The sequence below is a fragment of the Balaenoptera ricei genome, chromosome 14 (assembly GCF_028023285.1).
Source record: "Balaenoptera ricei isolate mBalRic1 chromosome 14, mBalRic1.hap2, whole genome shotgun sequence".
Lineage (NCBI taxonomy): Eukaryota > Metazoa > Chordata > Mammalia > Artiodactyla > Balaenopteridae > Balaenoptera > Balaenoptera ricei.
Window position 1 is genome coordinate 80375070 of NC_082652.1, and position 144179 is coordinate 80519248.

At 42.2% G+C, this 144179-nt stretch overlaps 1 protein-coding gene across 6 annotated transcripts; it reads right to left on the bottom strand.

Annotated features, from left to right (window-relative positions):
* Positions 1 to 3690: 3690 nt before the first annotated feature.
* Positions 3691 to 83913, bottom strand: RNF152 (ring finger protein 152). Of its 6 annotated transcripts, none has more exons than XM_059894028.1 (3): positions 83819 to 83913; positions 82558 to 82681; positions 3691 to 11879 (listed from the first exon to the last, which is right to left on the bottom strand). In XM_059894028.1, exon 3 carries the CDS (start codon positions 11727 to 11729, stop codon positions 11118 to 11120), a length of 612 nt encoding a protein of 203 aa, XP_059750011.1. In that variant the 5' UTR covers positions 11730 to 11879; positions 82558 to 82681; positions 83819 to 83913; the 3' UTR covers positions 3691 to 11117. The 6 variants fall into 6 exon arrangements, with proteins under 6 accessions (XP_059750011.1, XP_059750012.1, XP_059750013.1 ...); XM_059894029.1 differs by having other exon boundaries at positions 83815 to 83913; XM_059894030.1 differs by lacking the exon at positions 83819 to 83913 and adding an exon at positions 83688 to 83757.
* Between the last annotated feature and the right edge of the window lie 60266 nt (positions 83914 to 144179).

A 144179-nucleotide genomic window follows, 5' to 3' on the forward strand; every position in this document is an offset into this window, starting at 1 on the left:
AAGCTGCGCCATCAACTCTTCCCTGGGTCTGCAGCCTGCTCTGAAGATTAGGAACTTGCCATAGCCTCTACAATTCCTTAAAATAAATCTCTCTCTAGATGGTACATACATACTTGCAGATATGTGTATATACTATGTATGATATATCTGTATATATAATCTATATGCATAGATATATGTATATATACACTCTATGTGTGTGTATATATATACAGAGAGAGAGAGATCTCATGTAGATACATACACACTTATATGTTTGAACTGCAAGTGTTTCGACTTATACACGGATTTTTTTCAATAAATGTATACTATGGTACTATGTGATCCGGTGATCCAGGGTTGGTTAAACCCACAGATGGGAAAACTGCAGATATGGAGGGCCAACTGTAAAGTTATAGGCAGATTTTTAACCGAGTGGGGAGTCAGTGCCCCTAACCCCTGTGTTGTTCAAGGGTCTATATCGAGAGAGAGAATACACATACACACACACACACACACACACACACACACACACACACACACACTCTACTGGTTCTGTTTCTCTAGAGAACTAATACACATGTTAAAGTCTCTGAAAAGTTCTACAGTTAAAAAAAAACCCTGCTTAACCCAGTATTTTCCCCGTTTATTCAAATAATAAAACATTTTTCATATAACACCTACTAATCTCTCAAAATATAACTTGGGAAATGCTTTTCTCAACACTTACTTTAGACAGGTTGTCAGCAATATCAGGCTCTGAACCTGTTTGATTCTGAAACGAATAAGTATTGGGACATAAGATTCCATGTCCTCTTCTTCTGCACGTGGCGAAGGCAGAAGAAAATAACTGCGTGTTGTGTGGGCACAAGGAGGTGAAATGTCCACTGTGGAACCTGTTCCACATGGTGATGACAGATGAAAATATCTACCAGTGAAATGGACCCCATAGCTGTGCTTTTGTCAAATGTTCCTTTGTGGACGTTCTCGGGGACTGGGGAGCCATACTGAAATATCATCAATCACAGTGTAACACGACACAAGGCAATGCATGAATGGCAGGGGGCCTAACAAGAAAAGCCAACTCTTGTCTCCATAAAAACCCGCATACCTCCTTTGTCCCTTATTGTCCCTTCTTGAAAGTCTTTCCACAAATGGTCCTCACTGACCCCAATTTATCCTTCAGATCTTATCTTAGAAGACACTTCCTCCAGAAAGGCTTTTCTGACTACATGCCCTACCATGAACCTACCAGGTCAGCCCACCTGCTTCCCTGTTACAGCATGTACATTTGCACTGGACACGAACGTTATTTATTAATGCCTGTCTTCGCTACAAGGTTGTGAGGTTCATGAGGACAGGGCCCGTTTCCATCTTGTTTGTCTCAGCAGCCCCAGTGCGTGGCGATCAGTCAGTGGGAACTCGGAGCAAAGGAACGAGGGATTGCAGGGGAGCTTCCTTCTCCCTAATTTCTCTCATGATTCTACCCAGACTAGCCTTTCTTTGTAGCCAAATCTGAGTACTTTTCTCTACTCTGATCTTTCTTGAAAGATCTTCACTCTTTCAACCTTAAAAAAAAAACTATTCCAAGAGTCTATGAAATATTCATATATATGTGTGTACACACACACAGGCTTGCATGCACACACGTACATCTATACATCCACTTACTCCTGTGAATAATAATGATAATAAAAACAAACATTGGGACTTCCCTGGTGGCGCAGTGGTTAAGAATCCGCCTGCCAATGCAGGGGACACGGGTTCAAGCCCAGGTCCGGGAAGATCCCACATGCCACGGAGTAACTAAGCCCGTGTGCCACAACTACTACCGAACCTGTGCTGTACAGCCCCCGAACCACAACTACTGAAGCCCGCGTGCCTAGAGCCCGTGCTCCACAACAAGAGAAGCCACCACAATGAGAAGCCCGCGCACCGCAACGAAGTGTAGCCCCCGCTAGCCACAGCTAGAGAAAGCCTGCGCGCAGCAACAAAGACCCAACATGGCCAAAAGTAAATAAATAACTAAATAAATAAATTTAAAAAAATCAAAACAATCATTTACCAAGTCTAATAGTGTGAAGAGAGATGGGAATGCAGGGAGCAGTAGGTTTGGGGAATGAGAGAGACCGAACCCAATTACAGCTGTATCACTTCTGGGTCAAGTAAAATTGTGCAAAAGTTTTCAAACTTATATAAAGAAAAGCAGAGGCTCAGTCTAATTCTTGGATCAGTTCCTTCCCCCCACCCCCTCCCGGGCCACTATTTACCCCAGCCTGGTGCTACATGGTGGACACTGGACATGGGTTTCTCTTCCCAGAATTAGCACTGGAAACAAAAGCATTAAGAAAGACAACGCATTGGCAGATAGACAGGCTTTCATGTCAGGAAATTTGGCTGGTATTTGGAGGGGTGTGTATGTAAGGATTGAGGGTGAGGGTGGAGTGCAGTGGACACCGGGCCTGGCTCCACTCACTATGTGTGCACCCTGCACCATCCCCATGGGACCTTCAACTACTCACACTCAGCCCCCCCTTTGCAGGGAGGGGCCAGAACGGCAAAGATCTTGGAGCTGACACAGGCTCACCCTCTCCTTCCAGCCCTGCACTACAAGCAGACCACCTGTGCCATCCAAACTGTGTCGTCTGAAGAGGTTGCCAACGTGGGTTATCCCCAGGCAAGACTGGCATGTAGGCCTCTCCCGTGATTTCCTTCTCCTTCGCCCTGGCCCCCATTAAGTCTACAGAGAAGCCTCGAGATCAGACTATACATGGGATCCAGTCCTGGCTAAGCTCCTGGAGGAGCTAAGACCATTTAAAGGCCTTAAATGCCTTCTTCGAGTCAACTCTTCCTCTAGCTGACAGAAAAGCTCTGCTCTAACAGTAAGGAATCCCTCCCTGGCCCCCCAGCGCACACACACACACACACACACACACACACACACACACCCTCTATTTGAGATCAGGGAAATCCACACCAGAAATCCTAAAAAATACTAAATAAATTTCACACTTTCAAAAATCTGGACTCCCTAAAAAAAGGCCTGCTTTTTTGGTACAAGAAATGAGTATTGAAGCACAGTAACCTCTCATGTTTAAAACTATAGGGATCATTTTTTTAACTTCCCAGAGAGAGCCAGAGCACACTAACACTAGCGTTCATGCATATCCAATCATTGCTAACCCCTTAATTAGGATTAGGGCACCTGTTCAACTGAAATGCAATTCGCTGATGTGATCCCAAGTTATTGAAAGACAGAATGCTTTTACCCAAAAAGGCTGCCCCAACACCTTCTGTCCCGCTGATAAAAACATTTGTTAAAAGATTCTTTTCCAGACGCAGAGCCAAGAGACCAGGTCATGGTACTTCTCACTACACAGGGACCTGAGAAATTGTTTTGCACAAGGTACTTAGAGATGGTCCACACAGCATCATTTCTAAATGGTAGAGGATAAAGTTGGGGCCACCAGAAGCCACAAAAACCCAAATTGCAAAAGCACACTTGGACTTACTCATTACAAATGCGTTCTTTGGCTTCTCAGAGGAGCCACTTGAAGGTCAACTCCACTTAAAATCCTTGGCTCAGAAGCAGCTTGTTGCTTTATGACCCAAGTCTATTAAAATTCTTAGAGTCTCTGATGATGAAAATTCCAGCCAATTTTTTTCTCTTCATGGGGTGGGGGGGAAAAAACCAACACGAGTCTATTTGAAATCGTTTTATGAATTTTAATCATAGCAAATGTGTTTTAACAGTAGTCATAAAATCAACATTACCACATATACAAAGGACAAGACACCAGATTGGCATACAAAAATACCATATGTTAAAATCGGGTTCATTGGAAAAACTCAGGACTTGCTAAGACACCACCTACAACAGAAAGAGCAAGCAAGAATGCTTTTAAGACATTCAGATTTATAAACAGCAGCTTGATACCCCCCTAACGAAGTCAATATTTGGCAACATTTGGACAATATTTTCTACACAGTCCAGCAGCTCATTTATATGTAGGGCTATTTGGCCCTTTAAAAGAAAAGATTCTAAAATAAATAATCCACATAATTGTAAATGAAACATGTCAAGGACTTAAGTTAACAGCCTCTGAGCAGCATTAATCTAGCCATTTGACTGGAGTACTAGTTATCAAGAGGGCCAGGGAACCCACCAGTGGAGCCATCCGAATGGCAGGGACCCTGGGCAGCAGCTGCATGGCATGTGATGGGAGTTTGTAACCACCCCAAGCTGAAACCAGCCTCCCCACCTGCATCTGCCAAGGGAGCAAAACAGGAACAAGTGGTGGAATAAAAAATATAATAAATGACCACAACCTGGATAGAAACTGAAATATTCTGAATGAGTCTTCCCAATAGTCTTAACCTACTCAAGCCAGGATACATCCACAGGCACGGGCGTTGCATTCCATGGTTAAGAGGATGTCATTAGAGTTTGTCTGCAATGACTCAGCAACCAGCTGCAGAGCAGGTTCTGAAATTGTCTTGTGTGCTGACACCCAATAGGGCCTCCTTGGACCCTCTCATCAGCTGACCATATTCCCTGTTTGTCTTCAGTTTAAACATCCTGAATCGAATTTGGTGGGCCATACTGGAATGACAAATTGTGCTTGGCTAAGTTATTCCCAGTTGTCCTGGGTTTCTTTCTTCAGCTGGTTTCTGCCACGATTGACCTTCATCTTCTATCTACTTTGTTCAGGAGTTATCATCTCATTACGGATTTCCCTCCCTTTATGCAAGTGTTTTCTCACTCTCTGGGGATACCTTCCTATCTGTTGCCATAGACCCAATGCCACATCTCCACCTCTACCATACAGGATCTACCTAAGAGCTGGGTTTTCTCTCAGCCAGGAAAATCCAACCAGGAATTTTCTGAAGCACAGGGTAAGACACCAACTATTGTGTCCTCCCACTTTTTAAATAGGGATGACCTAAATATCTCAACTTGTTCCCCTTTAAGGGGCATCTGCCTCATCTATTTCCTCCTTCTTACAGTCCATGCTCCTTCACAACCATCACATCCAACCATCTACCTCTGGATTCTCAAAAAGCAAATGTCAAATTAAAAACTGAGCTTCCCTTTGGAAAACTCTTGTTAGAATAATCCAATTAACATATCCCAGGGAGACCACAGAAGACTTTCACACGGGCTACTAGCCCTACATCCCATGGAGATGAATTTAGAGCAGTGTTCTAGAAGAACGGGGACAGCCATAAGAGAACATGCCCCAGAAAAACAAAGAAAATACATGCTGTTGCAGACTTCAAGAGACCCCTCAGTTCTTTGCCCCAAATATTACTGATTGTCTCTAAAAAGATCATAATATGAATAGTATCAAAAACCGTAGACTAGAATAATAAAGTCCAGCTAACGAGATGAGTGTTTTCAAGCACCACTACATCATGAGTGAGATTGTATATAGTAGGGTACCCCAGGCAGTGAACCCTGAAAAAAAAAATTGTTGGCCCGACTGTGCAAGGAAACTTGTGCAGAAAAATCGGAGCCATATTGCAAGAGTTCAAGAATAATGGTGCTCTACCCTTGACCACTTGAGCAGAGCCAAAAAATAAGTCATTTGGAAGACAGACATTAAATGCCCCACCCATTAATATTCTTTAATGGTCAATGGCTTTCCAACAAAATGTATATGGTAGAACCCACCCCTTCATATATTTGAAAAGTCTCAAGAGCTTAGTTATATAGATACTCCCAAAGATAGTTGGTTTGACAAAATGGATGCAGCCTATAACATTTGTTGAGAAATTAACATCTAAATTCACCATTACATAACCCACATTGGAAAACATTTTACTTGATCTTTTTAGCTTCAGTTATAGCTAAATCGTATGTCTACATATATATTTATATCTATATGTATAGATATAGATGATATATATACAGTGAATCAATTGTGTCAGGAAAATCAATGGCTTGAATTTCCACTTATTTTTTTAGAAGACTTTCATGTTTAACAAAATTCAGCAACTTGTCATCACTTGTGAAATAGACTACCACTTTCAAAACAGTTGCTGAATTATCTTGACTCATTCTTCTTTGGTGTTTCTCTTTCAGTACGTATTACTTTGTGGGCAATGTTTTACTGAGAATGGTGGAAATGGTAAGGAACAGCTTCTCCTTCTAGGTCAAGGATGACAGATTGACTGACTGATGACACTTGTGTGAAAACAAAATGCTGACTAGTTGGCAGCATAATTTCTAAGAGAAGATAGTAATTCAAACCATTGGCATATCACTCCTCTCATACCAATAACCTTTAGCCCTCTAATTTCCTCATAAGTCTAAAGAAAAACTATCATTGGGCAAAAAAAATTTTAATCATTTTTAAGGATGAACTAAAGAGTCCTGCCCATTGATGAGTTCTCTATATATATAAAAAAAAAAAATCAACCCAATTCTGCTAAATTGAAGCAAATGCATTTGGTTCACAGTATTTTTAGACAATGAAAAGCAGACTAACCAATTTAGACACAGCATAGCTTTTCAAATAAAACTATGAGAACTCTATAAAACCAAATCTAGACTGGAATAAATACTGGACTATCAGGAAGTCTGATCTTTCTATGAAATATATCTCAAATTCAATTTTCTGCTTCCCTTTATTCACTTAAAAAGCAATTTTAGTAACTTTAATAGCCTTCAAGGCTTTAAATTCCATGGACAATTTTTTTTAATGTAAAACAAAGTGTCTTTGTGCAAGGCTTCAAATCTTCGATTCTTTCAGTGATAACTAAAAAAAACAAACAGGACGAAAACAATGTCAAATCTCACTCTAAAAATAGTACCTATATTTTTGTCTGGCATCTGAAAAATGATGCCCACCTATGCCCACCTCAAATACAATGACGAGCTGGCAGACTTCAAGGGCAAACCAAAACACTCCCCGTGAACACTGCAAAACCTGCTTGCTCTTTTATTTCATACCTTACTAATGCAATGATGGCGTTTGGGTAAGACCCTGAAAGTGAAGAGGGATTTCATTAGGCTTTTTTTTTTTTTTTCTGTAACATTTACTTTTTGGTCACAAGACCCTAAACACAATTTTACAGTACAGGTCATGCAAGTCAAACGTTTTAGAGCTACTGTCTAACTACTATTTTTGGACAATAGATTCACATGCAGCTAATGATCCCAGAAAAGTGGGCTTTATCGAGCACTCTTTAAGCTTCACTGATTATTCCTTGGCCCAGAGTATCTAAGTAATAACCCTGAAGAGCAATTGATGCATTTTTACTGTCATACTTGAGACCATATATTTTTGAAGCCAACTGCATGTTACTAAACCACAAACTGTCTTCTTCGCCTTACTCTGTTTACTCCATTAATATTTTGATGCTAGATTCCATTGCACAACCCTCCAGAAGTGCACTGTCCAATATAATAGCCACTAGCCACATGTGAGTGGCATCTATTTAAATAACTTTAAATTAAATAAAATACAAAATCCAGTTCCTCACTCAGACTAATCCCATTTCAGTTGCCCAGCACCCAATGTGGCTACTGTATTGGACAGCATAAGTTACAGAACATTTCCATCATCACAGAAAGTTCTATTGAACAGCGTCAATCTAGAAGATCCCAAGGTTGCACCAGCACACGGTTTTAACCTTCAAGGGACCCACTCAAGTCATGTGCAAGATTAAACTTAATTATATTCCTAAAGGAAATGCCTTATAGCTTTCTGATTGTAAAGTATGACTGGAACTGAGAACCCATTTGCACAACCCATTTTCACAACTTACGCCCCAGGTGATTATACAAAAATGTTCCAAAGACAATGCTTTTTGACAGCATACTTGGCTCTACTTAGCATATTTGGCATTCTCTTGCTTATGTCAAGATCATTAATAAAGATGAAAATTCATGCTTCTTATAGTTTACTATTTACACAACACTCACTGTCCTTTATAGCTCAAGTGGGAGGGGGGGACCAATGTTTTGCAATTAAAAAAATTCAGATCACATGGTTCTCTTTAACTGTCTATACTCATCCCTAAATCAGCCCTCCTTTCATTTCCCAGAGAGGTAGATGCTAACTAAAGTGAATATATAAATCTACAAAAACAAAAAACTTAATAGTTGAGTTAGTAAAGGGTATTGATCCTCCCTGAAAAAGATCATAGACCAACAGAGAGGTCGACAGGTCTAGGAAGGAGGAAACTGCAGTACAAAGTTCTGGTCCCCCTTTTGCTGCAGAATGACAAACGGGCTCGCACCTCTGGGGGCCCCAGCAGACTCAACTACAAAATGAAGCCACCAGAGGTTGCTTTCAGCTCTTTCTGTGCTTTCAGTTGTGAGTTTTTTCATTGATGTGCAACTGTGAATTCTGGCTGATTGTGTCACTGGACTTGAGTCACATGGGGTAGATGAGTTGTTAGTATCATGGGTAAAGGCCAAAGAGGCCAGAGCAATGGGATGCCAAAAACATAAACATCATTAAGCCTATAAAAATCCTACCTGGCAGGCTGAGACATCACATAGATATGTGCACGCACAGGATTGCACACCCTGATAAGCAGGTACACAAATAAATAATTGCAGGCAGAATCCACATAAACAATTGTTCTTACGTCAGTAAGACTCACACGAAAAATTCTGATTTTGGTTGTTATTGTACCTTAAAATGTAACGTCAAGAATCTATCGTAGAGCCGATTAATTTTGCACTGCTTAATTGCAGCTCTAGCACAGGGTTGTTTTTAAGTAAAAGGTACATGGACATGTACAATGCTTGGTGTCAGTCGATTTATCTCTTGTAAAAATAAAATACAGTGTGTGTGTGTGAAAAAAAAAAAAAAGGTACATGGACATTTGTACTCTACAGCTTTGCACTAAGAAACACAGGGCACTGTATCATCACGTGTGTTAGTGTCTATATATAACCTACAGACCATGTAGAATTCTATCACACACTACACTCCAGGGCTGGTCATTTCATACCGGACATAAACATATGTAGACATCATTCACAAAATTAATTTGAAAATGGCATGACTTAATATTGCAAGGGTAAAGTCCATTTGAAATGTCGAATTCTTAATGTAACATTTCTGTGGGGGTTTTTTTCCAAGAGGAATAGAAATTAGGTCAGACATGCATCACGGCAGCCTGGGAGAGTTTGAGAAATTGAAACTAACCCAACAGTATATTAGGTTACATAATAGAGGATAGCATTCAGCTAATGGGATACCTAAATTATTAATACCAAATAAATCCTAGATTATTTGTTGTATAATGCCCAATAGCTTACACAATAAAATGGCATTTTAACCTAATTTCTAGTTTGAGCTTTCAAATACATTTCCTAAAGGTCTAATGACAAATTTGAAAGATTTGAAAAACCCATGTTCATATTTTTATATCAAATCCTCATGTCAATGAACAGGGTTAGCTTGGGATTCTATTCATTATATTGTCATTTTATCTCATTAATTCCATCACTTTAATGTGCATATTTTGTGCTGCTTGAAGGTAACAGTTAGCATATAAGTAAATTAAATTATCTCAGTCTTAAGGGCTTTTTCTAGCCTTACTTTTTGGAGCCAGTCACTGCTTATTTTTCTGTCCCTTATTTTCAGGGATTCAGTGGAACATAAACAGACATATTTATGAGCGGAGACCTTGGCACATACCACTTGCTTCATGAATTCCGTAAGAGAAACTAGAAGGGAACTGTAAAGCTCACAGCTATGTCTGAACGTACACACATTCAGGGATAGAAATTTATCATTTAAGACCAGCAGATCTTTCTTCATGAGCATCTATAGGCCATTACACATTTAAGAACGTCTGAGAATTTATGATGAACTGGTCCACTTAAACTGGGAATGTGAGTTGCTACTTCACCTTGCCATTTTTCTCAATGAAAACATATTTTGAAATACAAGAGATAGTCTCACTTGTACCAACAAGAGGAAACTGGAATTCAAAATGAGTTAACTCTCATGGAACAATCTCTTTCAAAAAATAATCATGGACTGTCTTAAAATGCCAGTCCAAGTTTGTTACTGTTTACCAACACTCATGGCTGTTACAATACATCAAAACTGGGAGAAAAGACAGAATCTTCTGTTCCTCTCCCTTAGTGCCTTACAGAATACAGGACTTGAATACACAGAAGAGGAGCAAGTTTGGAAGTGACGTGTCTGTGACACCTCGCTGGGTGGGTACCGGTGCCCTTGAGGTGGCCATCATTTTAGACCCCGGACTCATTCATGCCCACAAAGTCTTACTCCCGGGATTCTTCTGAAAAGATTCAAAACCTGAGGTAAATCAAATTACACACACACACACACACACACACACACACACACACACACAAATACACAATATTTACATTTAAAATTCTTGTTTTGTGAGATGGCTTGAGAAAAATTGGCATGTAGGTTTCCTGTGGGATTAGGCATTTCTCATTATTACTCAGTTTATTGCTCCCCTGTTGGGCTTTCAGTTTAATAAACACTTAGCGAGCTCTAATTACAAGGGAAGAAAAATGGAGGTACGTGACAAAACACAACACACTGGAAACCCTTGTTCAAATATCCTCCTGAAAAAACAACTGTCCACTTCACTTATTTTAATTTGGGTGCCATTCAAAAAGTATAAAAGGCCTTAGCCACTAAATGAAGACTGGGTTTCATTTTTTTAAAAAGGAAAGAAACCAGCACTGCATGTCATCACTGAATTTTTACATGGATTCTCAGATTTAATTCTACTTGTATACATAGCATCTTTGTTTTGATCTACCACATTTAGAGAAGATCACATTGTATGCACTTCCACAGTTTAACATCTAAGTAGAATAGGTCTATCTGGCAACATGATTTTGAGAAATCATCAATTACAGTCCATTTAATACATGATTATGAGGATGCATGCGATCGTCTTGGAAGCTGTTGCCACCAATAATCAGAGCGCTCTGCCTGGTATCTTGCTGAGACCTCACATTCTGCCCTTCGTGTCTGTCGTGGGTTAATCAAGTGGCAGCCCAGAGGCCAGCACTCGGCACCCAATGATCAGCGTGGCCCCCCATCTCCTCACCGCGATCCATCACCAACACCTGCTCAACCCCTAGTTGGCACCCACAAGAGACTTCCGCGCGGCCCTCTTCAGCCACAGGATATCACAGTGAAGCGCTTAGAAATGCAGGACATGTTGTGGAGCACGATGCCGAGAAGGAAGACCAGGACGCAGGCCACCAAGATCACAGTGCACACCCCGGACCAGGTGGAGCTTTTCGCCGCGCCCCGCCTGTCTGGCTCCTCCTCCACCGCCTCGGGCGGAGCCCCGCCCCGCAGAGGCTGCTGCTCTGCCGGGATGGTCACCACGGTGACGGCCTTCTGCTGGCTCCCGGGCAGCAGACGGCAGCCCACGTCTCCGGGCAGCAGCGCTCGCTCCTTGGAGACGGGCAGGGGCAGCATGTAGCACCCATTGCTCGGAAGTTTGATGAAGACTGGGGTGTGCTCGGAGGCGTGCGGGATGGCGATGACGGCAAGGACCTCGGGGTCGTCCGGGAGCTGGGACACGGAGAAGCCCGGGGGCAGCTTGGTGATGCCCCGGCACCAGGGGCACCTCACGTCCTTCTGGCTCGTCCTCATCTGCTGAAGGCACACCGAGCAGCACGTGTGTTTGCAATCCAGCAACTTGGGCCTTCGCCGGGGGCTGTAGTAATTGAAGCAGATCTGACATTCCAGCAAAGACTCTTGGGAGAGCGTCTCCATGGTGGACTGCGGGCAGGAAGGCCAAGGCCGAGGGGAAGGAGCTTGTTCTCAGAGCCCACCACTCCGCCAGCTTCTTTCTTCCAGTCTTTCCAAAGTCGCCGGGGGGTCGGGGAGTTCACAGGCATCTAGCATCCTCAGGCGTGTTCATTTCTGAAGGAGACAAAAAATGCAAACCAACTTAATTACCTCAAACAAGTTGAGATGGATTTATACAACTGCTCAAAAGTCTTGACACCAGGTCAAAAGGGTAGAGTTTCCCACTTGTGAGACTGTAGGAGTCCCGTAACGCCCAGTGGGCAGTGACGAATTGTCTCCGCGAATACTTTGCTTACTTCTGAAGAAACAAGTATCTCTATGGGGTATACAGAGGGACTCTGCTGTTCTTCTGGACTGTTCTTCTAAATACACTGCAGAAGTTCTCTCGTTTCCAATAAGTTTGTAGCATTTCCTAAAAGTAAATTTCTTTCCTTAGATCCTCTGACCTTCTTTTTCTGACTCTACTTATCTTCCTGTAAGTATTCACTGCCAGATACAGGCAACTTTACAAATCCAGGTATTTCATGTAACTAGCTCGCTCACTTGATGTGGGTTAGGACTGTTCCTCTCTCACAGGTAATTAAAATGATGCCACCAAAGAAGCATCCAAATTATGTGTCTCTGGATGGAGCCATGATGACACTGGAAAGAACTATTCAACCACTATTGCAGAAATAATTGTCAGTCCTAGAACCCCACCTACACCCAGAAGCAGGAGCTAATAACACAGAAAACCTCCTTCACATTTTTCTTAAAAAGTGAACCTACTTTTTCTTTCCAATTTCCTTTGTGAAATTAAAAATGCACCCCTCCCCAATGATTACGATTTGTTAAAATCAAAATTAAACATGCAGAAAAAGTTTAAAGTCAAAAATAATCACTGATAAAAATTAATGTTGACAATCAAAAGAGAAACATTTTAAAATATTTTAGCTGTAGTAAGAGCACTTAAATTACTGAAAGTAAAAATATAGTAACATAGCATTCAGAAAGCTCATATTATTAATATAATCAACTACTCATCTATCCACTAATTCAAGAAATAGTTATGGAATAGTTGAAATTTGCTAACCGTAGAACTTAAATGTTCTCACCAAAAAAAAAAAAAAGATAAATATGTGAGATGGTGGACATGTTAATCAACTAGATGGGGGAATCCTTTCACAATGTAGACACATTTCAAATTACCACGATGTCAACTTTAAATGTCTTACAATTTAATATGCCAATTATACCTCAGTAAAGCTGAAAAAGGAAATAAAAATAAAAAAGAAATATCTACTGAGTATCTGTTATGCACAAAGCTAGCCATGGTAGGATATTAAGATGAATCAGACCCAAATACTACTCTTAAGCAATTTAAAGTTAGGCAAGAATGAACTAGTGAATATATTTTCTCTTCCATTCATTTATTCATTCAAATTCTCATTGAATATTTACCATGTGTCAAGCATTATGATATTTATTTTTGTCCCTTGTAACAAAGACCTTGTCACCACTCATAAGAAACTCCCAGCCTGGAGGTACTTAAATAGTTATGCGAGTAAATAGCTATAATAGAAATACAGTGATGCATGTCTTACTGGAGCTGGAGGAATAAAGGACGGCTCAGTGAAGAATCTGGATTAGGGAGAGGATTCAGACATGTAAAATCAGGGACAGGTTATTTTCAAGTTCAGAAATCAGCATGAGCAAAGGAAAAGGGGTGAGCAATTACAGAATTATTTTTATACTCTAGCTGTGACACCGGCTAGAAGATTTTTTTTAATCCAAGAGTAACTTATAGATTCCACCTCTAAGAGTTTTACAGTTTTAGCTTGTAAGTTTAGGTCTTTGATACAGATGCCTTCTAAAGAAACAGAATTCTCACAGAACTGGCAAGCACCCTCCCACAGGCCCAGTCAGGGAGAGCAGGGCCCACAGGAAGGGGAGAGGTGATCAGACCCAGGCACGGGCCACAGACCACAGACCACAGACCGTGGACAGCCTCGAGTGCCAAGGATGTGGGACTTTCTAGTGAGCAATGGGAAAACATCAGAAAGGTTAAGAATATGAGAATGATTCATCAGGTAGCTATATTCAGGATAGACTGGAAAGACCTGCTGGGAAGCTATTATAATATGAGACAAGAGATAATGAGTAGCTGAAGTCAATAGTGTTGATGAGAATGAAGAGCTGAAAAGTGCTGACAGGTCCTACAGGGGTCAAGTGGGATCTGGCCACATGTGACAATGAGGCTGTAAGGGGGAAGAAGTCCAAGGTCAAGTCTTGAGGGGAGGCTGGTATTATTAAGAGAAATAGGGATGGCAAAAGAAAAAAGATGATGAGTTCTGTTTGGGCCGTATTCCATTTGAGGGGCTAGGAAGATAAAAGAAATCAGTTATTCAGGAAGATGTTAAAGAGTCAAAAGAAAGCTGAATATATGGATCTGATACCGCAGAGCAGCCGCAGGGACTATGGCGCACCGTGATCGCGCAGTGGTTAGTACTCTGCGTTGTGATATTGCAGAGCAAAGTCAGAACCAGATCTCAGAGATCTAGGTGGCATCTCCAGAGCACAGATATCAACCAGAGACAGACAAGGCAGAGCAGAGAGACACCCTTAGGGAGCACTTATCGTTAAGCCTGGCTAAAAGGAAGAATAGGGGCAGACATCAGCGGAAACCCAGGAACCCCTCCCAGCACATACCCCAGATGAAAGAGTTCCAGGCAGCAAAGGGCCATGAGCAGTGGACGCTGAGAAAAGACCTTGAGGTGTGGCGACCAGGAGGTCACTAGCATTTTGGGGGTGTTGTTTCAGCAGGGGACCAGGGGTATGATGGAGACTGGCGGGATACTGGCGTGTGAGGAGCAGAGTTCCCTGTGATGCAGAGTGATGTCAGGCGATAGGATGATAGCTTAGAGGGAAGAGCATCAAGGAACAGTTCTTTTTCTTTTCAGAGTAGAGAAATTTGAGAAAAGAGGGGCAGAGCAAGCAAGTTAGAGGGCTCACAGCCAGATGGTCTGGTCTGTGCTGTTCAATACGGTGTCCGCTAGCCACAGGTCCAAGCAAAAGGTAGTGTTTGAAGCTCAGAAAGGAAAACGTGTATGGACACTGAGGTGGGGAATGTGGAACGGAAGCAGAAATCCCCAAAGTGTCAGCAATGAGGGTGGAATTCTTCTAATTTTATACCCAAGGTACTGAATTTATTTTTTCTTAGAAAATAAAAACCGAACGCAGGGTTTGCTGGTGAATCTTAACCAATGCTCTTATCTATCCTCACTGTTAAAGCCCGCTGACAGAGAGCAGGCCATAATATTATAAATCATAGGAAGATGTGAATGTTAAAGGGAGGGTGGGGGGCAGAGATTGATCATAATGAACTAGGGTGGCAGAAATGACAAAACTGGGGAGGGGTATACAATAGCCAAGACATGAAAGCAACCTAAATGCCCATTGACAGATGAATGGATAAAGAAGACGTGGTATATATATACAGTGGGATATTACTCGGCCATAAAAAAGAATGAAATAATGCTATTTGCAGCAACACGGATGGACCTAGAGATTATCATACTAAGCGAAGTAACTCAGACAGATTAAGACAAATAAAATATGATATCACTTATATGTGGAATCTAAAAACATGATACAAATGAACTTATTTACAAAACAGAAACAGACTCACAGACATAGAAAACAAACTTATGGTTACCAAAGGGGAAAGAGATGGGGAGGGATAAATTAGGAGTTTGGGATTAGCAGACACAAACTACTATATATAAAAAATAAACAAGGAACTACTATATAGCACAGGGAACTAGACTCAATACCTTGTAATAAAGTATAATGGAAAAGAATCTGCAAAAGAAAAAAATATATATATACATATATATGTATATATATCTGAGTCACTTTGATGTACACCTGAAACTAACACAACATTGTAAATCAACTATACTTCAATTAAAAAAACATTGGGGAGGGGTACAAAAAAAAAGCACAGATTCCTGCCATTTTACGAATTTGGAGAAAGCTGTCCTTAACAATGGCACTCAGGGCAACCACCTTCTATGTAAAGAGAGCTGGGAACAAAAAAATACTTTGTGATACCAATATAGAAACAGTGACCACCAGTTCCTTTCTTACCCTTCTCTACTTCCACATTAGTTACCTTCCTTCCATAGAAAAATGTGGGAAACAGCTTAGCAGAGTGGGAAGAATAGGGGCTTTGGCTTCAAAGAATCTTGGGTCAAATCCCTGTTTTGTCACCACCAGCGGTGCCACTGGAACAAGTCCTAAAGCTTCTAGAGCCTGCTTCCTCACTGGCTAATGAGGGGTGATAGAGTTTGTGGCTGAAGGTCAAGTGTGTTCAGGCACTGCCAGGTAGTGAAGGGCTCAGGGAGCCCTGGAGCTAATCCCTCCTTCCTTCTGACTTGGACTCCACAGGGTGCCGGGTGTGGTCTACCCAGAGGCACTTCCTGGCTCTCAAAGTATGGCCGTGTGCAACAGCTTGGGCGGAGGAGGGCGAGCACTCCTCTTGGCCCTGCCCCAAGACCTGCCACACCATCATTTTTCAACAAAACCAACATGCAATTGTATTCATGATTTTATGTTCCAAGTAATGTTCACTTAATTGGTGTTGAGTTCCCTTAAAATTAGATTATACAACTCAATTTTCAACTCTATCCAAGTAAGTGTAGGCCTTACAACACAGGCTGAACACAGAGGCAGAAGGGGAAAACAGTTCCTATCTTCTGTGCTCAGCCACTTAAGTCATTTTGACAGCACGGCAGCTCTCTGATTTATACATTGATTCTGCCCATACTGAATTCCAGTTTATTTCCTGTAGCATAATTAGTAATGATGATGACTATTTAGGTAAAGAGAAGACAATTTATGAGGCTCTGGACCAAAGGTAATGATGAATCTTCTTTCTCCCTTTCATCATAAACTCAAAAGATATGAGTCAACTACAGGAGAAACAAGGTCCACGTAAGCTAAAAAAGAAACTCGGAGTTCCTAGTCAAACACAGGATACACAAGCACACACTGGCAGCTGCTTTAGAGATCTGTCTTTGGAGTTAGTTTCCTTACAGGAGCAAGACATGATGCTCTAAGTAAATACTCAAATTCAAAAGAAAGGAGTATTTTGGTAGAACGCATAAGAACAGGTGTAAACTGAAATATATTGGAACGATTTTTAACAGTTTATTTTGAAAGAACCTAAAGTAAAAATTAAGAAAAAAAACACACACAAAAACAGACTACAAAAAGAGGAATAGCAGCTAAGGGAGGACATTCTCAAACTAACTGTGGCTTACGATCTAGAATTTATGTTCAAACGTATCTTCATAAAACAGTAGTTTCAGGAATTCCCTGGTGGTTCAGAGGTTAGGGCTCCAAGCTGCCACTGAAGGGGGCACGGGTTCAATCCCTGGTAGGGGAACTAAGATCCCCGCGTGCTGCACAGCACGGCCAAAAAAAAGACAATATATATTACCTTAATTAAAAATTACTTTAAAATTAAAAAAAACCAGTAGTTTCATAAATAATGTCAATTGTACAATATACAAATTAAAGGCCTTGAATCATCACTGAACTCAATACTAATGCACACCCTGGTTTTAAAATAGTTAAAAAAACTGAGATTTGTATAAATGGAGGAAGGTGTGACTTGGAGGGAAAATGCCAAAACCAGAGGGGTGTGTATATTGTAATTGTTGTTTAGGGGCAATGGACATTTGTTGCTTTACCACATCGATATATTTTCATAAAATAAAATTTCTTCTTTTTAAAAAACTGTATAATTTTAAGCACTTTTATTAAAGGTGTGGGTGTGATAAAGTGCTCCCATGAATTTAGTGGGTGGTAAAAAAGCAAAGGTCTCCAACACTGAATTTTTATAGTTCCAGTTGCTTTTAGAAGTCTCAGCACATGAGGATAGAAAAGCTGATGAAATATATCCAGTCGTCCCTTGGTATCTGCGGGGAATTGGTTCCAGAATCCCCTCTCGAATACCAAAATCCAAGGTTGCTCAAGCCCCTTATTTAAAATGGCCTAGGACAGCTGGCCCTCTGTATCCTGGGATATGAAATTCTCGAATATGAAACCCGCCGACTATAATGCAGGTAGTTTTACTCTGTTCATACTATAAAGACTCTTCATACGTTCTGATTTAGATCCGCGTCTGTGACATCAACTATGAAGCCTCTCCCCACTTGTGACACGAACTGATATTAATTACATGTGGCTGACCTTGAATCATTCCATTTAATGGTCTACACAACGATCTTAAATTCAATGGTTGTGTTGAGAAAAATCTCTAAGTCAGAGACTAAACTAGTCACTATACTGCTCTTCTTATTCTCTTAAAATAGCATGTCTTTCTGACGCAGGTCACTTACTTAATTTTTCAAGAAAATGTAAATATTTGAATTGAGATTGAAGAAATTAATTACAATTCCATTTAGTCTGGCATTTCAGCTGGCAAGACCGTTTAGTTATATTGGATCTTGACAAACACTCCGATTAATGGCAAGAATAGGAATGGCTGGCAGTGACAAGATGTGTAGCTGACTTTTGGTCCTCTGGTAGCAGAGAGCAACCCTTTCAGGACACAGTTGCCTAATACGTGTAAAGTCCAATTGGTATAACTACACTCTGTTTTCATGGAGAAGGCAGTGGATTCCAGGACTGACAAATCTCAAGTGAGAATTCTATGGGCCCAAGCTTTAACAGTTGCCCTGTTTTCTCCTATGAGCATCATGGTTTGTGTATTTGAAGATGCAAAAATTCTGGAAAGTGAGAATGGTTACTTAAAAGTCTTGAGTGACCAAGGGGGACGGTGACAGTGTTGGAGGCCGACTGGCCCCGGTAGCAGATGCAGGCAGGGTAGAGAGAGAGGTCATTGGTTAAATGGGCAAAGAGCAGCAGACCAGAACGCCATGGTCAGCCTGGGGACTTGCCACACAAAGGGCTAGCCTTGCCAGCACTGCCCAATGGGACAACCACAAGCCCGATGGACCTGGACACAGAGTAGGGGCCATACCTCTGCACGTGCCAATGCTTTCGCTGCAAAAATGCAACTAACCAAGCAGCTGAAACCGAACCACAGTTTCCAGAGATGTATTTACATAGGAGCATTTCATTTAAGTCAAGGTAGGGAAAAGATGAATGCATTTGACCTATCCACAGCTTGGTGATGAATATTTAAAATCAAAGTATATTGGAACCAAGACATTTTTAGGAATTAAAGCCAAATTTCATTATTGCCACAACTGATAATAACCACTGGTTTTTGTTGGTTTGCTCGTTTTAATATCTATCAGATAATCATTACTATTAGGAATCAGGAGGTAAGGATTTTAGCTCTAATTCTGCCTATAAGTACTTGGGTTACCTTAGGCAAATCACCTCTCCATAAGCTGCAGTGTCCTCACCTCCAAGGACACTGGACTAGATGATCCCCTAGAGTCCCTTCTAGTAACAATAGTTCTATGACCTAAATAACTGCTAACCACACTCCTGGGTTTTCAACAACATGACAGAGCTGTCAGGCTGTTTGTTCTATAGTCATTACATCTGACAGATCATTTATACATATTAACTGTCAATGATCTCATGCAGGTTTACGTGAGACAGTGGGCATCTAAAATAAATGGGAAGCATCTTACATATTAGAAGTTTCTTCCTTTAGGCCTTAGGTTTAATGAATGAGTCTAAAGAGAGCTAACACCCTAAAAGAAACAGCCACAACCTCTATTTGCAGCAACTATCAAAGGAATAACTATTTATGTTTAATCAATAACCCTCTCAGCTCAAGCCAAGATATTCCCATTATCCAAACTTGCTACTCCGTGAAGGTGGTTCCAACTGTCCCTTGAGCAGAAGCCTGCATAACTGTCTGGCTCATAGAGAGGCCAAGGTTAATGCTGGAATCAATCAGACACACAGCTTCACCTTCACTTGCTCTGATCACCCAATGACGGCAAAGAGAAAAGTTGCAGATGGTCATAAAGGTAGAGAAGAGATATAAAGGACTGTCAGGGAATCCCCAGACTCCCTGGAGAGAGAAGATGATAAAAGATGCCATCAGACAGACAGGCACAGCAAAGGGGAAAAGATCAATTACCCCAACTCTTAGAATTCTGAGTAGAGCTGAAGGAACTGACAAGCCAGGCACATAAGTAAAGTAAAGGAATGGAAAACAAACAAAAATCCTAAGTCTTCCCAATGGCTGGACATCTACTAAGATAAAATATGTAGTAGGAGGTAAACAAATATCTACTGGGAATCCACCAAGTGCCAAGCATTACTCAAGGCACTGGGGTCACCATGGCAACAAGAGTCTCTGCCCTCAAGGACCCTGACTGTGCAACCTGATCTGTGGAAAGAGAAGCAAAGGCGAGGGGAAGGGTAGACAAAGCACTGAAAGGGAGACTCTTCTTCAAGTGATCATATGAATTCAATTGATCATGCATAGGGCTTAGACAGAACCACTAAGCAGAAAACTATCATTGCCTGTTAGAGCCAGAAAGGATATTGGAACCCAAGGAGCCTAAGCTGGCCCACTGTTCTTTCCACTTCAGAGACATTGGAGAGCAAGAAGAGTCAGAGGGAAGGACACTGAAATTTCCTTTATTTGATTAAGCATTCCATCTGACCCATGTCAGCATCATCCCAGACAGCAAGGTGGCTCTGAGCTCACAAGTCTCAAGAGATGCAGGAGTTTAAGATGGTATCGCAAGGCAGCGATACCTTGCGATATCTAAAGACAGCCCAATGCCAGGGAAGCACATTAAATCATCACTGGAGGGGGATGTTTGAGGGCCAAGATTGTGAGTTAAGGACTGAGGGGCTGTCCGAGTAGGCAAGTGCTCTGGGGAGCAGAGGCCTCTCTCTGTGGAGGGTCCCCTTTGCCCCTGCTCTTCATGTGCAGGGGACAGAGAACCTCTGAAGGCCCCTGACAAACTTCCTATGTAAATATTTGCATTTTCATAATATGAACCACACACGTGCATCCCCACTCCTATTTCTTACCCAACCACAAATTCCACAAATTCCAACCACTGAAATCTTAAGGCAATTTGTTTTTTAATGTTTTCCCATTATATTTCATCTACTTCAGGGACCCACAGCCTTCCTCTGTAAAGGGGCAGATGATAAATCTTTTAGGCTTTTAGGCTTTTCGGGTCATGCAGGCTCTTCCGCAAAAACTCAACTCTGCCACCAAAGTGTGACAGCAGTCAGGTCATATGTCAAGGAGCAGCAGAGGCTATGTTCCAATAAAACTGCCTTTATAGAAACAGGCCACAGATGGGATCTGGCCAATAGGACATCATTTGCTGACCTGAGATCTACATCATTTCTCATCATCTCTGTCCTAAATCCCAGAAATTCAGTGTATTACTCCAGAGATACCCATCCTCAAATCATCTTATTGCTCTAACATGAGTTATCTTAACTGAGTTTTCTGTCAAGCTAGAGAATGCAAAATATTTTCATAGTTATTTGGGAAGACATTAAGGGAATATCAGCTTTACAGATGCATTGTCTTTTTGAATGACTATTCCCAGACAACAGGAGGAAAGAGAGTTGAACAAAGAACATTAACAATGACAAACATTTGCTTGTCTCACCAACAGCAAGTACCATTAGTGAGAACATACAGATAGGGTTCCAAACTTTCTTCACACTTAAAAATATGGATCTACTGCTTCAACAAAATAAGCAATGATTCTAGAAGTCATTATGACAGCACCAGATTGAAGACAAGCCTTCATCTGATGGAATGTCACAAGGACACCATGATAATGCCTCCTGATGGTCTGAACTTTGGATACAATTCTTGTGTTCATCTGCATAGTCATTCAGTAGCTCAACAAATTTAGATTTGGCCAAGTGAATCTCAGCCCTATACAGAAGCATCTTCTGATGGTTCACCTTTACCAAGAAGGGACAATGGGTACATTTCCCAAACATGTGGAGCATTCCTTCAAAGTGCCACAGAACGTGGATGATTTACAATGAGAACTTCATTAATTTGAGGCATCTTAAGGCTGGAAGGGCAGGAAAGTCTTGGCTCAATTTTTTAAAAACCACCTAATTGTTAAGACTCACCTACTTTCACACATTAAAAAAAAATTTATATATATATATTTCTTTTTTAAATTAATTTTTAGGAGTATAGTTCCTTTACAATGTTGTGTTAGTTTCTGCTGTACAACAAAGTGAATCAGCTTATATGTATACATATATCCCCTCTTTTTTGGATTTCCTTATTTCTTAAGAGTTCTTCAGGTTACCTGGAGAATATTCTACATTAAACATTTGAAAAAAGGATGGCACATTAAAAACTGGTGGGTTTTATAGCTATCACTTCAAATAAGCCTATTCAAAAGGCATTCATGAGATTATTTTCTTTGAGCAGAGAGTGTTCATTGCTTCAACCTCCCTACCTACCCTCAATATCGATGATTCATCGCACGAGTTAAGCCTCAAACTGAAGCTGCAAAGAATTCCTAAAGGCATCGGTACTAAAATTAAGTGCCATGTGGAGTCAGCTGTCAGTCTGCTCATTACCTCTGCTTTTTCTTACTTCCGGCTGCAGTAACTCAATGAGGGTTGATTTTCCATTTAGGCAAGGTAAGAAGAAAAGAAAAAACGTACAACCTCCCAAATTAGATATTGAACAGTGCTGCAACCAAAGGCCATCAATCATTAACTCATCTTTCCTAACCAAACAATAAATCCAAAAGATTTTTCCTCTTGCTTTCTTATATTTTTAAGTCAACTTTGAGGTAAAGTTTATCAATAATAAAACACACATATTTTAAGGGTACAGTTCAATGAGTTTTGACAAATGTGTGCAGCTGTGTAACCGCTGTGCCCATCAAGCTATTTCCACCACCAAAGGTCCCTTTTGCACCTCATCCAGTCCATCCTTCCTACCTCCACCCCAGACCCCCGTCCCTCCCAGCCGCTGCTCTGCTCTCTATCTTTGAATTCGTTTGTGTATTTAAAACCCTACCTGTGGGCTTTGACTTAGGGGAAAATAGCAATACTCCGAGGTTCCTTTCAGATGTCCCAGGACCATGACATTTGTATATAAGGTGTTTATTCAACTTCACAGAGAAAACCCTAGAGTAGCAAATACTACTACAAATGCATTCATTCAAATATGTATTAAGAGGCACTGTTCTAGGTTTGAAGGATCGAAAGAGAAAAAGATGGGGCCCATCACTGCAAAGACAACCATGCTCACATAACTACAGCACAAGTGTGATTTGGGCTTAATGCAGGGGGTGGGCAGGGGATCCAACAGAAATGGAAAAAGGAGCACCTCTATCTGTCTGGGGAAGCCAGGAAAGATTTTTTTCAGAAAAAGACGGCATTTCAACTCCAAGGTAAGGACACAGCATATGCAAAAGCACAGAGTTCTATATGTGACAGAATGAGGGGTGGTTAAGAACAGGGCCCAGAGGCCAGAGCCGCCAGCAAGTGACTCCAGTATCTCTGTAAAAGGTGATAATAACAGCACCTACCTCACAGGTTGTTCGGACTGAAATACATTAACACACGGAGAGCACTTAGAACAGTGCCTGGCATCTGGTTGGCTCTTCCAGGTACGATCGCCATCTCAGGAAGCAGGAAGAAGAAGACTGGGTCCCACGCAGGGTGGTGGGGTTGGAGCAGTGCTAACTAGTCAACCGATGAAGCACAGTCCTCCCCCCCTCCAGGCTCTGAGCTCAATGGAGAAGCAGATGACGAAGCAGGCGGGGGCTAAAACATGAGCTCGGCCGCATCGCTCTAAAGCAAGACTGGAGGAAACAGCCGGGCCCCAAAGCCCAAAGGCACTTCTTCCTCCTTCCCCTTCTGGTCCTAACGATCAGAGCAGCTGTCCCCGCAGGCTGGAAAAGGCCAGGTCACTAGGTGGCAGCAGGTGCAGCGAGCAACACAAGCCCCCAAGGAGGGTGAACAGGTCTGAGAGATGGGAGAGGGAGGAGAGGCGGAGGAAGGGGGAAGGGTGGGGTGGGGGCAGCACAGGCCAAGCAGGGCCCCGTCTCCTCCTCCTTCCCGCTCTCAGCAAGGGGCTTGGAGGAAGGCCGAGGCCCCGAGGAGAAGGCAGAAGTGGGAGTTCTTATTTTGTAGGAAGAGGTGGGATTCCAAGGAATGGAACAAGGGCCCCTCCCTTCCTGTTACACAGAGCCTGGATTTTATCTGGGAGGTGATAGGGCTCGTGAAGACTTCACAGGAGAGAGGCATCCCAATCACAACTGCATTATCATTATTATTTTGAACCATTTTAAAGACTATAATTCAGTGGCATTAAGTACATACATAATGTAGTGGAACCATCACCACTGTCTATCTCCAGAACTTGTTCATCATCCCAAACAGAAACTCTATAGCCATTAAACAATAACTCCCCATCATCCCCTCCCCTGAGCCCCTGGTGGCCTCTAGTCTGCATTTTGTCCCAAGGAACTACCTATCTAGGTACATCGTGTAAGTGGAATCATATAATACTTGTCCTTTTGGGTCTGGCCTATTTCATTATGCATGTGTGCCAAGGTCTGTCCATGTTAAAGCAGGTATCAGAATTTATCCCTTTTTTATGGCTGAGTAATATTCCACTGTGTGTTATTTTTAACAGCTCCCCTGGCAGCAGAGTGGGGATGAATTGGCAGGGGTTCAGCTGAAAGGGAAGGATGGGCAAGGCTGGAATGAAGACCATGAGGATGGAGGAAAAGGGAAGAGAAAATGAAGAGGACTTGGAGATAGGATGGAAGTAGAGAGAGAGGGGAGACCAAGGGAGGAATGAGGGAAAGATTCCCAGTCTCCGGTTCAGACCACTGGATGGAGGTAGCATTTTTGAGGAGAGTGGCTCTAATGAAAAGCAGCAAGGGGTCTGGAGGTTACAGAGATGGCCCTATACTCTCTGCGTCTTGAAATTTTCTAACTACTGAAGTCCTGACTTCCATGTGAAACTTAGACAACTATTGGGAAACTAGCTTTACTGCATACTTCTATTTATATGAAGTTATATTTCACCTAGCCAATTATTAGACAACAAAGAAATAGGTATTTTCATTAATAGGCCCTCTAGAAAAAATGAAGGTGGGGGAAGAGAACTATGAACCACAAATGTTTAAGTTTCTAGAGATTAAACCTTAGCAGTGTTCCCATTCTTCGCACCTCTGAAAAGCTACAGTAAAATACTTGTAAGGGGTTGTGCGGGGCCAGAGTGATTATTATTAGATCATCACATTGTCAAATAAGGACTGTCTCTGGGCCCACAGCCATTTCTTGCCTCGTAAATTCCTTTCTCAATCAACACCGGGCTGTGATTATAGAATCAACGCAGGGAAATGCTAGATTCACCACCTCTCCCTTGGCTACTTATTCATCGGAGCGCCTTCCTCCTCTGTAAACAGACACATCTTTAGATGGTTCATGGCAGGCACTCCTTTATTAAATGACACCACATTAAAGTGTACACTTACTCTCTTTTTATCTCAACTAAAATAATTCAACTTTCCAAGGAGCCCCAAATTGAAATGTGAGGTTATGGATTATCCAAATCTTTATATCCAAGACCGTGCACAAAGCATTTAAACTGGCTGCAAGGAAAAAAATTAAGCAATTTAGGACACAATGTCCCCCCTACTCTCACCAAGTACCCTCAAAGCAAAAAACACTGTAAAAATACAGGATCTATGTCAGATTAAAAAAAAAAAGATTCATTTTATTTAAAAACTTTACATGTAAATGACTTCTGTTAAAAGAAAAAAAAAAAAGCTTTCTTGTTTAATATTAAAGCTTAAAGGTCCCATCATCAAATAAGGAACAATTTACTTCCAAAATATTTTTTTAAATTATGTAACCTTTTTAGAATATTAATACATATTCTAAATATAGCATGTGTGTGGGGGGGTATATATGTGTCATGATCTGTTAGTATATTTTTATATATAGGCCACATAAGATCCAATTCATTTTTTTGAAAATAACAGAGACGGACAATTCTTACATCTTAAACTGGTTTTGTTATAGAATTATTGCAATTTTATCTCAATCACATCAAATACATTCAATTTTAGGGGAAGTAAAATATTTAGTTTTTTAATAAACTTATTTATTTTTATTTATTTTTGGCTGCATTGGGTCTTCGTTGCTGTGCCCAGGCTTTCTCTAGTTGCGGCAAGCGGGGGCTACTCTTCATTGCGGTGTGCAGGCTTCTCATTGCGGTGGCTTCTCTTGTTTCAGAGTATGGGCTCTAGGTGCGCGGGCTTCAGTAGTTGTGGCTCACGCACTCAGTAGTTGTGGCACATGGGCTTAGTTGCTCTGCAGCATGTGGGATCTTCCCGGACCAGGGCTCGAACCCATGTCCCCTGCACTGGCAGGCGGATTCTTAACCACTGTGCCACCAGGGAATCCCGAAGTAAAATATTTAAGTCATATTTTTAAACAATTGATAGTCAGAATATCTGAATTAATCAGTAATGACCAACACTTAAGAATAATTTCTACCAACGCCTTTCGCAATATCCTTTTGATATTTTTTTTGGTTGGAATAAAGTCATCCTAAAGTATTTTGGATTTGAATAAGTAGGGAAGTTGGTATTGTTATTCACAATATGTGGATATTTAATTTTTTTAAGTACACATGTATAAACACATTACCTAACTAAAACTACTTAAAACATAAAAATATGTATCTTTATAGTACAGAATACTTAATTTTCCAAAGCTAGCAGTTCAGTTAAATAAACTAATTGATAAGTCTTACTTGGTGAAAACTGCTATCCCAATTCAGTAAGGCAAATACATTTCCCAAATAGCCATGTACTACCCTGTTAACTTAAGTTTATTTAATCTACCAATAACTTACTGAGTTTCAGCTTTCATTTGTGAAAAAATTTCTCAATAACTCATCTTTCTTAGAATAGTCATAAATTGTATCTAAAAACAGGAAGTTAATATTTTTTACATTACCCAAACTCTATCTTTGAGTTTAAAACAGTCTGATTTAACAAGCATTCATTTTTAAAGTATTGATAGAAAACAAATTAAAATAGAGTCAGGCCAGCAAATAAAACTGATAGGATTTTAGAAGCCACCCTTATATGGAGCCCACCTATATTAGGTCATGCCTGGTATCAAGCACGTGTTTTCCATCACCAAATGCTAATTTTCTATGTCTCACATTGCTGAGCTTTTGTCAGTCTGTTCTTATTTTATGAGTACCTTTAATAACACGGTTAATCTATGTCTGCTTAATTCAAGATATTTTAGCAGAAGAAATGGTAAATCATATTTCAAATCTCTATGCCAGTTATACTATGGCAGCAAGCTTCCTTGTTCCTGGTTCTACGTTTCTACTAAACTCAATGACTCTTACCAACAGAGAAAATAGCTGTTTCCTTGCTTTATGCATATTATGACACTTTTCATAGAGACATAATAATAGTAGAAATAAAACAACAAATACAGATTTAAATGAAAATGGATGTCTCATCAGCCATTAGCCGATGTAGGTCACAGGAATCAGATTACGTTGGTTTATTGAGATAGCCGGTCTATTTCGGAAAATAATTCTCTAACGCTCTCAAGATATTGAGCAACTTAAAATGAAACAAGGTTGAATTTAACCTACATTAAAGGAGGGAAGAGGTAGCAAAGCCTTAAAGAAATTCAAATCTAAGGTGATTCACAGTGACCCACTGCTACAGCTGCCAATTCAATTCCAGCTTCCACCAGAACTCCTGTCCTTCAAATGATTGCTTGAATTGTCGCAATTCCTCCGTTTTCCAGTCTAATTTGGAATATCAATGAAACCACAGAACCAGACTCACACACAACACAATTTCCTGAGGAAGTCATTCTACAGCTAACATCACTGAACACAAGTGCTGTCTATTAGTCTAGTTCGTTTGTTTTTCTTTAGCTGATGGGAAACATTCCGAGGGCTCTCAGGGCCAAAAGGACTACGCATTTTTAAAATGCCATCTATCCCTGAAGCTGGATTATAATAAGCAGATAAAGAGACAGGAACATTGTGAAAACAATTTGAAGAGATTTTTCTTTCTGTCCATCAATCCAGAATGGGGCAATACATCATCCAGGTGACCCTTCCCCATTATGGCTACTTTCATAATCTGATTGCCTTTTACATTAAAAAAAAAAATCAGCTTTATCCACAAGATAAAATATCAAATACACTGGGAACACCAATTCCTTTTATCTTGAATGTAGTTAGCAAAACACTAATGCAAAACTGCTCTATTCCACAAATCAGCAAGTTATCATTCGTGCGATCAATCATCCAATGATTTATTTAACACCCACTATGCACCAGGCACTGGAGCAGATGATGTGGCCTGTGGTTACTTATCCAATCTTCTTTTTGTCGTGCCCTGGCTCGAAGCCCACACTTTAGCCACTTTGAGGCACTTACACTTCTCTAAAAGCAATGTGCCTCTCTCACTGCTAAGCCTTTGCACGCACATCATTCTCTTAGCTTGGGATGCTGTCCCTCCCATTTTTAGTATGGAAAAATTCAGCCCAAATGTCCATCACCAACTCCAGGAAGGCTCCCCTCATCCCTCTAGCTGGGTTAGATGCCACTAGTATGTTCTCTAAGGACCCCTTTCTATAATGGTCATATTCTATTTACTTGTGTCTCCCCCATTAGAAAGTGAGTTCCTTAAGGGCAAAAACCTACACACACCCCATATTTGGCCAATCGAGGGGTTCAGTGGCCTCCTCTTTACCTGCTGTCTCCTCCAACCAGAATGAATACCCTAAGGACAGGATCTGGTCTGTCTTGTAGTCTTTCCTTAGTACCTAAGCAATGACTGGCATTCAGTAAGTGCTCAATAAATGCTTGTAGAATGAATGAAAACTGATAGAAACCAGGTCATTTTTGAAAAATTAAGGATATATGGTCACCAGTATTTGTAGGCAATTCAGAAATCATGAGCATGATTAGATCCATGCATTTAACAGTATGCTTTCATTTACCTCTTCCCAGAACAGTAAGTTCATTAAAGGAAAGAGTTACTATGTTGGTAACTAAACTTAGACGTTAAACTAGTACTTCGACAAAATAATTTGAATCTATGCCTCATAAAGTCCACTGGAGGCTGAGCAAATCAGTGCCTGGGGGGTTTGATTCCAAGGTAAATATCTGCAAAAAGCTCCCTGGGTGATTGTCATGTCAACTGAGGGTTGAGAGCCACTGATAATTCCTTATTCTAACTAAAAAGGGCTCTAATAATCTACCCCCAAACAGGCACTCTCGAACACTGCTCTTGAGAGAACATATCAGTAGGAGGGGAATGCGTCATTATCTAATAAAGCTACTTATGATTTTACCTTTTACCCAGTAATTCCACTTCTAAGTATCCACTCTGAAAATACACCTCCATAAATACAAAATAACATGTTCACAGGTAATTCATTCATTTCACCATTATTTGCAATAGCAATATGCTGGGGAACAAATAATCTAAATCCCCATTCATCAAAACTAATTGATTTCTATTCCCCCAACGAGTAGCATGTGGTCGTACAAAAGAATGAGAAAGACGGCTATCAACTGCTTTGGAATGACAGCCAGATTATACTGTTAGGTGAAAAGAAAGCAAGGTGAAAGATTAAGAAGGGGAGTAAGAATATATATTTGCTTATTTCTACAAAAATAAACGCAAAAGGATAAACCAATTAATGTAAACGGTCATCAGTAAGTGGAGGGGTGGCAACGGAGAGGAAGGATGTGCAGGTGCGGCCTCTCTCAGTGTATCTTTTATACAGTTGTGACTTTTGAGTCCTGTGAACATTTTACATATCCCCCAAAATAATTAAATCAGAGAAGCAGAAAAAAAAAAAATCAACCCTAAAATTAAATATAAACAGAAACAAGTGAACTGAACTCAGATGGACAACATAGCTGCATTCATCTAACTACTCAGCATGAACACTCCACACACGCTTAGTGGGATACATTTCTTAATAATAATGATATCTGCCAAGCAATCTTTTTTTAAAAATATTTATTTATTATTTATTTATTTTGGCTGCCCCGGGGTCTTAGTTGTGGCACTTGGGATCTTCACTGTGTCATGCGGGATCTAGTTCCCCAACCAGGGATCGAACCAGGGCCCCCTGCACTGGGAGCGCGAAGTCTTACCCACTGGACCAGAGAAGTCCCTGCCAAGCAATCTTGAACTTTACTTAGTTGGTTTATGGTTGGTATTCGTGCCAGTGCCGTCGTAATTCTGAAACTATTTTGTAATATATACTACATGCTAGAACAAATAAGCAGTTATATTGATGTTGTTAGGAAACAGGGTTTTCCCACTGTGGGAAAAGGGAGGTAAAAAAATACTGAAATCAGGGAAGGTAAGAGGGAATTAGTTGTGCTGAATTTTAATTGGAACCATGAAAATACAATCATGATTTAAAATAATAGATATGTATTTCTAAGTTTTGTCCACTGAAAAAGTTTAGAAACAATGATAGTCCAGTAACAATGAGCATTCTTCATTCCTAGATCTTGGTTTCTAAATACTATTTCTCACTAAAAAGAACCTGAAATCCATGGGAAGTGGCTGATTCCAGGTCGGGGCAGGGAAAATGCAAAGTGAGCCTGGATCATCCTATAGTGCCATCAGGTGAGAATGATGGGGACATGTCAGAGGCCACAGAAGTCAGCTTGAAGGTGCTCAAACTGCACTGACCAAACTCGGCAACATTTGAACACGGAAAAGAATGATCGTCTGAACGTTTGTGTCTCCCCGAGATTGAAGCTCTAACCCCCAATATGATGGTGTTTGAAGGTGAGGCCTTTGGGAGGTAATTAGGTTTAGATGAGGTCATAATGGTGGAGCCCTTATGATGGGATCAGTCCCTTTTAAGAAGAGGAAGAAGCCAGAGCCCTTTCTCCACCAAGTGAGGACACAGTGAGAAAGCAGACACCAGCAAACCAGGAAGAGATCTCTCACCAGTAACTGAACCTGCCCAACCCTTGACCTTGAACTTCCCTGCCTCCAGAACTGTGAGAAATAATTGTTTCTTGTTTACGCCACCCAGTCTATGGTATTTTGTTATGGTAGCCCAAGATGACTAAGACAAAGGTAGTATTTTTATAAGACACTGAATTATAAAAAGGATCTGTGACTCCACAGCGATACTCAAAGGGAAAAACATACAGGAAGAGAAGGGGGAAATTAAGAGAGGAATTGGGGAGGGGGGGTACTTTTTAAATTGACGAATGCTGGTTTATAGATGAAAAAAACGATCGATTAAACTTAAAAAACACTGTTTTGCCATCTCCAATGTAGGAATGATTTAGGCAAAGATCATCAAGAGATACTAAAAATCATTGGATGAAAGCTTATTGAAAGGCAGGATATTTACGTGCCTCAAAGTATCGGCTCACAGATTGCTTATTAAACGGTAAAGAGGAAAGTCATCCTTACAATGTGCAGATCAGGCAGATATCACCTTAACCAAAAGTCTAATTTAGCACACCCATAATGGAACAGACTGATGTGTCATCGTCCTCCTGCAGTGACGCAGTGAAATATTGCTAAATATTGCTGTGCCAAAATGTTCATCTTGAACTTCACCATGAGGGAACAAGACATGTAGGGCTGGTACGGGCTCCTCAAAATTGTCAGTGCTGTGGAAAGGCAAACAAAGGCAAGGAGGCTGTTCCAGATTATAAGAGACTAAGGAGACATGGTAACTAAATCCGGTGCATGATCTTTGATGTGATCCAGGATTGAGGTGGGGGAAAACTCGACCGTGATAAAGGACATTTTTGAGCATGGACCGTATATTAGATGACATTACTGACTTAATGGCGAATTTCTTAAGTGTGATGATGTGACTTTGCAGGAGAATGTCCTTGTTCTCAGGAGATACATGCTGAAAGTATTCCAAGGTGAAGGGTCATGATGCTGCAAACGTGGTGAAACATTAAAACTCATCTCCATTCCACCTGTTTAGTTAGTCCTTCTATTTCTAAGATTATAGGTGAGAGAAAGCCTCAATACAGCTAAAGCAAGTCTCTCACACTTCTAGAAAAGCTGTCAATTGCCCTTTAAAAACTTGCATGAGGACCTACAAAAATAAAATTCCTTGACTGTTATGGGCTGAACCGTGTCTCTCCACCTCCCTACCCACCCCAAGATTCCAATGTCCAAGTCCTAACCCTCAGTACCTCAGAGTGTGACTGTATTTGGAGACAGGCCTTTAAAAAGGTGATTCAGGTAAAATGAGACCATTAGGGTGGCCCGAATCCAATGTGACTATGTCCTCAGAAGAAGGGAAAATTGGGGCACAGACAGATATTTTGAAGACCATGTGAAGACACAGGGGAAAGATGGCCACCTACAAGCCAAGGAGAGAATCCTCCAAAGAAGCCAATCCTGTGGACGCCTTGATCTTCGACTTAGCCTCCAGAATTGTGAGAAAATCAACTTCTGTTGGTCAAGCCACCCAATCGGTGCTTCTGATTATGGCAGCCTGAGCAAACTCATACACTGACTTGGTGCTTTGCTTGATTAATTTTCTCTTTTGCCAGGCACAGTTCCTGGCTCACATTGCCCAGATGCACTCTTCTCTCCAGGACTCCTCAGAGGTGGCACAAAAGGTCATTCGATCTGGCCCCCATTAATCACACAGGCCCCATCTCCCACCCCCACCCCCTCCCCCAGGCTCCAGGACACCCTCCAACTCCTGGTTTCTCACCTCTGTGCCTTTCTTTGAAGAAACACACACACTGTTCCTCCTGACTTGAAGGTGTCTCTCCACAACCCTTACAAAGTTGAAGGTTCCCTCCTCCCCAGTTCCTCGGTCCTTTGTCAGCCCCTATTAAGCTCCTTCCCATGATGCATTAAAACTACTTGTTCACTCACAATTCTCACCCCAAGACTCTGGTTCCTCTAGAGCAGGAAATACGTGTTCTTTATCTTTGTAAAGCACAGCATTTAAGCACGTGCTAGGCATTCGTATCTTCTGTGAATTAAGTTACCATGAAATACAAACAATCCTATACAGTCAGTTTCAGACTCTTTTGGCTTTTCACTTATTTGGCATGTTCAAGGGACCAGAGCAGCCTCACAAAAAGGACTCGAAAGATCAGCCCTGTCACCAAAGGCAGAGGAGTAATACTTAAATCCTCCCATCAGCCTGTACTTGGAGCCAGCCAGATTTTCATTAGCGTTAACAGAAATGAGTCTCAGAGAACTGAGATTAAGTGAAATGTACCTCAATGTGAGCTTAAAACCACCTCTCTTTCTAGAATAAACTGCTGTAATCCTTCTGAAGTCCCCAACAAACCACCTCTCCTGCCCAACTTGGCCCCAAAGCATCTGTGGATAGCCACGGAGCGTCCCCAAATGGCACTGACATTCATGGCGAGGAAGAGATGGAAGAGCCACCATTTACCAGTATGGCATTGGAGGGTCCAGCAAAGGACAGCACATAGATTGATGCACGTCTGCTGTTCAAAGCCCCTCTCGAGGTCCCTGCTTTCACCTCCACATCCAAATCTATCAAAGTCTTAGACGCACCCTTTTCTCAGGACTCAACTCCTTGCCTCCCATTTACTCCCCTCCTGGGGAACCCTTGGCATTACATAGCCTTTTATAGGCTGATGCTCCTTTATCCTAAACTGACAATTTCCCTTTTGCTCCCTTCGTCCTTGTCCCTACTGGAACCTGCTTTTCTGATAAAGACAACACAATGTCCCAATCCACCTTCAACCTCCTCACTTGTCTGCAATCCGAGCTGAACTTTGCACCATCTTACACAACATCAATAAACATGATTACCCATAGGACCTCACATTGTTGCAAAAAACAAATAACTTCCCCTCTCCCCAAACCACTTGAAAGTAAGTTGCAGACCTGAGGTTCCATTACTCCTGTATACTCAAAGTATTTCCTATTTAACTGCAGTAGGACCATTAAAATCAGGAACTTAACACCTGTACACTACCACAGGCTTCATTCAAATTTCACCAAATATCCTAATAATGCGAAGGGATAGAATCCAGAGTCACATGCTGCGTTTACTTGTCATGTTTCTTCGTTCTTCCTCCATCTGGAGCCGTTCCTCAGTCTTCCCTGACTTTCATAAACTTGACAGTTTGAAGATGACCATAAATTATTTTGTAAAATATCCCTAAATTTGAGTTTGTCTGATGTTTTCTCATGAAGAGATTCAGGTTTCTTTTTTTTTTTTTTTTGGCAGGGGAGAGGGGAGATATTACAGAAACAATGTTGTAATTTCCTCCTTCTATCTTAGCAAGTGATTGTGTTACAGTAACTTGATCACTTGTGTCTCCCAGGTTTCTCCAAGGTAAAGTTACTCTTTAATCCCTCTCTCTTTTGTATTTAACAAATACTGGGTTGGCCAAAAAGTTCGTTCGGGCTTTTCTGTAACAGCGAACCAAAAACCCGAACGAACTTTTTGGCCAACCGAATATTTTTGTGGAGATAGCCTGAGGCTATGTAAATCTTGTTCCTTATCAAGCTTTCACCCACTAATTTTAGCACACTTTAACATTTCTTGCCTGATTTAACCATTACATGATGATTGCCAGTGATGATTTTTAATTCTACCTTTTATTCTACATTTATTAGTGGACATTCTACTGAAGATAGAATGTTCTCTTCCTTATTTATTTTATTCACATTCGTATGGGTTCATTGATTTTATATTACTCGATGAATTATGATCCATTACCGCTATATTTATTTTGATGCTGAAAACAACCCAGGTTTGGCTGTTGGGAGCTTCGTCAACCTGGCTGCTACGTCCTTTTGACACGTCCCCGCCATTCTTTGAGCACTTCCTTACTTTGTGGCACAAAAAGGTGTTTTAGGCTCATCTTATAGTTCCCCTTCCCCAGGCCCAGAATCAGATTTCTCCAAGGAGCCCATCCCTTTTAGTTGCAGAATGGCATTTAGAAACCAAGATCTGGCTTATAGATGTGCTCATGGCCATTGGATATTGCTACTCCCAGGCCCTGTAAGTGGACACAGCTAGGAAATATATGTAACCTCTGAGCTCCCCTGGAATGTCCAAAGTTTTGCTCCTATGAAGTAGACAAGCCTCAACATGAGTAAAATCTCCTAGAATCCTGCAACTTGAACTGGTCTGTATTTTCTTCATAACCCACAACCCCAAGGAGCTAAGCCTACAGAGTGGGGTCCTGTCTCTCACAGCTCTTCCTCCTCCTCCTCTTCCAAAGCCTCACACTCTGGTCTGGAAGCTCCTAGTTCCATCTGATGAGTCCTCCTTGGTCTCTCTCCTAGCCATATACTGTTTGCCTCTAACTTCTTGGCTTCATAGGTGAACTTTCAGAGTCCCTGGGTCCCAGGCAGCCCAAGAGCCAGGCTTGCCCTGAACACAACTCCATTCCAGCTCCCAGAACCCAGGACCCCAGGGACCTGTTTGTTCCAGTGGAGAACACCCCCAGTGAAAATCAGCACCAAAAAGTATTTAAATTCTTAATTGTAGTCCATCTTAGCCTACATTTATCTCTAATGGATTAAAAAATAGTTTTAGATTGTGAAGCAAAGTGATCTGTACCTTTTTGGGTTTGTGAGGATGAGTATTTTTGTCCCAAGGGCAAAATATCTGTCCCAAGGTCAGACAGTCCTGCATTTCTAAGCTTTTCTTTCTCTACCTCTGACACCACGGTTTTCTAAAAGCACCATCGGTATTCCTCCCTCTACTGATCTGCACAACTTCCATCCCCAGAAGCATGTGTCCATCTAGGTAAACTTGACATGACATATAAATCGTCTGGTCCTAATACCTACTGTAGGAGTCTGATAGAGGGTAAGGAATACCCACAGAATACATGAAACAGCCATTCATAAGAAAGGCGATCAGAAGTCAGCCTCAGTCCATTTTAGATTCTGTCTTCTGCCTTTTAGAAATTCTTACAGGGTTCTATACATGATGGATATTTAATAACATTGTCAGGCTAACTAGCAGTGATTTCTAGTGGGTACCCATAAAAAGTCATTACAAAGTCCTATAATTTTGGACCTTTGGGCTTTCATTTTTCCAAGGTGGGAGAGGCAGGTAATAAATATCTCCAGAACCACAATGTGATATGACAATAGCTATTAAGGCTCAAAGAACCAATATCCATGAAATAGTCCCTTATCCATTAATAATAGTTACAAAATGTCATATCCTATAGCTAGGCTGTGCTGCAAATCTTATATTCTTTATTTAAGCATAAATAAATAAATGAGCACGAGCTGGGTCTGACTTTTATTGGTGTAAAGTAGTGAGATCTTCGTAACCATCACTTCAAACATGAATCCATGAATTCTGAGTCAAGGCCTTCCTTTTCTAGCCTAATGATTCTCAGCGATTCTGAGAAAAACAGAAAAGCAGATTCTGAGAAAGTGATGAAGGGTACAGACCCCTCCATCTCTGAGAGGGTAGAGATGCAGAAAAATACACATAAGCACACAAACAGAATTGTGCCTATAACTTCATGGAGTTTGATCACCAAAGCCCCAGATGAAGAATGCCCTAGGCCATTACTTCTCAAACTTTAATGTGCCAATGAATCACCAATGCTGCTTTGAGTGGCAAAGTTCTAGAATAGAAGTTAACACACTTTTTCTGTACAGGGAGAGATGGTAAACACTTTAGGTATTGTGGGTCTTACTGTATCTGTTACCACTACTCAACTCTGCCATCGTAGCAGGAAGCAGCCATATACAATACGCAAGCGGATGGACGTGCCTGTGTTCTAATAAAACTTTATTTACAGAGACAGGAGGCAGGCTGGATTTGGCCCAAGGACTACTCTGGAAGGTATAACTTCAAAGTCAGCACAAGGACTATAATAGCAAATCACAAAATTCAGCTCACTTCTGATATTTTCAAGGGCTCACATTTACTTTTACCACAAATTTTGTCATATTCACTCTGTTATTTACTTACCCAGCAATTCCCATTACTGCATTATTTCCTACTGAACAATTTGTTATGAACAAGCCATTGTTCCATTTTTCAACCAACACAATGAAGATCAGAATAATTCCACGTTATAAACATTTCCTGAAAGAGCTTTTGCAGCCTAGTTTTCTGACTCTCAGCAAAGTTTTATTAATTGACAGGTGACCACACACACGATGCAAAAGCAGAACACAATCTTTCGTGTTCCAAGCCGCCTATGTCTCTTCTGGAGGCCGCTGTCATTTCTTTAACAAGCCTAGCAGCTGTCAGACTCAGGCCAAGAGTCACAAGGGCTTTGTTTCCCTAGAGACTTATTTTCACAAAAATTAGGACCCACAGGAGATTCTCCTCTGGCTAATCCTTCCTTCATGGTAAAAGGTCAAATGCTTGCCTACCAAGTGCCTTCCTGGGTCAGCAAGCGTCACCCAGTCACTTTCTGTTTCCTGACTGGGTTCTGGCAGTACCCATCAACCACAACCACCTGACGCCCCAGAATGGATGTGGTATAGATCGGTTTTCCTCCCAAGTGTCCTGCATTTTAAAGCTCAGGCCTGTCCACGTGCCTGCCGACCTGCTCTGTGGGAAGGATGTTATAATGGCCCATGTGGGCTTGTACCAGGGGAACGTGGATAACCACTTCTGAGTGATTGGGAAAACTATTTTCTTTACAACTCATGCAGACCCTCACAGAAAAACCAGCTCCAGCTCGAAATGATTTAAGTCCACGGTGTATTTCTAGCCATTTCCACTGGTTTCTCAATCAAGCCTCACCAAACTAGATGTCAACTTTCTTCAGGATTGCAGCTATGGTATAAAACCCTATATGGTATTCTAGGTGTCTAAAAAAGCACAGTGAAACTCTACAGAGCACAAATGGTATCATTTTGTATGAGAGTCAAAGTCAAATTGATGAGCAAACTTCTTTTATAAAATCCCAACTAATTGGAAGAGTTATCAGTAACAGAACACTGGAAATCATAAAAATGATAACCTACTGCCATCCTTCACCTGGCAAAGGGCATCCATCACCTCGATCTGGTGCAGTAAGCCACACTCGCTCTGGTGGGTTCCGTGTACTCGTTTCGTTCGTGTGTGAGAAGTATATTCGGGTCTGTAGTGTATTCATAAACAGCACGTTTTACCTAGAAGGTAAGCTTCTTTTTCTAAGTACTAGCACAAATGATCCAACAAATTATTCATCTTGCATCTATCCAGTAACTCTGAGGGTTATGAGAGAAGAAGAGTAACGAAAGCATGGGTCTGTAGGCCATATGTGCTTAAAACTTGTACCTCCGGGCTTCCCTGGCGGCGCAGTGGTTGAGAATCTGCCTGCCAATGCAGGGGACACGGGTTCGAGCCCTGGTCTGGGAAGATCCCACATGCCGCGGAGCAACTAGGCCCGTGAGCCACAATTGCTGAGCCTGCGCGTCTGGAGCCTGTGCTCCGCAACAAGAGAGGCCGCGATAGTGAGAGGCCTGCGCACCGCGATGAAGAGTGGTCCCCACTTGCCACAACTAGAGAAAGCCCTCGCACAGAAACGAAGACCCAACACAGCCATAAATAAATAAAAAATAAATAAATAAAAATTTTAAAAAATAAAATAAAATAAAAATTAAAAAAAACTTGTACCTCCAACGAGGGCAATAAGATGCAGTGAAACTTGATTTCTCAAGGGAACATGCAAAATGCATTTTATCCTAGTTCTTAAAGGCTCTGATGAACTTTAGATATTCACAATGGCCTTGCAAAAAGGCATTTATTCACCTACTCACCCTAGTGACAAACAATTTATGTAGGGCAAGTAAGAAAGTGCCTATTTCATTCATTTTATTCCCTCTGTTCCTCCCAGGGACCATAAGTGGATCTGAGAGTAGAAAAATGTTGGTAACATTATAGGATTTTTATGCTAGAAGAGAAGCTGGGTTAAGACGATTTTCTTATTCATTTATAGATGTGACAGCTTTGGCTGTGCTCTAGAAGAAGGAAAAGGCTAGGGAGGTAAGATAAAACTCGGTTAAACAATGACGATGGCTCAGAGTGCCAGATCTGTTGCCAAGTTCGCACACCAGCCCCACACCAGCTAGGCATACAGTGCATGCCATTCAGGCCGCCACTCAAACTGGCTGGGCCACGCAGAAGCTTTTGTGCTAGAAAACACCCACCTTTCATCTAATTAGGTGCTAAGATTTGACGTTTATAGTCACAAAAGTTTCTTCCCTTACAGCAGATTTTGAGAGTTTTTCTATCATCTCATCTCACATGGATAGATACATTCATTTGTACTTTCAGACATTGCCCAGTTTAGGTGACTACCCTCTAAACACTCCCCACTCTTCGAGAAACTGTACTTCCCATAACAGAGGTAGCTCGGCTGACAGTCCTCCCAATTAAAACCATCTCCTAATAATCACTTGCATGTGGTAGACCTGACTGCAAGCCCGCTCAAAAATTTAGCCAACACACACTTTCATAAGTCTCAGTCCAGCCATGCTGGCTCCTGTCCTTGGCTTCTTCCTAACCTTTAAAAAAAAATCCTCAAAGATTATTTTGGAAAGTGGCTACAATATCATGAAATGAAAAGTCAAAAGGAGGGTAGAGTCAAGATGGCGGACTAGGAAGACACGGAATTCGCGTCTCCACACAACTAGGGCACCTACCATGCACCGGTGAGGGAACACAGACACCTAAGGGGACGGAAGGAACCCACAGCAACTGGTTGTTTCAATTATATTTTTATTTTTCCTAATATATTTTTTATCTTTCTAATTTTATTTTGTCTTTTATTCTTTGATATTGTACTGCTTCCTTCCTTCTTTCTTCTTCCTTCCTTTCTTTCTTTCTCTTTATGCCACGCCATGCAACTTGCAGGATATTGATTCCCAGGCTGGAGGTCGGGCCCGAGCTCCTGTGGTGGAAGCTCTGAGTCCAAACCGCTGGACTAACAGAGAACCTCAGACCCCAGGGAATATTAATCAGAGTGAGGTCTCCCAGAGGTCCTCATCTCAGCACCAAGACCCAGCTCTATCCAACTGCTTGCAAACTCCAGTGCTGGACACCTCAGGCCAAACAACCAGTAACACAGGAATACAGCCCCACCCATCAAAAAAAAAAGAAAGAAAGAAAGAAATGACAAAAAAAAATGTTACAGACAAAGGAGCAATGTAAAAACCTACAAGACCAAATAAATGAAGAAGAAATAGGCAACCTACCTGAAAAATAATAGAGTAATGATAGCAAAGATGATCCAAAATCTCAGAAAGAGAATGGAGAAAGTACAAGAAACATCTAACAACGATCTAGAAGAACTAAATAGCAAACAAACAGTGATGAACAATACAATAACTGAAATTAAAAATACTCTAGAAGGAATCAATATCAGAATAACTGAGGCAGAAGAACGGATAAGTGAGCTGGAAGATAAAATGGTGAAAATAACTGCCAGGGAGCAAAATAAAGAAAAAAGAATGAAAAGAATTGAGGACAGTCTCCGAGACCTCTGGGGTAACATTAAACACACCAACATTCGAATTATAGGGGTCCCAGAAGAAGAAAAGAAAAAGAAAGGGTCTGAGAAAATATTTGAAGAGGTTATAGTCAAAAAGTTCCCAGAACATGGGAAAGGAAATAGTCAATCAAGTCCAGGATGCACAGAGAGTACCACATAGGATTAACCCAAAGAGAAACATGCCAAGACACATATTAATCAAACTATCAAAAATTAAATACAAAGAAAAAATATTAAAAGCAGCCAGGGAGAAGCAACAAATAACATACAAGGGAATCCCTGTAAGGTTAACAGCTGATCGTTCAGAAGAAACTCTGCAAGCCAGAAGGGAGTGGCAGGACTTATTTAAAGTGATGAAAAGGAAAAACCTACAACCAAGATTACTCTACCTAGCAAGGATCTCAACAAATTAAAACCTTTACAGACAAGCAAAAGTTAAGAGAATTCAGCACCACCAAACCAGCTTTACAACAAATGCTAAAGGAACTTCTCTAGGTAGGACACACAAGAGAAGGAAAAGACCTATAAAACAAACCCAAAACAATTAAGAAAATGGTAATAGGAACATATATATTGATAACTACCTTAAATGTAAATGGATTAAATGCTCCAACGAAAAGACATAGACTGGCTGAATGGATACAAAACAAGACCTGTATATATGCTGTCTACAAGAGACCCACTTCAGACCTAGGGACACATACAGACTGAAAGTGAGGGGATGGAAAAAGATATTCCATGCAAATGGAAATCAAAAGAAAGTTGGAGTAGCAATTCTCATATCAGACAATATAGACTTTAAAATAAAGACTATTACAAGAAACAAAGAAGGATGCTACACAATGATCAAGGGATGAAGCCAAGAAGAAGATATAACAATTGTAAATATTTCTGCACCCAACATAGGAGCACCTCAATATATAAGGCAAATGCTAACAGCCATAAAAGGGGAAATCGACAGTAACACAATCATAGTAGGGGACTTTAACACCCCACTTCCACCAATGGACAGATCATTCAAAATGAAAATAAATACGGAAACACAAGCTTTAAATGATACATTAAACAAGATGGACTCAATTGATATTTATAGGACATTCCATCCAAAAACAACAGAATACTCTTTCTTCTCAAGTGGTCATGGAACATTCTCCAGGATAGATCATATCCTGGGTCACAAATCAAGACTTGGTAAATTTAAGAAAATTGAAATTGTATCAAGTATCTTTTCCGACCACAATGCTATGAGACTAGATATCAATTACAGGGAAAAAACTGTAAAAAATACAAACACATGGAGGCAAAACAATATGCTACTAAATAACCAAGAGATCACTGAAGAAATCAAAGAGGAAATCAAAAAATACCTAGAAACTAATGACAATGAAAACACAACAACCCAAAACCTATGGGATGCAGCAAAAGCAGTCCTAAGAGGGAAGTTTACAGCAATACAATCCTACCTCAAGAAACAAGGAACATCTCAAATAAACAACCTAACCTTACACCTAAAGCAATTAGAGACAGAAGAACAAAAAAACCCCAAAGTTATAAGAAGGGAAGAAATCATAAAGATCAGATCAGAAATAAATAAAAAAGAAATGAAAGAAACAATAGCAAAGATCAATAAAACTAAAAGCTGGTTCTTTGAGAAGATAAACAAAACTGATAAACCATTAGCCAGACTCATCAAGAAAAAAAGGAGAAGATTCAAATCAACAGATTTAGAAATGCAAAGGAGAAGTAACAACTGACTCTGCAGGAATACAAAGGATTATGAGAGATTACTACAAGCAACTATATGCCAATAAAATGGACAACCTGGAAGAAATGGACAAATTCTTAGAAAAGCACAACCTTCCAAAATTGAACCAGGAAGAAATAGAAACTATAAACAGACCAATCACAAGCACTGAAATTGAAACTGTGATTAAAAATCTTCCAACAAACAAAAGCCCAGGACCAGATGGCTTCACAGGCAAATTCTAACATTTAGAGAAGAGCTAACACCTATCCTTCTCAAACTCTTCCAAAATATAGTAGAGGGAGGAGCACTCCCAAAATCATTCTACAAGGCCACCATCACCCTGATACCAAAACCAGAGAAAGATGTCACAAAAAAAGAAAACTACAGGCCAATATCTCTAATGAACATAGATGTAAAAATCCTCAACAAAATACTAGCAACAGACTCCAACAGCACATTAAAAGGATCATACACCATGATCAAGTGGGGTTTACCCCAGGAATGCAAGGATTCTTCAATATACACAAATCAATGTGATTCACCATATTAACAAATTGAAGGAGAAAAACCATATGATCATCTCAATAGATGCAGAGAAAGCTTTCGACAAAATTCAACACCCATTTATGATAAAAACTCTCCAGAAAGTAGGCAGAGAGGGAACCTACCTCAACATAATAGAGGTCTTATATGACAAACCCACAGCCAACATCGTTCTCAATGGTGAAAAACTGAAACCATTTCCTCTAAGATCAGGAACAAGACAAGGTTGTCCACTCTCACCACTATTATTCAACAGTTCTGGAAGTTTTAGCCACAGCAATCAGAGAAGAAAAAGAAATAAAAGGAATCCAAATCAGAAAAGAAGAAGTAAGACTGTCACTGTTTGCAGATGACATGATAGTATACATAGAGAATCCTAAAGATGCTACCAGAAAACTACTATAGCTAATCAATGAATTTGGTAGAGTAGCAGGATACAAAGTTAATGCACAGAAATCTCTTGCATTCCTATACACTAATGATGAAAAATCTGAAAGTGAAATTAAGGAAACACTCCCATTTATCACTGCAACAAAAAGAATAAAATACCTAGGAACAAACCTACCTAAGGAGACAAAAGATCTATATGCATAAAACTCTAAGACACTGATACAAGAAATTAAAGATGATACGAACAGATGGAGAGATATACTATGTTCTTGGATTGGAAGAACCAATATTGTGAAAATCACTATACTATCCAAGGCAATCTACAGATTCAATGCAATCCTTATCAAACTACCAGTGGCATTTTTCACAGAAGTAGAACAAAAAATTGCACAATTTGTATGGAAACACAAAAGACCCCGAATAGCCAAAACAATCTTGAGAAAGAAAAATTGAGCTGGAGCAATCAGGCTCCTGGATTTCAGACTATACCACAAAGCTATGGTAATCAAGACAGTATGGTACTGGCACAAAACAGAAATATAGATCAATGGAACAAGATAGAAAGCCCAGAGATAAACCCACACACATATGGTCACCTTATCTTTGATAAAGGAGGCAAGAGTATACAATGGAGAAAAGACAATAAGTAGTGCTGGGAAAACTGGACAGCTACATGTAAAAGAATGAAATTAGAACACTCCCTAACACCGTACACAAAAATAAACTCAAAATGGATTAAAGACCTAAATGTAAGGCCAAACATTATCAAACTCTTAGAGGAAAACATAGGCAGAACACTCTATGACATAAATCACAGCAAGATCCTTACTGACCCACCTCCTAAAGAAACGGAAATAAAAACAAAAATAAACAAATTGGACCTAATGAAGCTTAAAAGCTTTTGCACAGCAAAGGAAACCATAAATAAGACAAAAAGACAACCCCCATAATGGGAGAAAATATTTGCAAACGAAGCAACTGACAAAGGATTAGTCTCCAAAACATACAAGCAGCTCATGCAGCTCAATATGAAAAAAACAAACAACCCAATCTAAAAATGGGCAGAAGACCTAAATAGACATTTCTCCAAAGAAGATATACAGATTGCCAACAAACACATGAAAGGATGCTCAACATCACTAATCATTAAAGAAATGCAAATTAAAACTACAATGAGGCATCACCTCACACCAGTCAGAATGGCCAGCATCAAAAAATCTACAAACAATAAATGCAGGAGAGGATGTGGAGAAAAGGGAACCCTCTTGCACTGTTGGTGGGAATGTAAATGGATACAGCCACTATGGAGAACAGTATGGAGGTTCCTTAAAACACTAAAAATAGAACTACCCTATGACCCAGCAATCCCACTACTGGGCATATACCCTGAGAAAACCATAATTCAAAAAGAGTCATGTACCACAATGTTCACTGCAGCACTATTTACAATAGCCAGGACATGGAAGCAACCTAAGTGTCCAACGACAGATGAATGGATAAAGAAGATGTGGCACATATATATACAGTGGAATATTACTCAGCCATAAAAAGAAACGAAATTGAGTTATCTGTAGTGAGGTGGATGGACCTAGAGTCTGTCATACAGAGTGAAGTAAGTCAGAAAGAGAAAAACAAGTATCATATGCTAACACATATATATGAAATCTAAAAAAAAAACAATGGTACTGATGAACCTAGGGGCAGGACAGTAAGAAAGACACAGATGTAGAGAATGGACTTGAGGACACGGGGAGGGGGAAGCGTAAGCTGGGACAAAGTGAGAGAGTGGCATGGACATATATACACTACCAAATGTAAAACAGATAGCTAGTGGGAAGCAGGTGAATAGCACAGGGAGATCAGCTCGGTTCTTTGTGACCACCTAGAGGGGTGGGATAGGGAGGGTGGGAGGGAGACGCAAGAGGGAGGGTACATGGAGATATATGTATGCATATAGCTGATTCACTTTGTTATACAGCAGAAACTAACACAACATTGTAAAGCAATGATACTCCAATAAAGATGTTAAAAAAAAAAAGACAAAAGTACAAGAGTCAGTTAGTACCAAAGAGTGGACCACTTCTATCTATTGCAGGCCCCCTTCTCCCTCTCTACCCACTGCATCTGTGCAATCTCATCTAATCCAATCTCGGCCCGACCTCAGGCCTTGGTTGGTGCTGTTCCTGCAGCAAAGAGCCTTTTTTCTATCTCTTTGGCTGGACAACTCTTCGGCTTAGAGGCTGAGGTGGGGTGAAAGGTGGTCCCAAAACAGATACACACACGCAGAGCACGGCTCCTTCCTTTGCCCCCCACACTTCTCCCATGTAATTCCTTACATAACGTTTGCTGGAGTGGAAGCCCCCTGAGGACTTGCCACCTCCCACCAACACCGAGCACACAGCAGGCATGCACCATACGTCCCGGTAAACTTGTAGAAACATTTATGAAAGAAGCATGAGGCACAGAAATATTACTACTGCTCACCTCTTCTTCATCAGTAGGGAGCCAGACAAAGCAGTGAACACACTGATATCCAGAAGCACTAAACTGCCGGAAGAGAGAACTCTGTTTGGACAGAGTTGAAGCCCGCGGGACCTTGGAAATTCACTAATTGGAACTGAAAACTCATCTCTTGTGACTAATTAGCTTCCGGCCTTCTGCAAGTCATTTACCCTCACTGATTTCAGCTTCCTCACCTGTTAAGGAGGAACAGACATACCTATCTCCAAATATTGTGTTGAGGATTCAATGGGTTAGGAAGGTATCCAAGGGCCAGCATATAATAGCTGCTCAAGAAACACTGGTGTTCTTTCCCTGACTCATAGTCTAACTTCAATTTGGGAGCAAGAGTGACACTGCCAACAAGAAAACAGAACTTTCGGAAATAAAGACGTGGAGAGAAAAGCACAAGGAAAAGATACCAGAATAACACTGAAAAGCAAAAACATACCTAAAAGGGCAGCAAAGCTTTAACACACCAGCAAATTGGGGCTTTGGTAAATGTGCGCTTTCAATTTGCATGAGGTCTGCTTTTGTGGCTGGCTTGAAACCCTCATTGCATGATGCCATAACACGCAGCCCTGCTCTAAAAAGGTTTGGTGTTGTTATAGCCAGGCTGGTAAAACAGTGCCCAAAGTCTCTTGGCTCAGAATAAATTCCCACAAGAGTCCTGAATCTGTTAACTATGCAAAGACGGTTTTGCATCAATGGAAAATATAGGCATTGCATATTCTGCCTTGAGGCTTACTCTCAAAATCACTACAGCCACAGTTGTAAATATTTCTTTTTCCTAAAACTCACCTCAGAGAAAGCCAGCCACCAAGGGTGATATAATTGGAAACTAAAAACTACCATTCAAACATTGACAACAGTCACACATCTGAGATCACCACTGGGGTTTCTCATAGACTTCTCACAGTTAACAGGTCCAGAATGGAATTCTTGGTCCCCTCCCCCAACCCACCCCCAAACCTGCTCTCCCCACAGTCCTCCCCATCTCAGCTACCGGCAACTGCATCCTTCCAGCAGCTCAAGCCAAAACCCTAAGCAGCCTCTGGGTCACCTCTCTCTGTCATACCTCATATTACATCTACCCCATCAGCTTCACCTTTTAAAAAAATTTCCTAAATCTACTTCTGTCTACTCCACTGCCCCCACCTTGGTCCAAGCCACCACCCCTCTCACCAGGCACACTGGCACTATCTCGGTCTGGCTCCATGTCCCCTTCTTACGCCCCTACCGTCTACTCTCGGTACTGCACCCAGAGTGATGGAGTGACAACCCAAGTCAGAGCAGGCTACGATAACCACCTTCTGTAAGCCCTACAAGAGCCACTTGTGTCACAAGAAGTAAAACCAAAGTTCTTGCAATGGCCCACAGGGCCCCGCACCATCCGACCCCATTGTACACCAGGGCCCCCTCCCCTTGCCCCCCCACTGCTGCCTCTGCTCCAGGCCTGCTCTTCCCTCTCCCTGGTATCTCTTCTCTCAGATACAGATGTGTCTTTCCTCCTCGCCTCCTTCAAGCCTGTGATCAAATGTCAGCTGCATTTTCCTAAGGAGTATTTGAAGAGAGATAAGGAAGGGACTGTCTGCGGGGCTGTGCAGGGTTGAGAGTCCTATCAAGACCCCCAGGGATTAGCAACAGTGGAAGACCCCACCACCTCCAGGGCTGAAGGGCAAAAGAAGGGTGCTGTCACCAGAATCAGTAAAAGTAGTCATGCAGTCTACCAGGAGGAGCTAAGAGAGAAGTAGGGAAATGGGGCTCAGGGAAGGAGGGAACAGGGATGTGTTTTGACTTCTCTCTTCTCTTGTCCTTCCATCTCCTGCCAGTGGCACAACCCAATCTGAAGCCAGAGGGCAAGGAAGCCAGGGTGATGCAGCCCAAGAAGGTCTGGGAAGATGGGAGAATGATCTGGAGGGATGAATGGAGAATGTCCAGCACACCCTTGTTAGCCGATGGAGATCCTAGAGTCCAGTCCAGGGAAGAGCCTGGAAGGGGGGCCTGGAGGTGGCCATGAGCTTTCCTTACCTCCTCTCACTGTGAGCTGCTGATGCACTAGGACTTGGAAGCCGAGTCTCTGGAGGGAAGTCCTGCTCAGGGGGGGTCAATAGCTCATAACCTAAGTACTAAGTCCCTTGTCCAAAGTTGACGGTCTCTAGTGCCCAACACACAAAAACTGAGATGCAACTGCTATGTGGTATGGCAGAGTTTCCATTCCTGCTACCTTGAAGTTGACCCTGAAGAATTCCCCTAGACCCATGATTACAGTTTTGAGAGCCCTGCTCTCTCTTCCAAAGTTATTTCAAATGCAGACCAAGTGACCAATCACTGAGCAATTATAGCAAATACCCACAAAGTTCCAGGTGCCATTAGCACCCACTCCTCCCAACAGCCACACAAAGGAAGGATTCGTTGCTGGGTTTAAGAAGTAACTGCCCAAAGCGACCTCTGAGTAGACTCCAAAGCCTGTGCAGTATTCTAAAATAGGAAAAGAAAAGAAGTTTTAGAATTGAATCCAAATTGAAAATTCGTAAACCTCTGACTTCAGATGATCCAAAACATAATGGATCTCTCTGCCATCCATGCAATTGAATTGCTGTAGGTTGTGCAATTGTGTAAACTGACTCTCCATCGAATGAGGTGGAGGAGGACCCAGCTTCTGGATTAAGTTCTATCAATGATTTACTTTATGACCTCAGGCAATCCACAGTTTCTCAGCAGCTCAGTGTCCCTAACTCCAAGATAAATATGATGCTTCCTCATCCAAACCTGTCAGGGACCTATTGGGGTGAATTAGCTAATATATCCTTCCTGTCTCCTTCAGAGGCTCTTCTCACCCAACCTCCTAACTGTGGATTTTGCCCAAGGAGATAATAACGTAGTGTGGAAAGCACATCTGAGTCAGACTCATTTGGAAATAAAATGCTAGACCCTTCACTGATGAGACATTTGAACTTGGACAATGTATCCAACCCTGTTGTGCCTCAGTGCCCCTCTTCTGTAAAAAGTGAAAGCCAAGAAAGCACGACCTCATACAACTGCTGGGTGATTAAATGAGAGTATGCATGCAAAGCCCTCAGGACACTGTCTGGCATAGAATAACCACCTGAAAGCAAAATGCAATCATCGCAGACATTACCATCATTATCATTCTCATTATCATTTTTCATAGGCAATTCTAAGTGGGATTGGTGAAAGCACAAAATTTCTTTGAACACTCTCTAGAATTTTTCTATGTCCTTAAAATAATTCTATTTTTTTAGTCTGGAAAAGTAGAGCTGAAAATAACACAAACGGTTACTATGATCACCACAAAACTTGATTAATAGCTCTAATCACTAACGAAACATAAGTGGCTGAAAAGCAGGGCCAAGCTACATAGACGTGATTAGAGCACAAGAAATTCATCCTAAGAGAAATCTTGGGAAAAGAGGATTTCGTTTTGGAAAATTTTCTATGAAAAAGGTATAAATTTGCGACAGTAAGGGAAACCTGTTTGTGAATGGTACCCAAAAACTAAGTTAAAAAATAAATAATTTCATGAACCATAAAATACCCAAATGCTTCTTTGAGCTCAGGGATCTGGTGAAATCTTCCTAAAGCTCCTACCTGGCATCCACACTGTAAGTACTCCACCCCTCAACTGTGAAATCTCCTGGTGCTCAGGGAGCTCCATTTGGACAGGGACCACAGACCCTCAAGAGCTGGCACAGCACCGGGCAAACAGAAACGCCCAATCACCATGTTTGCTCTGACACATGACTGACCATATGGTCAATCGGATCAGAGAACCATGTCCTCTCCCCAGGGGACCACTTGGAGCATCATTCCAATGACCTTCCTCTGCCCTGGTCCCTAGGACCATCAACTGATACCCGTAATTACAAGGAATATCTTAGGACCTTACTCTGGTTGGTGCAGATAAACCATCTGAAGTCTTACATTTCAGATCTATCAGAAACAAACAGGTTTTACTCACCCAATCCTACCCCATCACCACTTTGTACCAACATTTTAAATCAAACTTTCAAACCATTAAAGCTCTGGACAAGAGTGTCTACTTTGCATAAACATTGTATCCATGGCATAGTTCCTAAAAGTAGTAGGTGTCCAATAAATATTTATTGAAGGGACAGGAGGAAGGAGGAAGGAAAAGAGGAGAAAACACTAACCCATGCTCCTGAGCTGCCCCAAATTCAAGGGTAAGGATGTAGGCCATGGTGACACACCCAGGATGGGTGCCAGGTTTTCTACATGCCTTAGCCAGTCCTTACAGCAGCCTTCTCAGGTATCTTATTTGCCCATTTTACAGATGCCAAAACTGAGGTACCAGAGAGGTTAAATAGCTTCCTGAGTATCCCCCAGACAGTAAGTTTCAGAGCCAAGATCTAAACTGAGACAATGTAATGCAGAGCTACACTGAAGTACCACCCTACTGTCTGGACACCCAAATTCACCGAGGGCAGCCTTAAGCAGTCAAGCATTAGTGTTTCCATTTAGACGAGAAAATTAAACCCAACTGGTTAAATGACCAGTAAGAAATCACATGACTTTCACAGGTACTAGAGCCAGTGCTTCTCCTTGGTCACTTAGGACCCTAGAAAATAAGGACCCCATCCGTTCTTATCATGAATAGAATGAGCTTATGCTACAGGCTTTCTATCATCTTTATAACCTCATGGCAGACTGCACACTCAAAATACAATAGCAACAATGTATAGCACCTTGTGATTTATCAAAATAATTTTATCTGTAATACCCTCCCTGTGACATACATAAGGCAGATAATGTCACCAGCCATCAAGGCCAGGGTGCCCTCAGTGACAGGGGGCCCAGAGACGCCTGGAAGCACACGACAGCTCACGGCAGCCAGGAACACAGGGAGACAGCAAGGGCAACTTTCAACGCTTTCACAGCTTCTGACTACACGGCTCCAAAGGAAGAAATTTCAAAATGATTATTTTCTCCTTCAGGCGGGAGACATAGGATTATTTTCTCCTTCAGGCGGGAGACATAGGAGACATTATTTTCTCCTTCAGGCTTCTGACTACATGGCTCCAAAGGAAGAAATTTCAAAATGATTATTTTCTCCTTCAGGCGGGAGACATAGGACATACAGTCCAAGTAAAACAGTATTTATCAGTTTTCAAGGGCTCGACCATTTGAGGAGAAAGCCTCAACGTCTTCCTTTTCTCCCCACAACCATTGCTTTTAAAAACCCTTGGGCGAGATGAGGAGAAAAGTACTTGTTGGTATCGTGTTTGCCAACAGCGCACACCGATCTGTTTGCTGAACCTCTCAGGAGTGTTGGCTAATACTTGTGTATTTCCTACTGGAAACACACCACAGCTCATAAACTGACATGTTAATATCATCGAAAGATATAACAGTGAGTCCTCGGCACAGCATTTTCCCCCAAACTCAAAAGAACATCTAGCTACATCAGGCTTCAAAGAGAACCGATTTAAAATCTTGCTTAGCAAACACAGCACCTTTGCAGTGGATCTCAGTCTGGGCTGCCTGCTGCAATCACCTGCGGAGCCTTAAAAATCACCCACGTTCAGGTTCTACCTGCAGAGGTTCCAATTTAATCGTCCTGGGGTGTGGCCTGGACATTGGACTTTTCAAAGCTTTCCCAGTGACTCTAATAAACATTCAAGGTTGAGACGCACAGGTGCAGAAAGTGAGGCGCATACCCAGAAGCTCACCTAAAAAGTGACTCACGGGTGTTCATAACCATGAACAATTTCACAATTAAGAATTATTTGATAACACGGATTTAATTTTTCAGACACAGTTTCTTCACTGCATAACTGAGAAGTCTTGATTCTTGTTCTCTGGGTCTTCCTGACCTACCTTAACCAACTTAACCTGGAAATCCAGATGAATATAAAAATTCATTTTAAAAGTACTAACGTCCATGTAGCACTTTGAGATTGTAAATATAGAAATAAAAGTCACATTTAACCATTACAAGAACTATGAGGTATGTAACATACGTGTATTCGTTTCCTATTGCTGCTGTGTGTGACAAATTATCATAAGTTTAGTGGCTTGAACAATATGAGTTATTTTTATAGTTCTTGAGGACAGATGTCCAAAATCAGTCTCCCTTGGCTAAAGTAGGGTATGGGCATGGCTGGTTCCTTCTGGAGGCTCTCAGGGGAGAATCTGTGTCCTTGTCTTTTTCAGCTTCTAGAGACCACCTGCATTCCTAGGCTCAGGGCCCCTTCTTCATATCTTCTGTCTCCCTCTTATAAGGAAGAACCCTTGTGATTACACTGGACCCACTCGGATAATCCAGGATAATCTTTCCATTTCCAGATCCTTAATCACCTCTGCCGAGTCCCTTTTGCCACGTTAAGGTAACATTCAACAGTTCCAGGGATTAGAACAAGGGCATCTTTGGGGACCAATATTCAGCCTGTCACAGAGTAAGGCAAACGTCACCAGCGTCACCACTATGCCTATTCCCTCTGCCCACCACCGTCACTTTTCAATTGAAACTGAGGCTCAAGGTTGCATGACTTAACCAGGTTCCACGTCTGGGACGGGGCTGAATTTAAACCCGATCTCATAACTCCAAGCCCCACTCCTTTCGGCCACTCCTGTTGCCTCCCCAGATATGGCAATGCTTGCAATATTATTTTCTTTTCCAGGCTCTCACCATACTGTTAACAAGACGTATTTCGACTCTGCCCCAATCATTATCTCTGTTCCTCAGCCAACAGGTGCCAAGTGGAAACTTCCAGTTCTATTACCCCTGCTGGTAACCCTGTCTCAAGTCAGCCCCCTTCCCTACGGTCCAGCAGAAGCAGCAAGGCACTGAGGCAGCAATTCATTATACAGACTACGGTGTCACAACTACCTGACAGATTAGTCACACAAGAAAGTATATGGGCGAGGGGGTGTGGAAATGACAGCTCTCAGTTTTAAAAGAGCAAAACAATCTGAACTTGCGAAGACCTACACATACCAGTAACTGTCTCAAGAAAAATTTATAATAGGTGACATCCCCATCCTCCATGTTTGAAACAATCTATTTAGAATACATAGGAAACTGTCCTCTCAGTGATTTTCCATGGTTCCTTTCTCTCTTGCTCTCCAGTGAGGGAACTAGAGAGGGCTGACGGGGTGGTATTTAGAGCCTTAGTCTGTGGTCCCCCAGCGTGTGGTGTGTTGCAGCTGGGGTCATCAGAAAGGAGTGGGCAAGGCTTCCTACATGAAGGATATTCTAATACGATGGTCACACTTCCCTTGATGCCTGGGATGTGCCATTCCCTCCTCTCACTTGAACATCATGGAGAAGAAAAGAACCCAGTGTTGAGTCATAGGCACTTTAACAATGGGAGAAAATAAACAAGCCAAGCAGATATCATTGCCAAGCTTACACCTTGCCTGTGTCTATGTGCAATCTGAAGTGAAAATGGTAGTGAAGAAAAAAAAAAAAAAAATCAGTGCCACATCAGAATGCAACTGGTATAATATCAGCAAGTTACATGGTTTTCCTGGACTAAAGATAATTCATTGTTTCAGTCCCCAAAACTATAAAATAACAGTGAACAGGGCTTGTAAAGGTCATGCGGAAGAATTCAAGCAACCAGAATATTATATTTTAAATAAGCTAACGTGGTGGGGAGAAGGGGGGAGGGCGGTGCTGGAATACATTCTGTGGCTTGTGTTCATGCCAAATCCACGCTCTGAAACTATAACGCTATACACTTACAACCAATATTTGGAATGATTCTAAGGACAGCAAGATTCCCAGACATCTAAGAGTCAGTTTGGGTCACTATTTCAGAAAAATGAACCAATAAACTTTGTTAAGTTTTTCAAAAAGGGTAGCATCATAAGGGAATTCTGGTTTACCAGGAGTGAACAATAAACACGTTAATAAAATTAGGATGTTCTAATCCACGTGATGCATTATTTTGGCGATATCATAGCCTCCAGATAACCTGGCTAAATTAAAAGAGGGTACACCTGCTAAGGACGCCTTACTCCATACTTTATAGGACCACGCAATGCTTCCAGATAGTTAAAAAGCCCTGGGTCCTTGTCCTGACTCCGCCACTAACTTGCTGTATAACCTGGACCCGTCACTCAATTTCTCTGGGTCTCAGGGTTCTCATCTGTAAGGTGAGAGGGCTGGTCAAGATGACTTCCAAGGGCTCCTCCAATTCCAACTCTAAAAGCTTGCAAAGATCCATTAACAAAATTTACTGACTGACTCATCTGAAATTAGATTCCGATTGAGTTGGTGAGTAAAAAGAAGGTAAGGAAGCTGACGTTTGAGACTGTTAACAACTAAAAGCTGGAAAACACTGGGAAGCTGGTAAGCAACATGGTGAAATACACATCGGGTTCCTCTCCTGGGAAAGCTACAAAGCCTGGGGGTCCCAAGAGTTTATTGCAAAACGCCCAGAAGGCGCTTTACTTATCTGCAGGAGGGTCCTCTTCATTCATGCTGCCTCCTGCTCAGCAGTCTCTCAAGTACCCGCTCAGAAGAGATGGGTGAGGTGGGGTGTTACCCTTGGGACTCGGATCCCACACAAATATCATCGCTAGGGGCCTTCTGGCCACTGAACATACCTTTCAAGGTCACTCTGATCCAGGGATTCATTGCCTCCGGAAACTGAGCGTCTGGGGATTTGCTACACCTTCGTCCTCCTGTCCTTACTAGCAGCGGGGAAGGGGGGCAAACTCTGCCCTCTTGAGGGCCCGCAAAATTAGCCACAGAAAATGAAAAGTGGATTCAAAGAGCTATTGAGCTCTCTCAGGATTTAGTTCCCTCAACAGCTCTCTCTACAGAACAAATATGCTTAAGTGGGAAAGCCCAGAAAAAAAAAAATTGACAGGAAAATTGAGGACTTACTATAAAACTCATCTTTAAAAAGCCATAATTATCACAATAGTGTCACCGAAACATTATTTACAAACGTCCTTCAGCACAATTCCCCCTCTTTGAACAGCCCTCATCTAGATATAGTGCTATCACTCAGGATAGCATTTTAAATTATTTAAGTAGTAAAACAAAGAAAAACCAGCATTTTTCAATCAAAACTCTGGAGTGAATATAATTAAAATCGATGCAGGGAAACAGGCATAAAAGAGAGAGAATCTGACTTTTTGCCTTTATGCTGATAACTCCTACTTACCAGTTGTATAATTAAGTCAGTTTTCAAACACTGTTGTGTGCATTACTCGCTGGATAACCCCCAACACTGTAAGAGGAAGAGAGGGTAGAAATTCTTCTATTTTGCTGAAGAGAAAACTGAGACTTAAGGATATTAAATGGTAAGCCCAAAGTTGAGTCACAAGAAAAACCCAGATCACCAAATTTCTTATTTCAAAGTCTCCTCCAGGACACCACACACTGTGTCCCAGTGACTTCATCTGCATGGTAAAACCAAAATAATTTTTATATCAAACACTGTCATATATTTTGCCTGGGCCTTGCTTTTGAACTTTCAGGCCCTCAGAATACTCTAGTTTGAATCTTGGCAAAATGAAGCAAATTTCCACCTGGCACATAAATGGAGTTTTCTTTACAAGCAGCTGCAGGCAAGAACATGTCCCTCACAGTCTGACGTTATTACTATAGTTCACCTCCTAACCCACTGTTACTTCTTTTAAATGACCAGGCCTATGGTTCATGGCCGTATTCTGATCACACAAGGGCACAAAAGTAGCAAATAATCCCACAGTCCACTTCCAGGCCCTGGCCAGCAATCAGAAATCTGACTGTGGGTCTTTGTTCATTCTATTTTTGGATGATACCATATCACAAAACACCTCTCAGCCTCAGCCCTGTTAATCAATAGTCATTTAAAATAAATTTGTCATGGAAGTGTTTAAACATCTACATTCAATAGTGTTTGCCAAAATAATGCATTTGCCCCGTGATTATAAATGATCGAATAACTAAAACAACAAAGCAGCAGCAAAAACAGCTCTAGTCTGTGCTGAGGTGGTGGGTATGAGCTTAGCTTCATTTCTGGGATCTTCACTGTTACTAAATCCACTGAAATAAATGAAGCGAGGCTAAGACCCAGAGCAGGGCTGGGTAGGGGGATGCTCTGTCCCACACATGGTCTGTCCCAACCCTCTCTTCTCATAACTGGAACCCCTCCACCCACCCATCCACCCCAGTTTCTAGGACCAGCCCTAACCTTAGTGGAGATGTCTGAGTAATTTTGGTACAACCCTCTGGGACCCCACCCAAGTCCCTCCAACTGCTGGCTTGACCGTGACTTCCTGCCCAGGCTCCTCTACCTATACTTGAGTCCTTTCTTGATTCCTTAGCCCTCTGGGTCTGAAGTTCCCTGGACTCCTGGCCACCCTTCCATCCCTCAAGCCACCTAGACCTGCTGTCCCTACAACCATGTACCCCAGGACTGGGAGCCTGTCCTGAGATACTGCCACCTCTGGAAATAGTCTTCAGTTCTGTCTCCTTCAACCTCCTATTGCAACCCATCACCCTGAGGGGACCCCCTCCCTTCCCCAGCCCTCCTGCAGCTCCTCCATTTTATCTGGAAGTGGACTCCACCCATGGCCCCCACCAGACAAGTCTACAGCACTCCTTCCGGATCTGGCCAGACTCCAAGAACAAGACCAGCAGGTCCTCAATCAACCCTCTGCATTTCAGACCTTGCTCTTACTTAAATGCCTCTGTCCGAGCCTCACATCTATTTATTCGTGGAGACAGAGCTCGAGAGAGGCTGTCCTCATCATCACCCTTCACTAGTTACTTGAGATCTGCCAGTAGCTTTCACACAGCCACCTATTAATTGCCTTGCAGACATCATGATGCAGCAAATTTCACTATTTTCACACAGAGATGAGAAACCTGAGATCCCATTTTAATAAGAAATGTGCTTAAATTCAGTTGGCAAGACTGGGGCAAAACCAGGACTAAATGCAGGCTGACCTGGCTTCCTTCTTACTGTATGAGTCCTACTTGGGGAAGCCCTATGTTTCTCAGGCACCAGGTTATGTCCATTACCAGCTGCAGGAGGGCGGAGGAGGCACTTTTTAACCCACGTGGGGCGATCTGATGCCCCTTGGCCACAACCCTGTATTACTGACGAGGGCTAGGGCCCCCTGGCATCCCAGTCACCTGCACGCACCATTCAGAAGCCACCTCGGACTCATTCCACCTGGCAGAATGGGACAGCGTACGCACTTGCTCAAATTCCCACTTCAGTACTTCTGATAAAATCAATTGTTTCAAATAAAACTGGAAGGACTTTTGTACTTCCCACCGGTACCATCTAAGCTTCTTGGTTTCAGGCTTAGTTGACTTAAGTGAAATCAGCAACAGAGCATGAGAGGGCTGTTTTGGTGCTGATCCAAACTCTAAGTTGCTTCCAAAGTGCTGCGTAACTCTCACAGACCATGTTCCCAGGGGCTCCGTGACATAGTCATTAGAGACACAATGTCACAGCCAGCAGTTCTGGAAAGAGGCAGGAGCTGCATCCCTCTCCAGGGGGGCATATGCTGCTCTCTGAAAATGGGCTTGACGCTGTGGCATGAATGAGCATCAAACTATCTGTTGGGGGGGAGACAGGGATGTTACGGGTTGAATTGTGCCTCCAAAAATGGTGTGTTCAAGTCCTAATGCCCAGTACCTCAGAACGTGGCCTTATTGGGAAATAGGGTTGTTGCACATTCATCAGTTAAGGTGAGTTCACACTGGATTAGAGGGACCCTTAGTCCAACACGACTGGTGTGTTTAAGAAGAGAAGAGGGGCTTCCCTGGTGGCGCGGTGATTGAGAGTCTGCCTGCTAATGCGGGGGACACGGGTTCAGGCCCTGGTCTGGGAAGATCCCACATGCCGCAGAGCAGCTGGGCCCGTGAGCCACAACTACTGAGCCTGCGCGTCTGGAGCCTGTGCTCCGCAACAAGAGAGGCCATGATAGTGAGAGGCCCGCGCACCGCGATGAAGAGTGGCCCCCGCTTGCCGCAACTGGAGAAAGCCCTCGCGCAGAAACGAAGACCCAAAGCAGCCAAAAATAAATAAATAAATAAAATTTAAGAAGAGAAGAGACACATGAGGAGAGAAGGCCATGTGATGACAGAGGCAGAGATTAATGATGCATCTACGAGCCACGGGTTGCCAGCAACACCAGAAGCTGAAAGAGGCAAAGAAGGATCCTCTCCTACAGGTTTCAGATGGACCATGGCCCTGCCGACACCTCCAATGTGGACTTCCAGCCTCCAGAAATGTGAGAGAACAAGATTCTCTTGTTTTAAGCCGCCCAGTTTGTGCGACTCTGTTACAGTAGCCCTAGGAAATTAACACAAGGGGGAAATGAACAACTGAGGAATCACAAAAACCTCTTGATTGAGAAGCAGCATCAAATAGGAAAGAGAAAATACAGACGGTCCCCAGTTTAGGATGGTTCGATATAGAATTTTTCGACTGTACAGTGGTGTGAAAGTAATATGCATTCAGTAGAAACTGTACTTCGAATTTTGATCTTTTTCGGGGCTAGCAATTTTCAGTACGATCCTCTCTTGTGATGCTGGGCAGTGGCAGTGAGCACAGCTCCCCATCAGCACGCGATCCCCAGAGTAAAAACCATACGCTCACAACCACTCTGTACCCAGATGATCATTCTGTTTTTCACTTTCAGTACAGTAATCAATAAATTACATGAGATAGTCAATACAGTAGGCTTTGTGTGTTCGATGGTTTTGCCCAGCTGTGGGCTAATGGAAGTGTTCTGAGCTCGTTTAAGGTAGGCGAGGCAAACCTATGATGTGAGGTAGGTTGGGTGTATTAAATGCATTTCTGACTTAAGACATTTTCAGCTTACGATGGGTTGATTGGGACATAACCCCATCGTAAGCCAAGGAAGATCTGTACATACTTGTGATCAGGCATCTTTCACACCGTGGCCGCCTGTTTACATACAAAGTACTCCCTCCTGCATCCTGAGCCCCGGAGTCCCCCTCTGCCTCACGTGCTTACAGAAAGGTACTAATAGGTGTTTTCATAGCCATGATCTCATGTCATCTTCACAACCATTTTTGCTACAGGGAAGGAGGGAAAGTATCACCCCTATTTTACACACAAGGAAACTGAGGCTCACACGAGATCACAGATGAGAGGACCATCCTGAAAAGAACATCAGCTGACAAAGCAAAAGGCCTCTTCAAAAAAGGTGGAGTGGAAGTAGGACGTGGGGAGTAAAAAACAGCCCTAAATCTTGTCTTAAAAAAAAAAAAAGATGAGTTCAACAAAAGTTCTAGAAGCCTTCCAAGTCCAAAACAAATCAAATCTGTTGCCCGTGAAAAGCAGTCCCTTTACCTTTTTCAGTCGTTGTTCAGGTAATATTGCTTTGGACACAATCCACTGATTCTCTGACCATTTTTTAAAGTGTCTTTGAGGGAAAACCCCAAACACATTTTCCAGGCTTGAAAATGTAAGGATTCTGGCCTTTGGCGTTCTGTCTCATTCGGTGCTTCCAAATCTTCACACACTCCCGTGTAGCCACAGGGAACTTTCACAGCCATCACCCCGCACAAGCTGGACCTCAGAGAGTGATTGAGAGGCTGGAACTCCACAGGCTCACGTGCAACAACCTCTGATGACTGAATGGACCTTTTCCCAAAGCAACACTGGATAAGGGGAAGGAAGGCAGGGACACAGCGGGGTGGCAGGCGTCCCAGGAAAGGACAGGACTGAAAGGGTTAAGCCGCAAAACACTGGGGATGAGAGCTTGGGTGGAGAGCTCTGACTGCAGTCAGCTGCCTTTTCCATATATTTTCATCTTTCCCCCCCTGGAAAACATCCAGTCACCGGTCACTGAGACGTCTTGACTTTCACACCCCCAAAGCTGCAGCCAAGATGTCAGGCGCACAGACCCCTAGGACCTACCGCTCACCACTCGGGGAAACTACCTCTGCGAAATGCCGCTCCACGTTTTTGTCAGCTTGAAAATATTAAACACCACTGAAAGAAGTTTAAGGTTTCTTTTTCAGATTTAAATGTCTACTTATTTCAAAATGAATTAGTAGTTCTCTGGGTTTCATAATGTTTAATTCATTAATGATAACTACAGCTCCAGAATTTGAAAGGGAAATTGCTTCCAGGATAAAATTAAACGCGAAACTCTAAGCAGTGATTCACGGCTGTTCCTATCTAAATTACTAATCCATGTGACAAACCCGGTTGGCAGCACAGAAAAGCAATACTATTTTCCCCCACTGCCTTTATAGACTTTGCTGAATTGTTTTGCAAACTGTCTCAACCCAAGTCCTGGATAATCCCCTGCCAGCAGCCTCCATTTCATTGTGGCATTTAGTACTTAGTGTCTCTATTGCCTGAGAGAGGTTCAGAATGGACTAATACTTCTGTGCCTCAGAAAAGAGTTTTCTCAACATACAGTGCAATGGATTTCCAGGGCAACTCATTTTAAATTGAAGGCAAATATCTCCGTGATATCTGTCCACATCCCCCCAAAAGAAACCTGCATAAAACTCTAAAAACGGCAATTTCCTTTTAGTTTGCAAGGAGAGCTAGCCAGCTGAGATTCAATTACATATCTCCCTGTTGGAACGATTGGGAACTAGAGTAAATCCTGTGGTCCAAAAGACAACATAATATAATGTTTCCGAAGTTTCATCAAGCCCAGGTTATGCTGCCTCCTAAAATTTCTCTCAGGTCTGTTCCTACAACCACTGCCTGGGTCCACACCTTAGACCAGGGTGGAGAAGCAGGGATATTCCTGACCATGTGGCCACCACTTGCAAAGGCGCTCAGAGGACCAAGGTCCCACAGGGCACACCTCACTGGGAACCGCTGTCCAGACCACCGCGAAAACCCTGCCAACCAGGTCCATCCCCATCTCCAATCTCCCCCTCACTCCCACCACCCTGTGTACTGGTCCTAAATGGCAAGTCAGATCCCTGGCAGCCCTCAGGAGCACTACCCCATGCCAGGGCTTTAATATGATGATGGCTTAACCCTTGGGACAATTCGGAGAAGTTGCCCTCATGGTCCCAATACTGCCGGGCAAGAGACGGCAGCAAAGACACTCAACACACTTGCCCAGGTTACAGAGCAAGAACATGGCAGAGCCAGGATTCACACCCACACTTTCTGCCCAATTTCCCATCCTTTGAACCATCTGAGCATGCCTCCCACAACTTCGAATATTCTACTTACTCCTTATGACCAAGGGAGTGGGGCCCACATGCTCACTAAGGTCTAAAGATCCTTTGGTGATTTGGTTACATTTCCAGCCTCATCCGACCCACACCCTCTTCTCCATCTTCCCACAACTCTGGCTTTTCCAAACTATGCACGTGCTGTTCCCTCCGCCTCTCTTCCCAGGAGGGCTCCCACAAGCCCCCTTTATGCCCCTGCAGTGCCACATTCATCCCCTTCGTCAACCATTCACTATTTCTATTGACATTGGGGACACACGTGTGTCTCCCCCGAGTCCGTGACCTTCTCCAAGGAGACAGCTCTGGGTCTTCCACAACCAGCCCCTGCGTGTCCACAGCAGGGCCGCAGTGAGCTGGTCCTCAAAGCTTTGGAACTAATGAATGTGCTATGACAAATGTCTTCAAAGCAAAAGCAAAACCAAACAACAGACTTAGGGGCTTGCCCCAAATTGACTCAGGACCCTTAAGAGTAGGGAGGAGGAGATGGGAAGGGTTTATGTGCCCTTTTTAAAAGCTCTGCCTGTCAGGGCATTTTTTTCCACCAAGCATTCAAACATGGCAACCTCGTGATGGCAAACACACTTAGCTATCTGCTCGCTAGCTCAAGGGTTTATGAAGCAACCCTGTTTTGGATTTTAAATCGGCAAGAGATAATCTTCAGAGTGGGAACTCAAGAGTCACCCATGCATTACAAAAGCAAAGAGATGACAAACTGAATCCACAACTCCGCCTGGTTTTTATTGTTGTTTCCTGGCAGCAGGAGGGAGAGCAAAGAGATATTTGGAAGAAGGGGGTTTTGTTGTTGTTGTTGTTTTTAATTTTAAGAAGGGAGGGTACCTATTCCGTACATCTCTTCTGTGGACCCTACCACAGGGTGAACCAATGTAAACAAGGCTGGACTCCCTGTAGCACCAGTCTGAACCATTCAGGCCTCTATTCCTGACCATGAACTTGGCGTCAAATAAACCCAGATGCCATTGACAATGCAGCATGAAAAGCAAAAATAACAACTGTAACTCGCGGTAATCACTTAAAATATAAAATAATGTTCCTAAATCCCTTAGAATGGTTACCAATGTCCAGGGCACGCAATTTCTCCGAGGAACCCCACGGTACTGTGAAAACACACAACATGCACATAAAAATACAACTTCAACTGATATGCTAGCTAAAACAAACAATACATTAAACCAATTTCACTCCCCTTCTTAGAACTTAATGAGCCCCTGGGGGACAATCTGGATGCCCTGTGCCTCCTTCACAAAACCTCATTCGTGGTAACGCATGAAGCTGGGCTTTCCTTTCGCTCCATTTCCCTCGCGGCCAGCACAGGCCTTCAAGTGTTGCTATCAGCTTATGGCACCTATCTGCGCCACGTGCAGGGGTGTTTCTCCCAAGGAAAAGCATTTTAAAAATATTTTGCAATGTTTCTCTTTTCTTCCCAGTTTATTCAATGTCTCAAGAGCAGCCACGCCTGCTCAGTGTCAGCTTGGAGACCACAGGGCGGAGGGAAGTCCGGCCTAGTCACCCGTAGCTGACTCCGCAGGGTACTCACTGCCCTGGGCATCAGAAAGGCCGCCTCAGGGCACAAGGATAAGTATGGGCTTTAGAAGCAACTTCAAAGTCGTCCACTAAATGAATGAGAAGCATACATCAATATTTTGCTGTGTAGCTCTGTGGAGAAAAGACGCAGAGCAGAAAAGTGTGCGGGAAAGTCAGGACCAGGCATTGCAAAGGCAGCTGCATGAAAAGGTCAAGGACACACAGGATTCTTCACAAGCGACTTAAAAGCAAATTGATAAAGAATTGCCTATTCTTGAGTTTCTTAGGGTTCCCACTTTAATGATTAAATACAAAAACTAAAAAGCATTCATTGTTCATAAGAATGTAGATCTTTCATAAGCATTTGAGGTTCTTAGAAAAGATCTTTAGAACATTCTCACATCTTGGTAATCTCGTTTGTTCTGGGAATATCCTACAGAACTCCATTTCTTTGTAAGTAGGACTAGCTAAAGTAACTCCAATCTTAACTATTTCAATCACCACAAAATTCTAATTACTGAAATCCATAGAAATGGGAAATATCTATCCTCAAATTTGAACAGCTAACAATACAAGGAACAATGATATAAAGACAAAATAAGAAAGCAGAGGTACCTTTGGACAGGAAGCCACGACAGTAACTGTGTAATTAGGATTCACGATAAGCATTTGTATTTTCTGATATAGACTTACACGCTGAGCTCTTTCATTCTGAATTCAACCCATGAGGGAAAAGATGGGCAAGTCTACCAACTCAAGTTAGGCATCGCCATATATGTTGTCCTATCACATCCTTCCATTTCTCCCAAACCTCCCCCTCTCTTGGAAAGAAATAATTGAAAATATAGAAATATTATTTTACTGGACCCGTATCTAACACTAATACCCTGCTTTTAGGATTATAAGGAGGCTGGAGTTGGGGGGGTGGGTAGGTGTAGAAAACACAGCAGGAAGCCTTCAGTGGCCGAATTTCACTGCAGCCATGATGTGGCCTGTGTACTCCAAACAAGCTTTACTTATCACAGTGTCTGAGGATGGGATTTATTATTGCAAATATGCACAAGCAACGGTATTTTTTAAAAATCCTCATGTCATGCATCTCCTTGTCTCCCACAGAGCTTGTGTCTACTAAGTGCTCTCATCTGCTCTGGTTTCTTCTACCCAAGGAAGAAAGGGTCCCTCCCCAACCCCGGCTGACCCTTCACCCCTGGTTCTTCACAGCTGGCGTGGTCCCCCGAGAAAAGACTTCACATCCCTGCTGGCTCCATCGCCCCAAAGTCCCGCCCCATATTTGTGTCTTGACCAAGCAGACCCCAAACCCCACTCCCTGAAGGTTCTGCTTCAGGACGTCACTCTTCTTTCTCTCCCTTCTTTGAAGGATGTGGAAAGAAGAGTTCTTTCAAGGTTAACCAAGAAAGAAAAAGGGTCAAAGTCCTATCTTCCTATCAGCATGTTTGTAGACCTCACTTCTTCAGATCCAAGAAAGAGAAAAGTGAAGCCAAAGTAAGGGACCACCTCCATCCGAGGCAAAAAGGTCCAGTTTAAAATGAGCGCCCACTGCCTTTCCCTATCCGTATCCGTATCCGTATCCGTATCCGTATCCGTATCCGTGCCTCCTGCCTCACTGTGATGCTCACCTTACTCCTCCCACCACTCCCGTGGTCCCTCCCACCACACCATCCTCAAGTCTTAGCCTACCTGCCCAGATCACGTTACAGCTTGTGGTCCTCTTTTTCACCTTCCCTCCATCGGACCTGCACCTGCTTCTCAGAGGGGTTAAAAGAAACCTGATTCACAGGATTAGCTACTATACCCTTACGGAGGTGAATGTGTTATCCTACCCAAGGGCACTCACATTTTAGCAAAGGACTCATGGATATAAAACCCAAAAGGAACAGCAAAAAGAACTAATTTATACTGATTGTCTATGTACCAGCTCCAGCTCTCAGATACATCATTTATTTAACTTCTCTGGGCCTGCCTCTGATTCCTACCTCAGACTATCGTTCTGAGAATTAGTGAGGTGACATATATATAACACTGAAAACAGCACCCGGCACCTTGCAAGGGCTCCGTGCACATCAGTTATCAGGATTAACCTTCACAGCATTGACCCTTCGAGACAGGTACTGCTGGCCTCATCTTAAATGAGGACACAGAGTGATTTGCTCAGGATCACAAGGCTAATACATAAGTAGCAGAGGAGGGATACAGCCCTCAGTCCACTGAGTAACCACAGTTCATGCTGTCTTCTCCACACCACAAGGAATGAATCTCTAATGGTAAAGCCAAGGACACTGCAGGCCAGCAGAGTGAAAGTGCATTAGCGGGTCCTGTGGTATGCTGATGGCGCCCCATCAGAAGGAAAGGCTGGACGGCTGGGGTGCGCATCGAGTGATTCCTGGAGCACGACTGGGGTTGAACAGGATGTTATGTTCTCTCCGGGCTGATTCAAGCCCTACCTCTGAACTGCAGAGACCTCGGTCTATCAATTCACCTCATTTAGTCTCAGGTTTTCCCGACTATAAAATGGGAACAAATTTACTCGGGAGGTGGTAAGCTCCTGACACCGGGACGTGTTCATGGCAAAAGGTAAAACTTCTCATGAGGGAGGCTCCAGAAAAGGATCCTGTGGTCAGGAGGGCAGCAAACCTGATGTTGGTTACTCCCAACATTCAGAACGGGGAGTTCATAGAACAGGCTAGAGATGAACAATGTTTATTAAAAAAACTTAATACCAGAGCCAAAAAATATTGCTAATGACCTTGATACTATCTGGTTAAAAACTCTGAATGAACTCTGGGCGGTCTGGTTTTTGATCTCCAAAACATTCCTGAAAACTCACTCATTTCCAATATATATTACAAATCCATAATTATGCCCCCTTCCTCCTGGCTTGTCCTACATTCGAAAAGCATTGGCTGTTCTATTAAAGTGAACTTCCCTCAAAATAACCTCACTATTCTCTACTTCCACATAATTTCAGCAGCTACTCTTTGCACTATAATCTCCGGATGAATTTCTGGTATAGAAACAAAATAGCCACAATAAGATAAATTACAACTCTATTGTGACCAGGGCACAGAGTGACTGAAATTAAAACTCTAAAATTTTTAGCATTTCATTTTTAATATTATGTTCATTGAAGATGCTTATTGTCAGTATATTTTGTTTCTGATAGCAATTACTTTTTATCAGTACTTTTCAATACTGCAAAGTTTTGAAAGATCACTGTATTATAATGAACTGATGTACCAATGCTACTACTGAGTTTCCATCCTTGTTCTACCACTTGACAGCATAATCTCGAGCAAGCTGCTAAACCTCTCCGTGCCTCAGTTTGGTCATCTGAAAAATGGGGACAAAAACCTACTTCTAAATTATTGTAAGAATTACATTGGGTGACTATGTAGAGTTTTACAAGATGCTTTGGATTTAGTGACTGCCAAGTACATATTAGCAATTTTTTTTCACTTATAAAATTGTGAGTCCAATTTAAAGATATTTAATACTTAAAATTTTACCCCAAATTTTGCAATCTCCATACTTAAAAACTGGCAGGGCTTACCTCTTACGGCACTGCGGCTAACACCACCACTTGCTTTTTTTCTGCCAACGTACTAAACTCTCATTACTCAAAAATTAGTTATGAACGTCAGCCCACCTAAAATTCTCTGAAGGAGGAAAAGCTCTTTTTCCATGACCCAGAGAAAGTGGACTTGTTTTCTGAGAAAATGGAACAGGCCAGAGCCCAGGACAGCAGATTCTAGCTGAGATTGTATTGGTAAACAAACATCAAGAAAGGAAAATTAAAGCTGCTTTACTCCCCAAAGTATTTTCCTAATCTATCTTAATAAGCACAGTTTCATTCTGTTTACTCACAACCATTTTTCATACATTACTAAATGAATTTTGTCTGATTAAGTTAATTTTAGAAACATAAAAACTAATTTCAGGCTTCTACTACTGTTTTTACCCATTTGGGCTCTGAGTATATTTTGGTTCCTGAAAACTTAACCCAACATCTTACCTTAAAACCAAAGGCAGGGCTTCCCTGGTGGCGCAGTGGTTAAGAATCCGCCTGCCAATGCAGAGGGCACGGGTTCGAGCCCTGGTCCGGGAAGATCCCACATGCCGCGGAGCAACTAAGCCCGTGCGCCACAACTACTGAGCCTGAGCTCTAGAGCTCGCGAGCCACAACTACTGAAGCCCGCGCGCCTAGAGCCCGTGCTCTGCAACAAGAGAAGCCACCGCAATGAGAAGCCCGCGCACCGCAACAAAGAGTAGCCCCCGCTCGCCGCAACTAAAGAAAGCCCGCGCGCAGCAATGAAGACCAAATGCAGCCAAATAAATAAATTAAAAAAAAAAAAAAACCAAAGGCAAAACTACATGGCAATGTGCCCCGACACTATCTCCTTGCAGCCACTGCTTAACACCACATTAAGAAAAGAATCAATCAAGATAGTCAATACGTCTTTTGAATAGTAGACAAATATAAACGAAGTCAAAGGTGGTAACTAACATGACACTTCTGATTACAGATACAAGATTTAGCTGTCAAGATGCAGTGGCCCCAACGAGGAAAGGAAACTTTCTGATGTTACAGCCCTTAATCAACCAGTACTACCAAGATACCATATCCAAAAAAGAGTGTGGGAAATACAAAAAAGCATTAGATCTCTGCAGTCCTAAAGGAGATTAAAAACTAGTTAGAGACGTAACAGTTCACACTAACATTTACTGGTGAGAAAAATAATAAGCTAGGTCCCTGGAGTGCAAAGATGAATAGGTGGGCTCAGCCCTCAGCCCTGATCTGCCCTTGGTCAGCAGCTGGCTGTCCCCAGGACCTACATTAAGGTCTGCGAGACAGAGGAGGCAGCAAAGGCATTTTCAGCTGCGATTATCGGGGATTCAGTGATGGGATCTGAGCAGGGAATTAAAGGAAGAGTTATGGGGCTTCCCTGGTGGTGCAGTGGTTGAGAATCTGCCTGCCAATGCAGGCGACACGGGTTCGAGCCCTGGTCTGGGAAGATCCCACATGCCACGGAGCAACTAGCCCCGTGAGCCACAATTACTGAGCCTGCGCGTCTGGAGCCTATGCTCCACAACAAGAGAGGCCGCGACAGTGAGGGGCCCGCGCACCGCGATGAAGAGTGGTCCCCACTTGCCGCAACTAGAGACAGCCTCACGCAGAAACGAACACCCAACACAGTCAAATAAATAAATACATAAATAAATAAAAGAACGTGAATTTCTTTAAAAAAAAAAAAAAAAAAAAAAAGGAAGAGTTATGATTTGAACAGAAGGGCAGAGGAAGAGGGAGCAGGCTGGCCGGTCCCGAGCACATCTAGGGGCTGGTGAGTGAACCGGCTCAGATGAGGAGAGGGTCTTCCAACCAGGTTCCCAATATTCCAGGCAGGGTCCCATAGGGAGCACTTCTCATGCATGGTCCGTAAAACATTTCAAATCTAGCAGAAATCATAACCAATTTAGGAGCAATAAATAGAAATCAAGCTACACGATAATGTGAGGTCACATACCACTTTGAGTTTTCGATACGTGCAGGTCTCCTCTGCTCCAGATAATTTTTTTCTTTGTTCCTACCATTCTTTTCACCTATGTCCTTTCACAGCCAGCCCTCGAGAGGTTCTCTCTCACACTGGGTAAAACTGGGTTCAAAACTCAGACTCATAATGACCACCTGGATGTGCATTACTCTCGAAAGAACAGCTCTGACCTCGCTACTAAATGCATTTCCAAAGTGAACTCTTGATTTCTCCCAAATCTGGTCCTTCCTCTACAATTTTATATTTGTTACCACTATTCACCCAGTAGCTCAGACTTGAAAACCTGTTTACTTCTCACCTCTCATTCAATCGGTCTCCAAAATTCTAACTTTGTCTCGGAAACGCTTCTTGCTTTTTCATTCACCCTTTCCATTCCTGTGGCCTCCCCTGGAGTCCAAGTCTTCCCCACATCTTCTCTGGACCCCAACTGGCCTCCCCACCTTTGTCCTTTCCTGCCCTGATCCACACCGACTGCTGCCAGACTAAGCTTCTGAAAGCACAGCTTCACATCCACATCTTTCCTGCCTCCACACCATCAATGGCTTCCTGCAAAATAAGTGCCAAAGTCCCCCTCCCACCCACCATTCTAATCCTTTTCCTACAAGTCCTTCTCACATGCTCCAGGCTTCAGTCAGAAAGCATTTTTTGTTGTCCAGAGGACAAGATCCACCCTCCCTTACCACCTTGCTGCTGCAGAAATGCCACTCCAGATGTCCAGATGACTACCTACCTTTCCAGGGCATTGGCAACTGCTACTTCTTCCATGAAGCCATTCTAAACCCTCTAGCAGGAAGTCATCTTTCCCCCTCTGAACTCCAAGGCCACTTCATCCAACAACATCTGGCACTTGAGTTCCTTGTGTCCATGTGTTCTTATTCCTACAGAGGTAACCTCCTAAAGGAGTATCTCTATATAAAAATAATCAAACCAACGTGCTAAATTAGCACTTTCTTACAAGGAAGCATTGTGTCAAGAGTTATGGAAGACACAAGGCCATCAGCTGACAGCTTAGTAGGGAATTATGCTCAACCCATGCAAAAATAAAGCAATAATATCATGAACTCTTTAATCATCATATACAGATGTTAGTTGAAGTCATAAAAATACAGGATATCTCAGACAAAGCGAGTCTCCTTAATAGAATGAAAAATCTGAGGCAGCATACTGCAGTGGCTTATAGCATAAACTCCGGAGCCATTCATGGCTGGGTTCTAATCCCAGCTCTGGCATTGCTTATTTTGTGATCTTGGGCAAATCATTTAGCCTCTCTGTGCCTCAAGTTCTTGTAAATGGAGAAATCAAAATAGAGATATTAGTAGTACCTTCCCCTTAAGACTATTGTGATAATGACGCACATACTGTATGCAAAGCACTTAGAGCCTGGCACATAATTAGTGTCATCCATATTAGCTACTCTTATTCTTATTCTTGTGCAAATGTTTTATCTGGGGATTAAAAAAAAAAACACAGAAGAATCAGATATTTGGTAGTTAAGATGCCAGCAGGATTTTTTCTAGAAAGAGAGATTTTACCATCTTAAAATCCTCAGGCCAGATTTGTTCTATTTGCTGACAGGGAGTCTTTCATTGACAGGTAAGGTAAAATTCACCGGGGGTGGCTCTTTGTACAATGGACTGAACGCTGTGCAAATGGGGCAGGCACTGAGACCACTGACTCAAACACAAAGCTTTCAGCCAACGAAGGGCTCATCCACAATCAGCCATTGTCTCCCACAAACAACCCCGCTGTTGTCATCCAGAGGAGTGCCAAATGAAACCGTTTGACTTACGAGTTGCAGACAGTGGCTCTGCGTAGACCTAACCACAAATCCAATTAACTGCTGCAAAGGAAATCTAGCACTAGGCATTGAATTTGGTCTGATAAGCAAGCTTTGGGGTTCAGCTTTTTAAGGGACACTAATCCACATCATTCAGCTGGACTAAGCATATAGGAGTCCGTTTCAAAGCCCATCACATCATATAGAGTGACTTATTTGTTAATGGTGTGGGGAACAGCTGTGACTGTAGGGTATCAACATCTGTCATTTTCCCCCCAAAATATGAAAACGCATTAAACATAAATTGCCACAGGTATCTCAACTTGAACTTGCATTGCAGACTCATATTCATACACAGTGAAATGAGAACCGCTGGGACATTCGATGTTTTATTAACTTTTTACTAAAAGTATTTATAGCTCAGAGCTGCCTGTTAGTCACAGGTCAGAATTATTAGAGTGGTGGAACAGCAAATTCACATTTATCATCCTCTTATTTTCTGATAAATTTTAGAAATTAAAAGAATTATAGCAATAAGACTGATGCTACCTACACAAGAACAAACAAATAAACAAATAAACTCTCTCTTTTTCCGTGGCTAGAATGTCTGATTTTACTCACTGCCTGGAATACTGGCATGGTTGCTTCAGCAAAGTCCCTTCTTCCCAAGCGTCAGGGAAGGTTAGGGAAGGTAGACTGACTGCCAAAATACATACCCCCAAATCTCACTGGCCTAACGCATGTGGTTTAATTTCTTCACGTTGCATCTCAATGCAACTTGGTAAGGGAGGCTCTGCTCCACACGGTCATTCAGGACCAGGGGTCCTTCCACCCTGTGACTCCATCATACCCCAGGGCTTCACAGTTCTCCCCGGCACCCCCCTGCAGCTGGCCAGCAGACCAGAAAGAGAGCAGATGTGCAAAAGGACCCTCACTCTTAACTGCCTCTCATTTCCACACACATCCTTTCGTGAGAACCAATCTCATGGCTCCACCTAGATACAGAAAGTAGTCCAATACAGTGGTTGTCAACTGGGGGCAATTTTGACTCTCAAGAGGCAGGTGGCAATGTCTGGAGACATCTCCGATTGTTACGGCTGGGTAACTGGCATCTAGTGGGTAGAGTCCAGGGAAGCTCCTAAACGTCCCCCAGTGCACAGGACAGTCTCCCCACAACAAAAAGTTAACCAGCCCCAAATGGCAATATTGCCGAGACTTTGGTAAGCATCTAGCCACTCTCCACAATCGCACATATGTCAATGCTCAGATCCACCACCATTTGCCACTACCATACACTCTAATCAATCCCAACAAATCCACGAATCGATAGTCTGTTCGTTCATTTGCTTGTTCGTTCCTCCATTCATTCATCCAAGCTCCAAGCTCCTAAACAAGACAAGGTCTTACAAGTCAAAGACTTCACAGTGGAGCAAGGGAGGCAAGCATATGTAGAATTATCAGACATGGGGGTCAGTGGGATTTAAAGGAACAAATGGAAGGGCAATTAATTCCGGCTGAGAGAGTTGGAGGAGAAGCCATAGGGAAAGTGGAATAGGAAAGACGTCTTGAAGGAAGCATATAGTCATGGCTTTCCATCGAAATGTTGTGGGGTTTTTTTTGCAGGGCGGTGGAGAAGAAAAAGGTGGTTCCAGGAAAAGGGAACTGTAAAAAGGAATAACAATATGAAAGGATATGATTTATTCCCTTTTTGCTTAGGGGAAGAAATAGGAACTAGGGGAGGAGGGGTAGTAAAAAACTCTTTTTGGTTCAAACATTTTTTAGCAGTGTATTCATGAAAGTCTTAAGCTCCCAGCCACACACACTGGCTTTCAGTCAAGTGGCCCTCTGAGAAACAATTCACACCACCAGGCTTCATAGAAACTTGTTAGCACAGGGCAAAGCCCAGGTAATAGCTGGAAATCTCACTGCAAATTTCCCAACAGGACCCGTCACAGAGTCTTTCAAACCATGCTACCTCAAAGCCAACATGAAACTGATTCAGGCAGATGGTTGACCAAACGCGTCCATCTTTGTTCCCCAAAGACAGGACAGTGCAGAAGTCAGATCTCTTCCTAAATTATGTAACACTGAACCTGTTGGGTTAAAAAAGAAAAGTTTTTGCTTCTTCTGATCTTTAATTCCAGTTGTGAGCACAGACTGCCCGGGTTCATATCCTGGCTCTGGCATAAATTCAGTGTGTGACCTTAAAGAAGTTACCTAAGTTTCCAAGATCTACTGCCTCCCAGATAACGTGCTTAAAGCTCTTAGCACTGAACCTGAAGCATATAATAAACACTATCTCTATCTTTGTACCATAGCCATCTCCTCTGCCCCCCAAAATTGTCTTTCGATTGTCATAAAATACATTGTGGAATCTGACATAGTAGGGAAGGAAAATATCTGATGAACTTTCATATTGTTTTGTAGAATATTATTAATAGCGACTTCAGTTTGCTTGGGCCAGATGCTATTAATTACAAACCAACATCACCATGTAAACAACGGTGGTTCTTAATTTTGAAGCTAAAATTAATATTTTTAAAATACCATACTCCGACACAACTATTTACCCCCATCATTCTCATAATCACGCTTCCTCCCTCAAATTGTTGCCTCTCTCTCTCTCTAACTCTTACTTTCACTGTGATCAGCTTCCGGAAAACAAAGTGTATCTAGTTGTTAAACAAAGTGTATCTAGTTGTTAAGTACTATAGATTATATCCAACGACACTAATCACCTAGCACTAAAAAGCCTCATAAAAGGAAGAAATTTGTTTCTTTACAAGTCAATCTCGAAGGAGAAGTTAAAAAGAGGGAAGCAGCCTCCAGAACCCGGAGAAGAGTCAGCCTGTTCCGAACTGCTTCCTCCTATGGTGAGGGGGAGACATCTAGGGTCTTAGGCTAAGTCAAGTCCCATCCACCTTCATGAAAAGTGGAAACAAAATTGAATGGCAATGCCTTTTGCAATAAGTCAAGAACAAGGAATAAAACAAAAGTCAAGCCAACCAGAAGAACTAGGCTGAATCACGCTTAGGCTTCAAAATTGATTATCACTGCCCTCCTAATTTACAAGGAATTCTAAATTGTCTGGACAGTGTCTTCTTCAATTTCCATTGCAGACTGGACTTGATCCCAAGAGAATGTTATTTTAAGGAGCACATTAAAGAGAGGGTTTGGCATGTGCATGGACAGATTTCAACAAGTAAAAGGTGTAATAAGTCTGGAGTGAAATCTGTCGTGTTCTTTTTAACTTCTTAGTAAAGACATTTTTCCTTGTACGTCAATGAACTTCTTGTAGGGAAGTACGACCGCCCTGAGATGCAATTCTCAAAAACGTTATTATTTTGATATAAACTCAAGGCGTATGCACAATAAATTTGACAGCTCTGACTCCACTGTTGGAAAAAAAAAAAAAAAGTAAACTATGGACTCTGCAAAGAAACACTCTCTTTGAACTAATATTTAGTATTTTGTGTATAGAAATACATAATGATGACATGGGAATCTGATGCGAAGGGTGATGTAAATGTCTGGCAATTGCCCTCAGGTGCTCTGTGCATGAGATTTAGAGAACTGGTAACCAGCAAACTAATTACTGTTTCTGGCAATTTGTTGCAGGTCCTAACATCCCTGGATAAACAGTTAACACTTCTCAGGAAGAAACAGAAGACAAAGGATTACCATTTGAAGCCTCAGCTAAAGACTAGAAAAATCTGTGGCTTATCTAAGAGCCTTATAGGTTGCCATCAGTCCTCCGTGTTAATAACGAAGATTCAGGAAGAGGGAACGCTGACAAATGGGAGCCCGGCTCTGGACCTCTCCACCCAGCAGGATGGAGCCAGGCCTGGTCCCCTTCCCAGCCCCCACTTGGAATTCACAGACGCATCAGGAAATCCCTCCCATACCTTTGGGAGGAAAACACTGAGCACTGTGTACACAAGCGCCCCCATCACAGCCCACACTACCGTCACGTTTACAGCACGGGCACGTTCCAGAAGCATCCTAGCTGCAACCAAAAGACAAGGCAACCCGTCTGCTGGTGTCGTGTGGTTTCACCGAGAAGAAAAAAACACAAGTCGAGAAGGGCCTAAGCTCCTACATAAATACACTCCGGATATCAGCACAGCAAGGAATCTGTTCGCAACAAGAGCAGATCTGGGTTTACACACTTTCAAATTAGGTATCAAAGGCCCAGGCTCAAATCCAGCCTGAACTGGAACCCAGCTCTCAAAGCTATTTCTGAAGATTAAATTGATTCCAGCCTTCTTCAACAAATATTTACTGAATGTCTGCTATGTACCAAGTTCCATTCAACAGCCCTACCAGGCATAGCAAATACCACTGTCTAGGGGAAACTTTTTAAAGACTCCATTAACTTTACATTTTGCATTGTACAGTCTAGTTTTTGTGCCTTTATTAAAGAGCTCTCTTCTTTAAAATAATACTAATACTAATAAAGATTCCATCCAAAAGGCAGATTCAAATATAGATTGACAGCCACACTGCCTTCTCCAGTCTTATCCTGCCCCATTCTCTCCTGCCTCCTGTCTTACGATGGCTGTGTCTCTAACGATGTGAAATGTCTACAAAGCCTGCTTCAGGATGCGAACAACAATCATAGAACAAGGACAGGGCCCCTAAGTAGGGTGACCAACTGGTCCCGGGTTTCCTGGGACTGTTCTGGTTTTAAAAGGGCAAGTCCCTCAACCCAGGTACCCTCTTAGTCCTGGACAAGCTGAGTCAGTGGGTCACCCTACCCCCAAGAAGCCAGACCTCAGCAAAGGGAGGTACATTACTTCACTTGCCTGAGGGAAATGAGGCCATAGGAGAAAGGCGCCTGGTGCCCTTTAAGGAAGGCCTGGGTTGCCTGTGGGCTGTCTTAGAACCTCACAGCTTCCTCCTGAGAAGGCCTATCCTTTTAAAATGCCACACCATTTAAGCTTTACAAAGACTTTCCAATGACAAGACTCCAATGACACGACATACAGAAGAAATCTTCACATAAATGCCGAAGGCTGGAGTTATTTGGATGTGGGTATTTCCTGGGCTAGTTTAAGAGCTCCTTCAGTTTAGACCATAACTATTCACCCCAAGATTTCCAGAATCCAGCACCAAGACTGGTGGATGGAAAATACTACATAAAATGGACGTTAATAATAGCTGCCATTATGCAGGGCTTGCAATGTGTAAGACAACACACTAAGCACTTTATATAAATGATCTCACACTCACAATAACTCAGTGAGGTTGATTGACCTCCATTTTCCAGAGGAAGAAACCAAGGCTCAGTCAGACCTTATTTACTCAAGGTCATCATGACAGAGCTCATGTTTGAACCCAACCCATCTTGCTTCAAAAGTTCCATGTTTTCAACCATTCAATTGAATTAGGTTCAAGTAAGGTGAGCATATATAGTAAGGCATCAAGAACTGAGAGAGGAGAGTATCAGATACATTTCTTTTATTCTCTCCACTTTTAGTGTTGCCATTGCGAGAAAAAAAAAAAGGCAGAAACCAAATCAATTATGAGTTAAGCTCATACATTAAGCTAAGGCAAGGTAGGGATTTTAGTTAGAATTGGGCAGAATTGTGCCTGGCAAACAGTAGGCACTCAATATTTGAATAAATGTAACAAATACAATTGCATACCTAATATGAGGTTTAAGTTATTGATGCTCAGTGTTTCAAAGGCTATTTTACCCACCACCATAGGTGAATAGATGAACTCCTACCTGAAGCTTCTGAAGGGTTAGTGTGATGGAGCAGGAATACATGGACAGGTACTTACCCCAGTTAAGGACGGCTGGCACTCTACCTGCATAGTAGAGATCTATCCTCCTGCTCTCCAACCACTTTTAATTTCATTTAACCTGAAAGGAAGCAATCTGCAAACCTACAGAGCAACACAACTGCAAAAGAACATCACACCAAATACTTTGTTTTTGAGACATTTATCTCAGCTCCATTCATTATCCGTCAAACTGAGAACATTATTTTAATGTTAATGTATTCCTGGCCATTTTCTCCAAGCAGCTGAACACATTTCCTCTTTCATAATAACACTATCCATAATGATCGAGCATTCCGAGGGCTAAAGAAGACTTTCTATCATGTGAATTATTCCAAAATCAAAAGAGGTGAGGTAGGGGCTTCCCTGGTGGCGCAGTGGTTGAGAATCTGCCTGCCAATGCAGGGGACACGGGTTCGAGCCCTGGTTTGGGAGGATCCCACATGCCGCGGAGCGGCTGGGCCCGTGAGCCACAATTGCTGAGCCTGCGCGTCTGGAGCCTGTGCTCCGCAACAGGAGAGGCCGCGATAGTGAGAGGCCCGCGCACCGCGATGAAGAGTGGCCCCCGCTTGCCGCAACTGGAGAAAGCCCTCGCGCAGAAACGAAGACCCAACACAGCCATAAATAAATTAATTAATTAATTAATTAAAAAAAAAAAAAAAGAGGTGAGGTAAACCAGATGTCCCTCCCAAAGGCATTTATGGCCAGAAGTTAATTAGGAAGGAAGGGGTGGTAGCCAGTTGTGGGAAACTGTCACCCACTCATGTCAAACCCAAACAGCACAATCTGCTCCTTGAGTTTGTTGGCTGGCTTGGTGGAGTGTACAGTTCTGATGCTGCTTACTGTATGTCACCAAGAAGAGGGGTTTTTTGTTTGCTTTGTTATTGTTTTGGAAGAATCAGCCCAATTCAAGTTGAAAAACAGGCCACCAGTGACAATTCATTTTGTTAGAATGATGATCCTCTATGAGAATGTTCACCTCCCAACCACTGGTATGCACACTGCAGCCTGGCAACTCTAATCTGATTCAACATTTACTCATTATTAATGCGAGTAGGGGAAGCTCTTAAAAATAATTTTCTCTCTTCTTAACTTCAATTCTACAGGCCAGAAGCATATATAATTCCCTTACCACAGTAAGTCAAAATCATTTCTGTGTTATCAATGATTGAGTATGTATGGAGCCCTTAATTTGTACAAACGTGGTAGGGAATACAAAATAAGGTCAAACCTCCTCCAGTCTTCATCTTTAAGGAACTTGCAAGAGAACTGAGATCCTGCTGTTTTAATCTCTACATCTACCAGCCTGCAGGCCCCTTGGAGAGAACTGTACGCCTTACCCTCTCCCCCAGCTGAGCAATGACTTGTGATATGTGGCTTGATGGCAAAAGACACCCTGGGACATCTTGTCAACACACCTCCTGTTACATGAACTAGCTTTAGTGGGTTTCTATTCTTTGCAATTAAACAGAAAGAAAAAGACACTTCAATCTTAGGTGATAATACAGGACAATCTATGACAAGTGCCCTTTGTGGAATGAATGAATGAATGAATGAATGTTAAGTGAAATGAGAGAGGTAATTTTGCCAGAGAACTGTGGAGGCATCAAGGATTGCTATGAGCTAAAATGATGGAGTTAAGTTTTTTAGGAGAGTTAAGAGCTGAGTCACACCTTTAATGATGGAGTATCATGAGGCACAGGAGACTGTAGGCCACAGAATATTCCAGGATTAAGAAACAGGGCCATGCAAAGCATTTTGGGGGACTACTGGGCTAACCATCCCAGCTAATGTTGTGTTTTAAAGTCACGCAGAGCAAAAGTCAAAGTTGGACAGGAAGCTGGGGCTGGGAAAGCCAGGAATGAGAGAAGTAAGGTTCTCAGCTAAGATGTGGCAGTGGGGATGGAAATCAAGGAAGATGTGGGAACTGTCACTAAAGATGCTCAGTTCACTATTTACAATAGCCAGGACATGGAAACAACCTAAGTGTCCATCAACAGATGAATGGATAAAGAAGATGTGGCACATATATACGATGGAATATTACTCTCCATAAAAAGAAACGAAATTGAGTTATTTGTAGTGAGGTGGGTGGACCTAGAGTCTATCATACAGAGTGAAGTAAGTCAGAAAAACAAATACCGCATACTAACACATATATATGGAATCTTAAAAAAAAAAAAAAATGGTTCTGAAGAACCTAGGGGCAAGACAGGAATAAAGACGCAGACGTAGAGAATGGACTTGAGGACATGGGGAGGGGGAAGGGTAAGCTGGGACGAAGTGAGAGAGCGGCATGGACATATATACACTACCAAATGTAAAATAGATAGCTAGTGGGAAGCAGCCGCATAGCACAGGGAGATCTGCTCCGTACTTTGTGTCCACCTAGAGGGGTGGGATAGGGAGGATGGGAGGGAGACATAAGAGGGAGGGAATATGGGGATATATGTATACATATAGCTGATTCACTTTGTTATACAGCAGACACTAACGCACCATTGGAAAGCAATTACACTCCAATAAAGATGTTAAAAGAAATAAAAATTTAAAAAATAAAGATACTCAGTTAATCTGTTAATAAGCGGAACACCAATGTGAATAATAATGGTCCCTATTTCCACAGTATCTATTTCCACAGAATCTCTCAAAGCTTTTACCAAAATCTCATCAGTTCCTGTAGAACCTCAGTGAGGAGTACGTTGCTTGTGATTATCTGGACTTATTAATGGAAAGTGAGGCAGAAAAGTTACACTTCCTTGACAGGTAGGTGTAAGACGGGGATGGGGGAGCAGAAAGAGAAAACACAAGCACAGAACACTGTGTTCGGAGACTCCATTTCCTCACGACTTCCTCTCCACCAGCAGTACATCTGCATTTGATCAATCCCTTCCTTGCACGAAGTCTGCTCCCCCAGGAAGCCCATGTGATGTTACAATAATAACCTTTACCATGCAGGATGTTGCAATGAGTTTCATCCATGCAGGAATTAATAAATCAAGTGGTGAATAAGGCATCCTTTCCTACTCAGTCCCTTGACTCCCAGCAGCTCACAGGTACCACACCCGCCCGCCCCCCTCCCCACCCCCCACCCCCACACAACTCCACAAGGAATGTGCTCCAAGGCCTGCACAGCCACATCAGGTCTCCGCCAGGAAATCCCAGGCCTCAAGAGCTACCCAAAGGAAATACAAATCGCATATACACTACTTGAGGCCTCCCTCCTGAAATCTCACAATGACAGTAAGTCAACTGGAAATAGAAAATCCTTAACCATAAAACAAGTACTTGTTTTATTCTGGAACATACAGTGTAGCTCCCAAAGCCCTGAGGGAAGGATCAGGAAAACCAACACATTCCTTCCTTCCTTCCGGCTTCCAGGACATTGCGACCACATCATTGCGACCGGCAGTGCCAGGAACCACGTTCCCTCCACAGGGGTCTTCTATCTAGATGGCCAACTTCACTATGAAAGTAAAATGGTAAGAACTCAGAGGCCAAACAAAATATAGACATGTATTTTGGAGCTTCCCAAAGATATTTCAAGACCAGTCCCTCCGGGCTTAATTTTCTCCCTCTCTCAGTCTGCGCCTTGCCCTGAATTAGTACCTGGAGGTCTTGGATGGGCTGCATCTGATCTCTCTGCCGGTTTCTCAGCTGCTCATCTCCACCTCAGAACTCCTACGGGTGCAATACTTTGTCACTCAAAGAAAGCTGGACTAGGGGGCAGCCTCTGGACTCTTAGGCCAACACTGAGGTCCTCTGGTCACTGACTCAGAAGCTAGCATTCAGTTTACCATATCACCTGCCTACGGAGAGCTGTCTGTAAAAATGACTTCAACAAGGTGATTACTGACCCAGAAGCCATACTCTTTTGTTCAATTCCATACTTATGCTAAAGGTACATATCAAATCCTAAACATTCTAATCCATGCACGCATTTATCACAACAAAGATTATTTGTGTGACCAGCACTCTGCACAGCAAAATCTCTCAACAAGCCACCAGCCGCTTAATCCACAGCCCCTCACAACGTCTATTCCACAGAACCCAACTATTTTTAGGGAGGGTGCGGCAAGGAAGGCTTTAAAACTTACCACCCTCATAGCCACCCTGGCTGCTGATGAAAGTTTGAATGTCCCAGAACTCTCAGGTGTTCCATTAGCCCTATGACCAGAAAATACGTCTTGTCCAAATTCCTTTTTCTAATATCAAAGCAATAAGAGGATGACCCCAGACTACCCCACACATCCCCTGCCCCCTCTAGGTCTTATCTGCCGTGTTGGCTGAGGGAGGCCACATCCTGGGTGATGCTAGGCCCACCATTGTTCTTTTTCTACCCTGGGCTGCTCAAACTCAGGAAGTCTTAGACAAGAGGCAGACAGTGAGGGAGAGGAAGTGTGTAATCAACACCTCTCTATTATATAATGCTAAGCACAGAACCTCCTAGAACCAGCCTTGGAAACATCTCCTGGCCTATCACTTCAGAACAAAGAACTACTCAAAACAGGCAAAAAGAGAAAATAATTATCATTTTTTATTTGATGACAGGTGTGCGGTCATATTAGCAAATATAATACCAACATATTAGTAACGAACAGGTTGGAGTAGGACAAGATTCTTTAAGAGACGTATCATTTGTTCATTCAATCCATACTCGTATAACACTCAATGCGCTAAGCTAGACCCCTTAGGAACACACTAGGCCACATCACTTGTGGAAGGTCATTAGTGCTACTCACCTATATCCGGTTTTCCCTTTTTCAGTACAAGAAATATCAGATTGTGGTTAAATGGGGTCATAGGACTAGTCTAGTGAAGCAACATAAGTCACTTCCGGGTCAGATCATGTCATTTTGGAGCAAGATCCTCTGGAGCTTCCTCTCCCATGCTGTAGTGATCTTGTGACCTTGATCACACGTCAAGATCACACCCCCACCAATTTGGGTCGTTGCATGACTAAGATGAGCAGGGCCCACCTGCTGACCGTGTTGGACACACAGTGTGGGAAAGAAAGAAACCGGGCCACTGAGACCCGGAGGTTATTTGTTACGGCAGTATAACCTAACCTATCTTGCTGATACATCACTGCTTAAAAAAGAGAGAAATCTGCAGACGTCCCCCTCCCATCTGTTTTCTAATTCAGAAAAGCAGAATTTATTTCAAAATTCAAGTGCAGCAGGGCCTGAATAATGCATTGAAATGTAGAGGGCGCCAACAGGATAGACAGGTCTAAACAACTCTGAGAGAATAAGGAATGAAAACAGAATAACCTCTCAACAACGGTGAAATCTACCCATTCATGTGGAATTCAGCAGCGGAGTTTAAAGACTATGAAGAAAAGGTCACCTTCTGACAACAGGTCCAGACATTTGTGAAGCAGTGAGCACCCTAATGAAAGAGGCATTCAAGTAGAGGCGGGATGATCATAAGCTGCCTCCTCAGAAGTCCAATACCCCCTCTTTGTTCCTCTCTCTCTAGCATCCACTGCACCTAATTAGTCAGGTCTTCATTTCTCCATCACCCCAGAAGCTCTCGGAAGGTGGTTCGCCTTTGTGTCTCCACACCCCGCCCCAGCCCACCCTTTGGCAGCTATCAGAGAACCCAGTGTCTATCAGGTGCTCCATAAACATCTGCCAAATGAATTAAATGAACACTGTAGAAAGGACTCAGCTCTGGCGGAAAAAGTCGGTTTCATCACCTCTAGGGCTCCTTCAACCTAAAACTAAAACACACTACTGCCGACATCTGGGAGTGGGGAGCATCCACCTAAAAGAACAAATTAAACATCAATACAACACTTGATTAGGATTTATTACTAGACACAATTGAAAACCACATTGAAAGCTAGCCCTGCGCTACGGCTATCTTTGTTCTTGGACGTGCATTTACATGTGCAGGCAGCTGTTTTCCCATGTGGAATTTTGTGAGTGAGGTATTTATTTTTTCTATTTAAAACATACACACACACACACCCTTTGTTTCTATTGCATTATTACACTCCCTATTATCCCATCACGTGGCTTCCCCTCTTGCAGGAACACAGCACACACCATGCATTATTGCTGACATAAAAACCACTTGTCAAAATACCTCTACCTTAGCCCCACTACAAAGCTGATCTTTCCAAAGCACTGGTCTTTGTTTCAGCTGGGACAGGTTGATAACTCATCTGCTTTTCCTAGTGATACTTGAATGCTCTGAGTCGAAGAATAAATGCCAGCATCACTGATGTTTTGTTAAAAGTCACGTTTCCAAACAAAACTACCCTAAAGGGGAATGACAAATCTTTCAAGTTTTTAAATTTTATTTTTTAAGGGATTTGGGGAAAAAAATGGTGAAGGGAGAATCTGCCCCGGATACCATGCTGTTGCTATAGTGCAAGAGACAGCACGCTGGCCTCTGGTCCTCAGCCATCCCTTCTTCCTGCAAAATAAAACTTGAGTCTATGTCCATACACATTCTTCTTCCCTGCTTCTCGTGTAGGACACCATGACTCTGTCCTCTAGGAGACAACACCAACACCAGGTGTCCTGATCCACCTGAAGGTTAGGCTTTCACTGAGCTTTATCAAGATAACCCCAGACCTGGTTAGGTTGCCATCAAAACAGAACTATCCTTGGAAAGAAAAGAATAATGGGCCAGAGTTTTTGGAAAAGAACCAACACCTAAAGATAAAATGCAGACCGAGGGCCTAATGGTTCATGGCTATATAAATGGAAGCTTAACTGAAGCTCCATTTTCTGCTCCCCCAACTGTCCTCCCTCCCGCCTCCCAGTAACTTACTTCTGCACGTCCCTCCTGATACTGTGAACACTATTACAATAAAGAGAGGGGGGGAGAGACAGTGTTTCATAAGAAGGTGAACAATTAGGACATTTGACCAATACCTTTTCGACAAATAGTATCCCACCTACAGACTAAAGCCAAAATGTATTACTACAGATAAGAAAGCAGACACATATCCAAACCCCACATTCAGATACAACTGCCTATGTGTGGATTATATCAAAATTCCCCTCAAAGGGAACCAGGTGGAATTTATACAACCCCAAACGCAGCCTGCCCTCAATGACTTCTTCACAAGGAAGGTTTCAAGTCATTTGCAATTTCTTTCTTTGAATCAGGAGTTTCAGCAGCCCCTTCTCCACACAGATAGGAATGCATGGTGTGATGCAGAAACCACCCAAACAGCCCCCCTGCAAACGCCCGTTGACCTAAATGACCCAGAGACACCCAGGAGGCTCCCCAGATGATCGGTGGTTACCTGAGTCTGTCACCGAGTCCCTTTCACCCCCTTCTGCGTGATGACATCAAGTGGAAATGGTACGCGTTTGGGAGGCAAGAGGCTGACAAGCAGGCAGCACAACTGAGCCCGAGCTTTGTTCAGCCTGCAGTGAAATACATGCAGTGAGGGTTAGATACGCGCAGCGAAGAAACCCAAACGACCTCCCGGGCAGCGCGGCGGTGGCGGAGCGCGTGCGCTCGGGGAAGTGGAGGAAGGCGGCGGAGGTGTGGCGGGCTGGCGGGCCGCTGAGGGGCGTAACGCTTCCTAATCGTCTCCACGGGACAAATCACCACCTCCCCGACTCCTCCGCAGTCTCCCCCGCCCCTAAGTTATCCTCTGGTTGTGGAGCCTCCACTGGCGACGGTAATCCCTCAGACAGAAAGAAAAACGAGAAGGCACAGCATAGCACCGTGGAGCACAGGCGAAATACCCTAGGTAAACCGGGTTATGTGGGAACGCGGGGCGCCCGGAGAGACACAGCAGCGCTGCGTCCGCGAGCATCCTTCTTTCCGACGCCCCTGTCCGCCACCTCATCAAGTCCCGGTCACTCCGTTTTGCCGATTTCTCTACTCTCTCCAAAACCTTGCGGCGCTGCCCCCAGCCTAGGCGGGACTGGGGACCGCCGCCTCCGGAGCAGCGTCCCACGAGTCCAGCCTGCTTTGTGCTGCCGCTGCCCTCCCAGGAGCGAGCGCCCCGGACGCGTGGGTGCGCACAAAAGACCCCCAACATCTGGCCCTCCACTAAGCCCTCTCCTCCCCGGAGGGGCCCGGGGACCGCAGAGACAACTTCCGGGGAGGGGGAGGGGGAAGCGCTCGACAGAGGCCCTGCCAGGGGCCCATCCCGGGGGGCGCGCGCGGCGCGGGCACGAGACCGGCTCCCTCGGACAGGAGCTCCAGAGGGCATCCGAGGACTCGGCGGAGCCGCCGACAGCGCCGCTCCCGAGCCCCAGCCGCGGGCGCAGCTCCGCCGGCGTTCGCGAGAGACGCAACTCCAGGGACCCCCTCCCTCGCGCCCCGGGGCTGCCTCGCCGCGCCCCGGGCCCCGCTCCCCGCGACCCCTGCGGCCCCGCCACCCTCCTCCACAGTCCAAAAGGTGCCCCCTCCACCCACCAGGCGGCACCTCCCCTTTCCAGCTTCCCTAGCTCCGGGCGCGGCCGCCGCGGGGGCGCAGACATCCCTTCGCGCTCCTCTCCCGCCTGCGACCCAGGAGGGACAGAGCCGAGAAACCGAAACTCACCGACCTGTCTCCGCGGCGGGCTCCGGCGCTCCCTACAGAAGCGGCGGCGGCGGCGGCGGCGGCGGCGGCTGCAGCAGCATCGCCGGGGGGTCCCGGCGCGCCCGCCACCCGCTCGGCCAGACGCGCGCCGAGGGCTGCGGGGCGGGCGCGGGGAGCGCGGCGGCGGCGGCGCCCGCAGCCCCAGCTCCCTGCTCGGACCCTCGGGAGGCGCCCCACCTGCCCGGCCGCCCTCCGCGCTCCCAGTCGAACACCGCCGCCAGGCGCTCGGCTCGGAGCGGGAGCTTTTTGTGTCACCGCCCAGACTCGGGCACCGAAAGGGGTGGGGGCGAGAGGCCGGGCTCCGCTCCCCGCGGCACCGCCCCTCCCCGGCGGCTCCACCTCCCACCCCCCTTCCCTCCCACCTCCCCGCTGGTCCAGGACTTCTGTCTGTCCGTCCTGAATCGCAAACCACCCACGGGCTGAGGAGCCGCCCACCCTCCCCCGCGCGCTCCCTCGGCCTTGCCTCCAAGTGCCCGACCTCGGCCGGGACCTCGACGTTGTCCCCTCCACGGTGCGCGAGTGGGACCCGAGCTGGAATCAGGTGTGAAAGGAGGCCGAGCTCAGCCGGCAGGAGTGCGGGGCTGAGGCAGGGGCAGAGGCCGGCGGGCACCAGTCTGCAGCTCGGGACCTGGGGACCGAGCGAGGGGGGAGTCGAGATCGTCACGTTTCCAGAAACTGCCCTGGGTCCGCGTCACCGCTGGTACTTTCTGGCTGCCCCTAAGAGTTCATGTGGTCCAGGCAGGGCGGGGTCCTGCTTTGGCGGAGGGGAGGATGCGTCCAAAGAAGCCTGAATGACACCCCACCACCTGGTTCCCTAGGATGGGGTGCAGGGAGCAGGGACAGGGAGGGGCCAGTCCTGAGGGTTACATGGCAGTGCGAATCCCCGGGACCTCGGAGCCCACCCTATTCTCCACCTTGAAACCGAACTCCTACCTTAGGGACATGCTTAGAATGTCTAGTTCCTCCAAGAAAATCTAGGCGTGGCTCTTGTGTTAACTGCAAAATAGGAGAATGGAGGAGGGAGGTCGCTGGTAGAGGATGGTGTCCGTGCTCTCTGTTGCCTTTTTAAAGGATTTCTTTGCAGAATGGAAACACAAAAGTCTGTTCTATGACTCTAGTAAAGTGAAGCCTGCCAATTTTCCTGGATCTCCAGCACCAGGGTTCAACTGAGCGGTCCCTAGTCATCCAGCAGAGCGGGCAGCCTTTCCGGGCTGCTGGAATGGAGCTGTCTTTATGTCCCTACTGTCTTGTCCACGAGAAAAGAACTCCCATTCTAACCTCTCCCGATAGCTCATGTAAACGCTTCTGCCAAGATTATGAGACGGAAGCCCTATGAACCACGCTATGTGACCTACTAAAATTCAAAGTGTACTCAACGGACCTTTCTTGTCCTCAAATAAAAACCTGTTAATAGTGTTCCCAAATGTGCGGTCACTCAGCACATACAGAAATCAGTCACCAAGAAACATAAAGCTTGATGGGTATCAGGCTTCTCTAGGAGCCCAATTAAAATGTTCACCTGGCTGACCCATGTCCTTTTGTTCCCTGAAGTTATATCCTCTATTGTACACCTGGCAGGAATGAAAGCGATATGTCTGTTTTAAAAGTAGACATATATTCTTGGAGTAGAAAACTTCAGGAGTCTTATTTTCAGGCTCAACTTCAGGAGCCAAAAAAAAATTCTTTTCCTTGTTGTTGTTGTTGTTTTAATGAGAAGCTAATAAGAGTATTGGAAACGCTGATGTTGACCAGGAGCTTTGAATAGGATGATGAGTTACAACACACCAAGCTTTTACTAAAAAAGTTTAGCCTAGAAATATTATTATACAAGAGTGACTTTAAAGACTACGTTGAGGAAGCTACTTTCAGGGATCGCTAATTATTACAAAATGTTTAAAATCTTTTTCAGCTGCTTTCCAAACAATTCTTTAGGAGGAGTCAAGCATTCAGCATGGTGTTGGGTAAACTCTAACACCCTTAGTCATTCATTCCCCCTGACTGGTATTTTAATTCACACTGCATCATGGGGGTTCTGCCTTCTGTCCAGTCTTGTAAAGCTGTCACACAGAGAAGGTTAATTTACTGGGGCAGACCGGGATAGGCAGTTCTTAAGATTAGTTGGGGGCCAGCGCCAGGGCAGGCAGCCACGGTTTGAGTCTGGAGAGGCACAGGCTATATGTCGAAAAGGATTCTCCAGGGAGACACTTCCAGGATCAAGGCAGTTAAGAGCAGGCAGTGTTCAGAAGCGCACGCTGGCAGGCAGCATGGTCAAAGCTTCAGGAAGGCATCACGCTCCAGACTGAGGCGCTGTGCCCATGTGTGGGAGGGAGGGAGACGAGACCAAGGCAGCACCCCAGGTCTTGAAGAACCAGGGTTATCAGGATGGGGCCCCCGGCACTGGGGAGTAAGATAGGATCAGATAGTCTTTAGTTCATTCAACAAAGACTCCTTGAGTGTGGACTCTGTACCTGGAACATGGCCCTAGATTTAGGACAGAGAAGGAAACAGACCCACATCCCTACCCTCACAGAACTTTACATTCTAGTGGAGGAAGCCGGGAATACACAAGATAATAAATAAGTGAAAGAAACTGTGTGCTGGGGAGGGAAAGGGAAGGGAAGAGGGGAAAATCAAGCAGGGAGGGGGGTTGTGAAGACTTTGTATTGGATGGAAGCTGAAATTTTAGTTTGGTGGCCAGGGAGGGCCCCCTGAGAAGGTGCCTTTTGAGGGGAGAGCTGAAGAGGGAGAGACTTCCTGCCATCAGACAGGATGTGTGTGTGAGGGGGCGGGCTCTAATATCCCCACTCCACTGCCCTGGGCTGAGTCGAGATACTGGGATTGGGTTACAAGGTTAGTCAGACCAGTAACATTTATTGATGCTTAGTCACTTGAGGTTGAATGAAAACTGCTTAAATCCAGGCAGGGATGAGATCTTATTCATCTTTGTACCCACAGCATCAAGCATAGGTATCCCATAAATGTTTATTGAGCTGAACCCTTAAATCTCCTAGAACACGGGGTGGGGCTGAGATAAATGTGACCCCATGATTCCCAGGACTGCCCTTCTATCAGGATGACACTTCCACAAAACAATGTGATAATCTTTTGTTATCACTTTTCATGACTGTCTTCTTGATCTTTGAGGGCAGAGAAGATTATATTTCAACTTGTTCCCTGAGCACCTAAGAGGCTAAGAGGGAGGGAGAGAAGGAGGAAATACAGGAGAGAGGCAGAGACAGAGGAGAATTAGGACAGGGAAACAAGCAAACCCTGCCGGGTGCTTAAGACCCCTAAAGATCTTAATCCAGCCCAATAATGAGCGTGAGTTTTCTGTTTACCATGTTTGAGTTTTACATATTAAAATTGCACCTTGAAACTGAACTATGGTGATAGTCGTACACTTAAAACAAGTGGATTTTATGGTACATAAATTATACCTAAATAAAGCTGCTTTAAAACATTGAAGTAGGAGCCACATTTAGACAGCTTTCATGTGCTGTAGATAACCCAAAGAGGCATATTTAACCAAACACATTATCATCCTTCCTAATAGGTGTTTAAACCAAATAGATTTGTATGAAATAATAGGAAAAAGTATATATTGGTCCAAGCCCCCAGTTCCTGGCACAGAGCTCCTTAAACCCTTGTCATTTTCTAAGTGAGAAGTACACTAGGAGCATATTTTATTCTAATATTTGGTCTTTGATGCTGGTTCCTGACATCAAGGTGATAGAAATGTCTTTTGTTCTAATGAGGTCACCCTGGGTGGGCTCCTGGTTGGGGGCTGGTCACCAGAAAGACCAAGATCAGAAGCTTGGAATTTTCAGCCCCACCCCATATTCCCCCAAAGAGGGGAGAGAGGCTAGAAGTGCAATTACGGATCGATCATGTCTATGTGATGAATCCTCCATAAAAATCCCAAAAGTACAGGGTTCAGAGAGCTTCCAATTGGTGAGCACGTGGGGGTGCTGGAGAGGGGTGGCCTGCAGAGGGGTGGACGCTCCTCGCCCCTTCCCACACACCTCGCCCTGTGCACGTCTTCCATCTGGATGTTCAGTTGTACCCTTTACTGTACCCTTTTATAGTAAACTGGTAAACAGTAAGTAAACGGTGTCCCTGAGTTCTGTGAGCTGCTCTAGCAAATTAATCAAACCTAAGGAGGGAATCTCTGATTTACAGCTGACTGGTCAGAAGCACAGGGGACAATCTGGACTTGTGAGTGTCGTCTGAAGTTGGGGGGTGTGCAGTCTTCTAGGACTGAATCCCTCACCTTTGGGATCTGACGTTATCTCCAGGTAACTCCAGTTCTCCAGTGTCAGATCTGAGTTAAATCATAAGGCCGCCCAGCTGGTGTCACAGAGAATTACTTACCTTGGGGAAAAAACCCACACATTTGGTGACCAGAAGTGTCAGAAGTGAAGTATATGTGAAAGTAAAGGAGAAACAACCAGGAGGAAGAGTGAGTTTTTCTTTCTCAATTTGCAAATTTACTTTTCCCTTATGTGATTTTTGCCACCTTAAAGTACACATAGTCTTTTTAAAAGTGTAAAAAAACAGTCTTCAAGTACATATAGTCTAAGATAGTTTACTGTTAATGATTGCTAAAGATAGTGCACATTTCAAGACTGGTTTTTATTTGGGGGCCTTACATAAACCAATCTCAACAGACTAATTATTCCAGTAAGGTGTTCTCTAAGTGAGAGAGCTACTATATTTGAAACAGTGTCTAATCTCTTACCTATTTAGAACCAGGTACTATCTATGGACAATGAAGCCTCATCTGGAACAAAATAACTGAAGTATTCTGGAAACTCCAAAGGATTTCATAGGAACCATATCCAGATTGCTTTTCTAAAAGTGGCGATGGGTTGAACAAAGCCATCTTTTTTCTTAACCTCATCTTATTAAAGACGTACAATACACATTCCCGAACTGTTGGTTAGAATTATGTGGCCACAAGCAGGGATGACAGTCAACAGCTATAGGCATAGGTGTCCACCAATCAATTTGGATGGTGACCATAAGCAAGATGGCCTTTTTGGTGCGTCCTGGCTGAGTGTCAGCTTACAGTGTGACGCCATGGTCCTCCGGACACCCTCCTCAGCAGCAGGTATCTGCTGCTTTCTCATCACATTCGTACAGTTTGGGGTTGAGTGAGATCCTCGCTCCCACCAGTAAGGTGCTAGTGTCTTTGCTATAAGCTTGGCGGAAGGAAATCGTTATAAACTGAACTCTCTTCCTTGTACAATCAATATGAGACACTGTTCTCGCTGACTAATGGGTTGGAGTGGCCACAGCTGATCAGCCAGGAAAGGATTGGAAAGCGTAGCTCCTTTCTTACGCCCTTGTGTGTCACCTCCATCTTCTGTCCTATCCTCTCTCCCTCCACAGCACCTCCACCTTCTATCACCCATGCCATTCCTACTGCCTTCCCTGTCTTTTCTTTCCATCAGCTGTCAGGTTCCCAGCATCCAGTTGGCCCCTCCCCTCACTTGGCTCCGGCTGCCAGTTAGGGCAAAAGTGCAGCTTTGAGAAAAAAGGGAAAAAGAATGAGGATGTTCTATCACCATTTGTCGAGACCCAGGTCTGGATCCAAGGCCTTGTCCTGTGGGTCCCCAAAGCTGCCTCCAGACTCTCCAGGATCCATTCTTCTGTGCTCCATCCCTAGCCTTCATCTTACCCAAGTTGACCTGGCACCCCATACCTGCTCCAGGTCCAGACCTGGCTTCGCCCACCCTCTTCTTCCCACTGTCTCTGTTCTCAGCCACCTCCTGCCCTAATCATTCAAACTCAAAGGAACCAAACATCTGTTTCTGTGCTTCTGGATCCAGAGGATCAAGTCAGAGCACCCTCTAGTGGTCAGGAGAGATGGCACCCTTGACATCCCCCAGAGGTCAGACCTTTCAGAGGTCAGTGAAGGATGATGCCAAAGTTCTTCACATACTTCCTACCTCTTCCGGCTTTAATGTATTTCCTCTGCTGTTACTTCCCTCTCTTCCCAGTGGGTGGAGTGTGCTGGGGGGGTGGGGTGGTCCTGGAGTAAAGGACCCCCTACCAGATCCTAAACCTTCTCCTTCACTCTCTTCTGACACCTCCCCCGCTTCACAGGGTCCACAGCAGTTTGACAAGGTCACATATTCGTCTGTTTTAAAGAGCACAGATTATTCTGCCACAGGGCAAGGGAACTACAGGACATCAATCAAGTCCAAAATCAGTAAATACCTATATTCCCTTTTTTGTCAGTGAACGGTTATTGAGCCTGTGTGCAGCTGGTGTCGCTGACCATTTTCCACTCATCCTTAAAAGAACGTTAGCAGCAGTGTGAACGTCTCCACTTTACAGATGAGGACGCTGATGCCTAGACAATTTAAGCACTTTGCCCAACTTAACATGACCAGTAAATGGTGAATGTAAACTTGACCCAGGTCTATAGAACCCAAAGCACCTCCCGTGAATCTCTGCACCAAGACTCCTCCCATCAACCAGGATCAAGACAATTCCGTTTGATTTGGTTTAAAGGCATCTGTCTCTTCCAAGCTTCCTCAATTGTAGCTCAGGGTTAGCAAGTGGCTTCTAAGCCTCACTGTGGCTCACAATCCTGCAGGGCCCCAAGTGTCCCCCAAGATTTCAAGCAGATCCACTCTTTCTTATCCTTACCCTCGCCATTTATTTGTGCAGTTACATGACCTATGTTTATCATTGTAATCCCCAAAGATTCAGTGCTTTCAAAGTTTCCAAGGGTATTTACATCACTGCCTCTCACCCTGACCCTCCGTCCCTTCAAAGCTTACTCAAATTTCTCCAACCAGATTCATTTTTACCATCTGTGCGTGAAACCCTGTGAAGCCCTCCAGGTACAAATCCTTTCTTTGTCCCCCATTTCCTGTTAGTAGTAAATAGGCTTCATTCACCTTCCTACACCTTCCAGAGCTCCAAAGAGCAGATTCAAACAGTTGCTAATCAGAGAGGGGAAGGAATGCAGAAACAAAGGAGGAACAATCAAGAAACAATAGTTCAGAGATGGGGCAGGGTCCTGGTGCCTCCTCAAGGAATATACATAACAATATCTCTGATCTCTTCTGCAGGAACTAAGGCCCTCACCCAGGTGGAGGATGGTAATTTCCAGGCTGAGCACAGGATTCCTGAAACACCACCCTGTTCCCTGCCCACCAACCAATCAGACAGAGCAAAGTCACACACCCTGCAGCCCTCACCCCAAATTTTGCCTATAAAAACTTCTCCCGGGCTTCCCTGGTGGCGCAGTGGTTGAGAGTCTGCCTGCCAATGCAGGGAACACGGGTTCGAGCCCTGGTCTGGGAAGATCCCACATGCCGCGGAGCAACTGGGCCCGTGAGCCACAATTACTGAGCCTGCGCGTCTGGAGCCTGTGCTCGGCAACAAGAGAGGGCCCAACAGTGAGAGGCCCGCGCACCGCGATGAAGAGTGGCCCCCACTTGCCGCAACTAGAGAAAGCCCTCGCACAGAAACGAAGACCCAACACAGCCAAAAATAAATAAATAAATAAAATTTAAAAAAAAAAAAAAAAAAAAAGAACTTCTCCCCCCAGTACCATCAGGGAGTTCAGGGTTTTTGAGCATGAGCCACCCGTTCTCCTTGCTCAGCCCTGCAGTAAACCTTTCTCTGATCCAGACTCAGATGTTTCGGTTTTTTTGGCCTCACTCTGCATCCGGCACATGAACTTGCGTTCGGCAACATGCACTCTTAGGACCCATTGGTTGTTCTTTTATTTAGCACTTCCTGTCTTCTGCTTTACATCATTGATAGCTTCTCACATATCTACATCATCAGTAGGTCCCCAGAGACCAGAACTTTTGTTTACTCATTTTTTCCACCCTGGCATACAGCACGCCCCACAGCATCATGCAGAATAGAGAGCCCATACCCTGCACACAGCCAGGGCTTAATAAATGTTCAAAATGACCAAACAGGCATTTCTTTTGTCCATTCCAGATTCATGCTCCCTACAACCCCTGTCAGGGGATCTTTTCTACGTTTTTACTTCACAAATCTGTTACAACCCCGTTACTCCAGCTTAGCCAGAGTGGGATTTAGGGTTATTTCCAAATCCATTTAAAATAAAGAGTTTGGGAGGGGGATGGCTGTGGGTGGGGTGAAGAGTTCCGACCTGACCTGAGAATTCTCACCCTGTGCTCTTCAGGAAAATAGATCCCCATCGCAATTCTTACTGTATATTATGGGTTGAAATGTGTCCCCTCAAAATTTGTACATTGAAGTCTTAACTTCCAGTACCTCAGAATGTGACAGTGTTTGGAGTAGGGTCTTTGCAGAGGTAATCAAGTTAAAATGAGTGGAAATTACACTTTCTTATTAAAGTGGTCCCTAACTCAGTATGACTCTGGCTCTTATAAGAATGGGAAATTTAGACACAGACATGTACAGAAGATGATGTGAAGACACAGGGACACACTTTGATCTCAGACTTCTAGCCTCCAGAACTGTGACACAATAAATTTCTGTTGTTTAAGTCCCCCAGTTTGTGGCACTTTGTTTTGGCAGCCCTAATAAACTAATACACCCTAGGACTCACAGAATTGGACTCCACAGCCCATGGTGGACTATCCAAGTGCCATTTATTTCCTGAGTGTTTACCTGCATTAGGTAAGCTAAAGAAGATAGTCCAGGGAATTCCCAAGAAGACAGCCCAGGGAATTCCCTGGCGGTTAGGACTCCACGCTGCCACTGCTGGGGGCCCAGGTTCATTTCCTGGTCAGGGAACTAAGATCCTGCAAGCCTCCTCGCAGTGCAACCAAAAAAAAGAAAAGAAGAAGAAGATAGCCCAGCAATTGTGCATTCACACTCCTGGGAGAAGAAAAATAGTCATGACAGCTACCATTTCTGAAGCGTTTAATGCGTGTATCAGTAATGAGATAATGATCAATACAATAGTGTGTATAATCACTATACTAGGTGCTTTGCAAACACTATCTTAGTTAATCCTCCCAGCCCCCCAGGCGGGCGTTGTTATCCTCAGTTCACAGTGGTGGAAATTGAGGCTCAGAGATGTTTAGGTAAGTTGCCCAGGATCCTGCTTCTCAAGGCTTGACTGTGACCTGTTGGAGGTCTGTTGTGCTCTTCTTCCACGGGGCACATCCCCCTTCTTTTGTTACAGCGTCCACCCCACTGCATGGGACTTTGACCATCCTGCCTAGTCCTGTGGTCACTCGTGGTGGTGCCATTTCTCTCTCTGGTGGTTTGAGGATGAGCATGTGACGAAATTCTGGACAATGAGACACAGAGGAAGTCGGCTGGAAGGCTTGTAGAAAAGGGTTCTTACTATGCAAAAGTTGCACCAAGAAGAAGCCGTTCATTCTCTGCTGCTGGATGTTACTGATCTGTATATGATGTCAGGATGGGGGCAACCATCTTGTAACAATGAGGGGAGGTCCCCTGAGGAGAACACTCTAGAGGTAGAAGGAAGGTAAAGGGCCAGGTGATGACTTCAGTTCATATTTCTCATTTTCTGAGGTCATAAATCTATTTTGTGTTGTTTTCTGCTACTGATAGCCAAAATCATACCAATATGCCACTTCTACACATATGCTTTGATTTTCCACTGTTTTTATATTGTATTACTAGAACTAATAACCTTACATTGACTGCCATGCAGAGTTTCAAAGGCCCAACAGAGAGAAATGGCATTTTTTTCTTATTGAGGTAAGCTATACATAACATAAAATTTCCCATTTTAACCATTTTCAAGTGTACAGTTCTGTAGCATTAAGTACATTCACCTTGTGGTGCACCCATGACCAGCACCCACCTCCAGAGATTTTTCATCGTCCCACACTGAGACTCTGCACTCGTTAAACAATAATTTCCCATTCTTCCACCTCCCAGCACCTGGCAACCACCATCATACTTTCTGTTTCTATGAATTTGACTTCTTGGGTACCTCATGTAAATGGAATCATACAGTATTATCCCTTTGTGACTGGCTTATTTCACTTCACATAATGTCCTCAAGGTTCATCCATGTTGTAGCCTGTATCAGAATTTGCTTCCTTTTTAAGGCCGAATATATTCCATTGCATGTATAGACCACATTTTATTTATCCATTCATCAAATAGACATTTGAGTTGCTTGTACCTTTTGGCTATTGTAAATAATGCTGTTATGAACATAAGTGTACAAATATCTGAGTCCTTGTTTTCAATTCTGCTGAGTACATACCCAGAAATGGAATTGCTGATTGCTGGATCATATGGTAGTTCTTTTTTGTTTTGTTTTGTTTTGTTTTGTTTTAGGAACTGCCATACAGTTTTCCACAGCAGCTGCACCATTTTCCATTCCCACCAACAGTACGCAAGGGCTTCAATTTCTCTGTATCGTTGCCAACATTTGTTTCTGGTTGTTTGTTTGTTTTTATTGCCAGTCTAATGGGTATGAAGTGATGTCTCATTGTAATTTTGATTTGCATTTCTCTAATGATTAGTGATGTTGAGCATCTTTTCATGTGCTTATTGATCATTTGTAGATCTTCTTCGGAGAAATGTCTATTCAAGTCTTTTGCCCATTTTTTAATTAGGTTGTTTGGTTTTTATTTAAGTTTTAGGCATTTTTATATATTCTAGATTTTAATCCCTTATTAAATATGTGATTTGCAAATATTTTCTCCCAATCTGTGGGATGCCCTTCCACTCCACTGATAGTGTCCTTTGATACACAAAAGAGAAATAGCATTTCTTTTGGCAGGTTCTCTAAATAATATGGAGAGCCTATATGTTCTTCAAAATACCCCAAAATCTATCCTTGAGTTAAGTCAGACCAGCAGAGCTAGACACCTATTTGATTCATGTTGTCCCCTATTATTCATCCATTCACCCACTCAGCCTTATTCAGTACTGAGCCCCTCTCATCTGATAAACCTTGAATTGTGTGCTGATACTGTGTGAGGTGTATTAAAAGAACTGGCCCTGGGCTTCCCTGGTGGCGCAGTGGTTGAGAATCTGCCTGCCAATGCAGGGGACATGGGTTCGAGCCCTGGTCTGGGAAGATCCCACATGCTGCGGAGCAACTAGGCCCGTGAGCCACGACTACTGAGCCTGTGCGTCTGGAGCTTGTGCTCCACAACAAGAGAGGCCGCGATAGTGAGAGGCTGGCACATCGCGATGAAGAGTGGCCCCCACTTGCCGCAACTAGAGAAAGCCCTCGCACAGAAACGAAGACCCAACACAGCCAAAAATAAATAATAATAAATAAATAAATTAAAAAAAAAAAAAAAAGAACTGGCCCTGTGACAGGTGTTGCTGGGTTCATGGTATGGATGTTGCCAGTAGTGTTCCCTAAAGACTTTTGTACCATGTCCCAGTTAGGAAGACCCATGAGACAGATTTCCCTGTGGTCTCCTATCAGGGATATCTGTGCTTCTTCCTGAGCCACTGACCATGGATACAGCCTATCATTCTTCCCTCCTCACAGTGGCTGCTAGAAAGTCTTCAAACCCCATTCATGTGCAACTTCTAGCAGGCAAATTGGACTGCTAGAAGCCCATCTTGACTTTAATGTAATAAACTCAGTCCAGCTCCATCTTAACTTCCTAATTTTATTTTTCCTTTGCCTCAGTAAAAAGCTACTTATCTTCCTCCATTTTAGTCATCATTTATGCTGCCTTAAATTCTTTTTGAAACAATAAAACAAAAATAACATAAATGAATAATCAAACATTGTCACTCGCTATCAGTACATCCTATATAATTTGTAGATATATGTATACGTATAGCTGATTCACTTTGCTGTACAGCAGAAACTAACACAACATTGTAAAGCAACTCTACTCCAATAAAATAAAATGAAAATGTGGGCCCCCCGCCCCAAAGTTATTAAAAATTTCAAGATGGTGACAGCAGAGCATTAAGCCAAGCATGGGACTCTTCAGAGTGTGGGGTCCCGTGTGACTGCACAAGTCACACGTCCCTGAAGCCAGCCCAGCCAACTACCGTCATTCTCAAAAGACATGGGTAATAGACACCATTTATTCTACCATTTAGTAATGACATTATGTTCGCTTATCTCTTAAAGTTTGTTCAAGAACCACTTAAGACCCAATTTGCATTGTGTACACTGTTGCATTGGAGGATGCAGAGGCAGAGAGGTGGGAAAATTAAAGATGTCTTTGGAGATTATATTTAACTAAAACTAATTATTCTATGAAATTATTCTCGGTCAGCTTCTCAGTTCACCTATCTCTGGTTCATCTTTGCATTTCTCCGCAGATAGATGCTGCCATACGATAGGATCTCCAGCGTCTGCTAGCTGGCTGGCTGGCTGGTGGTTGGATGCGGATAGGCTGCATTTAGGAAACAGTAGAGAAGGTTAGGAAAGCACTTTGGGTTTTGATTTGAGGATGTCTAGAGTAGTAGACTTGGTTTGGTAGGAAATGAAAAGCAGGATGGATTTTGAGAAAGACTGTGACATGGTAAAGCTGATCTGGCCCCAATATGAGGATGATGAATTGAAGGGCAGAGGTGCTGGAGGCAAGAAGCTCAGCTAGAGAGCCCTTACCCAGGGCCCCCCGAAGGTGATTAGGACCCGAATTAGACTGGGAGCAGTGAGAGTGTGACCATCATAACAACAGTACCTAACTTCTTTACAGCTATCATGCCTTTTCACCGCACTGTTTCATTTGCTTCTTCAATAATCTTGCTAGGAACCTTTTATCACATTTTATAGAATTGCAAATTGATTCTCAGAAGGTGTGAATGATTTCCCCAGGTCAGCATAATTAAAGACCAGGTCAGCATTATCCCTCAAGGCAACACTTTTCCTTGTCCACCAGTGGAGTTCCACCTGACTACACAGTAGAATCTTGGGATAAACTTTTAAACAATAAGCTGTCTAGGCTCCACCCCAGATATTCTGATATAATTGGCCTTGAGTGAGGCCCAAGGGAGTTTTTGAAAGCTCTCCAGGGATTCTAATTTGCAGCCAGGTTGAGAATCTCTCAGCACCATCAGGACCACTTAGGGAAGGGGGTCTGGCTGAAAACGAGAGACAAGAGGAGATAAAATGGATGAGACTTGATGACTAATTGCAGAAAGATACCAATGGGATGACAAGGTTTTTAGCCTAAGGACTAAACTTCTCAGTAACCTCATCTACACTGCCCAGGATGGATACACTACACCTAGAACAGCTGCATTCAGGGTTAGAATGAAAGGAAAATGGCTGCTTTGGATGTGATCTAAAACAGTCATCTACAGAGGGTCACAAGGAAGCATATGACATGTGTACATGGGGTGAGGAGTAGCAATGTGGATGATGCTTCCTCTGAATTGTCCCACAGGCTTCCAATCAGTGGCACTAAATTGTGTCCCTGGAGACATCCCACTAGAAAGCTTCCCTCTTGGATTCTCGCAATTCTGCCCAGATGAGTGGTCCAGGGAAAACAACCTGGGTGGTGTCAACAGCAGCAGTGTCATCCCTTACATTTAAGGCAGTCAGTCAAGGAGGATGGCTGGAGAGGAAGATGGATTTAGGAGGCAAAAACATTTGAGAGGCCGGTAACGTATCCAGGAGGAAAAGATCGGCAAGCAAGTGGAGATGTGAGACTGAATCACTAAGGGTTGCTCTGGATTAGATTTTAAAGCAACCCAGGTAGAAGTTGGTGTGAATGAGATCACCAAGGAACTCCATTAAGAAAGAGAAGAGGTCCAAGGACCAAACCATGAAGAATGGCTGTCCTTAGGGGTTTGGGCGAGAAAGAGGAAGCACACAGGTGCTTTCTTTGTAGTGCTAGCCCACCTTTCCTGACTCATCTCCCACCAGTTTCTGACGTGCATCACAGAGGCAGATCACTGACACTGCCCTCTTTCCTGAACATGACTTTCACTTTTCCATCTCCTTGTTCTTTCTCCTGAAATGTTACTTCTCTTCTCCATATGCACATACGTGCCCAGTTCTCTGCAAGACCCATCTCAAATGCCACACACCTCCATCGGAGGCTTTCACTCTTCTCCCACAGGGATGTGACCGCTCCCTTCTTTAGCCTTCATTGTACCTCTTTGCAAAGCTCTAATGCACTGTTATAGTATGGACTGCTGTAACAAATTATACCCAAATTCAGCAGCTTAAAAAAATATCTATTATTGCTCCTAGTTTTTGGGGGTCAGGAATCCAGGAGCGGCTAAGTTAGGTGGTTCTGGCCCAGGATCTCTCATGTGGTTGCAAGGTGTCAGCTGGGGCTGAGATGGGCCAAGATGGTGCCCTCAAAATATTATCTCTAACACAGATAAGGCAGGGGATCCTGAGTGCATCAAAAAGGGTGGTGTGTCCCCATAAGTAGATGGAGAAGAAATAGGAACCCCACCCTGGGTGGAAGACCTGACATATTATCAGCCAAACTTCTGGATCTCTTCCCTGGGTCCCAACTACACCCAGCTGAAGAAACAAAAGTTTTTGGCAGCTTCATAGATGGCTTTCTCTCCCAGCTTCATGGAGACTGGTCTTGCTCTACACTCTTCTACTCTCAAGGCCAGAGACGCTCAAAGCTGTCAGCCTTCTCCTCCCCACTCTTATTCTCCTGGCAAAGGTGAAAGAAGGGAAGGATGTAATAAAGCCTCTACTCAGAGAAGTCATTCCTCTATCTTTGTTTTACACCCTTCCTAACTAGCCGTGGGATGAAACTAGCTTCTACCAAGCCAAATCAAAGAACCCTGATGCAAACTTTGGAACTCAGACCCAACTCAAGCTCTTTGAGGTCATGGATCTCATGGATCACACCTCTACACCTACCTCAGAGGGTCCGCCATGAATGTTTAAAATTTTCATTTTTTTTCTTTCTCTTTTTTTAAAAATTATAGTTAATTTACAATATTGTGTTAGTTTCAGGTGTATAGCGAAGTGATTCAGTTATACATATATATGTATATATCTATAGTCTTTTTTTTGATTCTTTTCTATTATAGTTTATTACAAGATATTGAATATACTTCCCTATGCTATACAGTAAATCCTTTTTGTTTATACAGGTTTGAATTTTAAAAGTAAAGAGAGGCTGAGCAGAGAAGTACTGAAGTTAGTAAGTGTAGCTGCCACTTCCAAATACTTATCAGTGCAGGTAAGGGGCGAGCCAGGACCACTTCGAAGGAGTAACGTCATTGAGAGAAGTTTCCAAGGCTGGGAGAGACACTGAGAAGGAAGAAGATACTGTAGAGTTAAAAAAGAAGTCTAGGAACTATTTATTTGACCTATATATTTACTTAAGGTTGACCTAAAAACTGAATTTGTTTAAAAATGTAAGTTCACAAGCATTCATGGGACACACACACGCACACATGCCCACATATATATACATGTACATGTATGTATGTATACACGCACACACAAATAGTTAAATATATAGTAAGAAAGAAGATAATTTCAATAAATTCCAGATAGCAAAAACTGTATAGGTCCTAATCTTTTACAACGACAATTGAAAAAAGTAATAAAAGTTTAAACGAAAAACCCTTCACTATTTGACAATAAATACACTTCTTATTATGTTACCATAAAAATACAAACTATTTAGAAGAAACAGAAATTAGAACCATACATATTAAAACTTAAGGTATTTAGCCAAAATTGTACCCAAAAACAAATTTAAAAGTTTTAAAAACTCTCACTGTTATTCAAGAAAGGTTGAAAAGAGAAAATATAACCATTTGAATTTGGAAGCTAGAAAAAGATCATATGATACCTAAAATGAAAAAAGGAAGAAAATAAAAGATGTAGAAATCCCAAAATAATAACATTAGGGACTGGTCAACAAATTCAAGAGCTTTATATTTGAGGAAAAATAAGCAAAGTAGGCCATGTTTTACAAATTAAATGAAGAAACAAATAGAAATAGCACAAATTTAGAAATGATAAAGTAAGCAACAACTAACATGGAAGGAAATTTAAATAGATTAGCATAGACATGCATATGAAATTCTCATACCATGTTCAACTCTATGCTAATAAATTTCAAAATCTGGCAATTTGCTGAAAAAATGTAAATTTCCAAAATTGAAACCAGAGATAATATAATGTACTAGAGCAATAACAATAATATAAACTGAAAATACTATTAAAGAACTACTTCCCCCCAAAAGTTCCAGAACCAAATCATTTTACTAATAGATTCTTTCAAATTCTCAAGGAATGAAAATTCACATCCTCCATGATTTGTTCCAAAGCAAGTAAAAAATGGAAATTACTCCATTTGTTTTGTAATCCTTCCCTTTGCTTTCTTTTACCCCATCTTTCACCATTTATTTATTTTATTGGTCTTTTACACTCAGTTAACCTCATATTCTATCAAACACTGACTCACAAAAATGGTTTAAAAAATGTTTTTGCTTCTGAGGAGCATTTAATAGGCCGTGAAACATGTTTATAGATAAGAAGTAAACAGGAAGATGTTTTTCTCATCCTTTCCAGAATCCAAACTTTCAATAATAAATATCTATAATGTGGGCGACACCTACCCTGCTTTTTAAGAAAGGCAAATAGTTTGTGAATATTATGATGTCTTTTTGTATTTTAACTTTAATATGTAATTTGTTTGGCTTTGTTTAGTTTATTTAATGTCTTTCCTTTTTAAAATCTCTGCTGATACTCAAAGGGGAAGGCCAAAATCTTGACTTTCCAATTCTTCCACTTGCAATGACTTTATAACCATGAATGTTGTTCCTTACCAATTCTTTTTCCTGAATACCAACTGCTTAATATTCCAGATCAACCCTCAATAAACAAGTCAGAGTTATGAGCAAGTGAAGAAAACTGCTTGACTCCAGGAAGAAGGTTGCCATCATGCTTGGCACACTTGCTGGAAAACTGAACAACCTGGAAACCTCAGAAATAATTTCTAATTTGCAGAACTGTGTTCACCAAGTTCAAGGGCAAAACTAGTGAGAGGAAAATTTTGCTACCATAGTTCTCTGTTGTGCCTCTTCCATGGGGGCTGTAAGAGGAGTATTTTCGCCAACCACCCATCCAGAAAGATTTGAATCCTTCCAAAAGGGAAGGGGCACAGATTTGCTGAAAGCATTCATAGTTAATTCAATGCAGCCAGAATCATTCATCTTTGAACTTTTCAGCACCTGGACCATGGATAGGTATTCCCTTCCCTCTGCCTCCTTTGAATTTTGTTCTTCCCATGGACCCAACTGCATTCATTTTAACACACACAAATGCACACACACACACTTACACATACTCTAGATGTTTGCTGGAAGGTACAGCTCAATTTTTTGTTCCTCAGGGCCTAAAACAGTAACTAGCACATAGTTTACACTTAGTGAATGTTATTTGAAACTAAAGCAAATCAAATTGAATTGAATCTAGCTAAAATAGAAGTATAAAGAAAAAGCTATGGGAGCAACAGAGGAAAGCAGTTTCTAATCCCACCTGGGGGAGTTAGGAAAAGTTGAAACAAAAATAACACAAAATGTGTCTTGAGGAGTTATACAAACCATGTGACAATGCAATTTAATTGTATGGAGCAAACATTTATTTAATTTTAATAATAAATGCTTACACATCTTTACACAGCACTTTAATCTCTGAAACCCTTCCAGACACTCAATAATTGAATTTTCTAGATCACATTCTTCAAAAATCATGCACATTGATTTAATGTTCCCAACAGAGTAGTCAACTGAAAATAGAAACAAATTAAAGACAGCACAAAGTTCAGGACTCCCCTTCATATTATTCGGACCACCCACTACACAAGAGGTGGAACCAAGAGGAGACAGCTGGCCCTGATTCTGCCTCTGAGAAATGGGAACCACTCGAGCCAATGTGGACACCAACATCACCTTCTGTGCACAAGGGAGATCGTCTAAGAACTCCTCAGATCCTCTGGGCCATACATGCAAAGTAACAGCATCAAAGCTCAATATTGGCTATTCTCCTCAGCACTTACTTCTATAGTCATTTCTTTCTTTCTTAGTAAACTAAAGAACTCCCAAGAATTATATTAGGCTTTGAAGAACTCTCTGATCACATGCAGTGAAGTTTCTGCCCTGGAATATACCTGTGCTATGGTCTATGTATCTGTGAACAGATGTTTAATGGGACTTTCCGTGTTGAAATATATTATGAGGACAGCCCAATGCTGAGAGAAATCAGAGCAAAATCCCTGTCGTCCATCTGCAGCTTAAGTAAGAAAGACTAGAAATAGGAAAGAATAATTGGAGAAAGTTACTAAGTGGCAGAGAGAGAGCTTCCTCCCACTCCAGGCTGGAAGTGGGTGGCCATTGAGAGACCCCTCACAGAGGCTGGGGAGGGGGGGTCTTCAAGAAGATGGTGGGAAGGCAAGGAAAGGGGAAAGAAGGGAAAGAACCAGCCCTTCCTGACTGTGTCTCTGAGCAGAGGTGAGGCCAGAGGTGGGGAAGGAAGAAGCTTTGGATTGAATGGGAGAATGAAGTTTTGCTTTAGACTACAGCAGACATTTTAACTCTTGAAAAATGAGTCACAGCTACCCAAGTGAGATGATTCTTATAACTGAAAGCCACCCAAAAGCCATGAGACTTGTCCGTGGTGCTGTCATAGGTCAGGAAATAGAGAGCTGACAAAGCCGTGAGGGGAAAAATAACTAATGCCATATCCTGTTTGCATCCACTAAGATCATCCCATTCAGTAAACTGGTTACATTGCCTTAAAACATCACCTCATTTGTCCTAACGTGGCCAAAATAAATATGCTGCTACATGGTCGATTCTGTTTGCTGTTGTAATGATCCAGTTGGCTTAACCACGCGGTATTCCAAACAATTGTGCACACAGAAGGTTGACTGAATGGCTGTGTATAGCTGCAGCTTTTGACTTGTTTCCCTTTTTTCTCATAATACAGCTCTCAATAAAACTAAATAATGAAATCTAGATCAAACTGTCATTAACTTGACATTACGACTTATATGGATAATCAAAACCTAGCAGACATTCAGCGTAATTGTTGTTTTAAAACACTGGTTTTCCACTCAGAAACAGGCCAAGGGACTAACCTCCATGATTAATAAGGGCAAAGCTTAGCTGGAGAAACAAATTTCAGCCGAGCCTTCAAATGTCCCGGGTTTAAACTACCTTTTTACACGGACAAGAGGCTGAAGTGGTATATTCCAGCCCCCAGGTGCTTGTGGAAATGGCCTCTTGATTTTGAATCACTGAGACGTGAGACGCCCAGGTCTCATACAACACCTGCGAAGAAACTAGAAGGGGTTTCTTTCACTATGAACTGCTTTCATTTTCACCTGTTGGAAGGGTCAGCAATCCTGACCAAAAAAAAGAACTAACCTGATCAGGAGATGGCTAAATAAATTAACTAATAAACTCTGAAATGCTTTGTAATCGTACCATAATGACAGAATGTACGATAATGAAATGGCTCACAATTTGAATTTACAATCCCTACTTACTTCTTAAAGCCCTAGCAGTTTAGAGACGAGATTATCTATTCACAAGGCTTCTGCCCAACTCATGTAACAGGATTCTATTATGGGTAAACTGGAGATAAAATGAGAGTTTTAATATGATTATAGGTCAGTGGTTTCTGAATTGTTCATGTATAAAAGACCCCAGAGGCATATGCTGAATATATAGTCTGTGAAAGACAAAATTAAATAAACAAAAAGCAATTTACAAGCTGGAAAATATTTTTTAGTTCTCATGGAGCATTATAACACATGTCCTCTAGCATCCAACTTAACAGGGCTGAGCTGACACCACAGAAAAGAGGAGAGTGAATTAATTTCGCTTCATAGGCCCAGAACCTGAAAGAAAATGGTTTGTGGGAAAGCATTTCAAAATTGAAAACGTGAACCACAGGAGCAGACATGATTCCTGAGGGTGTGGAAGCTTCTTGGAATGAGATTCATCCTAGTGATATATTACAAAATAATGAAGATGAGATATATTTATCTATGTGTTTATTTATGTTTGCTGTACCCTGCCCACTTCCAGAAGGGATTTGTAGTGAATGAGAAAATTCTGGGGAGTAGGGGACATATTTTCAGTCTGGATCGGGCAGTATTTTGAACGTATCTGCAAGGCTGTCGTACTAAGTATGGTACCTATGTGTGATGTTACACGCAGCTTCCCCTTTTGCGGTTCAAGGATGACCTTGGCCATGGTAACTAACTTCTTTATTTTCTTGACTCTTGGTCCTGTAGTTGTGCATTTACGCCATTGATTTCTCACCCCGAGATGCCCATCTGAAAACATCAGTCCAGAGGAGAGAGATGGCTCTCCTTATCAGTGTCACTGCACACACACCTCTCCCTGTCACAGCCTAGAAGCGTGAGAAACTCTGTCCGCACTTCTAGTTAATGGTTCAGAAACCAGAGACACAATGCTGGTTGGGGGCAGGGGGATCAGGTTGCAAAACTTATCAGAAATGGTCCTTATAGACTCTCAGATTCTCTGATTCTCCGACTTGGTTACAAATTCTGGGTTCCCATGCCCCCGCTTTCAGTTTTGATCATTTGCTAGAATGACTCACAGAACTCAGGAAAATGCTACTGCTACAGTTTATTATAAAGGATACAAATGAACAGCCAGATGAAGAGGGACACAGGGCGAGGTCCAGAAGAATGTTGAGCACAGGAGCCGCTGTCCCCGTGGAGCTGGGGTGCGCCACCCTCCTGGCACACGGGTGTGTTCACCAACTTGGAAGATCCCAGGACTCCCTCATTTTGGGGTCTTTTGAAGGTCCCATTACACAGGCATGATTGATTAAATCACTGGCCATTGGTGATTGGACACAAACTCAAGCCCCTCTCCCCTTCTCAGAGGTCAAGGGGTGGGGATGAAAGTTCCAATCTTTTAACCAGGACTCTATCTTTCTGGCCGGCTCCCCCCTCCAGAAGCTATCTAGGACCTCGCCCAAAGTCACTTCATTTGCAAAAATTCAGGCTGAATGGTTGAAAGGAATCCATTATGAATAAAAAAAGATGCTCCTATCACCCCTAAACTCAGGAAATTCTATGAGTTTTAGGAGCTCTGTGCCAGGAATCTGGGACAAAAACCACATATTTATTTCTTATCATACCACACGGGCTCTGTAGCATTAAGCTTAAAAAGGCTCTTTGAGATCCTCTAATCCAAACCAGCTCTCCCACAGTAAGATAAAGTGAGGCTCATTCCCGTCCTACCTCCAGGAACCCCGCAGTGCATTCAGTGGTGGTTTCAATTTTGTTCATGAACAATGCCTGTGAGCCATTTATGAATGTTAGGCACTGCGGGGGTAGAGGGCACTCCCGGAAGCCAGTTCCTACCACGGGCTGACATTGAACAGCACTGTCCCTGCTCTACCGCATTCAGTCCTGTTAACTCTCCTACAGAGAAGGACCCATTCTGCAGATGCAGAACCTGAGGCTTCGACCAGTTAAAGAAGGCCAAGGTCGCCTGCTAGAAAGTTGTGGAAATGTCATTTGAACTCAGGTCTGTCTGACTCCAGGGTTCAGGTTCTTCACCACTCTGCCTCCCAGCCATCACGAGAGAGCAGACCGCTGTGGAACAGACCACAGGCTCAAGACTAAAATAGCCGGCAATGATCCCAAATAATGTAAGAGTCCAATACAATATAATATAATATAATATAATATATATAATATATAATATAACGTATGTCTTAAAAATGATATCCCTGATAGTGAGACCCTCGCAGTGATAGCTTTGGTTCCTCTGAGTGGCACTTTCAGTTATTGGAGACATTACAGATGCAACTGCAAAAAAATTTTATGTAATCAGAACAAAATTTTTAAAAAGTAAAGTTTCACTCAAAATAAAACCTCATTAATTCAGATGCCGCTAATTCATAATCAGTGTTATATTAATAGGAACCGAGCTGAATTTTACCTTTGTAGACACTTTCCTAATAAATCAAGAGATTAACCGTATTGTTGTATGAGATTTATATTCATTATTGGGTTCCAGAGTACTTTAATATTCTCAATTAAAATTCTGCATTGCTATTTTGACTATTATCATCATTATTCTTCTTCTTAAGCCACACTTGCAAAACTTCATAGAAAGGCAAAATATAGTTTCTAGGGTATCTAATATAGAGTGTAGATATTAGAAATATTTATGCAGCAAATATTTGCTTATTTTCCAAAATTTGCATAATCAATTTAGCAAGTTTCTGTTGTTTAATGCATGTATACAGAAAAATCTACAATTTTCTGGTGTAGTCAACATAATACTTACAAAGAATGTGGTTCAGGTGGTTATTCCCTAGGTAATGCTATCATTCATAATAAAAACTGCAACTTCTAAGACTCCAATAGTATTGGGATTTAAAAGTTATTTAACAATAAATTTCTAGGGGCACCCCAAATGTTCTTCCAGGCTATAAAATGTGTTCAGTTGCTTCATAAGAACAAAACAAATAGTCTTCTTTATGGAGTATTTGTTAGACTAAAGGATTCTTTTTTCCTTACTTCAGGTTCATGTGAGATGTGAATCTCAATGTCTATTTTTAGCCAATGAACCACATGGACCTCAATGGTCCCACTGGAAGAGTCGGGCCTCTAAAGACTTGAGATGAATATAAACACATTTGAAGTCCCCTATGTGGGCTTTCCTACCCACCCGCCCTGCCCCCCCTCCAATTCTGTGAGTCTTACACTGGCTTTTAACAGTGTTCAAAAATTGCCAACAGTTGTGATTGAAATGAAGTTGGACCCTATAGCAGACCCTGCTAAAATGGAGGGCAGGTTTTATAAAAATAGAAATAAAATTTAATAACAGTGGTTTAGCAATGAAAGAAGGGAATAAATAACAAATTTCCGTGGGAAGGCTGCTCCCAGGACACAGAGCAGGTGAGCACAGTGGGCGCACCCACCCTGGCTGATGCCGCAGAAGCTCACCTGTGAGGGCTGACGCCGTCCTTCCTTTAGTTGTCTCAGGACCTCATTACAGAAAAATCTCATGAATTCAGGTTCAGCAAATCTGGAATTTGAGATACTTCATGCAACCATAAAATGCTAAAGGTGAGGGATCTGAGTATGTCATCCAATCTCCTCAATTCACAGACGGTACAAATGAGAAAACAGGACAAAAGATGTTAAGTGACTCGTCCAAGGTCATACAGGAGGTTCCTGGAGAGAACCTTCTCCTTCTTGCCACCATCCAAGATCATGTTCATGCTCACTGTTGAGGGTTAGATTGTGTCCCCCCAAAAGGTATGTTCAAGTCCTAAGCCCTGGGATCTGTGAATGTGACCTTATCTGGAAATAAGGTTTCTGCAGATGCAATCAAGTTAAGATAAGGTCTCACTGGATTAGGGTGGGCCTTAGTCCAATGACTGGTATCAGAAGAGGAGGGAAATTTAGACACAGCGACACAGAGAAGAAGGGAAAGGGTGACAACAGAGGCAGATTGGAGTGATGCAGCCAAGGAACACACACCAAGGATTATGAGAAACTACCAGAAGCCGAAAGAGGCAAGGAAGTATCTTCCCCTAGAGCCTTCAGGGGGAGCACAGCACTGCCGACACCTTGATCTTGGATTTCTAGCTTCCAGAACTGTGAGATAATAAATTTCTGTTGTTAGAGCTGCTCAGTTTGTGATAATTTCTTACAATAGCGCTGGGAAACTAATACAATCACATTTATGTAAAACAACATCAAAGCCCACTCTATACTAAAATGGTTTACAGTGACATAAATCCCCAGTGACGATTCACAACCAACCTTAGCCACACATCACGAAAAGCATGTTTATTAAGCATTTATTATTTTCTTAAGTGTCATACTTTACCTCGTTTAATCCTCATGATAACACTATGGTATATAATTTGCCCTATTTTAAAGATGAAGAAACAGAGGTTTGAAGAACTTTCAGGAATTTGAGCAGTGTCAATAAACTAGTAAATGCTGAAAGTTGGGAATCAGATCTGGACCTGGAAAGGTGTACCTCGAAATCCATGCTCTTAGCACTACCTCGGACCGGCTGCATATGGCAGGTCAGCCTGTACACTGAATGCACCGGAGTTGTGCAACACGGCAGCCCTGCTCTGGACAATGGGAATGCAGCCACTGCAAACAAATCATCTAAGAGAAATTGCCAGACATGGCAGAGGCTAATATGCCACTAGAACATCGGATAGCGATCTGACTACACTAGTTCACCTTCCTACCAAGCATTCCTTCATAACCACTCGGCCATGTTCGTTCATTCTTTCTTACAATAAACATACTGCGTGCCTTCATATACCAGCCACTCCCTTGAGGGCCTTCGTGGCCACTCAAAGAATAGAACACTAGCTTCGCCCTGACAGAACTTATAGGGAAGTTGTGGTTGAAGTTAAAAAGACTTTAGTTCTTGCCTGAAAAGGAGTTGAAAACTTCCCTGTGGTTTGTGGACTCTAGCCCTGCAGTGAATTTAGGATTTTCTCCTCTAAGGAATAAAATTGTAGCTCAAAAGACCCAGGGCAGTGGACCACTAACTGGACCCTGTGAATTTCTTCTCATTCACCCAAAGGCTTGGTAATGAAAGCTCAGAAACAGGAGACTGAAACAGAAGAGCACATTTCCCAAGCATGTTCTTCACAGCTGGATTTTTCAGGCAAATGAGTGGTTTCAACAGGCACAAGAGGCATGGAAATCACTAAAGCAAAGACATAGGAGGCACGGAAATTCACGAAGTATGTAGAGAGCTATGAGGTTAATACAGCCAAAGCACTCTGTGTATGTGCGTGTGGGTGTGTACGCATGCGTGTTCACCCACATCCAGGTATATGTGCACAGATGTGCACACACACGGGGTCGTAGGGCAGTGTTGGCTGACAACTCTGGAGAGGTAGATGGGAGGAGCTGAGCTCAGGTGCTCGCTAAAAAGGCACACAGAACATGTAGTTTGGGAAGGAGCAGCTTAGAAGGGTGGCTGGGAAGGAGCCCTCAGACATAAACCCGTCCTGCATTTTAAACAGCCCCAGCCCTGGGGGATACGAGTAAGCTTTTTCTATCTTAACTGCAGTTTAAATAAAGAGGCTAGTAGAGGCTAATATCTGATGCCATTAACATTAGAGCCTTATTCTTAAACCTGATCTTTCCTCTCTTCTGCAGGCATCACTAATAACCTGACCCAAATATAGAGAAGCTTCACGACTTTCACCACCAAAAATATATATATTTTTTAATTTTAAAAGTTCTTCTATTACAAAATTAAGATCTCTTTTATTGTGATTTTTTAATAGAAAAAGAATTTTCCCCCTATACATATGCATGTTACAAACTTCCACCGAGGGTAATTTTGTCCAGCCCAATGGTTACCTCTAGACTAGAGGCTGGCAGACAGTTTCTATAAAGGGCCAGATAATAATATTTTAAGCTATGCAGACCCTATGACCTCTGTCATACCAACTCTAAGGTTGTAGCATGAAAAAAGCTACAGAGATTATGTAAATAAGCAAGTGTAGTTGTATTTCAATAAAACTTTATTTACAAAATGAGTCAGAAGCAGATTTGGTACATGGGTCATATTTTGCTAACTCCTGCTGTAGACCAACATAACTTTCTCCCTTTACAATCAAGAAATGTTTAAACCATTTTTGTAACTGGTCAATTTTTTTTTTTTGGCTGCGTTGGGTCTTCATTGCTGCCCGCGGGCTTTCTCTATAGTTGTGGTGAGCGGGGGCTACTCTTCATTGTGGTGCGTGGGCTTCTCATTGCAGTGGCTTCTCTTGTTGCAGAGCACGGGCTCTAGGTACGCAGGCTTCAGTAGTTGTGGCGCATGGGCTTAGTTGCTCCATGGCATGTGGGATCTTCCCAGACCAGGGCTCGAACCCACGTCCCTGCCTTGGCAGGTGGATTCTCAACCACTGCGCCACCAGGGAAGTCTGAGGCTTTACTTTGATGTTTCAATAATTATCTTTTTATCTTTCTTTTCCTAGTCTCTCCCAAATCTTATAATAGCAATATGTAAAACCCACCTGATTTGGCTCTTGCCCATAAAAATGCCTTCCTGACTTGGTGCCTTGTGAGCAAAACCGTCAGAAACAGCCCAGCCAGCCCCATTGACTCTGGCCAATTAGTGTTTCATCAGAGAAGTTATTTCTTTTTTTTTTTTTTTTAATTTATTTATTTTATTTTTATTTTTGGCTGTGTTGGATCTTCGTTTCTGTGTGAGGGCTTTCTATAGTTGCGGCAAGCGGGGGCCACTCTTCATCACGGTGCGTGGGCCTCTCGTTATCGCAGCCTCTCTTGTTGCGGAGCACAGGCTCCAGACATGCAGGCTCAGTAGTTGTGGCTCACGGGCCCAGTTGCTCCGCAGCATGTGGGATCTTCCCAGACCAGGGCTCGAACCCGTGTTCCCTGCATTAGCAGGCAGATTCTCAACCACTGCGCCACCAGGGAAGCCCAGAGAAGTATTTCTACGTAAGGCAAGGGTTCTCTATGCCTTCCAGACTGCTGTGGGGAAGTAATAAAACAGTAAATTAAGGCTGGGTGAAGAACTCGACTTTTGTTTTGATCCTGCTTCTCTGACAATAGCCAACAGGCTTCTCTTTGTGGTGGATTGAACTTACCTTGTTTTCTTTTTTCCCCAAACAGCTGCAGTTGCAAGTTATTGCTTGCCAGAACTTATTTTTCTCATACCTGTTCAAACATCTATGAGAGACAAAAAGCTGATGAAAAGGAAAGAACACTTTGCTGTCCTCAAATTATAGGTGACTAAAGAATTGAATTCATACTGGCCCCAGGATAGGATAAGGGATATTTTTTCCTACACTTATGTCAGAACTAGAGAGTGAAATAGAATGCTGGTTGTGGATATAAATATATGTGCTCCATGTTCTTAAAAAAATTGTGTGCATTATTTGTAACTTCCAAGTCTGTTAGAGTGTGGCTCATCACAGTCACTGTACTGTAATCGTCCTTCAAAAGAAATGCATGTTTTACTTCGTAATCAAAATTCCCAAGGTGAGTCAGTGAGTTCATGAGTATCTCAGCTGGTGGATTTGCACAACTGATCCTGGCCACTCAGCTGCCCAAAAGTCCAGACACCACCATCCCAGTGCCCAGTTTGAGTCTCTTCCCTCTGGGTGCTTACCTTTGTGTCCTCCTTGCCTTCTCAGTTCATACTTTAAATTGAGATTTTATAAGCCAAGCCAAATTGGTGCATGTCAAGGGTTTATTCTAATCTCTTCCATTGTTCTATAATTATGAGATGGGTCCAAGCAATTCAGAATTGTGTGCCAATCCTGAAGTTATTCCAAATTGCTTATTTTGATAATGAGTATTAGAAAGTCTGGCACACAGTAGGCACTCAATAAATGTTTATGGAATCCTGGTATATATACATGGTATTTTTTTTTAACTGAGACAAAATCTACTTTCAACAGGCAGTAGAAGCAAGATAATCCTGGCACGTGACACACTGACTCAGGTCTCTGTGATAAGAGGGAGCACTATACAGAATTCCTGGAAGAGACACATTCTCTCAGCTTCCTTATTATCATGTCATCTCCCACTCTTAATTGATTTTCTCAAAGATCCACAGATATAAGAATAAATATGCTGGAGCCTTAGGGTTATTTAGTCCATGAGGATATAGAATTCAGTAATCTACCCAAGTCTTGTCGCTACCTGAGCTACAAGGGCCTTTATAATACACACCTTTTTATGGACTCAAGTACTAGTATGATAGATTGACCCTAGGGGTTTTCTTTTAATAAAATGAAAGAAAAAGAAGAGGAAGAAAAAAGAGGGGGATGGGGAGAAAAGAGAGAGAGAGGGGGTCTCCCAACCCCCAAACTCAGCATATTCATATGAGCATATACGACCAAAAGGATGCAATGTCAAAATTAAACTTGAAAAATTCCATCCTAGGAGAGGTTTTTTTTTTTTCATAAAATGAAACCTTCCTATCTCCTTATTCTGGTGAAAAAAAAAATGAGAAAGATTGATGAAAGCACCTTTCTTTCAAAAGTCCTCTCTGTCAGTTCAGAGCAAGGAAAATTAAATACCAAACAAATTCATCCATCATGATAGGCCTCTTGTTTCCTTTTCATCTTTCTTCTACTTTCTAGATTACTAATTTCTCAGTCACCTTGTTTTTGTTCCCTGTCTGATGGTAAGCATATTTATAAATCTTAATAGTTGTTATATCTATAGATGCTGGTACTTTAGTACTTAATATTTGCCATATACCTAGGAGCTCAAAGAATTTCATTAATATTAATTAGGTATGTCAATCTATTTCAGAAATTAGAATAGGTAAGGAAATCAAGCTTTAGAAAATCAAAAGGATAACGGTTGTCTCTAGTAAAAACTTGAGGATTTCATCCAGACGCTGGGGTCCCTGTCACATTTCATCACTGGCTGCATGACCAAAGGCAAGAGTATCAGTCAGTATAAGTTAGGTTATGCTGTGGTAACAAACAACCCCAAAACCTCAATGGTTTATAACAACTCAGGTTTATTTCCCACTCACACCACATATCCATCATAGGGTGGTTATGGCTTTGTGATAGAGGGAAAAGAGCACACAGAAAATAACATGCTGGCTTCTAAAGCTTTCTCCCAGAAGTGGCCCACGTCACTTCCATTCACAGTCTGCTGCCCAGAGCAAGTCCAGGGACTCTGTCAGTGGGACAGGGACATATAATCCTCTCACAAGGAGAGGCAGCAAGTACTGTGAACATTATACAGTCTACCACAGTGAGAGGCCTCAGCTTTCTTTTTTTTTTTTTTTTTTTTTAAATTCATTAGATTTTTTTTTAATTAAGCATTTTTTAAAAAATTTTATTTATTTATTTATTTATGGCTGTGTTGGCTCTTCGTTTCTGTGCGAGGGCTTTCTCTAGTTGCGGCAAGTGGGGGCCACTCTTCATCGCGGTGCGCGGGCCTCTCACTATCGCGGCCTCTCTTGTTGCGGAGCACAGGCTCCAGACGCGCAGGCTCAGTAATTGTGGCTCACGGGCCTAGTTGCTCTGCGGCATGTGGGATCTTCCCAGACCAGGGCTCGAACCCGTGTTCCCCGCATTAGCAGGCAGATTCTCAACCACTGCACCACCAGGGAAGCCCAGGCCTCAGCTTTCTAACTTGTGAAAAAGTTGAGCCTAAGTTACCTCACAGATAAAGTTTACGATGTAGTAGTTCTGAATACCATTTGACAATAAAGCAGGGCAGTATTATAATTATTGTTCATACCTGCCCACCTCAAGCACCCTAAATGCAGTGGTTCCTCATAAAAGCAATGGGCAAAGTTAGGAAAGGCGTCTTGTTGAGTTGTGCTTGGTCCAGTTTTTCTGGAAGACGCTTCCCAGCAACAACCAATACAGTAGGCCCCACTTATCCACAGTTTCACTTTTCCTGGTTTCAGTTACCTGCGGTCAACCACGGTCTGAAAACGTTACATGGAAAATTCCAGAAATAAACAATTTGTAACTTTTAAATTGCATGCTATTCTGAGTAGCTGATGAGAGCTCTGGTTGTCCCACTCCATCCTGCCCAGGACAGGAATCATCTCTTTGTCCAGTGTATTCTACCCATTAGTCATTAGTAGCCGCCCTGATTAGCAGATCGACTGTCTCAGTATTGCAGGGCTTGTGTTCAAGTAACCCTCATTTTACTTAATAATGTCCCCAAGCACAAGAGTAGTGATGCGGGCAATTCGGATATGCTAAAGAGAAGCCAAAAAGTGCTTCCTTTAAGTGAAAAGGTAGAAGTTCTCCACTTCATAAGGAAAGAAAAAGAATCATATGCTGAGGTGGCTAACATCTACAGTAAGAACGAATCCTCTATCTGTAAAATTGTGAAGAAGGAAAAAGAAACGTGTGCTAGTTTTGCTGTCACATCTCAGACTGCAAAAGTTATGGCCACAGTGTGTGGTAAGTGCTTAGTTAAGATGGAAAAGGCATTAAATCTGTACAATAAAATATTTTGAGAGAGAGAGGGAGAGACTACATTCACATCCAAATTATTGTAATAATTTTTATTGCAATATATTTTTATAATTGCTCTATTTTATTTGTTATTGTTGTTAATCTCTTATTGTGCCTAATTTACAAATTAAAGTTTATAATAGGTATGAATGTATAGGAAAAACATAGTATATATAGAGTTTCGTACTATCCACAGTTTCAGGCATCCTCTGGGGGTCTCGGGAAGTATCTCCTGAGAATAAGACGGACTACTGTATTCTTTCCAACCCAAAATTCTATGATACTCTAACACAGAAGGGGTCAACAAAGTAGGGGAATTCTATGAAAACACTCTAGCCAGGATTTTCTTTAAAATGTATCTGCTTCATAATTATACTTAAATTTTCAAAATACTAATCTAAGTCTTCTAAGCCTCTCACTAGAAATCTTTGCCCCTGAAGTTACTTTACCTAGAAGGAAGTCTTAGAACCCCAGGCTTGGCATATGCAAGGAAAACCCATGGGTTTCTGGTTCCCATTCAATTTGTACTGAGAGAATCATTATTATTTACCTGGCTATGCTGAAATGGGAGGCTGAGCCCTATAGTCACATTCTTTTTAAAAAAATTCAAAAACAGGTGTTGGGAGAAGAAAAGGGACTGAAAGTTACTCAGTGATTTATATATTACAGGTTCAGAATGCATTATCTGAAATCCTTGGAGCCTAAATGTTTCAGAATTCAAAATTTTCAGGTTTCAGGAAGCTAATACAGTGCATATATCACCTTCATCAAGCTATATGAAGCTGAACCCATAATATTAAATATTCCAGCATCAGAAATGTATCAAGTATAAACACACGTAAGTATAAAATATAAAGACAATACATAACTGTATGTGGGTTCAGATCTGATTTTTTCCAAATGAGTTTGCTGCAAGCTTATAATAAAATTCTGGGTTTTCAGAGCTTTGAGAATTTGGGAATTGTGGATAAGATTCTGTAGAAGGTATTTTATTTAATATTTAATATAGTCCTATTTACTGATGTGTAGCATGTATTAGGTGAAAAAAGCAAGGTGGAAAAAAGCATGAATGGTATGCTACCTTTATCTTGGGGGTGGGGGGAATGGATATTTGCTTATATTTTTAAAATTTGCTTATGTGAAAAAAAAAAAAAGAAGAAGAAAATGTAAACCAAAAAATAAAACAATGGAAGCAAGGGGAACAAGGTGGAGAAGACAGGGATATAAGCTAGGCCTCTTTGAATACACTTTAACTACAAAGAAAATTTAAAGTTAAAAATGTGTAATCCTTAAAAGTCTAAAGCAAAATGAAGCAAATGAATGGGCTAGTGCAGAATTGAGCTGGCAGCATAACCACACTGAGAGGGATTATTTCAATGACTCCAAAACGCAAAATTTAAATGAACATCCTTTAGTGAAATATAACCTAAGGACAAAAAGAACTGTTGAAAAATTAATCTGCTTTCAGTTATCACATTGCTAGTGGTAGTGTTGGCGATTGTTATTCTGAGACTATTGTCTACATATTTTGAGATAAAGCAAATGAATAAATAATATGCTGGTTTGAGTTGGGAACCAGGATTCCAGCAACAGAAAAAGTGATGCAGATGTATTATTGAAAAAGTTAGCAAAACAAACAAACAAACAAACCTGAGTACATAAATTTGAGTTGGAACTAACAGTATGAACTCAACAACCAAACTGAAAAGAGAGTATACCTAAGTAAAGAAGAAAAAAATGAGAGGGAAAACCAATACTTAAAAGAGAATTAATAAATGTCAATCAATTATTTATATACATATTCCCTTGCTCTATCCATTGATAAGACCTAGAAACAATGACCAGCTCAGAAGCAGTGAGTACCAAAAAGCAATGAGTTTATGGTCTCTAAATACAGCCTCCTATTAAAAGGAACAGGGCTTCTGGGAGATATGGTTGATTCCATGTCTGGGACAGGAAATGAACAATATAAGCCTGAAACACTTCTCATCCCAAAAGACAGGTAAACCACTAGTGGTCAAAATGAGTGAGGGGCCAACTCTAAGAAGTTCCCAGTGGCCCAGAATGCGACAACTTCAGCATCAATAAGAATACAATGGATTGAAAACAATAAAATATGTCTAAATCTATGAAACAAACTCACTGGTCACTTTCAGAGGATGCTGATACCAACACATTATTTTTGAAAACAGGTCAATAAAGGGAAAGAATCAAGCATTTAATCTACCTTTCCTATACAATCTATCTCTGGGTTACCAAATAGTTGATGAGGCGACATTTCTCTTTGCAAAAAATTATCACACTAATAAATAAAGAAGGAATGGTAGAATTAGAATACCCCTCTTTTTTTTTTTTTCACTTTGGAACACTGACATTTTATTTTTATTTATTTATTTATTTATTTTTTAAAAATGTTTATTGGGGTATAGGTGATTTACAATGTTGTGTTAGTTTCTGCTGTAGAGCAAAGTGAATCAGTTTATACATCTACATGTATCTACTCTTTTTTAGATTCTTTTCCCATATAGGTCATTACAGAGTACTGAGTAGAGTTCCCTGTGCTATACAGTAGGTCCTTATTAGGTATCCATTTTATATACAGTAGTGTGTATATGTCAATCCTAGTCTCCCAATTTATCCCTCCCCACTTTTCCCCCCTGGTAATCATAAGATTGTTTTCTACATCTGTGACTCTATTTCTGTTTTGTAATTAAGTTTATTTGTACCATTTTTTTTAGATTCCACGTATAAGCGATATTACATGATATTTGTCTTTGTCTGACTTTCTTCACTCAGTATGACCATGTCTAGGTCCATCCGTGTTGCTGCAAGTGGCGTTATTTCATTCTTTTTAATGGCTGAGTAATATTCCATTGTATATATGTCCCACATCTTCTTTATCCATTCCTCTGTCATTGAACATTTAGGTTGCTTCCATGTCCTGGCTATTGTAAATAGTGCTGCAATGAACTTTGGGGTGCATGTATCTTTTCAAATTATGGTTTTCTCTGGGTATATGCCCAGGAATGGGATTGCTAGATCATATGGTAGCTCTATTTTTAGTTTTTCAAGGAACCTCCATACTGTCCTCCATAGTGGCTGTACCAATTTACATTCTCACCAACAGTGTAGAAGGGTTCCCTTTTCTCCATACCTTCTCCAGCATTTATTGTTTGTAGATTTTTTGGTGATGGACATTCTGATCAGTGTGAGGTGATATCTCATTGTAGTTTTGATTTACATTTCTCTAATACTTAGAGATGTTGAGCATCTTTTCATGTGCCTCTTTGCCATCTGTATGCTTTCTTTGGAGAACTGTCTATTTACATCTTCTGCCCATTTTTTGATTGGGTTGTTTGTTTGTTTGTTTTTGTTATTGAGCTGCATGAGCTGTTTGTATATTTTGGAGATTAGGATATCCCTCTTTTGTAATTCCTAATTAAATAATTAATTTAGCGATTGCTCTTGAATGGTTGCTGGCATAACAAAAAGAGAGATAATTGGGTATTATGTTCTTTGTGATGGAAGTCATAAAAAAATTAAACTTGAATCCAATCAAGCCTCCCGATTTCATTACCAGTTTATAGCAAATATAGGGGACAGAGAAAGATATAATGTGACATCATGGGGATGCAATAGACAAATCTTATGTAATAAGCATGTCTTTTTATTCTAATGTTTTGACAACTGAGGCGTTACAAACCATGGGAGACTGCCCTCCCAGGGCTAATCAATTACTAGTAATAGCAAAGAATTCACCTTCGAGCATATCTTTCATATACAAACTAACCAATCCAGACAACTGGTACCTTCCTTTCCATGGAAACCACAATAAAAGCTCTTGCCCACACTTCCCTCCCACTACTGTCCCCTGATGACTCCAATGCTTCCTCATGTGGCCTTGCGTAGCCCGGCGTGGCCCAGTGTGCCCCTTCCTCTTGGGAACTGTGAGTAACAAACTCTCTTTTCAGGGACAATTGTCTCCTGATCTGTTGGCCTCACCATACCTGAACAATAATAAAACTTACATTTTATTTTTTTTTAATTTTTCCTTTTTTTTTTTGGTCACACTGCACGGCTTGCAGGATCTTAGTTCCCCGACCAGGGATTGAACCCAGGCCCACGGCAGTGAAAGTGCTGAGTCCTAACCACTGGACCACCAGGGAATTCCCATAAAACCTACATTTTAAAACACTGTGACTGTGTGAAAACTCTACAAGACAAATGACAAACAAATTGCAAGGGAATTTACCTCAATTAAAAAAATAGAAATAGCAAGGGGATAAAATAAGCGGGAGAGAGAATCTTTGTTTAAAAGAGTTTTAAGAGACAAATCAACTAATTGCAAAGTATGAACCATATTTTACTCTGAATTTGAACCAACTCTTAAAAACATTACGAGACTAATGGAGAAATTTGAACACTGACTAGGTAGCTGATATTTGATATTATGAAATTAATGATCATATTTTTAGGTATCATTATAGAATTGCTATAGTTTTAAAAGGAGGCCTTATCTTTTATGGATTCATACTGAAATATTTATGGATTAAAAGACAGGATGCCTGTGATTTACTTTACAACAATCTAGAATGGGGGATGTTAGGTAAAAGTAGAAAAAAAAAACCAAGATTGACAAAGTAATAGATGTTGAATCAGGGTTATGAATACACGGCGGGTTATCACGTACAGTAGTCTGTTTAATTGTGAAATCTTTGAAAGTTTTCACAATAAAAAATCAAAACCCTTCGAAGAAAGTTCTTTGAAGAACACGTCAAATGCCCCAATTGTTTTAAAAAAGATAAGTGAATTAAGAATGACTAAATAACTTGCCCTATTGCTAATACATGATGGAGCCAGAATCCAAACCCAGGTATGTCCGACCACCCAAACTCCTTGCGCTCCAAAGTCAAAAGAGAAGCTACCGCTAGAGGCTGTTCCTCTGGCTCATCCATAAAGGAAAGGCTTGGGTTCCTGCTTAGTCCCCAGGGCAGCAGCCAGCAGCAGGGGGACTGTACCTGTGGCAACAGTAGCCTCAGCACTGGGGCCTCCTGCTGGGATGCTATTTCTTGCTTTCTCTGGGTTGTACCCCACCCCTCACTCCCAACTCTCCCCTGGCTTTATTTTTTATTCCCCTTTCAACAGCCCACAGTGCCCTGCAGAGAGCACACCAGAATGTGCATGTACACTGTCACCTTGGGCATGTACAGATTTACTCTCAGGATATTTTCGAAGCTTTCTCTTTTCCAGTAATTTTTCATGAAATACAGCCTTTCACTTTCAGCTTATGAACCACATGAAACAACCTCACCATTTTTGCCTGCATTTTGGACTCCAGTTGTCAGGACTTGGCTTGACCCCTTTCCTTATACATCAGACTCCCCTTCTAAATTACTTTTGACTGCTTGCAAAAATCAAATCTAATATTAATAATTGTCAAAATAAAAAGTCGCCATGTCTCCCACTTATTCAGGGCTAGAAATTGCACTAAGGACTTTAGGAATAGTATCCCTTTTAATCCTCAGAATAGTCCTTCAAAGGATGAAGATTTGCCAGCACTGAGGATGTTCAAATAGAGAGCTCAGGGAAAGGGATTAGGGTTGTCCCAAGGTTTGAATTGACCTTGACCTCGACAAAGGATTTAGTAGCCTGGACACTAATATAAGTCTTTAGATACCATTATGTCCTGTCATCTGTGACTCTTGAGATCATCCTCAAAGAAAAAGACCCTCTGAATATCAGTAACCTGCTCTCTCCAATCTCCTCCCTACAACAACTATCAAAAGCACCCTATAATTCTTTTCTTTTTCTGAATCCAACATTCTTTCCTGGGGATTGCATAGAATTTGTTTTAGCATCTCACAATATATAAAACTATTTCGGAAAGCCAATATATTCAGAGCTCACAACTCTTCCTGAATTTGCCCTTTGGGTTTCTGCATGGAACAGAATTGCAAGGACATAAAAATGCAACTAGGAAAACTTTTTATTCTTCTCTCCCAATTCTTCTTCCCCCTTCCCCATGCTAGGTCCACTTCATGGTGCTTGCCACTATTTTTCTTCAATCAAACATCAAATTTCCACCTGAACGTTATCAACTATAAACAGCTCAAACCACCACCGGGCAGAGGGAGTGCTGTTTCTCCTATGAGAATTTCACCATATACAGATTGAATTTAGAAAGTGATCAACATCTTGAAAAGGTTAGGGGGTTCTCGGATTCAATTTCCTCATTATAGGCTTTAAACTGTTTTCTAGTTCTGGTGCATTAAATCCTGGGCCTGGAAAAAAAAAATTGCCTCTGATGTTAAGTGTTAGAAAGAAATGTAGGTTTGGGCTGCACATCACTGTTTAAATAAGAGTCAGTAACTTTCCCCCTCCTCTTAGCCAATAGGACAGAAACCATGATCTTAAATGAGTTTAATCCTTCCAGCAAGACAATTGTCATTCCTCATCAGACATCAGATATGACAACACCAGATGTCACACTCATAAGACCTCATCACCTATCACTTACATTCCCACTTCAAAATTAAACACATGAGAAAATCTTTGAAAGTATTTGAAAAGTAATATATTTTCCTTATTTGATGTATAAGTGCTATTATAAATAATTCACTTAATAAATCTATTATATCTTTATAAATTTGATCCCTATTCCTCTGAGAGGTTTATTTCTCTTACCTGTAAATACCACAGTTCCTCCGTTCATCCTTTAAAAGCCATCTACTCCACAGTTCTTTGGTCCACAGACGTTAAGCATAAATGTATCATTTAGCCTCAATCGCTTAGTAGCAAGTTGCTTCTGCACACATTTATTACTTCTATTCATAATTAGTCATGATTAACTAGATTGGAAACTCTTCAAGGACAGAAACTGTTTTGTCTATTATTTTATCCTCTAGTGTAGGGCCTGACTCGGAATAAATGACTAGTTAACACACAGCAATTAATTATTTGGGCCACTGTCAAATGTACAGAGACGATGGTTTAATAATAATCACCTGCAATAATGACAACACTCATATTGCATTTAAGTCCTTGTCTCTACTGGCTAACTTCTTCCAGAAAATGCTTATGAATTTTGCATAAGATTGCTGTCATCTTGACATTACTGTTGCATGAGATTTATAATCTTGCAAACCATTTGTCACTGAAACAATGTGGAAGATAAAAGTAATTTCAATAATACATTGAAAATGTTCTGCTGTTGAAATGTTTGTACAAACATTGTATAAAATGCGGAGAGACATGTTTCAGAAATATCCTAGGCTGGTGACAAGATTGGACATAGAAAGCAGTGCCATCAGACCCTGGGCAAGGATGTACCTAACTTGTAATGAACCAATTTTCTTGGGCCCCAGTTGAAGACTAACTGGGGCTCAAAGAGAACAAAGAGACCTCCTCAACCAGACCTCTTGCTATGTAATAATCTGTTGGAACAAGTGAGATATATTAATTTTCAGGACATAGAAATTCAGGAGGGTGGAGTCAGGTGTGGCACTGCTACAAGTGCCTCATCACAGCAGAAACTTGACTTATTTATTCATTCATTCAACAAACATTACCTACCACATGGCCAGGCACACATCACACTCTTAACATCTCATATAGTGGCAAAGATGTGCATAAACATCACAGCACCATGCAACATGCACCATGACAAGTGCCAGGGGAAGCACCTCCTTCCTGAGCCCAGGCCAAACTCTCTAAATCAAGTTTAGAAACTTCAAATATGCTTTAGCATGAAGCATTTATTTCCCCAAAATTCAGGAACATATTCCCTGCACCCTCACAAAAATTGGAGATTAAAATCCAGTAATATAACTTTGCCTGAAGTGTATTCCAAGAACCACTAGTTCTGCAGGATGATAATGGCTGTTACCCAAAGGGGAAAATAAAGAAGAAAAGGGAGGGGAATTCCTGATCACCAAAGTCTAGAAACTGTTGATTGAATTAATGTAGAATATTTTTTTAGATCCCTTAAAATGTTAGTGTGCATTATGAATCACTAGGAGAGGATACAGTATGCAATATTTCCCAGAGTTAGCTACATGTAGATTTCTTTTTTCAAGAGACATTTTTCTCATTGTACACACCCTAAGAAACTGTTCTCGAGCTTTCCTGAGTCCCATTCTCTCCATATCATCTTTCAGGAGGGAGACGTCAGGCTGAATATCAGCACGGTACAGAGTGGGTAATCAATATATGTTGATCTCAGTGGTCAAATATCAAGGTCCTTCAGGAGGGTATAAGTCCATTTCAAAGATCAAGAAATGATGGATGGTGGATTTTTTAATACTTTCTTCCTAGTTCAAATATGTGTAGACAAACTATTGATATTTTTCCCAGTTTCTAGGACTAGACTCTGTGTACTGCCCTTAGGGGCCCCTACTTTAAATTTACAGATTGGAATACAAGTTTGGTTTCGTGTTTCTCCAGCAGAATTTGGAAAATATGTTGATGCAGCTTAAAAAGCATACACCATAACTCAGAAGCTTGAGTAGACTAGCTTTAGGTAGATGAAAGCAGCCTCTGCAAAACTTGGGGCTGTAGATGTGGGTTCTTAGCCGTAGTTGCTTATTGGAATCGCCTGGGGAGCTTAAAAAAACACACACCAGGATCCAGACCTGCCCCAGATGAACTAAATCAGATTCTCTGGAGGTGAGGCCTGAGAATTGTTATTTTTAAAACTCCCTGCTATTTCTAACGTACAGCCAGGAATGAGAAGCACTGCCCAAAAGGTCTACCTGTAAGTCACAACAGCCGGCTGCCACCCTGCCTCATTTTCAGGACTTGCTAGTTTTGGGGAACTTGCAGTGTTATATTAATTTGCTCGAGCTGCCATAACAAAGTGCAACAGGCTGGGGGATTCAAACAACAGAAATGTATTTTCTCACAATTGTGGAGGCTGGAGGTCCGAGATCAAGGTGCTGGCAGGGTTGGTTTCTTCTGTGGCCTCTCTCTCCTTGGCTTGCAGACGGCCGCCTTCTCACTGTGTCCTGACGCGGTCCTTCCTCTGTGTGTGCCTCCCTGGCATCTGTGTGTTTCCAAATTTCCACCAGTCAGATTGGATTAGGGCCCAACCTAACCCCTCATTTTAAGTGAATCACCTCTTTAAAGGTCCTATCTCTAAACACAGTCACATTCTAAGGTGCCAGGGGTTAGAGTTTCAACTTATGAATTTGGGGGGAGACACATGTCACCCCATAACACGTGTGATAGGAGACCCCAAAGTCTCCAGGAAACACTGCATACTGTCATGTCCACAAAACTGACACTTTTTCCTGTTCCCGTTGCAGTTAAGCACATGACGGAACATACAGAAAAAGAAAATCTTTGCCCTTTGAAATAAACCAAGAATAACAAAGTCACTCTGCCTAGTTATGGCCCCCAAGATAATAAAAATTTGAACACATCCCACAAACCTTAAAAAAAGGAGGGGGGATGCTTTATCTTTGACTTTTATAATAGTGGTGTTTACAGATATAACATAAACTTTGTGACTGTGATGATCATGTAAAAAATTATTCTTTTCCCCTCATGAACAGACTAATAACAACTAATATAAATAAACATAATAAATACAAATATCATATTAACATAAACCAATCATCTAATTTGATCATTGTGTTAAGCTTTGTGGTATTTTCCCACTAAACACCTGTTGTGGGTTTTTTCTGTTTTTTGTTTTTAAATATTTATTTTATTTATTTATTTGGTTGCGCCGGGTCTCAGTGGCAGTATGCAGGCTCCTTAGTTGTGGCATGCATGTGGTATCTCTTTCCCTGACTAGGGATTGAACCCGTGCCCCCAGCATCGGGAGCGCGGAGTCTCAACCACTGCGCCACCAGGGAAGTCCCCGCCTGTTGTGTTTTTTACTGGGCACGTCAGTCCTTTTGAAGTCTGACACCTAGCACTTTGAGAGTGAAGAAAAAATATGTTTTTAATTTCCATGTGCTGTTGTGCCTAATTCTTTTTTGTAGTTCTGGAGGCTCCATGGAGGAGATTTATGTGAGGAAGGGCCTTCATCTGCCAGAGCTGACTGAACAGCTTCACCTGAGAACACACTTATCTCATGTGCAGTGTGAACAGATACGTGCCTTGTTTCATTTACAGAATAAATCTCCTGCAGCAAGAGAGCTATACTATCACTGCTTTTTTTTTTCTTCTTCTTCTTCCTAACTCTGTGCTTTTCTGGCTGTTTCTACTTGTATTTCTGGATCAAGTCTGGTTCCAGGTGTGGTTTGAGCTCGGGCAATAATTTATCCCCTGTTAATGACTGAAAAGTTGAGAATCTAGGTTTCTGGCGATTTCTGTCAGGTGGTAAATAACAGAGACTCTGGTTTATGTGTCATCTTCGTTTATTTGTTTGACGTGGGGATTCTGATATCTTTGACTGTTGAAATGTTAATACAAACAGTCTATAAAATGAAGAGAGACGTGTTTTAGAAATATCCTAGGCTGGCGACATGACTGGACATCGAAAGCGGTGCCATCAGGCCCTGGAAGAGGATGGCCTTAACTTGCAATGTGCCACTTTTCTCGGGCCCCAATTGAAGACTAACTGAGGCCCAAAGAGAACCCAAACCTATTCACCTCTGCCTCCCAGATTCTCTGGGTGAACTGGGTTTATGGCTAGTCATCAGCCAAAATTACCTCCCCATCAACGAGATCACATCACTCAAGAAAATTTTCTGTACCTTCTGGAGAGGCAGACAACCTTTGAGATCTACAGTGGCTGAACCCATGAGTGAGCTTTTGTGTTCTGTTTATTTTTTATCTCTAGCTGAGGTTGTAAAACTGAAGCTGCTAGCTCTTTTTGTGCGTGAAAAATACCTTTTTTTCTTTTTCTTTCCTTGTAAAAGGAAGGTAATGAAATATTTTGTTTATCACATTCTGTATTTGTGGTCATCCCCTTCTTCTCTTCTCCTACTTATTTTCTTTTTCTGCCCTCCCCCCCCCAAATTTTTAGAGATGAATTGGTTATAAATATCTTTTGAAATGATTGTGCACTTGATGGATAACTAGTCAGATAAAGGAGGGAAAAATTAACACATAACATTACAAAGTTACTTGTATTTATGGGAGCACTTTTCTTCATTGGCATATAGAAGCACTCATATAAATTCAAAATAATAACTTTGAAGGTTAAAATAAATTTAAAAGGAGGAAAATCTGGAATAAATACATTCTAGAAGGGAGAAAAATCAAATTTTAATGTTTTCAAAGTGATGGCTCTTTAAGAAAAAACTTCAGAAGCTTGCTGCATCTATACCTCAGAGGAATAAAAAAGTTTAACTCTCAGATAAATTAATAGCTTTGATTATAGGTTAACAAGATAAAAAGTAAAAGAATGCTAAGGTACTTCAAACACAATTTAAAGAATTTTCAATATTAGGTTTATAACTATAGATATTCATAAAGTATAAAGCTTTTGAAAAGCTTAAGATTCTTGTTCAAGGTGAAAATTCTAATTCAAAGCAATTAATTATATTTCTTCTTGATTTTAACACAATACAGAAAATAACATTCTAGTTTATACAAAACTTGGGTTTATTTTATCATGGAAAGCCTAATTAATCTGAATGCTTTAAAGTTTCATGAGTCAAGGAAGTTTTTATTATTATAAAAATATAAAACTATTTGTCCAACTAAATAAAGTATAATAATTAATGTCCTTTAAAAGGGTTTACTCTTGTTAAGTGTTTATAATTCTATATATCATATATATATGAAATCATATAAATATATGAAATCCCTCATTTTTAAATTGAAGCAAAATTCATCTAACATAAAATTAACCATTTTGCAGTGTCTAAGTCAGTGGCATTTAGTACATTCACAATGTTGTACAACCATAGCCTCTACCTCGTTCCAAAACCAGAGGGGGTTTTCATCACCCCAAAAGAAGACCTCAGACCACTAAGTAGTCACTCCCTCTTCCTCCCTGTCCCCAGCCCTTGGCAACTACCAAGCTGCCTCTGTACCTATGGATTTACTTGTTCCAGCTATTTCATACAAATGGAATCATACAATATGTGACCTTTTGTGTCTGGCTTCTTTCACTTAGAAAACCATGTTTTCATGGTTCATCCATGCTGGAGCATACATCAGTACTTCATTCGTTTTAACAGCTGAATAATATTTCATTGTGTTTACATACACCGCATTTTGTTTATCCATTCATTCATGATGGATATTTGGGTTGTTTCCACCTTTTGACTATTGTGAATAGTGCTGCTATAAACATTCATGTACAAGTGTTTATTTGATACTTGTTTTCAGTTCCCAGAAACGGAATTGCTGGGTCCTATGGTAATTCTATGTTTAACTTTTTGTCAGGAACAATCAAATTGTTTTCCACATGGCTACATCATTTTACATTCCTACCAATTAACTTTAAGACTTTGAACTAATAGTAAATCAAGCTATTAGTACATATCTTATACACCTGAAAACTCTAGTTTTACTATACTCTTGCCATAAGTTAGCTGGTTACAATGGATGTAAAATTTTACTATTTTAAGAATTTCTTAAAGATGTATTTGATTGTAGAGAGGTGTATGTGTAAGATGATGGATGTATTTTGTTTTGCTTTAATTAAAATTTTCTGGTTGTGCCAGGATATGAAGAAGGAAATAGAAGACAATTTGAGGATACACCATGAATATAGAACAGAGGAAAAAGTAAGATCAAGAGCCTGGGCTTATAATAACTGCATGTAGTGAATTTGAAATGAGCAAAGAAATATGTTTAAAATGTTTGCAAATTTGACTCAGTGATAATCGATTTATTCATAAGGTAGAAAGAGGCTTGTGTTTCATTTACTGCAAACTGCTACATAAACGGTAATCAAAAAAGTAAAATAGGGGCTTCCCTGGTGGCGCAGTGGTTGAGAATCTGCCTGCCAATGCAGAGGACACGGGCTCGAGCCCTGGTCTGGGAAGATCCCACATGCCACGGAGCAACTAGGCCCGTGAGCCACAATTGCTGAGCCTGCGCGTCTGGAGCCTGTGCTCCGCAACAAGAGAGGCCGCGATAGTGAGAGGCCCGCGCACCGCGATGAAGAGTGGCCCCCACTTGCCGCAACTAGAGAAAGCCCTAGCACAGAAACGAAGACCCAACACAGCCATAAATAAATAAATAAATAAATAAATAAATAAATAAAATTAAAAAAAAAAAAGAAAAAAAGATCAGTGCCTTCCACATATACAAGAAGGCCCACAAATACTCTAAAAAAAAAAAAAAAAAAAAGTAAAATAGAATTTGGGTCTCCTTCTGTTAAAATGGTAAATTGATCCTTGTCTACATAGAAAGCTACTAACAAAAACAAAAAGAGAAGAGTTAAAAGATGTTCCGTGCCCAGACATCAGTGGTTCTCTTTCTTACTAAAATGCTGTGTAACTTGCTGTTTTTGTCTCACTTCTGTATCAATATTAACAAAATGTCTTTAGTTTTGAAATAGAATTCCGAATAATCATTTTTATGTGTTGCTGTGTTTCCTTTAAATATTACCTGAAACCGTTTCTTGTCTTCACTCATCGTGACTGAGGCTCTTATCATGGCTCCTCTGATAACTCTTTTTGGTACTGCCTTTCCCAAATTCAGGACCCAAAATCAGAACTCCAAAGCTGTAAAGATATCTATTATACCTACGTCACCTTTGGAGTTTCCCAGATGTCCACTGGGTATCACAAAAATTTGATCTCTCAGCTTTTAAAATAAGAGATCATGGAAATAATCTGGTTTTACTATACTCAACACTATTATGTCCACCATATGAAAAATCAGCAAGGCAAAAAGCTAAACTTCTCTGTTTAGCTTTACATATAAATAAAATTTTAATGACATAAATGTTCTGGCAATTATGAAATTTTACATCAGAAACATACTTACATTCATGCACAAAGATGGGCACTATGACTTTCAAAAAATAGATTTTTCAAAAGACCTCTGATTTTCTAAATAAATACTCTTGTCAATTGATGATAATCAGAATACACTTAATGAGATAAATTAAATACTCTGGAGATTTGACAATGCCCTGTTTATAATGTGTTCTTACCCTCATGATAAGTATTAACTAAATCCTTATAAATCGATTGCTTATTGCACCTCAATAGAGGATTCTACTTTTCTGCATCCTGATATTGTTGGTTATTATAATAAATTAACCACAACTTTTGAGTCTTGTTATCCACAAGCATTTTCTGCTTTTCCCTTACACTCACCTAAAAGTCTCTGCTACAAGAACAGATCAGAAATTGAATCTTCTGAAAAAAATAATATATCAAAAGAGCTTCAGTAAAGGACTGAGCCAGACACTCAGGATAGTTGAAACTACAAGGGCTAGACTCACAGCTCCATTATAAGACATATCTTCACCACACTCTGTGAGACTGTCAAGAGTGCATATCAGGAGACCCAGAACTTTCCCCTCCAAAAGCAAATGACTTCATGGAGATAAACTGTTTACTTTGAGATCAACAAAACACAAATTAACTCCTTAAAACTTAATGAATGGGATGAACTGACTTAACTGTGGCCAGTGTTCTATTTTAAATGCTCTTGCGGGGGAAACTCTTTTCTTCTTGATCCAGCCCTGACCCTCAGTTTGACAGGTTACACTTGTTCAGACTAGTTATGAAACCCTCTTTAAATGCAATCTTGTTCCAACTGGACCCTGAGGATTGGGGGTGAGGGGAATCCTATGAAAGATCTTAATATAGGTTATAAATTAATAAATCATGAGGGAAAACAAGAATGATTCTTTAAAAAAAAAGATAAAACAATGGCAACAATGGTTAAATATTTTTCAAAGTACCTTTACTAAGTTCCTTCACTCCCTGTATCAATGGTTATTATTTGCCTAGGTTCACTAAGAATGTGTTCTTTTTCCAACCAGGGTACAATTGGATAAATCAAATCCAATCTACATTATGATCTAAAATGATACTGTATGTAAATGACCATGTGTGATATCTTGGTGCATTCTCTTACATGTTTCACAGAGGGAAAAAACTGGATCACGAAACTGCTTATGATAACCATTTTCCTTAGCCCAGGTTTGTTTTGGGTGTTATCTACTTGTAGATAGACACGCCAATTTGAGCTCTCAATATTCTAAATATATTTAACTGAGAATAAATAAATAAATATCTTCTGGGGAAAAAAAATTCTATACTATGATCATGCCAGAATTCTCATCTAATTAAGTAGCATAAACCCAAGAACTATGCCTTCAATACAGAACAAGGCTGTCAGTGTCCTCCCACGAACCTGGTCTGCAAGCCGTCCTGTGAAACATTGACAAACAAGGGGATGTCAGTGATGGCTAATTTTATATGTCAGTGTGTCTGGGTCACAGGATGCCCAGATGTTGGTAAACATCATTTCTGGGTGTGTCTGTTTCCAGATGAGATTAGATTGAGTAAAACAGATCTCTCTCCCCAATGTGGGTGGGCCTCGTCCAGTCCATTGAGGGCCTGAATGAAGCAAAAACATGGAGAAAGGGAAAATTCTCTCTCTGCCTGACTGTTTGAGTTGGGATATCAGTCTTCTCCTGCCCTCAGACTGGGAGTTACACCATCAGTGCTCCTGGTTCTCAGACCTTCAGACTCAGACACCATCAGCTTTCCTGGGTCCTCAGATTGCAGACAGCAGACTGTGGGGCTTCCCAGCCTCCATAATGACATGAGCTGATTCCTTATAATAAATCTATCTATCTATCTATCTATCTATCTATCTATCTATGTGTACATCATCTATCAATCATCTTACCTATCTATCATCTATCAATCATCTTATCTATCATCAATTTATTTATCATCTGTATGTCTATCTATCAATCTCCTATTGGTTCTGTTTCTCTGGAGAGCCCTGACTAATCCTTACATCCAAAACTTAAAGGTACTGCAGGTAAAGCCCAGTAGAAATGAATTTGAGGCTTCTTGGGTCCTGATCTCAGTGGACAAACTGACAAGGAAATTAAAATACTTCTGAGATATAAAATTTATACCCCTAGGGGCTTTACAAGGCCTCCAGACAGAAGTAACTCTTAAGCCTTAATATCATGTTGCTCTTGTTCTTTTGAATGTACAACAAGAGGGTCTTTGTGTATTAAATATTAGTTACTCCTATGAAAATAAGACTCATCCCTAGGAATTACCTGGCGGTCCAGTGGTTAGGACTCCGTGCTCTCACTGCCGTGGCCCAGGTTCAATCCCTCCTTGGGGATCTAAGATCCTACAAGCCTCAAGGCACAGCCAAAAAACAGAAAAGAAAACAAAACAAAACTCATCCAATAAAATAAAACATCATATTAATGATAGTGAAACAGAAAATCACTGAGCATCTTATGCGGTCTAATCCATACCTTAGGGGCAGGAAGTTGAACAAAGCATGGACTCCTGAAGCAAAACTGATATTTTGCTCTGCTTCCAATATGATTAAGGATACAACATACCACAATCAGGAAACAGGTAAAAAAGGGGATTTGCACCTTGACACAAACCAAAAATGATAGGGACACTCTGCCTATGTCTGGTCCACAAGACAATAAAAACTTGGGCAGTTCCTACAAACCTGAACTCCCCAAGCAAAATATAGCTTAGTGTCTGACTTTCATAATACCAATGTATTGATCAGTGGATATGATGATCGTGTGAGAAAGTTATGCTTTCCACCATGAACAAAAGAATATGTTTGACCAATTTATAACCTGTGATTTTCCCCCTTTATTGGGGTCTTTATTTGGAGCGTCGGTCTTTTTGATGTCTGATTCCCTTTACCTTTTTGCAAGTTAACTTTTTCTCATTTCTTCTTTCTAAAGGTTTTTGTTTGTTGGTTTATCCAAACTTGAGGAAAATCCCCACATTTTAATAATCAGGTGCCCCCACAGATGACGGTTTCTCTCTCATTTGGGGCATTTTTTTCATGAGGCCTTGAAATGTTGATCAGAAGAAGGGGCTGCTTTGACCCCTACCTCCTTCTCACCTCCCAGAGACACTGAAGCCACAGGCTTGAGTGGTCACTCCAAAGGGAGCACACAGCTCACCTCAGCTGAGGGCTAATTAGCTCTTTGGGGCTGCTGGTCCGCAGGGGAAGGACTATGCAAAAGGAGATCTGTTTATCTTACTGTTACCAAATGTCAGGGGACCCTCAGTGCAACTTGCTAAGGGACCCAGCATTTCTCACTATGCAGCATCTGTGAACGTCGCTCTGTGCACCCCTCATCTCATTACATTTCCATAAGCTCTTGTCCCAGTTATGCTCAGAAAGCATAGCCCCCAATCCCCAGGAATGTGCTAAAGCAGAAAAGAAAAAACTGCACTGCTATTCTTGGTCAGCTTAATGGCAAGGAGCTTCAGATTCTCTATAAAATGAAAAACTCAATTGTGTGAGGTCACCAGGTCACAATCTCCCTGAGAACACTGTTATCCGGAGCCAAACATCCTTCTCAGAGGGGTCCTTAAAGTTTAATAACGTCAGTCGACTGCAGCAAGACCCTGTGAGCCCATAATCCCAAAATGAGCCTCTGTGTGCTGTCTATTATGGAGGATCTCCAGTCTACCTGTGGGCAATTTTAGATCATCAAAGGTGACATTGAACACTGTCTCCGAAATTTCAGTCACAGCCTTAACCACCTTGAGATTTAGCCAATAGCAGTTCTGTGGCTCTTTGGGAAAAAAAGGCCACCTTCGCAAGGCTGGAGGAAATGCTTATACCGCAGTGGGAAGCAGAGAAGCACACACAGTAAAAACTAGGCAACGTCAAGAGTGTTTGCTTAGTTGCTGTGCCATGGCATGGGATTGTGGTGTCCCTTGTACCATGCTGGGTATGAGTTATTTTTATACAGAACCTCTTAGTTTAAAAAATTTACATATTATGACACCTGCCCTCTTCTCACTTAACAGCAATCCCAGTAAAATTGAAATAAGTACAGAAGGAAGGGAAAAGCATGTTCTTCAAATTGCTACCTACCAATGCCTCCAGCGAAGATGAATCTCAAATAACTAAGGTTGAGTGAAAAAGGCAGACACAGTGAGTCTATACTGTTAAGATTCCATTTATATGAAGCTCAAGAACAGGCATAGTTAATCTATGATGATAGAAATCAGGAAGAGGCTGCCTCTCAGTGGCCTTATTGGCCAGGGGTCCTGGGGTAAAAGAAATGGTGCTTGTTTACAGGGGGATGTGCATATGCAAAAATGCAACAATTTTACTGCATGTAACTCTGCTGTTTGCTATGGGCTGAACATTTGTGTCCCCCTCAAATTCTTATGCTGAAATCCTAACCCACAAAGGTGATGGTATCAGGAGGTGGGGCATTTGGGAGGTGGTTGGGTCCTTAGGGTGGAGCCCTCATGAATGGGATTGGTGCCCTTATAAAAGAGACCCCACAGAGCTGCCTCACCCCTTCCACACTGTAAGGACACAAGGAGAAGGTGCTGGCTATGAACCAGGAAGAGGGTTTCGCCAGAACATGACCATGATGGCACCTTGATTTTGGACTTCCCAGCATCCAGAACTGTAAACCATAAATTTCTGTCATTTATAAGCCACCCAGTCTGTGGTATTTGTTATGGCAGCCCAAATGGACTAAGACACCGTATATAAATTATGCCTCAATTTTTTTTAAAGTTTGGAAAAACCCTGTACCTACACACTTGAGCTCTAAAGCTGGGGCTAAGACCACTCTCTACCACTGAGGGCAATTGTCGGACCCCTTTCCTCCTCTCACCGAATAGGCCCAGTATGACCCATTGTTTCTTGTTGCCCCTCATGGTAGGGTGGTTGTCCTGCTGTTCTTTAATGAACAACCACCCGTATTTTCCCCTATATAGAAATGCTGGGATGCAGCCAGGGTGCACAATTCTCGGTATGCTCACCCACCTGGACAGTATTTGTTCCCCCTTGTGACCAAAACACTGCAGTGTGATCGTCCTCAAGATGATGGACCTGGTTTGGCATCTCCCCGCAAACTCCAGTCCCTCTCACCATTCTTATTTAGAAACAAATGCACCAGCCTGGTGCAATCTGACCTGCAGACCACTCACATCTCTGACTCTGCAGCGTCCCCTGGAGCGTCCCCACCCACTTTGTTGTCTGTTTTATTCAATTCATTTTCTTTTGTTAATCTTAATACCCATGTGCTAATTGGTGCCCAGTTCATGAGTCAGTGAGCACGTTGGGACCTGAAGCAGAACAGGAGTGCAAACCCCTTGAGCCAAATCATGACCAGAACCAGACCTCAGCTCCCCCAGCTTGGCCCCCGGCATGCTGATAGAAAACTGCTTCTCCCCATCAAGCCCACCCAGCCAGGGCAGTGACTCATGTTCTACAATTTGATTTGCATTTTCAGTTATTGAAGTTCAGTCTATGTAAACACAACAGTGCGGGGATGCTATCAGCCCATTAGGCATTGGGATTGGGATACTTAAACAGAAGAGAGGTAAATTTGAAGATGTCCTTTGCCAAGCTTAGAAACAAAACTACATTGAAGGATAAGCACCATTATAGATTTTCACTATAGTGGGGCGACATTTTTAAATGGGAGCAGAGGAATTTTTCCATCAGTGTCCTTCTATTGGCAAGATCCCTTGCAACATCTTTGAGATCTGAGAGAAATAATCACCTATGTTTTATTTTTGTCTCATACCATGGACCAGTAACAAAGGAAATCTCTGTATTTTCACTCTTTGGAAACCACACAATCTTCTCTGAAACCTGATGTGTGCTTTCAAGGTTCTGGCACTGAGCATGAGTTTCAAAATCATATTTTTCTCTCCAAATCATCATCCTTGTCTATGCTCAGTCAGGGGTTTGCTCTTATAAAGCCCCAAGTGTAAATTAAAACCGAAACATAAAGGAAATGCTACTCATTTTTAACCACTTAAATAAAATAGCTTTCTGCATTCACGTTAATTTTGTTCACAGGCTATGCAGGGTAAAGCATATTATTTCTTATTTATATCAAAGTTTTATATTTACAAACATGATTTGCGTTAGTTTGTCAGCCCATATGGCATCTTTGAAAGTCAGAGCAGAATTATATTCTCATTTCACAGGTGAAAAAAACAAAAGTCAAGGACATTTAGTAAATTCGTGTCTGAGAAAGCATTTCCAGGGCTTGAATTCCCCATTCATGTTATTATTTCTTAAGTTTTACCAAGTGCTGTGGCTTCATACTCATGACTTCCCTGTCACCCACCCTGTCAAGCACTCTTAGGAATAGTACACAATGTGACTCCAAGGATGCCTGAAGGGGCGCTGATCCTACCAGAAGCTCAGGATTCCTCAGTGTGGGCCTCAAGGTGCCTGAAGATAAACACTCTGGAATGGTTCAGCAATGCCCATTCTAGATAGTTCTTTGGTGATCGGCCCTGTCACTGGCATTCCACAGACGTTGGTTACGTTGCATTCACCAAAGCCCTTGATGGTTCTGTGCTTTGGGTTCTCCTTCAATGCCACAAGTCAATTCTTTGCGCATTTACCTATTACGCAAGGAACTGGGAGGACTCAGGACATTTATCGTTCCTGCTGTGTATGGTTAAATATGGTAGACATGGGGGCATTTCTTGGACACACATGAATATTTATTTTTACTAAAAAATGGCTGCTGAGTTCCCCAAAGACATTCTCTCATAGCGAAGGTCCAAAAATTTTTGCAGGTATGTTAATTATAATATTCTCAATGGCTTTAAAGATGAACTAGGCCATCTCATAAAGGAGGACTGTACTCCACTGCTTGGAGATGGCGTTGCCTTGAAAAGCCAGTCACCTTCTTTCTTTATTAGAAAAGGGCCCGCACATTTTTCTGTGAAGAGAGAGATGCTATCAGCTAAAATGTAGGCTGGAGAACTAGTCTGATTCCCAAATCCTTTTTTTAACTTGTCAGTTGGTTCCAAGATATTACCTACCGCTGTTCCCATCACTAATTGGGGTGCTTTCTGCTATACAACAAATGAACTAAAACTCATGAGTTGGTTTCATTTCCTTTAAATTCTGCTCACTACTAAGACGTACCAACCCTCAAGCTTATTGAAATCAAAGTGTGGGCTGCTTATAACCTGGGGCTAAGTCAGTTCACTGTAAGAGAACTCAATTTGCATCTCCACCCAGCCCAGCCTCGTGGGATTTTCCATCACCTTTTCCTAGGAGCCTGAGCAAATCCCACTCCTGAGCTAGAAGCCTTGTCACCATGAGCTCACCAGACACAGGAGGTCGGCAGGATTTTCATCCCTGGCCCCATGAGTCATCCCTGCTGCACCTTCTTGCCAGTCTCAGCAAAACCAGGCTCCTTCTACTGCCCCGAGGCTATCTCTTAAATACAAACAATTCTCCACTTTTGAAAACTTCATTTTAAAGCAATTGTTAGAAATGTAGAATGCATCCCCACTGTCCTCTTCCAAAACGATGCCAGCCCTGGATCCAAAAAATTGTTATTCTTGCAAGTTGATAGCTCTGGCCCACTGCTACCATCAGGAGAACCATTATGGGACAGAAAGATAAATAAGTGTTCGAGCTTTTAGAGACTCAAAGTGTTTAGAGGAATGAAAAGCAGTCAGAGTTTGGGGCAGCTGGTACCAGGGGAGAGGTATTGGTTAGAAATAACCTGCCTACATGTTGAATGACTTGACTGGCTGTAATTACAGTTGGCCTTTGTATCCGCAGGTTCCTAATCTGCAGATTAAACCAACTGCGGAGCAGAAATACATTTTTTTTTTAATTCCAGAAAATTCCAAAAAGCAAAACATTTTAATTTTCCACACCCAGTAACTATTTACATGGATTTACACTGTATTAGGCATCATAAGTAACCTAGGGATGATTTAAAGTATATGGGAGGATGTGTGTAGTTTATATGAAAATATTACATCATGTCATACAAGGGACTTGATCATCCTCGGATTTTGGTTCCTGCGGGGTCATGGAACCTAACCCCCAAGATACGGAGAGACGACTGTATCTTCACTCACACCGCCTAGAAATATTCACTCTCTGTTGTTGACATATTGTAAATGGTGACCTTGCACATATCCACATGGGCATGCAGGTGAACTCCACCCACAGCTCACCTGAGTCTTGGCCCAGTGCCTTGTGTTGCCCCGGGAGGCCTGTGAGGGCTGCTCTGAGGTCCCCTCCCCATTCCACGTCTCCCCTGGGAGGCTCAGGAGGCAGTTTCTCTTCGCCTTCCAGCTTCTCAGGAGCTCTGAGGCTTCCTTCCTCACCCCTCAAGATCCATCTGCAGACTATAAACCCGCTTAGCTGTCATCTGGGATTGGCTCCTCAGCTACAGGGCAGCTCACAACGCCTGCTGGAGTCCACCTTTGGTTTTGGCATCATCCTCTCTTGCGTGATGCATTCGGTCCACGAAGAACTGGCACTTTGGCACAGAGATAACTGTTCATATTCTTCAAGTCTCATTGTCCATGGTGAGAAAAGTCACGGGGATCAGGGCCTCCGGTACAAGAGATGGCTTATAAATCAAATATTTGGAAACATCTTTTTGTGACACGTTTACTTTTATAAAGTCCTTAAAAACCCTATGGAAAGATAAAAATGATATTCACAAATCAGTTCCATAATAATACAAAAGGGAATATCACCTTGTACAGTCTTTTTTTTTTCTTTTTCTGGATGAGGTAAGTACTGTCATCTTCATCTTTTACTAGTATGTCGGTGGCAAGCAACAACTTACATTGATACACTCCCTCTCTTGGTTCCGAAACACACGCCTGGATCTTTTCACTTCGTTTAGCTTTTGTGTTTTCATTCCTCAGTGCAAATTCCTATCAGGAATGCGACCGCACTTAATCAGCTTATCTATGTTTCTCAGGGCTTCCTTTTGGTCCAGCTGGATTAGAGGAAGCCTACAAGGTGTTTGCACCCGTTGCTATGAAGGACTCCTTAGACATTCTCCTGAAATTGGCCGGGGCAGGGGTGTAGGATGGGGGTGTCACAGCGCAGGGCCACAGCCTTTGGAAGCACCTGCCGGGTCACCTTCCACACTGAGCCAATGGCCTGTCTTCTGAGAAGTGACATTCTCCAACTTTTTTCTGCAGGAACTCTTGACCCCCAAGCAGATTGTCTGGGACCCCTATTGTTTTTAGTAAGAATGTTTCCTTCCCTTTATTGTTAGACAATATTCCTTAACCTCTGTTCATGGCTGCTTTGTGTTCCTAAGAGCTTTTCTGACTTTTCAGCCAACACTCACCTAATTCTGCCGCTCCAGTCTTTGGTGCTCTGGCAGTAGTGCCAATTGCCTCTAAGAGTTCCCTCAGGGGCTGCAATCAACCCTCACTCTCTGTCTCTCTTGCTGTCTCTCTGTCTCTCTCTTTCTCTCACACGCACACATAACCATCTCAGACCCCACTTTAGGAAACACTCTTAGAAATATTGCTAGTATCTGGTATAATTTAAGCAGAACAAGATAGGAAACCTGACAGTGTTCCTGGAAACAGAAGATCCTATTATTGCCAACAGTTTGAAATATTCAAGTGCTCACATTTTTCAAACCACTTTGCCAAACAGCTATAAATGATGCAAGTCTGCATTATTTCAAGTCATATTTTCAATGTTCTTTATGAGAGGGGTTACCTCTGGCTCATGTCCAAATGGATGGGAAAACACCAACAAAATATGGTAGAAAATATCTGTAGAGCTTAGATATTGAAGGGGAGACCAGGTTAATTAATTTCAGGTATACATCATCCATACTAGCAATTTTATCACTCCTTGCCTGGAACAACACTGCCTTAAACTTCTCTGGGATTAACTTAGAACTCGTTATTCAGTAGATTAGAACTGTGATGAGAAGAGCTGCTGTTTTTCTATGAGGTGAGCTATGTTGGCATTTGGTGCTGTGTTAATATGCATAATTACAGAATGGAGACTGAGGGGGAAGGGCAGTTCTAAAATAAATCTCTTTCTAAAAAAGAAAGCCTCAAAGGAACTTTTAGTTCGGATTCTTTGCTCTTGCTCCATCTTCTCAAGAAATATAATTGTTTATCTTTTAGTTTTCCACTCACTAATGATTCAAGCCTAAAGAAATGACTTCTGTTTCCATTTGGGTGACCTTGCTGGAAGTTATGCTCACAGGATCAGCCATGGGAGTAAGGAACAGGGCATTCCATGGGTCCTTTTGAGAGAAGACAGCTGGTTTGGAAATCTGACAGCGAGGGCCTGAGGAAGGGTGGATTTGAGTAGGAGAGGTTTGGTCCATTTACCCCTCCAATGCCTGACATGACCCACACCCCACCAAATTAGAGGAAGGAACATACACTGGGCTGACCTGAGAAATAAAGTGTCCCCAACCTCCCTCTAGTCATTCACCATCTCTGCACTCCTGGCATCAAAGACTATAAGCAATTTTCCCATCTCCTTATTCAAAACAGATATTCTGTTCATTCATTAACACAACCACAGGGGCCTAGGCGTACAGGGGGATGTGTAATACTGCAGATAGCAAAGCCTTAAAATAAGGAGGGAAGCAGTGTAAAGATGACTCTTATACTCTCGACCTTCTGGATCTTAGTAACCAAGTCACTAAAAGAAATTTCCAAAGGCCCTTACTTTGATCCCATGATCTCACTTTGAGGCATGGATTAACATAGGGAACTTGCCTAAGAACTATCTTAGATTGGTCTTGTGAAGAACAATAGTTCCTTGTTACAAAAGGAGGGAACTGGATCAGGTAATTGTTAACTTTTCTGACTCTGCCACGTTCTGATTCTCCATCTCAGTCAAGCCTTCAGATAACTGCAGCCCTGGTCAACATCTTGACTGCAACCTCATGAGAGATCTTGAGCCAAAACCACCAGCTAAGCTGCTTCTAATCCACAAAAACTGTGTGAAATAATAAATGTGTGCTATTATTTTAAGCTGCTAAATGTAGGGGACCATTCGATATGCAGCAATAGATAACTAATATACCAGGCATATAACTAAATACAAAATCACTGGTGACCACAGTTCAGAAATGTGGAGAAAACTTTAGACACACAGACATGCCCTGAAAACCTGACTGTGTCATTGCCTCCCACCGAATCCAGGAGTTATTTTACCTTCTCAGGATTTAACTATGCTAAAGATTTGAGTGTTAGGGGAGAATAACAGCACCATCTACATTACAGAGTGCAGGCAGGTAGGGACAAATATAAGGTAAATAGAGGGTCTGGTTTAGCAGGTGAATAAAGGGTGGTCCATTCAATCTTTTTTCCATTTACCAATGTCATGGGTAAATCTTCTCAACCAGTTCTCTAAATAACATCTTAGGAACTGGAAGAGGAGCTGAACTTTTCCAAAGTAAGTCACTTTGAGCCCCATCCCCATGGCACCCCTTGGCTGTATCAGGCAATCAGCCTAACAAAAAAAATCTACAAAAGTTATCTATCCAAAACTGTTATCACTCAGTGTGACCCCTAACATCTCCTGAAATGGTGTTGATAAAAGATTTTAAAGTAATGACTTCACCTCTTTAGCCCATGCTATTTTGAAAATTTTGAAGAGTATTTACAAATGTCCATGCTAGTATAATCAAAAGCATGTTGATTTTATCTGTACAGTATTGAGTTAATTTACCCACTGGGATCAATCTAATTTCCAAAGATTCCCTGGGCCTGTCCAGAGGCACTGAATGTAGCTGACACTTGTGCAAACAGCAGCAGAAGGGCTATGACTGTGTTTAGTTTGGTGTTGTCTGGATTTCAAAGTCACCCAGAGTTCTGGCATCAGCCCCAAAAGTAATTTTCCCAAACACAGATCAAGAAACTTCCCCCAGAAGAACTGAACTCCAAATGGAAAAATAAATATTGAATATAAGCGGGGGTGGGGGTGGGGGAATGTAGTCCCCACCCCCAAAGAGGATTTAAAAAAAATAATGCCAAATATTTTATGAAAGCCCAGAAAACCAAAATGTTACAAAAAGGTATAGAAGAATGTTGTAAGTCTTGTTGAAAGAATAAAGATTCTGAAAAGGTTTTTTTTGCACTACTTTGTAAAAGATTTTTGCAGATTTTATTAGTCTTCTTTTAAAACTCATGAAAATTAGGAGTAACATGTAGGTCTAAATAGTTTTGCTCAAACTTCCAGTTCTTTGGCGCCTGGTTGTGACCTGACAGATGGCAATGGGCAGTGCACAGAGCAAGCTGAAGTCCCCAAGAGGTACCCTACAGCTGACAAGCCCCCACGGACATCTTGGTTGACCAGCAGTCCACAACACTCACTAATTGGATCATCTAACACTGACAGCACCTTGTGTTCCTAGAAAGTTGGGGCTCCCTTAGAAACATGGTGATAACAAACAATCAAAAAATGAGGGGCTTCCCTGGTGGCGCAGTGGTTGAGAATCTGCCTGCTAACGCAGGAGACACGGGTTCGAGCCCTGGTCTGGGAAGATCCCACATGCCGCGGAGCAACTGGGCCCGTGAGCCACAACTACTGAGCCTGCGCGTCTGGAGCCTGTGCTCCGCAACAAGAGAGGCCGCAATAGTGAGAGGCCCGCGCACCGCGATGAAGAGTGGCCCCCGCTTGCCACAACTAGAGAAAGCCCTCGCACAGAAACGAAGACCCAACACAGCCATAAATAAATATAAATTTAAAAATTAATTAAAGGAAATTGTAGCACAGCCTTTAAAAAAAAAATGAGGTATGCTTTCTTGAAACTAGATAAAAATGAATGAAGCTGCAAAAAGAGGTTGTGCTAACAAAGTGAGGGGCTAACAACGAATTATTTGCAAGCACAGATGTATTATTTTTCTGATTATAGTTTAGCTGCCCATCAACTGGTGCTCCGTCTTTGTGATCTGGATAAACAGGGATAATGTGGGTTCATGTTATTACAGGTGGATACCATGTGGTGTGGGGAGGAGAATATAGAAATGACTCATAAACTCTCTGAGGGTAAACTATTTTTGAGTTAAAATGGATCTAGTCCAAATTAGACCACTGAGCCAACTGTTCTCTTTGATTTTTTTAGGTGTAGGAACCCAGCAGTTTGCCTCTGGGCAAAGCTCAAGTTAGAATCCTAGTCACTTTTACATACTTAGAATTGTCTACAGTCTTTTGAAAGTCAGTTTACTTGCTAGGCTGCCCTGACTATATTTCACTACTTCTCTTCTGTGGTACCTAGACTTCAAGCAAACTTGACAGTGGTCTGCAGTAGTGAATTACCCCTGTGTTCCTCTTCCTGAAGCACACCATGCAGTTGGACCTAACAGCTGACAAAAGATCGTGGGGACACCAGCAACCCTGCAAAAATGTCCAGTGATATCTCCAGCAACATTAGATGTAAAATTTACTCGCAGGGAAGAAATGATGTCAACCCCTTTTCTAAATACTGGTGCAGATGGAAGAATAAGAAATGGAGGGATGAATGAGTAGAAAGTTCTCTCTAGATGTCTAAAGGATAAAGAGGAGGGCCCCAGAGAGGCTCATAGCATATAGAAAGGTGTGAGTTAAGAGCAGGCCAGACAAATTTTACGTTGCTTCACAATTTTGCCAAGGGCAAAATTGAATCTGAAAGCAGCAGCCTCCAGAGGACGTGGCGATGTGTAGCCTACGTTCAAGGCTCCTTTGTGCTGTCTCTTCTGGTTGGGGGAATGACATCATTGACAAGTCACCTTCAATTATGTCAGGAGTTTCAGGGACATGGAGAGATAGCAACAGAATTCAGAAGAGACTAAAAGGTAATGCTCCTTGGGATCCATTCCCAGTTCTATCACTGACTCACAGGGTGACTTTATTATTCCCATTGTTATTAGGGCTATTTTATTGAAGATTGATACAATACTTAGATTTAGAGGTCAACCCAGGACCTCTCCTTGCTTTAGTATCTAAATTAAAGATAGAACTTTCTTTGGAATACAATTAAGGAGAAAGGCAGATGTGAAGGCTATAAAATCTAAGGGAAGTGGAGTTTGAAATTTTGATGAATAATGCTCTTTTTAAAAAAAATTTAATTTATGGAGGTGAAATTCATGTAACAAAATTTACCATTTTAAAGTTAACAATCCAGTGACATTTAGAACATTTTCAATGCTGTACAGCCATAACCTCTATCTAGTTCCAAAACATTTCCAACCCTTCAAAGTAAATCCCCACACCCAGGAAACTGTCACTCTCCTATCTCCTCTCCCTCCAGTCTCTGGCAACCACCAAGCTTTATTCTGTCTCAATGGATTTATTTATTCTGGATTTTTCATGTAAGTGGCATAATAAAATGTGACTTTTGTGTCTGGCTTCTTTCACTTAGCATAGGTTTTTGAGTTCATCCATGTGGAGGTATGTATCAGTACTTCATTCTTTTTATGGCTGAGTAATATTCCACTGTGTGTTTATGTATTCCACAATTTGTTTATCCATCCATCTGGTGGTGGACATTTGGGTTATTTCCACTTTGGGGTTATTATGCTCCTTCCCTTCTTAAGTTCTATCCCCCACTCCCCACCCACCTCCCCACATACCCAAACTTTCTCCTTTCCTTACTGTATATCTCTCCTTTGGGAAGACACACATTATTGTTAGCTTATCTCCAGGGGCTTTCTGGAGGGCTAAGAACAGAAGAGAGGGCTGTGGGTAAGAAAATAAGAAAGGGGAAGAGTTTGGGAAAGAAGAACAAAGATAGAAGGGATGGATAGAAGAACACTTAGCAGGCACTCCTTTGTGGAGCTGGAAGCACAAGAAACAGATTGAGAAGAGGGAGTTTTGGTAAGTGGTCCATATTTGTCCAGAGGGCTCTACAGAAATTTCCTCAAAGAGATTTAGAAGGCTGGTTGAAAGGTCACTTATGCTTTTTCTTCTGCTGCCCTCAGGAGAACATTATCCAAAAGTCCAGTGTTTTAAGCAGATATCAGGATTTTCTTCCTTCCAGGTTTCTCTAAGTATTGTTAGTCTAGATATTTTCATAAAAGAATATCAGGTTAATTCCATTTGAATCCTAATATAGTCTTTTAGAAGGAGAGTTAAACATCAGAAAAAGATTTCAATAATAACTAATTGAAGAAAATATTGGTATCTCTTTTCTTTTGTGTTTCCCCATTAAAGGAATTGTTCAGTGGCTATTCCTGCCACTGACATGATGACTCTAATTCACCATTCTAAAAACAGGAAAAGGAAAAAACTGACTTTAAAATAAGGCAAACCTTAGAATAAGAACATCCATTTGATGGAGCAAAGTCCTAAATAAGTCAGAAATAAAACCAGACAAGAGAATCAGTTAATTACAATTTAATGCCCTGGACCCCTATTCCAGCCCTGAGCAGTGTTTTTCTTTTCCATTGTCAGTGTTTGTGTGTGTGTGTGTGTGTATGCATGTGTGTGCATAATAATTTCTACATTTAATTTTAAAATTACCTTTGGCACATGTCCAAAGGAGAAGCCCAAATTCTCTACTGCAGATCAGAAAACAGATAAAGTAGCAATCTTCCACACTAAAAAAGGTACAGTAGCAATCTTTGCTTCAAAAGATACAGTAGCAATCTTTGATGCTAAAAAGATACAGTGGCAATCTTTGATGCTAAAAAAGACACAGTGGCAATCTTTGACGCTTTTATTGGTAACTCTATATCTCAACAACCTGACATCAAAATCCTATGAGCTCAACTCTCAAGGTCCAGGGAGAAGGAGGCAAGTGATGGATGGATTCCATATGGACAGTATTATATCTTTTCACAGGACAGAACATGGGTTGCGAACAGCAGGATCTACCAGTTCTTAACCTTAAAACCAGCATTTAAATTCCAAGGAGATGAAATAAAAGAGGTCATTTTTAAAAAAGACATCTAAACCATAAAGTGGCTGACAGCCAGCAAAATCTGAAACAGTGATTTTCAAACTGTGGTCCCCAAACCAGCCACACCAGCAGAAGTAACACCTGGGAACTTGCTACAAATGCAAATTCCCTGCCCCCACCCCAAACGGACTGAATCAGAAACGCTGTGCATGGGACCCAGTAGAGACTGGGTTTTGGCAAGGCCTCCAGGTGACGTTGATGCCTGCTAAAGTTGAGAACTGCTGATGTAAAAATGAATAGATTGCTCTTGATGTGATGCCTAGTTTCTTAAAGCAATAATTTGTGTATTTATTCAACTGAAGGATGCTCTTTTCGTCAGGAGTATTTGAACGTTAAAAGCAGGCCTATAGAATCTGCCAAAATGACCAGTTGTGTTGACCTTTTTGTTATCCAGGACTGAGAGTGTTTTCATAAGGGTTTTTGGAAGCACAAAAGTAATCTACACATTGTGAGAAGGAAAGGAGCCAAACAATTTAATGGGGCCAGAAAGGGCTTTTCTGCTGGGACAGCTGCCACTGGAGGGGGGACCTGTGGCATTTGCATATTAAATATGGCCATTTTTTTCTCTGGCCCAGCAGTTGTGGGAAAAGAGAAGTTCAGAGGGAAATATACTGGGCCAGGGAAAGGGGCTTG

Bases quoted from the DNA above. Each gene is read 5' to 3' on its own strand.
- RNF152 (XM_059894031.1), bottom strand. From the start codon at position 11,729: ATGGAGACGCTCTCCCAAGAGTCTTTGCTGGAATGTCAGATCTGCTTC.